Below are 135,392 nucleotides of genomic sequence, written 5' to 3' on the forward strand. Positions count from 1 at the left end.
TTACGGTGACTTATCAGCCCCCTATTTAGGCACCGCGATCCTTATNATCCTCTNCGGAAGACACGAATGAATAAAAGAACCTGTTACCTTATATTGCAATTGCAGTACCCCCCGGGTGATACCGACATAGCCTTTTGTGCCTATATTAAGACTTTTAATAAAGTTCTAGTGTAATAAGTCTGGCCAATATTAAGATATCGGGGTTTAGCTCCCAATTTTAAGCTAAATTGCGATATTTGCGATATTTTTAGAGCTACTTAATAGATTCTTTTTTAAACCTAATAAGAGGTTTAAAATAGGTATAAAAGGCTAACCATAAAATTTTAGAATTTATTATTAAGCCGTTGTTAAGATATCAAGGTGCAGTTTTTCCAATTTTTGGTGGTTTTTGGGGCTACCGGATGACTGATATTACTGGATGACTGATAAAACACGTTAATAGAACCAATCGGATTAAGTTGGGATGCCCAATTGTTATTATGCTAGTGCACGGATCACTTGATGGTAGCACGCTACTGTTCCCTGAGATGGAGTTCTTCTGACTTGTCCGTCCGACAATTCGACAAACACGACTGGGCCAGTGGCCACCTGGTATCTATATATCGACGATTGAAATCTAGGCTTATTAATATGAGTGTAACACTGTGTAATGTAAGGATCTATTAAAACGTTGAAAGGCTTCACAACGGCAGAAGAGGGTTTTTCGAGTATCGTCCCGATACTATTCCCAACCTCTTCAGCTGCGAAGTCTACTATGGTATCAGGCCTATATTTTGTGGGTGGGGCTGGTGCACCGAGCATCTGCAGGGGTGGAAGTGGCTTGTATTTTATTTCAGAACTTTGTAAACCCCCCTTGGGCCTCAATTATAGCTAAACAGCGCTCCCTCATACTATCTATTAGTGAATTAAGCGGTTCCTCAGTAATCTGCTCCCAAGCCTCCTTTGCATGGATCCAAAGATTCCAGGATGAAGAGCAATAGCCTTGTGTTTCCACCCAGTACTCCTCAGTGTTTAAACTCGGATGCGTTCATCATAAGTAAGGTGCTTTAAAGAAGAACGAGATAAATATTAAGGCGTAGAGGGCTCTATTATAGATAATTGTTGATAAAAATTAAATGGATTAAATTAAGAAAATAACAAAGAGTTAGCCTTTTAATACATATAAACAGGGTATATAATTGGAGTATTGAATTGCGGGTACACTCACAGGGGCCCCTTGCTGCTTACGCCCCACCCACAAAATATAGGCCTGATACCATAGTACGTAGCCCTCGTCTAAAACTGTCAGAACTCGCATGAGGATGAGAATTTAGGCTATTTATGAGGGGGAACCCTCCCTGTAGAACCCCTGAACTAGGCCATATTTGGCTTTCGACAATCGCCTCGACGAAGGGGTCATGGTTTAGCGAACCAGAATTCTGGAGTGGAGACAAGCAGAGGGCTATGTCTGCAACTAACAATGAGAGCAGTATTTAGAGAGCATCCAATGATATTTAGTGCTTTGATTGGTGAACGCACCCCCACTTTCGTGAAAGATCTATAGATATCTACGTAATACGTGAAATACCCCGACACATTGTCCTGCTAGTCTTTACGTGTCGCGGCGTGCACGCGGCCGGGATGCAAGGTTTTAATATTTTGAAGTTTTAACCCACAAAGTGTTGTTACTCTTAAGCGGGGTAAGAATGGCTGGATGAGGGCAGGTCTATCTGAATAATCTATGTGTCTACGCAATTAACGGCAGAGTTATGTTGTCGCACCGGTAGACAGTGGTTTAAGTGCGCTAGCGCATATTGATGAAGAATTTTGCTTTTATTCGTACTCTGGGGGTTAGCTTGAACTGGTCAATAACCATGGCTTCCAGTGCGCCCTCGTTTTGGGAGTGGTGTTAGTAGTGGGCGTAGAAGCGGCACATGGGGGAAGCTAGGGGGGCTTGCGTTCTGCATATGGCGAAAAGCAATTAGCAGTCGCAATGCTTGCTAGAGGTAAATTGACGCACCCGTCAGTCCCTGGTTCGATTGAGGGTCCGATCGTGGAGTCAAGAAGAGCTTTGTCGATCAATGGAGCGAGCAATGCAAGTCAAAATTGGGATCGACCTAGCCGGAGTTAGAAGTGACCCAAGCCAAGGTAGCTGACAGACTGATCCGCATGCAATACGATCAATGATTAATGCGGACTCTTTACTCGCTCCGGAGCGCTCTCTTTGGGGATTCCATGTCCGCTGGCTTGAAGGAGAGGAAGGTGAGGGAGCTGCGGGTAAGAGAGGGTTCGTGGGAGCTCCGATATGGACGATGATCTTCTTCCTTGAGTAGGGTTATGCGAGGGCTGTGATTTTACCGGGTCCTGCAAATGAGGTTGAGGCGACACTTCATAGGTTCTCGCAACAAAAGTCATAAATGGGCATCCAGAACAGTAGCGCCGGCCGCTGCCGAGGTCAGCCAGCCACCAAAGCTAGCCAGCCACTAAAAGCTAGCCAGCCACTAAAAGCTAGCCAGCCACCGAAGCCAGATGGCGACTGGTCTGATTGAGCTAGACTACCGCAGCACCAAGAACATCCCTCCAACCCTCTGACTTTCACTCCAATGCCAAATGCAAAGCATCGTGGGACTGAAGTCGATCTGAGCGGACCATTGGAGTGGACTGAAGCGGGCTGAGGCAAACACAGGGGATCCTGTCCATCGAATAGATGTTGAGGCAGGTTGGTTGATCTCATCGGACGTGCCTGACTTTGGTGAGTCGCGGGCTGATCGCTCAGATCTTTGAGCGCCCAAGGTTAGTCGAGCGGGGTTTTCGCAGTGCGGTCGGGTTGGCCGAAAACTTCTCGGATGTGAGAGAGCACCGCTCGCTTCGCACCGACATATCAATTGATAAAGTGATGCGCCAACGACAGTTCGACCTGCTGCTCACCTGAACGAGCGAAAGCCAAGCATGGGTCTCGTTTGGCGGCGGGAGGGCGTGAGAGGGATTTTCGGCAAGGAGCTACAGCCAGGTAGCCAGCAAGCCAGCCAGCCACGAGGCCCGAACAATGGCCTCAGAGAGTGCAACGTCACGGAGAAATTGGAGGAGGTAGGCGCTCCCTTCCTAGGATGCTTAAAGGGATAGCAGTCAGTCAATTTTCAACTCGCGTCGCAGCTTTGTCCTGCTCGATTCTGCAGATCAGGGATCGATCGGAAAGGGTAGTCACACCTGCCCAGTGCGCCACAGGAATTACTCCCGGAACGGCCCGCCCTAACTCCCAAAGCGTACGATTAGCACGCCCACTTTCCTTTTGGAGACACAACCCCGCATGTGTGCGATGATCTGTCGCAAGCATGTCAACCCTGCCAACTCATGCCAACCCATGCATGTCGAAAAGCCTGGGGGTTGTTTAGTGTTCCTGGCTTCCCATGGGCCTGTGCATTTGTGTCACTCTGCGTCTGAAGCTCCAAGCCGTGAATCGTCTCTAGCCTGCACCATCTCAGCTTCCACCCTGGCGGGACGTCATGCTTTCTATTGCTTCTGTGCAGCCCACGCCACTTTCTCCACACCTGATTGGTCCCTTTGCTCCAGCTCTCCCTGCTGCTCAGCTTAGTTCTGAACGCCCTCCAGGATTGTTACTGGCTTCGGTCTCGTTGATTTCTTTTGGTCTTCATCTCTGAGTTATACCTGGATCGGCTAATAAGCCTGCATCACTACCCAGTACTTATCTTACGCCATCTGCCCCCTCCCGGGTATATTTGGCTCTCATCCGGCAGCATATTTATGGGTAAAGCAAAGAGCTCTCCCTACTGTTCATGCTGTTCCTGCTTCCCGCACCTACTGCACATGCTTGGACTCAGATATAATCCTTTTGGTTTGTCCTGTGCCGCCATTCCTCCTGAGGGTACATATGACCCCTACTAATCAAGAGCATAGGAAAACGCAGAACGGCCTCTTCCAACTCTTCAATTCCTAAAACCACACAAAACCTTCCTCCTGAGTCAGAGGTCGCGGCGACAATGACTACAGATGTCGCCAGAAGTGTCACAACTCTAACCATGAAAAGTCACACCGCCAACGGAACGAACAGCTTCAGTAGCCCTCCAGCCTCCCCTCGTGCTTTTTTCCCTTCCAAAATCAGGCACAATGGCATCTCCAACCAGAACGGTATCCAAGGGGCAAATGGCAACTCTAGGGTCAGCTCTATGAACCACACTATTCGTCATAGCCAGTACAGTGGCAACTACAAGATGAGCTTGGTTCAAGAAACAGCCTCGACACTGAAGAGAAAAAGCATGTCAGAGCTAGGTGCTGGTGTATCCCAGAGTGCGACTAATGTCTCCTTCATCAATCTCATCGAGGCCATCAGATCAGAGCGCTTGGCAACTCTCCCGCACAAGGGGAGCACATGGGATAAAGTGTTAATTCGAGCTCAGTATTTTGCCGAGCAATTGCATGCTTTTGAAATCGCCATTCAAGGCTTTGCACTTGACAGCAATGCTGCTTCTCAGATAGGATATGGGCACGCCCGGCTCTTGCTTGAGGTGAGTAAACCTTCATCTTTCTCAAAGCCGCTTCTCTAAATATGTCGTATAGCTCGGGCATGAAAACTCCGCAGCTCTGGATAAGGCGTTTGGGTTCTTTTATAAGTGCTCATTGACAGTGTCTTCGCTGCTGGACCGATCTGAACTGCTCGGCGTTACGTCCGATACACGTGAACAACTCTGCATGATGTATACGGATCTCTTGAGCTTGGTGACTGATGTCGCCATACGCTTCTACAAGACTGTCAACGGTAAGTGCTTAGTGAGATTCGCATCTAGCCGTACTAACTATGGTGTAGGCATGATGTCATCCTCAGTCAGCTTGGACATGTATGAAGTCTTCGGCGACACCATCGAGACTTTTCGCTCTAGGCAAGTCAAACTGACCGAGGCTATATGGAGTTACCAGATCGAAGATGAAGGTCTTAATGTAAATGAGGGTATGAGGTCATCCATAGTCGGTTAGAGCGCCATTACTGACCATCCCAACAGCTCTTGATGTGAAGATATTGAGCCGATGGCTGGCTCCTCAAGACCACGTCCTTGCCTCGTTGAGTCGCGATCACACTACTTTTGTCGATCATCAAGCGGAATTCACTTGTCTCTGGTTTCAAAAACACCTCTCAAGATTCATTCAAAGCAACAACAGCTATTTAGCCGTGACCGGCCAGCCCGGGTGTGGCAAAACAGTGTTGGCTGCGTCGATTGTTGAACGACTTCAGCGCCCACTTGGCCGCAGATCCTTCTCTACTCTATTCTGCTTAATCAGTAAGTCAATAACTACCCTACTGGAATTAGAGAGCCAGGAGATATTCCACCTTGCTGTCAACACAAATCTTTTAGCCAGACGATAAATACTAAGTATTTGATACCAACATATACTAATTAACTTTGCCAGATTCAAGTATTCCATCCCAAGCCACCGTAGTGAATGTTATCAAGTCTCTCTTATACCAGCTGCTCAACCAACGAGTGGGCAACATGCGCATATATCAGGCTTTGGTTCATGTCTATGAGCAGTCTCGATGTTCTACCGATGCCAAGATGTACGAAGATCACCTTTGGCAGGCATTAGCTGATGCTCTCAAGTATCCGCTAGAGAATGCAAATGAGTTGGTCATCATCGTTGATGGCATTGATGAAATTGCCGGTGGAAAAACGACGTCTCAGACTTTGTTGGAGAAGCTAGTAGACGTCGTTAGCCAAGGGAAACATGTTAAATTGATTGTTTTATCGCAATCACTCTCTACCTCATCTCGCGGTGGTGGTTCTCAATTAGCTGTTACACGTGAGGACACTCACGACGACATTCATGCGGTCGCCCTTAGGTCTCTGAGGCACTGCCATCATTTACACGGAAAGCCAGGCCCAGAGCAGGAGAGCATATTCGGTCGTATTATCCAAGCAGCAGATGGGTCTTTCCTTTGGGCGGTTCTCGCATGCGAACTTTTGATGCTCGAGAAGTCACAAGAAAGTTTTATGAAGGCCGTGGAGAGCTTTGAAACTTCTCGGCTTTCCATTCAAGACATCACGCTGAAATTGCTCTCGGCCTTAGAGCCAAATAACAACGCAAAGACTATCCTGTCTTGGCTTGTGGCCGCCGAACGCCCATTTACCCTGTCAGAAATTAGCAGTTTATTCTCGGTGGATTACCACCGCGGAACCGTCTTGGACAAAGGCGTGGACATTCAAAGTGCTATTCATTCTCTGAAGCCTATCCTGTCAATCCATGAGGATATCGTTCGCCTCCGACACAGCGCTGTACAAAGTTCTCTACATACGCTCATCGATCAGGGCAAGATACCAATGCCAATCAAAGATAGACAGATGGATCTCGTTCTGAGGACGCTTACTTACGCGAAGCTGACACTACGAGAGAAACGAGAACCAACTTTCGAGATTTCCGATCAGGCCTTCGCTGACAGACTGTTCCACCGACACCAGTTTCTGGAGTATGTCGTTCGATATTGGGTCTTCCATTTGAACCAGTCCTCAATAGCGCCAAAGCAGTCTGGGGACTTCCATCTTACTGCTGAGGTGCAAAAGGTTTTCCCAGACACAACGACTTTGACTATTCTTGAAAAACTCTGCTGGGAGGCTCAAATTCCTACTCCGCAGGCGCTTGACTTGCATATAATGGTAGGACGGCTTCGACGCCAGGTACTAACAGAAAATCACCCCGTTGTGCTCCAGTCATACCTAACCTGCGCCACCTATTACGACCTTCTTTCAAAACCCACGGAATCCGGCAAGTATTATTATTTGTGCACGGCTATAAGCCGTAAGGTGCTCAGCAACTTTCATCCTTTGACAGTGGAATGCGCGAATCGTTTCCTTCGCACTACGGAAACGATGATATCAACATCCCGAACGGAAACTATGACACATAGAGAGCAGGTCCTCATTATTCTCATTGAGGCATATGAGCACCAGTACGGAGCTACCTCGGAAATCGTCATCCAGACAAAGAAGACTCTCGCTGAACTATACATGCATATCCATGAAGAGCAGCGTGCGACTGAACTCTATCGTACCATACATGAAGCCACTATCAAGCACTATGGTAAGCATTCGGATGAAGCTCGTGGAGTTTCGGAGCATCTCAACATTGTGCTCGGTAAGGGCAAGGGTGACCAAGCTCTTGAGACGTACAAGGACTCTCTCTTCACGGACACCGATGATGAAGAATCTGTCGAGTCTATCGACAGTCATCAAATCACAGTTATTCTGCAAAGAGCTCAGACGTACATTTCACGCGGGGAATTTTCCTTGGCGGAGCAGACCTATGTCGAGCTTTGGCAACAAATCTCCGAGCGATGTCGCAACACACTTTCAACAGAATGGCATGAGAGGAAGATTGACGTTGTGCTTGCATACTCGCAATTCCTGGAGTCTCAGAAACGTGAAAGTGAGACGTCCGCCATTCTTACTTGTTTGTGGCAAGAATACGAACACCACGAACTGTCCTTCTCCGAGAGCATTATTTCACGGCTCACTGAAGTCGCGAAGACGATGAAAACTGTTGGCAGTTACACTGCCGCTCTCTCAATCTTCAAACATGCCAGCTCATACTACAAGAATGTGCGGAAAGAAGAAACGCACAGTTTCACCGAAATACAGCGAGAGGTTAGTCAGCATTTGTCTTCCAGATGATCACCTATTAGTGATTGTATCTCCGAAGCCCGATCGCTAATTTATTATGATTAGATCTCAATAACTTCAACTGAAGTTGTTAAACATACCCTGACAACAACCACTACGACGGAGAGCACTAGCACTGTCTCTGAGTCTGTTTTCCAAGAAGTATTCCAGTCCATGATTACAGATAAATCTAAAGCGATCGAATCCACGACTATGACACTTGCTAAGAGGCTTTCCACTAAGTATATGGAACAGAAAAAATGGTCCGAAGCTACTTCAATCATTAGGTCAACCCTGCAAAGAACATGGAGCTCGTTCTTATCCGCATCTGTTCACGACGTCACCTTGACTTCAACATTTCTGCAAGAATCTATTGAGCTTGTTCAGCGTCTAGCTGAATGCTATCTTGAGCAAAGGCAAATTGAAAAGGTTGAAGATGTTTACCTTCGACTATTCCGTGCTGTCTTGGTCTCAAAACAATCGGATAACACCTTGCTCGACAAAGTCAAGTGGCTTCTGATAAACTTTTATGATAAGCACGGATATCCCGATAGGGCCATCGGCATTTTCCAAGATGTCCTAGTGGTGTACCGAAAGACCTACGGCTCTAGTCACGAAACCACCATACAGACGCTGTACGCTTTGGGCTCCCGTTGCCGGGATCACGCAAGAAGTCACCCGTACTGGATTGAATACTACCAGCAGATTGTGACCAACCTGAATAAAGATTCAGATATATGCCATGTTAATGCTATGGAGGCCATCACGATTGTCGCCAACTCTTACTGGGAAGAACGGCGATACGCTGAGGCTGTTCAAGTTTTTGCTGTGCTCTGGAACACCTTTGTCCGCAAGACAAGCGAATACAAACAGTTTAGCGACACGAAACTGATTCAGGTACTCTACGAGCGGTACTCCCAGTGCCTTGAAGAAACACGGGCTGACTGGGAACTGCTGTACCGAGTCACGACCGAGTATCGCGAGACATGCAGCAAGAAATTTGGGGCTACCTCGTCACTCACTGTTGAAGCAAAGTTAGCCCTAGCTCGTGTCTCTCAGAAAAGTGAAAAGCACAGCTCGCAAGCGATATCCCTGTATGAGGAAGTCTCCAAATCATCTTCGTCGACCTCGGTGAGCAAAACCGAAATTGAGCAGACGCTGTCAACGCTGTATATCCGCCAAATTACGTCGCAGTCATCTACGAGCACCAAAACAGAGACAATCGAGAGAGCTACAAGCATATATCTCGAGCAGTTTTCTGAAATGAGGAGTAAGTACGGATACTCGCATCAGATGACGTTGAACCATTTGCGGGAACTGTCGGTGCTCTACACCAAACAACAAAAGACGGAGCTTGCTGTTAAGGAACTGGTCAATGCCGTGGTTCAGATAAACACCCGTGAGACTTCGTCTCAAAAGATGCTGGAGTCTGGAAAATTCATCGCGGAGACCTTCCATGCTTGCAACCAGGTGCAACGTTGCAGAGAGCTCGTGCTTGAACTACATCGCCAGATTATTGCTAAAGATACTCGTCATGCATCAAAGTGGTCCTTCGATCTCAAGAACTGTGGACGGGCCTCATTGGTCTTCTTGGCCGCTCTGGAGTATCATACTCGGACTGACATATCAGTCACATTCTCTGAGATTATGGCCGATATCATCGCAGAGGCCGTCTATTATGAGAAATTCAGGCGCGCTATGAAAGCCAACGAGGACCTAGACAAGATTGTGTTAGCTGCCGCCCCCCTTCGTTGGTTTTTGGTAAGGAGGAATCTGAACGACTTTGTTGTTACTCTCGAAGATGAGATTGTTCAGCTGTTTATTCAGCGGGACATTACTAAACTCAAACTGTTGAGTAAGGCATCACCTCGCATCTTCATTGTCGCAATCCTAGAGCACCTGGGTAATAGGAAGAGCAAGAACTTTGTTCGTTCCGTCATTCTTGCTTCTAATGATCGGGTGGCTGTCCTTACTAAGACCAAGAAATTCCCGGAGGCGTACGATGTCGCGAACTGTGCCTTCATCTTCGCCGTCTCCCACGATGGATACAGCGGACCCAAAGCAATCGGTCATGGTTTCAAACTTGCCTCGTGTATTGTTGGCCGGGATGGAGAAAGATGTCCTGATGAGGGTCTTCGCAAGCAGATGCTTCAGCTCTCGAATCAAATAGTGAAGGAAATTCTGAACATCTGCAAGCGCACGAAGATCAATTTTGCTCAAGTGCAATTACCGGAGTTGAACCAGCTTGTCGTGTTGTTGGGCGAGCAGGAAGACTATGTGACACTCGAGGTAAGATATCAAATAATTCTATCCGAAATAGTGACAAAGACACTAACTACTCACAGTGGCTCCTTACCACACTCTGGAGTACGCGCGACGCCCAACGCACCTGGCCTCCTCAGGTTCTTCTCAATCTTGGTCGCCGCCTCATTTGCGCTCGCTACCTCGCCGGTCACTCTATCAAGGCCCTTCGTCTTTGCGAAGATATTGCCTACAATATGCGTAGGGTCCATGGCGCTCGCCACCCAGCCACTCTGGAAACCTATGCTCTGCTCGCTCAACTGTATACCAGCACCGGCCAACACTACCAGAAGGACGCCGCTACCAACAAGAGTGCTAGTGCAATGGCCAACGAGTATCTCAGGAAGGCCCTGTTTGTGCATGAGGATTTACTGAGGTTGCTCGTCAACGATAGCATTGGTGCAGATGACGACGACGAAGATGACTCTTGCTCTGCCATCCTTGCTGAGCACGGCATCAGCGTTAATGGCGAGCAGGAGGAGTTGGAACCGTTGGGCGAGGACGGAAAGCTGGTCGATAAGGGCAAGCTTGCGTTGACGCACCTCCGCCTCCTCAAGTATGCGTACCAGAGGTTTGGTGGCTGGCCCAAGGCCCATGGCGAGTACGAGAGGTTGAATGCGGATGTTTTCAGGACCTTTGGCTCCGAATTGAAGGGCGTGGAGGGCGTGGAGAAGTGGCAGACTAAGGGCTTCGGTGGAGGGAAGGCAGAGAGCACTGAGGGCTCGTTTACAGGCTTGAAGAGTTGGGAATTTTTGGATAACAGGGTTCTGCACAGAGCTGGGGATGAGTAGTTGTGAAAAGCAGGTCATTGTAAAGCGAGCGTTGTTTGGTGCGATTCCGAGTTTGAGATGTAAGTTGACGTGTAGGTGATGGTTGATTTATGGGTTTTTTCGTGCTTCATTCTACTTTCTCTTCCAGCGCAACCGTCTCAGAGAGACATAATTTGTTTTGAAATTGCAGAATTACAAAACGTTAATACAATTTCATAAATTTTTCGCCACCGTGTTAGAAGTTTTGCATGTGAGAGCAGCCTTCTAACCACGAACGTAGTGGAATGGGTGAAAGAAATCAGCAGAGTTATTACATCTTAACAAAGTTACATTAGATCTGTCGAGAGATGGGGTAAAGCTTTGGTTAGTCGAGGATAATCCGCTGGTCCATAAACGCGTTGCCGGTGATGAATAACCCGCACATGGCCTTCGTCGCCATTCGTTCAAATTATTGAGCTGCAGGCTAGAGGGGAGTTGACTGACCACAAGTCAGCCAAGTGTATATGTTGACCTGGTGCCGATCACTACTATATTAGGGTTAGATCAGGGGTGCCTATGACTCATCGATTTTCATGTATAGTCTCTTTTCTTCATAGATCAATCTACACACGAGTTCGTTCGACAGCACACAATACCCTACTAGTAACATGGCGCGTATGAAACTATTCTGCAATATCTATTATCTAAGAAACATCACCATAAAAGTAAGAGTAGCTTTCTGGCGTTGGTCAAATAGTCTAGTAACGAAAATCCTAGGGTTAACATAAAGATTTGATCAATCTACGAATGTAAAAGTGAACTTGAAAGAATCGTATAATAGCAAGGCTACCTGTTTCATGTATTTGCCTGGAAGAGCAACTTAGCTCAGTTCTCCTTCTCCTGTCTCATCTACGTTATCGAAGGAGTCTTCTTCATTTGAAGTGTAGCTGTCCTCATCAGTGTCGAGGAACTCCTCAGCTGGTTCAGATGGATCATCTTCTGTCGGCTCATAGTCCTCGTCCGCCTCGCTGTCTGAAGAGATGTTCCCGTAATCTCGCTCTTTAAAGCCTAGCTGAGCAATAGCGTCCGATCCTTCCATCCAGGGATCCAATGAGAATCCCCCGCATTGCGAGAAGTGCTCCCGATGTTCATCTAGAAGGATTGGGATTTCGCATATTAAGATAGCATAGAGCTGAATACCAGTCAGGATGGTGTCTTCAGTGGAGCAGGCATAAAAGTAGCCATCTGTTTGGTCATGTCCCGGGTGGACCAAGACTCTTATGGCGGACAGTTCGTGTATCAGTTCATTGACGCTCATATGGATAGCCGTCGGTTCTGGTTTGACCGGCCAAATACCAAGTGGATGGAGGCCTCTTAGGAACGACCCAAGTGCCACGGAATCACATGCTATCATGTCGTCCGGTGTGGCTGTTTCTGAATCACAATACTTTTTGCGCCCTGACAAATCCTTAATAAAATCATAGCATACGGTGATGGTACCGGAGATGATCTGGTTCCTGACACGGAAGACATTTTCTAAATAATTTTCAATAAGCATGGGCTTGAGCTTTGCATGACAGGACTACTAACCGATAATAGTCCCTGGAATATGGGATCCGGAGAGAACTCCGCCCGGAATAAGGCATTCGCCTTCTGGATTCGTTTTGATTGTAACCGCTAATGAATGCGTAATTGCCTCAAAGGTTTCTTCAAATCCAAACACCCATGCAATGAAGAGCCATTGTTCATACCCATCCGCGAGGATCTTTGATCTCCAAGGCCACGCCCAACTCTTCAAAAATGGTCGAACCAGGCCGGCAGTTTCGTGTTTGCCACAGAATATGGCGACTTTGAGAAGCTGTTCGAAAGAGAGGGAGGTCGGGACTTTATCGAAATGAAGATGCGCAATCTGGAGGATAGTCCGAGTAGTTTCGATATCATTCTCTGAGAGTTCAGTCTCAATATGAGACTGTGCGTCAGAAGTTGTGGATTCGAGTAAAGCGTTCCACTTTGCGCTTGCCAGACGAAGGCATGATGAAGAGGCGACGAAAGTAACCTGCCCCTCTTCGGAGTAGCTAATAACGAGCCGTATATCCCCACGGGGATCAAGTGTTACTACCTCTTCTGGTGGCGTAAAGATGTTGTTATCACTGCCGATCGTCGAGGTCTCTGCAGAGTGATCATGAATGGCAGGTGGCTCACCCACGTTCTCTTCAGCAGTCGACTGGTTACCTTCAACTGCAGGACAATCTTCGGTCGGTGAGCAGTTCCTGTTTCGCGAACTGTCCTCAATCGAGGGAGGTATCTGGGGAGGCAGAATACCGTCGGACTCCAACGAAGCCGTATTTCTTTCATTTGAGTTGACAGCATCCAAAGCGGGGGTCTCTGGGAAGATCTGGTCTGTGGACCGGTCGTTGGTAGTGGCTCTATGATCCATGGAGTTTGGCATTCTTAGAAGTTCTGAAACCAGTTGTGTTAGGAGTTTGGAACGATTGCGAAACACAGGCAACGGCAGGCTTGCCTCCAGCCCGGCTATAAATTATATCCACGAAATAGGAGGTTTTGGCGTCTCTAGAGTAGAAGACAATTCTCAGTGAATAGGCTTGAGATTCACGCAGCTTGAACTAAGAGTAGCAGGGCTAATAAGATAGTTGGATTATTTGGGGCGCAGCATAATGATAAGACTGTATCATCGCGGATTAGTTTCACTAACGTCGCACCCCAGGAAGCGAGCCACCCCCTGCCAAATTACACCCAAATTGAAAAATTATTATACAAATCAATATATTACTTCCTAAATTAAGCTCTCGTAAAGCCGAAGCTACTATATAAAAGCTATACAAGACTTAATTCGGGCGTCAAGCCGTTAATTTATAAAGCCTCCAACGTCTACAGCCTACCACGATCTGTGACGGCAATATTCTGCCACACTACTATTGGCTCGCTTACCACTAGCGTCTCGGCGCTCCTCGCGAGATATTTACTCGTACGGAGATTTCTCCTTCCTTTTTAGGACGGGTGGTAAGCTCCCTGTTTTTAACAGCTCTTTAGGACCTAGGGCGCCCCAAGCTTGGTTGCTTAGGGGACAAAGCCCCCGTAACTTTAGCGTGTCATCCCCCGTTTAGTTGGGGGACTGACCGCCCGTCCCAAAAAGGAAGAAGAAATCTCTTTCTGGGCGGTCCTCCGTACCCGTAACGACCTTCTCCTTAGCTTAGTATCTTTGTAATACAGCATTCGTTTAAGCTTCGGTTTAGAGGCATTTGGTCAAGCCATTACACGATCCACCGTTACACATCGCCATACAGAGACTTTACGATTACTAGCAGCTTAGGTATAGAGCTGTCCGCAGATCGTCGTATAGAGCCTCTAGAGTCTCCAAAATACTAAACATCTATATAAACGATTATCAAGAAAGCAGGAAGAAGACGGCGACAAGAGGTTACTTTTTAACTAGGGGACCTTATAGAGTCGGTAAAGGAGCCAGTATAGGGCAGGATTATACGGTCGCGTAGTGCCTACGACTTTAAAATACCTTATTTATTAATTAATTAATTAATCGCCTCTACATTATCTTTCATTTAAAGTTTTCAAAGCAACCTTTAAGCCTTTAACCATTCAATTCATGATATTTTTAGTAGGGCGAGAGCTAATTTCCTAATTAGGAAGGATCAAGAACTTTTTGTTAGCGATATTCGTAAAGATATTAGAATAAAGTATAAAACTAGGAAAGCAACTTCTCCAACACCCCGCAAGAATTTGAAGGCACATCAGCTAAAACCCAAGATGGACCCGAAAACGGAAGTGAAACTCCTAGGCTACCGGAAAAGGAATGCGCCGAAAATTGCACATAGCGGCTATCGAGATTGAACCTAAGATTGATCGGACAGATGAGTAGGATGGACTCTGACGCGCGGACCGCTACACTCTTAAAATTAGCCTCTAATGCCAGAGGTGTTTGCGACAATCCCCCAGATTGTGGTGACCTTGGTATTGAATAGTTCTCATGATTTCCTCAAAAATCACGGTTTCCCACCCTTCCCCCGCCACTCGAATGCCGCAGTCTCCAGTTACACAAGCTCCAACTCCTCCGCCTCCGAAAATGGCCACTACGATATCGAAGAAAACCCCGCACAAGCTGGGACGAGTGTTTCTGTCAGCTCTACTTCCACTACCGGGAACCTCGACCTGTCTAAAATTTCCGGGCTGTCCTCGTAGCCAAGCGGACCGGTTTCTACCACCTCACTCCCTCTTTGCTAGCCAGGCATGCCAGCCGTGCTCCTCATGATCACTTGCTACGTACGCATCATTCACCTCTATGACCTTCTTTTCGCACATATCTATCGCTCTCTCCCTGCCACCCCCGCCGCTTGCACTTCGCCGCTCCCAGGTCTGCCAGGGTTGCAATTTGGTGATTTCCCGCTGTGTAGCGTAAACCTGCGGATCATGATTCTTATTTAAGTGGCTGTTCATCTACTAGATCGGATCGAGCGAGTCCTGGGCTTGCCATGGGAGCTTAGGCCGTACGGAAAGGAAGGGCAGTATTGTTGAACGGACGATCAGGAATGAGAACTCTGTTTATTAAAGAGGGCTCTAGAAGCTCTNTTATATACATCAGGTAGGTCCAAATACAATGACGACGACGTCGTCATNNAGTAGGTCATAGTTAANAGAAACAGGTAATGAGACGTTCGATGAGACATACGAGCTCAAGATACGAGACAACTGAGACATAGTTCGTATAGACGATCTAGGTCGTCAGATAGTATTACGATGGTAGTAAGGAACTCCGATTCAGGTCGACAGGATCACTCCACCACGGAGAAAGACGTGAGCATGGAAGAACTGGCCCAGCTACTGCAAGAGCTTCTCAACACCTATGAATCGTCCCATATCAGTAGCCAATCCTCCAGCGATACAACCAACGGGTCATCGTCAGCACCCCACACTCCTTAGCAAAACTCTGCCCAGAAACCGCCCATATTCTGGATAATCGATCGTATCGACACGTGCATTTTCAAAGCCAGACCAAAGCACGTCGAGCCAACGCTCAAACCTCTGTATTGGAATGCGTCGGAGCTACGTAAATTTACCGATGTTCTTCAGAAGCTCGTCTTGAGGCCGGTGCAAGGGAAAAGCCATGAGGATAGTAGAAGCGAGCGGTCGGGGGGATTAAGGGTGCTTGTGACAAGTATTTACGGCCCCACCCATATTGATGAGGAGTTTTTAGAACGTGAAGATGGGGATGATGGGCATTCGGGATACGAAAAGGGTAGGAAGAAGACATCCGATATACGGGCAGAGCTGTTAGTCTAATTAATAACGAACTGTCGTCACTCGCTGTTGCTTGAATGTTAAGCGATGATAAGTGACGGAGCCACATAGATGACAGCTGGAGGGTCAAGACAGGGGAAATTTCGACGGAACCGTAAATTTGCCGAGTCCAACGACACACTTCGGTTCATTCTAAGGGATTGAGAAGAAGTCGAGATATACCATGCAATTCTTGCGCTTCGCGCAAAGCCTATCGAATAGGAGCTTTCACCCCTGAAGCCTTCAAACCTTTCTCTTTGCTGAGTTTAGCCAAAGCTTCCTCTGTCAAGCCTTGCCTGAACATCTGCTCAACCACCAATTTCTTCCTGGACCTTCTATCCCCGATACTGATAGTGATGCCAGCGGAGATATTACAGCTAATCGAACAAGACAGAATTACAGCAGTTAGTGCTTTTGGACGGTGGTGATAATTTATGCCCCAGGTAGTTCCACCAAGAGCCATCTGGAATAAAGAATGACAATCAAGAAGTACTACAATGGCAATAAGAAGTCGAAGCGAAAACGCATGATGAGTGGGCGTCTCATGCGGCTTGTAGAAGGTGTGCGAACTACAAAACTTTGCTTGGTGATATTCAAGCTTTTTCTGTTGTTCGGCAGTGAGCACAATCGCTTCCGGTTCTTCGTCATCCTTCTCGGGCCCAGGCTCGACATCACGGTTGTTATCTGGGGGTTCGGGAAGATCGTTGTGGTCTTTTAGCTCGGGCAGAGCACGCTCCTTCCGCAAACGCCAAGTCAGGCGATGGTAATGAGCAATGTATATCATATGGTACGTATCGACGGTGCGAAAAGGAGCGAATCCAATACCCACGACACAAAATAGAGCGGTCAGGATTTGATCGCAAATCTCAACAAAATAGGCTTGGCGGTCCCCTACCGATATCCAGCCTAATGCAACGATTACTAATTAATGCTACTAAGGACGTTTCGGTGCTTTTTTTACGTACCAATGAGGAACAGCACCCACGCAGCACCCCAGAAAGTTAGAAGAAAGGCATACAGTGTCACAAGAAATCCAACAGCTGTGCAGCGTTAGATCCTGGCGGGTCTTCGGACTGTATTTGATAGTGTACTTACGTTTCCTCACGTATTTACCAAATCCCCGCATTCCTCGCTTGAACTTGGCTCGGCGTGAGTGTAGAAGGTGTCTCACGTGGTCGTTCAACTCGGCCTTATCTTCTGCACTCCATCCTTCAAGTGAGGCGCCGTGTGGAAGGACTGCAAAGTTATGTCCTTCTGACATGCTTGTAAGCACAGAGGAGATACTCTGTGTTGTACGTGAGCGACTAAGCCCGGGAGCCTCCTCTTCTTCGTCATAATCCACCTGCTCCGGCCTTCTACCAGTACTGGTAAAATCATAGCCAGGGTGGCCCTGAGTAACACCTATTTCCCCGTCCGAAGTATCGGGGGAATGCCTTGAGAGGTCATAGGTAGGTCTGCGATTGTAGAAATTACCAAGGTTGGGGATGAATAGGGAGTTCTGGACGTTGTTAAGGGTATTGAGTGTTGCGACTTCAGGGTCTGTTATACAGAACGATTACAATCAGTAGGCTTGAGGTTAGAAAAATTGTGAGCGGCAATGTCAAGACTCACCAATGACATCCAGCATATCAATAATCCGCGAATCGTATTCTTGCGAAGGTCCAGCTTGTGCATTAATGCTATTGTTCGTGTTTTGCCTTGTTAGCATCGACCATGCAGCGGCACTGGCTCTCCTCACTCGTCCCGGTTGTTGGTTTGATGGAACTGCCAGAAGCTGAGGCGTCTCGCGCCCTGAGGTCTCTTCCTGCAGTGCTGGGAGATACGACGAGGCCGTCATCTGTCTCCGAATATCGAGATCATTGGGAGGATATGCAGACAACTGCGGCCGCTGGGGGGCCGAATTGCTTCGACGGCGAGACGCAGATTCGGCATTTTCGTCTGCGGGACGATTCACATCACCCTGTGAACGTAATTGTGGTACTGATGGTGTTGAAGGGAGCCGTCTGATCCGGACTGTGGAGGGTATTCGTTGTATTGTTGTAGGGACTGCAAGAGTCAGAGGTGCTAGCGGCGCTGCTTGTCTCGGGTTTATTGTTGTGGTGGTGGTTGTTAGACCATTTATTGTAGTTGTTCCCGGGCCCGAAGTTGTGGTTGTTGATCTTGGGCCAGCAGTTGTTGTGGTGGTTATAGAGGGTGGAATCGGGGTAATTGAGGAATCGTCTTGGTAAGAGCGATCTGTACGGGAAGAACGACGCTGGTCCATGAGGGCGGTAGGCAAGACTGAAACGCCAGTTTTTGGAGGTTGTTGTTGAATCTTATCAAGCAGGGCATCTTATCGACCTTCTAAGTGTTTCAGCAATGATCTCGCCTGCTAGCTAGCCTGCAGCCAGCCAGCAATCAGCCAGCAACCAGCTCTGCCAAGTCTCAATTTCCTGCTTACACACCGCACCACTAATATCACTAATGCCGGCGGATCCGCGGTATGATTTAGTGAACATGGCAATCATCGGGGGCCTAACAGATGCTTTGAATGCTTTGCACAAAATAATTACAGATTAAGGCATAATAACACGGCGACACAGGATAAGTAACTGGATTCCAAAGCGGACAGCTATTTAATATGTTCAACATGCGTGTAGTTGTAGAACGTACGACGTACGTTGACAGCCCCTTTGGAAGCTAAAATATTTTAGGTTTGTCGGGCGGGTATGGACCCAGATCCACCCACAACCACCCACAACCACCCATAACCACCCATAACCACACGCAAAAACTACGCTGGAGTGACTGGCTTTGTGCGCATCCGGGTCGACCCCATTCAATCCTATTCAACTTTATGCAGTAAATTACTCAATTGATCAACCAACCACACCGTTTAGAAAAGTGTCTGGTCCAACCGATCCTTTGTTCTTTCCGCCGTTTCCGCTATTGGAGTGAACCCCTGTTGTCGCGCTTTGCACTACATTGCTAACCCATTCTCAATCCTTCCCAACTTGCTTTAAACAGTTACTGCGAATAGCTGGTATTTATCATACACATCTGAAGACCTCTACAGTAGATCTAGTTACTATATATCATCTTAAACTTGATGGGTTTGCCGAGACATTTTCAAGAATGTTGGTCATTAATTTTCTGGAGCTGCTAGCCACTTTACAGTAACTTCTCAAACAAGTACAATGACGCCGCAGATGCTAATAAGCCTACGGCTAGCTCTTGCTCCATCTTCGAGCATCAAGGAAAGAAGGTCCGTCAAACTATAGCTTGCGCTTCCCTCGAGACGTCTACGACTTACTACCCCTCGAGTACGAATGTAAAGTATAGAAGGCCTCTCTTGTCCGCTGCCTGACATTCCCGAGGTCTGGGTGCTTGTGAGGAAACAATACCAAGCCTTATGGCGTCCCACAGTCCTATCTGTTGGTTACAGTCTCCAGGTCAACTTGTGGTCTGACAGGAAATCTTAACTCCTTTGGAGCCTGAGTAGAACGTCATCCTACTCAACTTACACTAATGCACAGTTTCCTCAGCATTGAACCACCTCACTAATACTACATTATGCCTATTGTGTAAAACCATTACCGCTATCTGAGCAAGTGTGAACGAGCCATGGACCCTGAATCGGTCCAGTGTAACCATCCAGGTATAGCCACGAATTTTCGTCACATGCCCGGCTCCTTTTGTAACTCTTCCCATGAGACGTATCACTGCCCTCAGTCCTGGGGATTTAAATAGGGGCGAGAGGTCATGTGCACCGGGTAATCTATCGTTTTATAGATTATCCCTGTACTTTGGGTAAATGTAAACAGTCCGACTAAACTCTTTAGAATCTTCGACATTCGGTGTTGCTTGGATTGGAGCACTTGTGATGAAGTCGAAATAGTAGCCGTGGCATGTTGCGAAACCCGTCGACCTTCGTAGGTGCTACGATCTGGAAAGTAAGTGCGACTGTAGAGAAGCCTAAGACAAATAGTGATGAACTGAATGATATTGGAATGAATGAGATCTAACTACGAAGAACATAGGCCCTATATAGACCTATGTGGTAGCAATCAATAAGTGGTTGCTACCAAAAACACGAACAAAGGGAGTCTGCTTATGTAAGCAGGAAACGCGTGTAGACGCATGTGGAGGACTCTTCCAGAACCATCGTCAAATAGTAAGATGTAAGCCTTCATTTACACTGAGGGCATGGAAGCTCTCATGGTGAAAGATAGGATAAATGGGAAAGCTTTGAGGAGTTTGCCTGGGTTCAAGAATAGCAAGACAAGATCTGGAGAGATCATACAGAAGGGACTCCAGAATATATTTTGGTGCATTGAGTGTTACTCCGACCTTACCAGGCTTGCTCTATCCCTTAACCCGCCGGCGTCCTACCGGAAGCTGGTCCGTGCTTGAACACCAGAATGTATAGCTAATTACTACTAACAATGCTTTCTAATCGTACTTCCAATGATATAGACCTTGTTCAACCGACTCAGTACAACGCTCAGCCGAATCGATGTGCTAAAAAGCCACCACCGAAGCCATGGCCGCTGCCCGATTTTACTCCTATGACAATTCGATTTAGTTGATCTGATTGGCTAGTTCTTATCGATAACGGTAGGTAAAGGGATACGGACACTGTCACGTGCAGGAACACTAAACTTACTAACTGCCATTATTACCACCTACTCATGGATCCCCCCCTTAACCGCTTATTTTGTGCCCGTTGCCATTGCTCTAGGTCTATTTCCGAATACTCCTTTAATTCTGACAGCCTCTGCCTTACTACGTGTGTTTACTGCCAGTATAGGCGGAAGGAGAAGAAACAGGCCCAACAACAGCCTCCGCAGCAGCCTCCGCAGCGGCCTTATCAACAGCCTTCTCAGTAGCCTCTTCAGCAGCCTCTTCAACAGCCTCCTCAGCACGCCCATAAGCAATCTTTACAGAACTCCTCTCCGCGCTACTGCTCTTGTTATAGCCAGCCACGCCAACCCTTCCAATTTAGTCGGTTTAAAACTTGCGAGATCTGCCGTATATGTATCCTAAGAGGGCCTCTGTAACGGTACCCCTATGGTTGTTACCCGGATGGGCCGTTGCTGTCTTGAAGCCCATATTCTTGGCGGAACCTTTGCTAACCAGCTACGGGCTATCCCGCGGATTAAGCAATCTTCTACGGAAGGTGAGCTGCCGTTTATTGTTAGTTGACGGCAGTTTCCTATTCGTTTATCTTTTGCAACGACCGTAGGTAAGTCGCGGGGTCAGTCTTTTAACTTTGTAAGTATTGATTTACGGATGCCGGTTTTTACGCACGGTCAGCTTTATGTTGCGCTATTTCGGGTTAGTATCGTAAACGGTATTTTAGTACTGCTTCCCCTAAATCAAACAAGAACGGAGAATATCATTTCTCCGGAAGTTCTGCTTTAGTTATAAGGTAGGTTGATTTAATTATATATTTTTTAATCCACAAAAACAAAAAGACCTCCGTAGCTGCCCCGTAGGGCCCAGTAAACCCCCCCCCCTCCTCCCTCTCCTACTTATTCTTATTCTCCTCCACCTCCTCCTCATACAAAGCCACTAAATGGCAGCGCAGCTCCACGATCTGGCCGTACAGCTCCGCAATCTGGCGGTACAGCTCCACAATCTGGTGGAGTCGCGCGGAGCGGGAAAGGGCACGGGCAAGCGTGACTGGCAGGGTGGTGGTGGTGGTGGTGGTGGGAGCGGGGAGGGGCCTGGCGGCGGTGGCAGCAGCAGCAGCTATTCACAAGTTAGTATATTCTTGCGGTTCTCTTTATGGTGCTAATTCTTACCAGCACGCTCATCCGCTGGGACCGAAGTCCCACACGGAGGCGACGCAGCCCTGCGCGGGGTAGGCACGGAGGAGTGATGGCGGCCGGGCGCGGACATGGTGGCAGCGGCGGCGGTGGTGATGGTGGTGGTGGTGGAGGAGCAGGAGCGGAAGCAGGAGCGGCAGCAGAAGCAGGAGCGGCAGCAGCAGCAGGGGCAGGAGCAGAAGATGTAGTAGTAGCAGCAGCAGCTGTAACAGTGATTGTGGTAGTGGTGGTGGTGCTATTACTTAAAGAAGAAGAAATCGACGTGAATAGTTAAAATCTACATCACGTGACCAATTATGTGAATTTAACTTCACCACCTGATCCTATTATGTAATCTTTAAGAAATCCCCTGGTCAAGAGATAGCTCGTTTCTAGTTATCTCTAACCCAAATAGGGTTGGTTCGGGAAGCTTTAGGGTTTACAACTAGATAGGGTGGAATTATCATAGTAGAGTGCGTTAGACAAATCATGAAGAGGCCTTGGAAATTTGCAATGTTTGTACGAAGGTATGAATGCACGAATGTCAAGGCTCACCAATCACAATATTCTGATCCCCCCGCGTGTCCGCTATCAGATGCGAGGCATGTTAGCGTCAAAAATGGGTTCGAGGGTCTGATGCCCCTCAACACGCCTCCTTTGGCCTGGAGCGCGCCTTCAGATACACACGGCAAAAAGAACACCTTCTATGTGGCGTCCGCCTCTGGATGCTATGGCTGCTACTCGGAATCCTTCTTGTCATCCCTCATTAACCATCTCTCTCCTTCGCTCTGGTCCGGAATACCTGCTCCTCACCAGAGCCATTCGTCAACATGGCCGACCATGCACATGAGGTTACCGAGCGCACCCATCTCCTCTTTCCACGAGCTCGGTATGATGAGGAAGCTCGATCAGTCATCACAAAAGAGGAGGGAGCTTTGGCTGGGACTGCTATCGGCGAAAGGCTTGCCTACAACGACTACACTACAATTGACTGGCTTCATGATCTAGTATGCTCGCACGCCATAATATTCTAAATGGTCATTAATTGTAGTTGTGATAGGTCAAGGATTCATACCGCTTCCGCGCTTTACATTCTCGCCAAGGTCTTCGCGCCGCAATTATCTGTAACTTCGACGCTTGCTCTGGATGGATTGCCGTATCGGTAATCGGCGCTCTAATGGCCTTTGTTGCGGTTGCCGTCGATCTTTCTGTCGCCACTGTGGGGGATTGGAAATACGGATACTGTTCGAGAAATCCCCTTCTCAACCATGAAGCCTGCTGCCAGTATGCCGAAGAAGAGGGCAAGCTCTGTGATCAATATAAACTTTGGGGCGATTCTTATGGAATGCGCTTTGGGATATACGTTGGTTGGGCCGTTCTCTTTGGTATCATCAGCTCCTCTGTGACAATGCTATCTAAACGGGCCCTGCCTTCTGTGGCACCCAAGAAAGACTATAGTAATAGCATTGCCACATCCGTTAATGATGGTTTGACGGTAGGGAAATCCCTATATATGTCTGCCGGCTCCGGAATTCCAGAAATCAAGACTATTCTTAGCGGGTTTGTTATTCCCCACTTCCTCGATCTTCGAATCCTCGTATTGAAAGCAGTTGGCGCCGTATTTGCAGTCGCCACAGGGATGTCCCTAGGAAAGGAAGGCCCCTTTATCCACATCGCTGCTTGCGTTGGACAATTCGTCGTACAAATGTTTCCAAAGTATCGTGAGAACGGCAAGAAACTGAGAGAGATACTCTCAGCTGCTTGCGCAGCTGGGTTGAGTGCCGCGTTCGGTGCTCCAATTGGCGGCGTGTTATTCGCCTACGAGGTTCGTCGCTATTTCTAATTCAACAAGTGAAAGTTCTAATCCTATGGAACGTAGGAAATTAGCGTATATTTTCCCCGAAAGGTTCTGTGGAAAACTTTCCTCTGCTCCATGGTTGCCGCCATGACACTGAGGGCTCTGAATCCTCACGGCACGGGCAAATTGGTACTCTTCGAAATGAATTACGGAACCCTGTACCGCCCTGAGCACTATCTTGTATTTATATTTCTTGGCATTGCCGGGGGTCTCTGGGGTGGCACATTTACTATGGCAAATTTCAAGTGGGCTAAATGGTTTAGGAGGTAAGAGCCATAGTCTTCCAGATAATCTTCAAGAAGCGAAATCTTACGGCATTACAGACTTCCTACTATTAAGGATAATCCTGTCTTCGAGGTATTCTTGGTCATTCTCATAACTGCTGCGCTGCAATACCCGAATCCTACTACGCGAGCACCTGGAGATATCATTATCAAAAACCTGCTCGTCAGTTGCAGTGACACAAAAGATACGTGGGTTTGTCGAAATGAGCGCCGAGACGATGGAAGATGGGATTACATTGCTTGGCTGGCCTACGGAACACTCGTCCAGCTGGCTTCAACCACAATTACCTTTGGCTTAAAGGTACCATCCGGTATCATCATTCCAGCTCTCGTTGGCGGCGCTCTATTCGGTCGACTAGTCGGGCAATGGGTTACTACTATTTCGCCAGGAATTTTTGCCATGGTTGGTGCAGCCGCGTTTCTCGCTGGCGTGACCAGAATGACCATCTCTCTGTGCGTGATTATGTTTGAGGTAAAGGCCTAAACTGTCCCTCTAATTTGGCATCATTACTTTTCATTCTATCACAGATGCAGTACGATGATGGTTAACTTCATTTCAGCTTACCGGAGAACTTGAATATACGATTCCTCACATGATTGCCATCCTTGTCGCCAAATGGACCGCCGATGCCTTAAGCAAGGAATCCGTCTATGACCTTGCACAATCCGTGCTAGGTCACCCTTTCCTCGACACTGATCACGCCCTTACCCTTGTTCAGCACCAGTCCTCTGCCCTTGTAGAAGCACTAATCCCGCCTGCGACAACCATGGTCGAGCTCACCGTTAACGTACCCCAGAATAATAAGGTTCCTCGTAAGATCCTCAAAGAGAAGCTTGGTTATCTACATCGGCGAGGTCTTATGGACGGCGGGATCGTGCTTGTGCAGAAAGGTCTTCTGCAAGGCTATATCGCAGAGCCCGAGCTTGATTTCGGACTAAATAAACTCGGGCAAGAACTTGGGGATGATGTGGATGTCCGATTACTTGGGGATGCGGAAGAAGGTGAGTATGACCTTAGCACGTTCGTTGATCGGACTCCTATTACGATTTGCTCAAAAGCGCCGATGGAGTATGCGGTGGAAATATTTGGGAAGCTGGGGTTGCGATATCTTTGCGTGACTGAAGAGGGATCAGGAAAATTGATTGGGTTCGTGATTAAGAAGCGCTTGTTGATCTATCTAGATGGGCTGAAGCATGAATGATTCATGTCCCCCTGTTTTCATGCACGAAGACTTAGTATGTTCAAGGGCCGATCCTGACGTTCCTAAAGTATTATTGCTTCAGGTATATATGTAGTTTATTGTCATGTGTAATGGTAAAGCCAATATGAACAACGTATCTAGCCCGCAATGTCTTTTTCCCTTGATCTTTTCTCTCAATCTTTTCTCACGCTTCTTGACTAACATTACTCGTAATTTTAGTGTCATGAAATCCCCTCGTGCTTGTTAAAAGACGCTATGGAGAATACACTACACCGTGTATGGTTGAGCTTATTTTAGTTTTAGCACTAAAGCTGCGATGTTGACGCGAGTGATGATCGGGGCGGAGGTTAGACAAGGAAGAAAGTTGACAAGTCAAATCTATGATTCATGAAGCAGGGATATTTGCATCATTATTCTCATGCTCGCGCAGCGATTCCGCTGGGATATGCGTTCTCTTATATTGAAGAAGGCCAGCCCCAATTTAGCTCTTTTCTTGACTCGTTCTCACCATTGATTACCAACATGTTGCAGCCAGCACCTCAACCCATGACACTTCAATGAAAGAATAAGCCGCAGGTAGAGACGGTTCGTGGCTTACTCACGGCCAGGCCTGCTCTTTTGAGTTTTTTATGCGGACATTGGACTCTGCTATAATGATGGGAGAGCCGGAGGACATTATCGAGTACCATGATCGAATAAAATGTGCTAGGACTTTGATCATGGCAAAGAGTATAAATATCGCAGCTGTCTAGTATAAAGACTAACCTACCCGTGACCATTATAACATCAGCATACTCTGAAGATAGTCGACTCAAAGCTCATACACCGCCCAAGCCTATAACACCACAGATCTAGAACAAGTCCAGCCCACCATGGCGTCAACCTCTGCACCCCCCGTCCCCGAGGGATACGACATAAGCCGACCGAGTATCGCGCGGATGTACGACTTACCTAGGCGGGACGCATAACTTCGCCATCGGCCGCGCCGCCGCCAACATCATCGAAGCCGCCCTTCCAGAAATCAAGCCCGCGGTCATCGAAAATCACGCCTTCCTACAGTGCACGATGCGCTAGATGGTGAAACAGGGCATCACGCAGTTAATCGACATCGGCTCCGGGCTGCCCACCGCAAGCAACACGCGCAACGTCGCGCAGCGCCTGGGCCCCGCGGCCAGAGTCGTGTACGCCGACGTCGACGACATCGCGGTCCGGCAGGCGCGCGAGATCATCGTGGTGCAGCGCCGGCGGGAGAGCGTGGGCGTCATCCTCGCGTCGGCGCTGGAGCCGGAGACGATTCTGAAGCACCGGAAATGGCCCGCCTGATAGATCTCGGGAGGCCCGGTTGGTATCGTGATGATGGCGCTGGTGCGCTTCTTCTTGCTGGCGCAGTACGAGCTCATGCTTGCGGCTTTTCGCAATGTGGTTGCTCCGGGGAGTTACTTTCGCTATGATCCACGGGACGCGGGATGAGAGGACGACGGATGTGGTTGAGCGGACGGAAAAGGCGTATGCTATGACACCTATGCCTTTGTATCTGCGGCCGAAGGCGGAGATCGAGCCGATTTTTCAAGGGTTGCAAGTGGTGGAACCAGGGATTGTGAAGGTGGATAAGTGGAAGATGAACGAGGCGGAAGGAGAGTGCCAGCCAGAGCTAACGGGAATGTGGTACGGAGGTATTGGAAAGGTAGCTTGAAACGGGTGTGGAAAGAGTCTAAATGGCTTGGGATTGAAATGAGTAAAGTGGATTGGGTAGCTAAAGACCGTGTGGAGTTCTAGAAAGGTTGCGAAAGGCCCGGCAAAGGGTGGGGGAGTTTGGGACAGGGAATTGGAAACGGATTAAAAGAACTAATTAGTTATATTAGGAGAGCATTCTACATTTAGGAAGTATCCTGTTTATAAAACTTGGGTTACGAAAATATATTATGCTATCTGTTCCGCTTCTTTAGTTGTAGGCCTACCTGTGCACTTACACTACCTCTGTCGAAACTGACCAGATTATCCTCTTGAATAGTAGAATACTTTGAAGAATAAAAGATGTATTTTCGTAAGTAGCTCTGAGGGCGAGAGCTGAGTCGTGAGTGACCTATGCGGGTTAGCATGATGTTCATGGAGCCAATACAATCACATGCTTGTGGTTTGAATAGGATTTATAACCACGCATTTTATAGAACGATTCATAGCTTACCCAGGCCATACTACTGAAACTCAGCTCACTGCAATGCAGTCTCCGGGAATTTTACCCCCAATACCCACTTAAACGTCCCAGCAACGGTCTCTTTAGCTTCGTGACTGCTCAAACGGCTCGTCTGCTCTCCGTTATTCCAAGTAATGCTATCAATGTGCTCGCTACCGCTCGTAACGTCGACCACCACTTGTGCAACTTTGATTCCTGTCCAGCTTCGATGGAGATTCACTAGCAGTTTACCCCGGTCATTAGGCCCTTCGGAATATATGAACCATCTATCGTCCATGCTTTCCGGCTGGAAACCTGCGATGAGCGAGTTGATATCAGCGGGTGAAAGAGGAATATTCCAGGCTACAGTATTGGTTTGGTTAGGACGGAAAGATTCAGTTTTCCAGTCCAAAGGCTGGACGCGTGTAGTAGAATGGCTTCTATTCATTCTGCGATGGCGATGGAGGCATCGATAGACCACTCTTTACAGGGAAGTATAGCTTATAGGGAGATGATGGGTAGCTTGCACACACGCTGGTTTTTGAATGGGAAAACCTCGGCTCATGGCCTCGTAAAACCACAACACTTAGCTGTAGGGCCTTCTAGCAAAATTATAAAAAAATAGCTATAATATATTTTATTACTAATATTACTTGAATAGAAGTTTCTAAGGCTTTAAAATAAGTTATTATGGCCTAAGTAAAGTTGTAAACCGATCTTATTGGTGGGTTTTGGTATTGCGAGGCCATGACTAAATGAAGCGGGCCTCGTTCTCTTCCCTTCCCCTCCTGCCGGTCTCTTCGGCTGGTAATTATCATAGCCTCATACTCCCCCGGTCTCTATATAGAGCTCTATGCCATAAAGCCTCCTACTGATTCCAACCGAGCCTTACAATGCCGGGCACAACGACGCAGCATTTCCCCTTCTTTCGCCTTCCACTTGAGCTTCGCGAAGCTGTATACAGCCACTACTTCGACCCAGCAATCCACCTAATTGCCTGCGAAAAGGGCACTGAGAAATCGTCATACCGTTTTGACTTTAATCTCTACCTAGCCAGTAGCCAGATATACCGGGAAGCCCAGAAGGTCTTTCGACGCGAGTTTAGATTCATTCGAATTGAGACACCTTGGCCAGAAACAGGTGGGCTAGATCTGCATATTCGATTACAACTCGGTGTTGTTAGAAATATCTACTGGAATTTTCTAGTCACCTTCTTTTCTAGCCTGACCCCCGTTCAAATTACCTAGCTGAAAGGCAGACCTGACAATTACGGCGGATATGATGGATTCTAAGCATCTTACGAGCAGTAACATTAGAAAAATCAAGGCTGACTTACAGCTGCAGAAAATCATGTCGCCATTGAGGGTAGTGTACCCATTGTTACCTCCAGCAAACGCGCAGAACAGTTCAATGATTACCACCTCCTCGTGATCGTCGACAGCCCGGTCAGAGAATTTGCTGTTGCGACCACATACACTATGATCATACTACTCAGTGACCTGCATCTCTTTTGCAGAATATGGTATTACTCGGCTCTCAGCCAATCTGGTCTGAATTCTTATCTGCGACTTACCCTTCGCTTACAAAATCCCTACTCGACTTCTCTCGCTGAAGCACCAATACGGGAATCTCTCCAACGACAACTACTAATGCCTTTTGGGGAGGTCAAGGGGCTCAATGAGGTTTTGATTGAGGGCTGTGATGAGTCGGTTAAGGTCCAGTTAGAAACCGCAATGGAGATACCATACGATCCCCCCGAAAAATGCTTTGAAGATACCACGAGGCTTATGGAAGAAGGAACAGAAGCATTCCAGAAGAAGGAGTATGAGCAGGCACTTAAGCTCTTTATAGAGTCTTTTCGGGCAATGCACATCCTCTGCAATGGCCGCAAACGGTCAATCTACGCAGATGCACACTTCGACACCACGCTTTCTGGCGGTATATATGACGGGCAACTCGGCACACTTGTCCGCCTGATTCTGCGGGTAAAATTGGTCGCAAGGGTTATTGACGTCTACCTAAAGCTACAACAATGGAAGGAGGCAAAATTCTGGGGCATGCGCTCTATTAACTTCATGCGCGAGAGCATGGGGCCCGACGCCGCTGGTTACATACCTGAGTTCATCGCCGCGGGAGACATGGCTTTGATATACTTACGAACTGCCATGGCTTGCAAAGTCCTGGAAAGTATGGACGTCGAGGAGCCGGCTGAATATAATGAGCCTGACTGTGGAGAGCTATTCCAAGTTGCGGAGCGCTATATTCTTGATAAGAAGGTGATTGACAGAGAGTGCGAGTCGAATCAGATCCCTGTGATTGAGGGAGTATCAAAATCCGAGTACACCTGCCTGGGTTCTCAGTGGGCTGGCGAGTGACCAATTCAACGCCCATCGGATGCTTATATAGTAGTTCCTTATAGAATCGTGAATGTCGTGGCTCCACTCGCCCCGAACCAGAACGCTAACCTTGAGATCTGAGGAGTGTGCATCGTCTCATATTTAGAACGTTAAGCATACCGAATTTGCCTTGAGTTCCGTTCCATCGAACTCATCTCTCGGCCTCGAAAGGGCTGTTCAATGCATTCAAACCAAATTACGCGGGTGGCGTTCCAAAGAGCTTCGCAGCCCAAGACATGCCACATCGAGCTGATCTTGAGAAACTCTAAGGGTTCTTGCACTCTCTAGCTGAGATTGTGCACTGGTGGTTAGCAGGAGTTCAAGATTTAAGCTCGAGCATTTTGCAGGTCTCCAGGATGCGAAATAGTCAACCAAGTTATGTGTAACGGTGTCAATGAGTCAGTAAGATTATTGTATAATAGTGTGAAGTAGTCATTCTATATCATGCCATGGACGGTTTTTATCCCCTCTTGATGTTCATAAACGCATGCACACGCAAGGAGCTACTTGCTTAATGCTTACCACGGAATATGATTTTAGGTAAATCTCTGACGTACTTCAGAAACCTCAAGCATCTAAAGTGATCCACGATGACTCAAGCCGCGTGCCGTTTCCCCCCAAAAGATTTCTCAATAATACATATGCCAAGAGCCAATTAAACTATGGCAGCTGTGCATGTAAGAACAACGTGTTCTGCTGGCGCTGCAAGTAACCTAGAACGTCCAACAAAATTTTCGATCACGAGACGTGGGGTCGATCAGTATTCCAGACTGTAACTCCCACTAACTCTTAGTGTTATGAAATGCGCGCCATCCCGTTCACTACTCCATTCACCATCTTCCGAGTTTCGTACCGTCTAACGCACTGGACCTAGTATTGAAATTTTCATACGTAGAATCTTTCTTCTACACAAAAACCCCTTGTTTCTAAACATGACCGGCTTTGAAGTTGCAGGTTTAGTTTTGGGCGCTATACCGTTTCTAACATTAGCACTTGAGCATTATCGCAATAGGCTCAAGTTCCTCAGCGCGTTTGAAGTTGAAAGGTCCCGGCCATCCACGGGAAGGCAAAACCCGCGTGACGAATATGGTCGAAGAGTAACTTGGCTTCTTCTTTTCACATGCCCCAACACATTGGATGTTATGGAGCGGATTGAGAAAAACGTACTTGGGGCTGAGGATAAAAACGCGATAACCTTTAAAACCGCATTTCGCGCTATCACGTGACCTGTCACGTGCACGTCGTCGAGCTCAAAGACTGCCCAAGTAACCCCCCTACTAACATATTCCTATCGTAAAACAGTAATCGATTATGGAGGAGGCTGGTCTAACCCAACTCGTCAGTTTATTAGGTTAAATAGGTGTTGTTAGGGAGTCAAATATACAGGAGAGAGTGTCTCTCATACAAAATTGCGAAAATTGAAGTTGAGCACCATAGATTCCGCACCAAAGGCCCTCAGACGGCAGGGCAAACTTAAGGTCGGTAGATAGCTGATTGGTTAAAAGAAAGTGGCGTTTATTTAGGCGGAGACTAGTGATACTTTAGTATTAGTGAGTGCGCCTTCAGTTTGCCCTTGCCGTCTGAGTCGCTTACTGAGATAACCGGTCTCCCAGTTCTTTGCAGCAGCGCTTTCTTCCAACCTCAGCCAGTAGCTGTACAGGTCGTACAGGTCGTACAGGTCGCACAAATGCCACGTCGCTCTCACTGGAGCCACGGCGGGTGCTAGCTCCCGAGAGCACGATCAGCCACAGCCTCTAATCCGCTGAATGCCTTGGCGGATTAACGCGCTTGGCAACATAGATTTCCCTGCGTGAAGGAACGAGCCGCCCAGCTCAGCAACATCAATTTACATCTAGCGTACGCAATCCCCGCAAACACAACCCCATTTAGCATCCGGCAATATCACGCGCGCAATGCACATCGTTACATACAGGTATACGCTCAGCATTAAGGGGAGAGCAAAATTGAGACGTGGGGCCGCGGAGTAATTCATATCCTCACCCCCTCTAAAATACCATGTATGGTGTGTTTTTATCTTGACCAAGGCACTTCGCCCCTTTTCTCCGGCCAATAGTGCTGCTTCTTCCGACCATCATTCCGAGCCTTGGTAAAATTCCGAGCCTTGGTAAAGTCCTGCCTCTCCAACGCACTAGCCTGAATCTTCCAAACAGGAATCGCTAACTCAATAAGCTTAGGACCAAACTCATCCAGCACTTTTTTCACAGCCTCCACATCCATTTCAGGATCCTTTTCTCCTGTTCCTTCATCACCACCAAATGTCGCACGAGACCAACTCTTCTTCCACTCTTCCAGCGCAGCCTTTGCACTCTCAGCCTCTGGTTGTACATTCTTAGCCACGAGGTAGAAAGTTGATCGAACAGCGTGTTTCTTGTATGGTTTGAACAACTGGATATTTGCAAATGAGTTGAATTGGTGAAGTAGATGTACTACATCCCAGGCATCTGGTCTGCGAAGTAAGACAGCCATTGTCCCTCCCGGAATGATCCGCTGCATGCTTAAGATAAGCTGAGATGTCGTCAGACGCGTTCGTTCGAATTCTCGTCTGTGCTCAGATCGCTCATGACTCCTGAGAACGGCACCGCCGCAGAAAACGAGCTGGAAGCGTTGATCAACGAAGGGGCGCTCAGCGTGGAAGAGGGAGTGGTCTGGATGACTCGTTGGAATGGTCCCGACGCCGAACTCACTCGCGAGCATGGTGATGTCCATGAACTTGACGTATTCGGCAGGTAATGTGAACCAGTTTTTGTAACCGCCAATTTCGGGAGGGAGAGTGATGCCATAGGCGATTGCGTCCGGGTTGTACTCCAAGGTGCCCCACGTGAAGCCGCCTGGTGCCATGCATAAATCTAGGGACTGGAAAGGTTGAACACCAAGGTCTCCTGGGGTCAGAGCGCTTGTCTTCGCCTGCATTTCCTCCGCGATTTGCTTTGTCATATCGTAGAATGCTTTCGCTGCATCCTCTGTGGCTTTGTCCGATTGTTCACGTCGATTCTGCCAATAACTGTCTCCTTCCGGATTGTCCCAACCCTAAAATGGTATTAATAAGTGATCAAAATTGATGCACATCGCTGGTGCAACTACCTTCCTCCTGGCTGTCTCGAGCCGTACGAAAGTTGGACTGTTCTTAGCCAGATATTCTGCTACGGTTTTGTTTGGGCCAGTCACGGGATCATAGGTTTGAGGCCCGTTTGGTGTCGACAAACTAGGTATGTCTCGTCGTGGTTCTGACATGGCAAACGTGCTAGAATCCGCCTGACGCTAAAGAGAAGAATCAGTATGAAGAAAACAGAAGCCTGGAAGTATGTAGCTTTACATTTGATTCCAGTGCTGGCGCATCGCTTGGCGGAGTGTTTTGGTGTTGCAGCCTTCACGTTTGAGGCGTTGCTCAGCCTCTCCAACACGTGGCACCATTCACATTGATCTCTGCTAATTCTTCCTGATCTTATCCAAGCTATGAGAAGGTGCGAGTTTCGCCAGCGGGCGGCGCGAGTTTCGGTTTAATGCGCATAGACAGTAAGGTGATGCCACAACCAGCTTTGTTACTGACTATGACAATGGCGGAGTTGATGGTGTTGAATAAAGATGGCTGTCTCTGAGGACTGTACCATCCAATGCCTAGTTCAATATGTCCAATTCGTCTTCTTCCGCGAATGTTTGAGTTTGGCAAAAGCATCCTTTCCCCGCATTACCCCGCCTGGTGCCACCATTTCACATCCGTCCAATAATCAGTCGTTACCCTTTTTCGGTCAGGGACTCCACGATAAAATCACAACAACGCCAGCCTTTGCTATTATGTAGTGTAAGGTTAGGCGTTTGTGAGCTTGACTTTAGCTTCCATGGAGATACCCACCACGTCTCGATCTCAGAGCAAACGGCCTGGCAACGACGCTTTGGCCAGAGCTGGTCTTCAGCCCGTCGGACATCAGGCCCTATGCCCCGCCGATCAAGAGATGCAACATAATACCGGCATTATAGTCACTTATTTACTAGACCAAGTCCCCGAGTTCCGCAGACTAGCCGAGCTGCGGCGAAAGGTGAATCAACCAAGCTTCCCTGGGACGTAATTTATTGATGTTAAATCGGAACAGGGATGGGAAAGCCCAGCCGGCGATAAGTACTTTCAGAAACAACGTCGTAATGCCGATAAAACGGACGAAAAGACATCTCAACCTCACTTCAGATTAATGCGGAGAATCGGCGAGGAACTCCACCATGCTACTCTCGGGTTCGCCACCAGGACATACCCTGGAAATATCCTCGACATGTGTGCGGCTCCAGGCGGCTTTCTCGCAACCGCCATGCAGCTGAACCCCGATTCTGAAGCCGTTGCATTCAGCCTACCTCCTTCTGACAGAAGATATAACGTCCTCACTGGAGATAAAAAATAATGCGTGAACTTTTTGGACATTACAATGCTCGCTGCAGATATGGGGGTTACAGACATTCCGGAAAAGCATCCAGATGCCAGGAAATTCCTTCCGTGCCAAATGAGAGAGACACAGCTCTTCGATTTAGTCCTATGTGACGGCCACGTTCTCCGAACACATGCCCCAACCCGAGCGTCCTATCGCGAAACGCGCGAGCCAGCCAGACTGAAAACAACTCAACTCGCTCTCGGCCTTGAGCATATCAAACCAGGCGGAACAATGATTGTTTTGTTCCACAAAGTCGAGTGTTGAGACACGGTGTGTTTTCTACGTAGATTCAGCAAGTTCTCTTCTGTCCAGCTCTACAAGCCGATGGCAGGCCACGCTAAGCGATCCTCGTTTTACATGGTCGCCACTAATGTGAAGCGGCAGGATCCCGAGGCTATCCTTGCCATTGAGAACTGGAAGGCGGTGTGGCGAGCGGCGACGTTCGGTACAGATGGAGATTTTGCAGATGCTCTTCGCAAGGGGGAGCAGAGCGTAGAGGAGGTATTGGAGGAGTTCGGTTCGGTGCTTGTAAAGCATGGCAGGAAGGTTTGGGAGACAAGCAAATGCTCTTGCGCAAGCACCTTTTATCAAAAAGGGAACAGCAGATGCTCCGGGAAGCGGGTGATCAATATTGCTCAAGAAGCAGGTACGCAAGGGGTGGTTTGACCAGTATTCGTTTTCCAGCACACACACATCTGGTCCACCAGGTGATGCGCAACAGCCACATGCTGAACAGCCACAGTGAAATTGCGCTTATATAAGATAAAATACATTAGGATTCTTATGTCAGACGTGCGGGGCTGATTCGCACTAACCAGGATTGTTGATTTCTTTGGTTAGAGGTACCGACCGTGGTGGCGACGTTGCATAAATTCGCCCGCCACGGCAGCCACCAGGGTGAAGATAACTTCTCAGTATTACTGTACAATTCTACGGATCGAATAAGAGCGGTTTATAAGTTTTGACAGCGATATAAGCTTGATAGTGGCGCTGTGGTGGAGGAGAGCGGAGAGCTATTTCGCTACAGAAAAAGACTCTCCGTAAATCAGGAGCGGCGGCGATGATGCGATTGTAATTTTTAGGTAGCTGAGGTGAAGAGTGTTCCAGAGTGGCTGCAATACAAGGCTAATAAAAAACTCTTAATTTTCGATGCTTTTACAGAGTTAGAATCGCTTAAATTCAAAGTACCCGTCTTTTGTTTCGTTACAGGGTGCGTTTCTCCACGCAGGGATGGACGTTACACCACAAATTGGAAGAGTGTCATGGACTCCGGGCCTTGCTAAAGAAAAGGGTGTCCTTGAGGACGAGATAAAGAGCTTTGTTTCATAAAATCCATACCAGTATACTAAAGAGTTTCTGGCGTTAACGGTTGCAGAAGTTAGAAGCAAAAGTCTAGAGCAGTCTCCTGCAGCGCTTCTAGAGCCGGAACCTGCTTAATAGCCAGACTTAATATACTCGCTAACTTGCGCGGAAGAATAGATAATGGCTATAAAATCTACCTAATTGTTTACTCTTATTGCTGGCCGTTTATACGTAACCTAATTTGCCGTCTATAACTACCTTCCTAAATAAATAAAGTAGTTCTTAGTGTTACGGACCTTATATCGGCAGTAGTAGCACTACTGAGAAGAGACATGAACGGGTTGGTTGAGACAGCATAGGTGGATTTTCTCTCCGAGGGTCTGAGTCAACTGAGATAAGGTTTTGGAGCGTGTGCACAAACTAATGTGTAGAAGGGATAGTCGTGAACATAGAAGATGCAGAGTGGTACTAAAGTCAGTCAATTTCTACATCTAAGCGGCTTAACTTTAAAAGTATACAATTATAAGAAATATACTGGCGTAATAGTAATGCTGCATCGCTTACCGACGAAGTGCCGGGGAGGCTTCCCGCCGTGCCAGTCCCTGGAGTACAGCTTTCCTCACACTCCGCCTTGTTCCCGCACCTGCCGACATGCACCCGTACCGTATGCCCTAGTATGCCCTCATTGGGGGACAATGCCAACGGCCATGATGCAAAGACAATGTCGATTTATAATATGAGTCTTATGTCCCTGGGAAGTTGGAGGGAAATCATTTCTTTAGTCTATTCCCAACCCCACTTGCTCCTCCACTTCTCTAAGCACCCCTAAAAAGCTATATTCTCAAGCTCTGAAAGAATCAATTACCTTATATTTCACACCAACACCAGTTTTTCTTTCACTCTGACCCCTCTCAACCACCATATCAAGCAGTAAACATGTCCACCAGCGGCAGCCATTCCGCAGACAGCTACACTGTCCCCCTCCTCATCAACGGGAAGGAAGTCACCACCTCAACCACCTTCCCCGTGATCTCGCCCGCGTCTCACAAGACGATATGGCAAAGCAGCTCCGCCTCCGTGGCCGATGCCCACGCTGCCATTGCCGCCGCGAGTGCCGCGTTCCCCGCCTGGTCCAAAACCAAGCCCTCCTTCCGCCGCAACATCCTCCTCAAAGCAGCCGAGATCCTCGATTCCCGTGCGGAGGAGTGTGCGGGCTATATGATGCAGGAGACTGGAGCTGAGGCGATGTTTTCGGGCGGTTTCAACGTTCCGCTGACGAGCGAGATGTTGAAGGATGTGGCGGGAAGAATCAGCGGCATCATGGGGTCTATACCGGTTTGCGCGAACGAGGGGACCAACGCGCTGGTGCTAAAGGAGCCATTCGGAGTTATCCTAGGAATTGCGCCCTGGTAAGCTCCAATTCCCCCACCCCCCTGTCCCACCTAAAACCCCATTTTGCCAAAAAGAAAGAAAAACCATAGATACCTAGCTCTGCGAAGCCGGACTAAAGAAGATATATACACAACAGGAATGCGCCGTACATCCTCGGCGTCCGCGCGATCCTCTACGCCCTCGCCGCCGGCAACACCGTCATCCTCAAAGGCTCCGAGCTCTCCCCGCGCTGCTTCTGGGCCATCGGGTCCATCTTCACGGCCGCGGGCCTACCGCCGGGCGTCCTCAACGTCCTGTACCACCGCCCGGCCGACGCGGCCCAGATCACCACGACGCTGATCGAGCACCCGGCCGTCAAGAAGGTCAACTTCACCGGCAGCACGACCGTCGGCCGCATCATCGCCTCGGCAGCCGGCAAGGCGCTCAAGCCCGTGCTGATGGAGCTGGGCGGCAAGGCGTCCGCCATCGTGCTCGACGACGCCGACGTCGACAAGGCGGCCCGCGCCTGTGCCCTCGGCGCCTTCCTGCACAGCGGCCAGATCTGCATGAGCACCGAGCGCATCGTCGTGCACAGCGCCGTGCTGGACCGCTTCACGACAGCCTTCCGGGCCGCCGTCGCGCAGGCCTTCGGCGCCGACAAGCCCGCGCCCGTCCTCATCACGTCAGCCGGCGTCGAGAAGAATAAGAGGCTCGTCACGTCGGCCGTCGCGGCCGGCGCGAAGATCCTGCACGGCGACCTCCAGGCCGACGGGCGGCACCCGGAGACGGACGAGGTGTCGAACACGCGGATGCGCCCGATTGTCGTCGGCGGCGTCAACAAGGATATGGAGCTCTACCACACCGAGTCCTTCGGGCCGAGCGTCTCGGTCATTTCGGTCGAGTCGGAGGAGGAGGCGGTTGCTATTGCTAATGATACCGAGTATGGCCTGTCTGGCGCCGTCTTTACGGAGAATCTGGCGCGTGGGCTGCGCGTTGCGAGGCAGATTGAGAGTGGCGCTGTGCATATCAATGCCATGACAGTGCACGATGAGAGTAATTTGCCGCATGGCGGTGCCAAGATGAGTGGATGGGGCAGGTTCAATGGGAGCTGGGGTATCGAGGAGTTTTTGAGGATAAAGACGGTCACGTATCAGGAATAAAAATAAGGATTGGCGTCGAGATGAGATTGGAAGACCAATAGTCCACGAGACACTTTGGTGGTCGGGCTGGGGAAATAAATCAGGGGAAAACCGTAATGTGCGGATGGTACTGGAGGTTATTCATCGCAGGTTTCACGTGTTGACCTCATGGTGCAATAGGATATATACTTAGGTCTTGACTAACGATGGATGTAAATATCTTTAAGCTTATCTCATCCACCATTGAGGCGCACATTTCATATCGCATTCCGATTAAGCCAAATTTTTTGGACGAATAATCAGATAGTATGCTCCGTTCATATCTTTTCGTTGCATAGCTATATATTTACAAAACAATCAGATTCCCAATCTTAACACCTTGGCTTGAAAAGAACCATCTTCTCCTTACCCCGACCCCCTTCGCCCGCCGTAACAGTGCCATCGTCTCATCCCCACCCCCAACCATTACCAGCGGCAACGGATGGGGACGCGGCAGCCCGCTCGGCGTATATTGCAGTTCGTCTAGCAATGGCTGGACTAGCGGGTTCACCTCGCACTTCATCTGGCGACGCTGATCCCGTATCGAACGGCATTCTTCTGCCACGACATCCACTTCATACTCGGGATACGAGACTACAACAATAAGCTGTAGTGACGAGCCATGCGGAGCATATGCCGGGATGTTCCGTAATTTGACGCTGAAGGAACACCCACCGCGGGGGATCACCACAATCTGGTGTTCCCTTACTACATCCAGCGGTAATCGATCCTCGCAGAGAGGGCTGTTGTGCAAGTAGATACTGTGCCAACTCAGAGGGCTGTCCATAGAGAATGTAAGATCGGCATCCGGAACGTCGGGTAATGGAGCCGCCCCAGCACCTGTCGGGAGCGTCCCGGGGATGTGATACCGCTTGATCGGCGGTGATGAAGGCATCGAGGAAAGGGGAACTGTCGGAGATGACAGCATGTTTTGGATGCTCTGGAGGAATGCGTTCAGGTAGGAAGGATCACCTGAGGAGGCTGGCGTGGAGGAGAGGTCAAAGTCCAAGTCGAAATTGGTTAGAAATTCGAGGTTAGTGATAGAGGAGTTGGAAAGGGCCGCATCGAGGAGATCAGAGAGAGATTCGGAATCGGACTTTGATGACGGTGGAGGTGATGCATCAATGACTAGGTCAAGCGTTTGGACGTCTCTTGTGCGAGTAAAAAAGGGGTCAATGGGGTTAAAACTGTCTACAAGTTCGCGCGACATGAATACTTTTTCGTCCCGACCAAGAGCGACGTTCGAGATGGCGTAGATGCGAAAGCGCACATCGATTGATACTCCGCCATCGCCAATAAATGTGTCCGGTTCACGAATCATCCCGAGTCGCAGTCCACTCATCGAGTTCACTAGAATGCCACCGCCCACTCTTTGAAGGGCGCCGGTATTGAGAACGGTGTTCGGCAGGCTAGGGAAGGAAAGATCGAACGTAGTCCGCACCGCCATTTTGGAGCTGGTGGCGTTGGGTGGGATGAGCTCTGGAGGAAGAGTCCATGGATAATATGTGTAATTTGACGGAGACCGTATGTCAGATATAGATATACTTGGGTGATCGGCATTAAACTCGGTGAGAGGTGATTCTAGCGTTTCAAGGCTTGGCATCAAATGCAGACGGGCGAGGCTGGCGGCGTGGAATATATCTTGCCTAGCAGCGGTAGCAGATACGCTGAACGGCACTGGTTGAGGGGGGAGAGGGCATATTGCTGGAATCGGATGCTCCTCAGGGGTAAAAACGTTTTCAGGTCTTTTCGACGATTGCGGCTGCCGGAGCCGCTTCGGGATGATAAGTGGATGGCCTTCAGTTGTGAAAACAAACGGTGCATCCAGGGTGTTGAGCGGATGAGTTGGGTCGAACAGCAAAAACAAATACTTCGCAGTTTCGCCTAGGAAGAAGCTCTCCATGCGATCACTTTGTTCGCCAGTGCGAACGTCCTGCAAGCCAGCCCACCCACATTTGGTCCAGCACCTTCGCTTGATATCACGAAGGACCATCTCCCCAACATGCAAATACCACGGGTCCTGGGTCGCACGGTACAGATACCAAGTCGATTCGATAAATTCGGGGCGACCACCCCACCATCTTAGGCCACCCTCGATGGTACCAGACGCTGTCGACCATCTCTCGGGTAGCGCAGAGTATCTGGTCCATAAAGCAGTATAAAGCAAGTGAGTTTCAATCGCTTCATCCAATTTGCCAGCGAGCGTCAGGAGTCCTTGGTAATAAGCACTAAGGCTATCTACCCAGAAGGCTCGCGTGGCCCCAGTGTAAAGATCTACCTGAATATAGTGTGGATGCTGATAAGCAGAACCACGATAGATGTGCCGCTTAATCCCTGCATGCGCGTCTTCCCACGCCGAGAGGAATGCATCAGGCGAATGAAGATCAGCATGATTGGGGTCGTATGGCAATCCCGAGAGCAAAATATGGGACTTGAAAGCATATTCGAAGAAGCTATCAATACCCGCTCCAATCTGATTGATACGAGTCAGTAGTGCGGCTAATCCAGCGACATAACACAAAACCTTACCCCAGTGTACGGTGTCACCCATTGGCCGGTCTCGGAGTCAATACCAGACCCGATGAGACCAGAACTGCTTCGGCGACTCCACACTGCCCAGAAGGCTTCTTTCGCAGCTTTCTCAAACCGGCCATCACCGGTCAATCGACTCAGAGTTGAGAATTCTAGAATAAGACTTCCGGCGCCTGCGCTACACGTCTCGGTGATTTCCGGATTCCCGCTTGGAGATTTCTGGCATTGGCCTTGTTCCGAGTCGGTATTATAAGGAGAATTTGCGTAAAACGGCACGCCATGTCGTAGGTTCACACGGGGATACGGGAGACCAGTGGGTGTATTGAATGCTGGAAGAAGTCGTTTTCCAAGGTCTAAAGCAAGTCGTAGCAGCTGTCCATCATACACAAAGCCATCCCGCCATAGTATTCCCCTCCTGCCATGTTTCTCTTGGATTTTCGCCTCGTAGCCTCTAATAGGTAACTCTCCGATCGCGAAAAGATGGGCACTGAGTAAGCCACCAACGCCTCGAATCACCGTTTCAAATATCTGAACCTTGCTGTCCAAATCAAAGCCCCTCGCTCTTTTCCCTTGGCCGGAGGGCCCGTCGGTACCATCCCCGTAATATTCCACCAACGATATAACGCCATGTTGGAAGTCGCGCAAAGCCTTGTTGCGGCCACGATTTGTAGGAGGGGAGGATGCTAAGATTGCTAGCGTAGACAAGCTGTCGATCAAGGTCAAAGAATAATTACCCAGGACATCGTTGAGCTCAATGCGCGCTGGGTTCTCGCGATCTCGAGTAAGTGGACCACACGATAGAGGCCGAAGCTCGTCCTCCGGAAAAGCATGTCGCATATAGTTGTCATAACCATGATAGAAGATGTCTCGTGTTTCTTGACTACGGACAGAATGAGCACGCGCGAAGTAATGTGCAGTCTACAAAGGAATGAATACCGGAGATGTTGAATCGCCTCGTCCGTCATGCACTCCCCGAGGGCCGCGCAGAATGTTAGAAGTAGTATACAGAGCCATATCATCTGAAGGGGGTGTCCGGCCGGCCTGTAAGCAGGCCCTCCCAATGGCCTCCCAATCGATTGCATGCCCGGCGGAGGTTATTTGTGGAATGCATGGGAATGGCTGGTTAACATAAGACAGCAAAATGCCTCTTAGGGCAGTACAGCAAGATGCGACAGGTCTGGCGGCATTTTTTGAAGAGTATCGTGAGTTACGGGGATTGAGGTCAGAGCAGTGAGAAGCTGATGCCGGCATCGGAGAAACTGGACGGAGAAACTGATCGGAGGGGGACTTGTATTCGGCTGGTAGTCCGGCGTGATTTCTATCATCCAAGATTGCAGCCAAAGTGTGAAAGGCCAAAAGACACCCAAAAACCCCTTCACCCTCTCCGGCCACCCTTCTTTTGCTCAATGTACATTTAATTCTCTTTAATTCTTTAATTCTCACTCTTCTATATCTCTTGCGCCCCCTCGGCATGCTTCCTCGCGCTGCTGCTCGCGCCCTCAAAGGACGACCAGCGCTGTCTCCCTCTCATGCAGCTTCCACCTCACGGTGGATACGACACTATGCAAATCGCCCTCCTAAAAAGCCCTCACCTTTCGAATCCGAGCGCAGCAATATTGCCAATAAAGACCGGACATGGAAGCCTTCCCAGCCTTTAAATTTCAACACCGGAAAAACTGCATATTCGAGGCGGAAGGAAGGGTCAACAGAAAGCAAGAATACATCCCAGAATGCAGACTATTCGAAGGGCCAAGTGGAATTTGATGCTGGTGCTTCGCCGGGAAGGAATATGGGGGCGCAACATGGCGGTGCTAGGCCCGGGGTGACGGAGGGGGTAAAGGTCGAGCCAGGCTCGCAAGAGATGTATAGTAAATCTCAGGAAGGATTCAACTCGCCCCAAAGTCCTCAATCAAACATAGCGCCTACCAGCGAGAGTCCAAGCCAGCCCCTACCAGATCTTCGACAAGGCATTCCCTCCACCTTCGACGCCGAATTCGGCGCCGCCGCTGCAGACACCAAGCCAGCACCTCGCTCCGTGAGTGTCAGCGAAGATGCAGAGCGAGAGCCGCCATCTGCGGCAGGAGGCTCTGGCGGTGGCCGAGAGGGTAGCGAGTTACCCAAATCCGCCTACGAGACGTCTGTGGACAGACGACGAAACCGCGTAGCAAACTATTCTTACCTCATGGGTGCCATCCTCGGTGTTGTAGGCGCAATCTACTTGGGCCGCGATTGGGAGAACGAAGAAGAAGAGAAGGCACACCCCGAAGCACCCTCGGGCTGGGGCTTGATGCTAATGTACGACCGTGCGCGAGCTCGATTGTCCAGCCAGATGGGCTACTACACTGAACCGACATTTCCGAAACTACTCCCAGATCTAGACCCCGCACCTCCATACACGCTCGTGCTGAGCCTAGAAGACCTGCTCGTCCACAGCGAATGGACGCGGGAACATGGCTGGCGGACTGCCAAACGCCCTGGCGTGGACTACTTCCTCCGCTATCTAAGCCAGTACTACGAGCTCGTCATCTTCACCAGTCTCCCCTCCACCTCCGCTGACCCTGTTATTCGAAAACTGGACCCCTTCCGCGTCGTCATGTGGCCACTCTTCCGCGAAGCCACACGCTACGAGAATGGCGAATACATCAAGGTATATATTGCAAGATCTCCCTCCCACTCATGCTGATCCCAACTCACAATGAACAGGACCTATCCTACCTAAACCGCGACCTCTCCAAAACGATCCTCGTCGACACGAAACCCTCGCACGCCAAACTCCAGCGCCAAAACGCCATCATCCTGCCCCCCTGGACGGGTCAACCCAACGACCGCAACCTAGTCGCCCTGATCCCCTTCCTCGAATACATCGCGACGATGGGGATCACCGACGTGCGCAAAGCCCTCGGGTCCTTCGAAGGGCAGGACATCCCGACGGAGTTCGCGCGGCGCGAAGCGAAAGCCCGCGAAGCTTTCAACGCGCAGCTGGCGGCGGATCGCGCCAAGCGGCCAAAGCACTCGGCGTCGTCGTGGCTGATGGGCGCGCTGGGGCTCAAGGGCGGCGGGCAGGGCCTGATCGTCGGCGAGCAGAGCGCCGCCGAGGGCTTCGAGCAGGGCAAGATGCTCAGCGACCAGATCCGCGAGCGCGGCATGAAGCAGTACGAGGTCATGGAGAAGGAGATTCGTGAGAACGGCGAGAAGTGGCTCCGCGAGATGGCCGAGGAGGAAAAGAAGCTGCAGGAGGAGCAGATGAAGAGCATGAAGAGCGGCATGGTGGGCTGGTTTGGCGGCAAGAAGGAGTAAAGAAATCTATTCACGCGAATTTAGATGAATGGAGGGGATTATTTAAACGTGGTTGGGCTTAGTCTGGTGTATTATGTTGATTTGTAGGTTAAGTGGAGTCAAAGGGCGGAAAATGGTGGAAACAAGGGGACGTATTCCACTCTTGCTTTTTGCACTAGCATTGTTGACCGGCAAATGGTTACATTAGGCATGTATACCTATCAGCAATTGAAATATTTACGCGCTACCCCAGACTCCTGTGCTTGCTCAAGCAATCCTAAAGAGTTTTGCGAATTTATGACCAGAATCGTTCTTAGAACAAGTAAGCATCCCATTAAAACACTAGTGTAGTTGATAAATTATATAGCTGAAAGTTCTAAGATAGCATCCTCCCACAATTCAAATGTCAATGCCACATTACCGTAAAACGAGAGACAAAACTCCGTCTCCAGTGTCAATAAAACCCCTCTCAGGAAAATTAAAGCTTTCTCCTAAGGACAGCAAAGACGGCCACACCGCACTAGAAGGAGAATAAAGAAACAAGATGCGGACTACAGCATTCTCTCACAAGCATGGGAGATTCGACAAGCAAAGATAGACTAGAGCAGTAAAAGCAAAAACCCACGCCCAAGTGTTGAGCTCACGAACCGCTTCCTGTTAGCCTCCATTACCACCACTTCATACATGATTTCTCGTAAAGTGCCGAGCGAGCCGCGAAGTAATCCGAAAATCAAAGGACACTAATCCACTCTGTTCATATAATACCTCATGCTACACCTCCTCCGAACCCTCACCACTGCGGAATTGCGTTCTTCGTAATCAGCCACCCATCCTCGTCATGAACCAGCGCGCACGGCATTTCTGGACAGTAGCCGAGATGCTTGTGAATGCTACACTTCCACCGCGAACATACATGTCCACCCGCCTTGCAGTTCTCGCACGTCGAGCAATTATCACACAGCAAACCTTTCACATAACATTCGATACACGTGAAAACCGTCTCTGGCAACTTTGCAATGCCTGGCGGAGCGACGAGATGAGCGGCGCCGCGGAATAGGCTGGCGGGTCCCAGCAGCTTCTCTTCGACGCCTTTGAGAGCAAGGTACCGTTTCTGTGTTTCCTTGAGGTCCTGAGCCAACCGATTATTCTTCGCCTCGGACTCTTGGATCTTCCTACGCAGATCGGTGAGCTGCTGCTGGGCAGAGCCTGCGATCGCCGACTGGCGGAGCCGTTCGCTAAGAAATGCGCACTTGTTTTCATATTCTGCGAGCTTGGTTCCCAGGTCTCGGATGCGGCGCTCTTTCTGTGCAAGGCCCTGGACCAGATCTTTATCTTTACAGGGAACCTGTTTTGCAAGCTGCTGGTCTGTGGCTTTCTGGGATCGAGTGACTGCCAGATTCTTCGTCAACCAAGCAACATCTTGCTCGGACTTTGTCGGCTCGGTCTCAAGATCCTGGATTTCTCGGGCTGTAGACTCCTTCTGGTCAGACAAGTTCCGAAGATCGACTACCGTACGGTAATCCATATGACTTCCACGATGGGTCTCCAGCTCTTGCGTCAATTGAGCTACTTTCTCGTCAGACGCCGAAAGCTCTTGCACTAATTGGGCTACTTTCTCGTCAGAGTTTGAGAGCTGCTCTCTCAGGAGCTGGACTTCTTGGTTCAAGATCGCGATCTTGCCAGAGCTGTCAGCTTGTGGCTGAAGTTTACTGCCATTTTCGCCGGTTTTAGGGAGTGCTAGACTCTTGTAGCCCTCTTTGAGTTGGGAATGCTCATTGCTAAGTCGCACGACACTCTCGTTGGATTCATGTGGCTTCTTCGGAAGTTGATCATTCGTCGCCTCTCTGTCTTTCAATTGTGATCGAAGACTGTTTGAAATATCTTGCATTTGCTGCGTTGATGCTCGAAGTACTGCTTCGGTACGCAGTTTGGCTAGCGTAGCTACAATTTCTGCTAGGAGCTGTTCCGACCCCTGGTTGCGTGCCTCCGCTCCCTTCAGTTTTAGTTCCACGTCTTTCTCGCGCTTTGTTGCCTCTCCGAGCTGTTTCCCCAGAGGCTGAACTTCAGTTTCAATGATGCGCTTTATCTCCCGCTCATGAGTAATAAAATTTTCTGTAAGCTTCGCAACCTTGGCGTCTGAATCCTCAAGCTTCTTCTTTAAATCTGTAATGGTGCTCTCTTGTTCGGCGATAGTCTGCTTATTCTCATCCATCTGTGTGATCACCTCTGCCGGATTTGTTTTCCACTTGGAAAACTGGCGTTTTGGTACAGCATATTGTTGCTTTTGCTTCGATACCTGTTCTTCCAACTTCTGCATTTTGACTTTTGCTCCACGCTCAGATTCTTCAGCCGTATTCTTCATGTTTCCGAGTTGCTTCTCCAGCTCGACATTCCTCGTCTTGGCCTCCTCCAGAGGTTTATTAACTGCCACCTTCAACTCTGCACACTCTCTCATAAGTATCAGGATTCTAGCTTGCGCTTCTCCAAGAGCATGGCTTGATTTTTGCTCTTTCTCGGCGCACTTTTGCTCGAAACTCAAAATCTCGGCTTGTGCTGCCTGCTTCAAATCACCCGCTGCCTTCCTGGAAGTCTCAGGGGCCTGCATAAGTGTGACTACCCTCGCTCCAGCAGCCTGATCTCTTTGCTGGAAGGTCCGGTTTGTTTTGGGATGTCCAGGTGCCTGTGGAGTAGAGTTCGAGGCTTGGGCCTTTGCAATTTCCATGTTCGTAACACTACCACTGAAGTAGGGAACCGCCTCATAGACTGTTGGGTTCACGCATTCATCCAACCTGACCATTTGCGCAGCCTGTGGGAGTAGACATCCGTGGGACCCAGTCGTTGCAAGGTCAGTGTTATTCCGGAGCGTTTGCTCGATTTCTAGCTTTGGATTCCACTCGGGCACAGATTTATCGTGTCGATCATTCGTATTGCTTATCTCATTGTCAGACTGCCGATACTGCTCCTCAAGCTCCGCCTTCACTTTAGCAATGCGTATACTCGTAGCAGAATATACCTTTTCCTCGTTGTCTTTAGAAACACACATCGCTGGGCTCTGCGCAACGACCTTTGGTGCTTGTTTTGTGGACTTCAGAGCTGGATTATTCTCAAAAGATCGTTGGAGATTGATCTCGTCACTCTTGTCATGTGCTATCTCCTGGGCATTTGAGGATGGAGGGACTGGCACAGATGAGTGAGCGTGCAACTGCGAGTCATTAGTCTGAGTCTTGGTCTCCACACTGGACGTCCGGTAAAGTGGCGAGGCGTTTCGCTCCTCGCCTTTCTTTCCTATATGCTTGGCCGACATTTCCAATCGATCGGGAGAGTTCGAGATGATACTGCCATTCCTAGCAGCACTGGGATATCTCTGGCCGAAAGGAAAGGTTCCATCATGGTTATCACGGGTCTGCAATGGCGTCATATCAGGAGCAGGGAACTTCAGTGAACATGAAGAGGAAGAATTTGATTGCATGCCTGCAGAAACTAGCAGTTTTATGGGAGAACGTGATCTGCCTTTTTCGAAGCCGTCATTCTCTTTACTTGGTGTTGCCATCAGTGTAGGTGTGAGTGTGGGCGAGGGCGCCGGGATAGAAGAGGATGCAGTTTGGGACTGCGAAACAAGAATGCTAAAGGCAGGTGGAAGCTTGCCGGTACGAAGGAAAGATTCATCGGTAAGCGCGTCGAGACCGAACCAAGGATCGTCAGAAGAAAGCTGAATTTTATCTGTTGAGTCAGTTTGGTTAGTGGGCGTCTTTGCAGTTCAGAAGACGCTCGAGTGTTGGGTGATAAGGCGGTGAGGAAAGCTGTACCTTGCATTGACCTGGCATCAAAGTGATACTAGTTATGGTGAGCAGTTGCTGATACTTTGTATAGTGGTGGCCACAAGCAATTGAGTCGCAGCGTTTGGGAGGCTTGCGAGAGGATGAAGTAAACAAGAGAAAACAAGTGGTGAAGCAAGAGGAGCTGACTCATCTACCTCAGCGACGGCGAGGATGGAGGATGGAAGGAGAACAGATGAGGTCATGCTCTGTGAGTTGAGGCATTGGGGAGAAGGCGGAAGCCCAGAAACTGAATGCCAGAGCAGAATGCATGCTAATATCTTTGGCGAGCCAACAGATTTTATAACTGTCATGCCTCGACTTCAAGCGAGCCTCAACTACAGAGTAGACAACTGTATGAATTACTTGGACTTATGTTACCCTTTCGTACTCTGCGTCCTCATATAACGAATAAGGAGGCTAATGAAGCAAATTCTCCCTATATCAATACATCATAATCTCGATGATTAGTCGATCCCAAGCCTATTCTCAACTGAAAACGCCGGTTATGATAGAACTGTTGCTTCAAAGCTTGAAGCCTAGTAGTACCAGTGATCTTTTGGGACTGGTCAAAGTTGGAGTGGAGTGGACTGCTAGCCTTGATAGGCAAGCGTCAGTCCTGTTTAGGAATGAGCTAAACTACAAGTAATTTGGAGTGGATTGAGCTCAAATCCACTCCACTCCACTCCGAAAAAATCACTGAAGCCTACACATTGCACATCGAGCACATTGAGCACACGCTGGCCAACATTCATTCCAGACTGAGATATATTCCGTCTCCATACCAACCATGCCAAACTAAGGTCTTCAGTCCGTGACAGCGATATACGCCTATCATTTGTGATTTTCGTCACGAAACATGACCTTGGGGCGACCAGCGAGCTGAGCCTTGATAACATTGAAGCCCTTCTCGTCATGCACGTTGTGGCATTTATTACCACGGAAGCATCTCCTCGATTGATGCCAGTCCAGACAAAGCGCTCTAGTGCAAGGTATTTTCTCTCGTAAGCAACTGCTACAGGCCACCCGGTTTGGTTATGTATAGCAGTTCTGACGCTGCTCCCAGCAACCATGGCAGATGATCTTTCCTCGCTCCAACGTACCGGCCTGGGCGCGACTTTCCCCAGTGGCCCTAGAGTCTATGGCGCGACCACGGATGCCCAGCCCGACCTCGGAGGTTGCGTCAGGAGGGAATTTCGACGTTTTTGAAGTGGCTGGGTAGTGTGTGTCCGAGTCACTACGGCGGTGACCGTTGCCACCACCGTTCAGAGCAGTCGGACAATTGTTCTGGGGAGTAGAGACGCTATTAGCCGTTCTAGAGGAAGAGCGGTCGCGAGACTCTACGAGCTCATTTGCTGGAGGGCTATCGTAGGCATGGTGTGATGGAGGATTTATGGGGTTGCGAGTGAGTGTATCTGATGAAACTTGTGCTGAGTCGCGCCGGCGAACAGGCGCCGATGAGGAATTATAGGAGCTACCATGGAGTTTCTCATCGAAGCTACTGTCTTGACGGTGGCGTTTAGACGGGTTGTAATTTTCCACATCAGAATTGTTGCAGTTTCGGATTTGGCCAGATGAACGAGGGCGCTTTCGACGTGAGCTTAGCATAGACTCGATGCTCTCGATCTTAGACTCATCCTCATGAATCTCCTCCTCTAATTGCCGAATTAATCTATGCGCTTCTTCAAGCTCGCGCGAGAGGTTATCGTTCTTCGTCCCTAAGTCGCCTAGACTAGTGAGCTGTTCCTGGATAGCGTCCTTATCCTTTTCGGCTTGATCGAGGAGTGCTTGAAGGCCGGTACTTTGTTGGCGTAAGGCTTCATTCTCTTGACGTAATTCAGATTCTCTACGACAGGATTCTATGAGTTTGCTGAGAACGTGCTTTGCTTCCTGGTGCATGGAATCGAGGTTCTGTTCGATGACCGTGAGATTCATCTCAAGAGTGGGAGGCATTTTGGCGATGCCTCAGCCATGGGTAAGAATAGGAGGAATGTGAATGTATTTTGCACAGAAATCAAAATAGAATTTGAGTTGAGGCGGGTGACAAGCTGTCGTCGAAGCGGACGTGCTGTGAATGGCGCTGCCAATATCACTCGGTAGTATGAAGATGGGAATATTCCCGCGGCGAACGGGCTTCTTATAGTTGTAGAGTAAAAACTTTACGAGGTAATACTATGAAATCTCGCAGAGTAGGCTATTCGTTAGTAAGGCTGTGCGCTGGTTATGGCCGGTGGGTAGTGTTCGAGCAGGAAAGACCACTCCTTTATGCGATTTCTTGAACTACCTCCCGCAGGAATAAATTCACAATTGATGACTATATTCGCTTTAAACCTTCCTCCCACGTATATACCCTTCCAAACATTTGACCTCGAAAGGTCCCATGTAGACTCCAAGACCAGCAAGCATACGGCTTGACAGCATCCATATACTCTTTTCAGGCGCAGACAGAGAGAAGGCGTACAGGCCTCTAACCCAAGCCAGTGCTCTTGGAAAGTTGTTAATAGCGTTCAAGATACACACAAGCACGGCGACATCATGAGAATCAAATGGAGGCGGATATAACGCTCTTGACCAAATAGATGTAGTCTACACAATCAAACTCTTTCGCACACAATTTTTGGGCTCTCCTCGTAAAGATGTAGACTTTTCCTTTGTTTCATGTATAAGAACCATGGCCTTACTTCGAGACGCTCCTAGATATTGACGCAACCGATTTACTCAACTGCGAGGAAAAGTCTATAGAGTCTAGGAGACGTTTTATCGACCGTAGAGAATGAGCGGTAAGTGGAAACGGTACCTTGTAGCACGAACTTATGGCGGCGAAGGCAGGAATCACTTTTGCTTCGTTGGCCTTGGGAGAGCAAAACTCTCGTAGCCATGCTTAGAAACACCCGCAAACATAAGGTATTAAAATAAGACGGCTGCTCTTGATACAAAAAGTTCTACTGGCCATTCGATATCGCTATTCCCGAAGGCACAAATCACTCACACCTAGCAAACACTACTTAGGAAGCACCATGGGGAAGACTAGGGAGTATAGAGTCTAGGGCTTAGAAGCATGACATTACGTGTCACTGCAGACTAATAAGGTTGAAACTCCGCCACACACCGAAACTAGCGTCCGAACCTCTTGAGCTCCCAGTACCTGAGAGGCAAGTATACAAGACCGGCCCATGTGAAGCCAACATAGTTTCCCATCTAAAATGATGAAATCAGCTTAGTGCTCATTGAACAATGTATGAGACTAGAGACACTTACATCGGCCCCATAATCTCCAACGAGCTTGGCGATAGGACCAATATACCAGACTTGAGCCATTGACAATATTGCGCCTACCCACCCAACCAAGAAAGCAACAAGCGCAGCGATGCCATGAGGCAATTTGCTCTGCTGATTCCAAGCTGTCCAATTAAACCCCGATTTTCGGCGAAAGATTAGATGCTCTTCCAGCGTTATAGCTATCCAGATGGAGACCCAGTAACCCATGAGCGCAAGGAAATTTGTGAAGATTTCAGCAAGGTGATCTCGTCCAGCCAATGCGCAGACAGTGTAGATGACTACTCCGATCGTGTTCCAGACCGCACGAGGAATACGAGCAGCATACCGACCAAGGACCTGGAAGTCGACGCCAGATGAATACGTTGGCGGGATCAGATTAGCTACTAAGCCTAATGCAACCACAACACCACAGAAGCTGCCGAAGCTGCCCAATGGACGGTAGCCCTCGACAATTAGAGCACCTTGCGAGACGCCGTATGCGGTTGACCAGGTAGTATCTGTGGCCATGCCGGAAGCCAGCCCTATGCCAAGAATAAATGCGAATGTAAAACTGGTGGACAGGCCAGCCATGATGATCCAAAAGATCTTCCAACCAGGAGTATACTCAGGATAGTAGACAAAATAGTCAGCTGCACAACCACCGTAGGTGATTGCAGCTGCCAGATTGATTCCAAAGAAAGACAAACGATTCCCAGCAACAGTTCTGGAATCGCCTTCGGAAGTGGTGGAAGTGTCGAATTTGGGACCTGCCACGCCTGCGAGGATGCAGAGGACAACCAGCTGGGGTAACCAAGCATAGCGCTCATAGTAGTGAAAGATCTGATATCCGAATGTGGTAACACCCCATGTAATGATAGCTGCAATGATGATGCCCACAACCACAGACATATTGTGTGCAGAAATGGCTGAGAGTATCTGGCCGGCTACAACACAATCAATCAAGGAGTATCCTAGCATGACAATCAGGTTCAGTATAACAATCAGCTTCGACGGCCACCAGCCCATCGTATATCTTGCAAAGATCATGGTTCTGCATCCGGATCTTGGTCCAAAGGTCGCAATGTAGGCTACAGGGGGACATCCTACGAGCATCCCAAACACAGCGCAAAGCGTTGAGTCCAAAAATCCGAGGCCAAAGACGGCCGGTCCCAGCATTCCCAATGTGATGTTGTTCGCGGCGAGGTTGATTGAGAACCATAGGATGGCAATTTGTTTGTATCCCAGGGACTGGAGGTCATGGCGCTCGTCCGCTTCTACTCTTTGTATACCACGAGCTTCGAGATTGTAGGCCACCAATTGCCGCTCAAAGGTCCTGAATTGCTTCTCCAATTTCCCGATGAATGTCGACGGATGTTCCAAAGCGGTATGATTATGGGTAGGAAGAATTTCACGAGGTGCGAGGTTCATATGAGAGGGCTTCTCGGCTTGCGAGGGAGAGTGGTTTAGCGCCTCCATCCTTATCTATGTGTGTCAGCGGCGTTCTGGCGGAGGACTGGGGAAACAGAGCATGATCCCTTTCGCTGCAGTTATCCAGATCAAGTTCAGACCGTATTTCTCAGAATGTCGCCCAGTCACCCGAATGACCTCGGCTTGCTGCAGGTGGGTCGCACAGAGTGTGGTTTGACGAACACCAGTGTCATGCAATTGTTGCTGTGAATACCTTGATCCAACGATGTTTCTCCGCTACTTAGCTGCATGGTATTTTGTAGTCGTATTTAGTTGGCTCCATATATATTGCCCGATGGCTGACTCAGAGGGTGTGTGCCACTGTAGGCGATAGGGCGTGGGATGGCACATGACACCCCAATTCATCGAGCACGGAATAGGTTCCGAGAGAAAACACCTTTGGGGAGAAGAAGAATGACGATGGTTCTGGAAGAGTCCTCCACATGCGTCTACACGCGTTTCCTGCTTACATAAGCAGACTCCCCTTTGGTTCGGTCTCCGCAGCAACTACTTCGGTATCCGTAGATATAGGCCTATATTAGGGCCTATATTCCTCGTAGTTAGATTCGAGAGATAGATTCATTCATTCATTCATTCCAATATCATTCAGTTCATCAAAGAAGAGAGAATTGATAGAGCTCTGAGACAGTGAATGGCATGTTCAAGTGGGATGAAAAGGAGGCTTTTTGGCGCCGATATCGCCCACTGCCAACCGAGAATTGAGGCGAAGTTAACCCCGCTAATTATTTTGGGCCTTATCAGTTAAATATAAAACACCTCTATAATGCTCTTATTTGAACTTAGACAAGATTACTCCCCCCATTGCTCTTAAAACCCAATGTCATAGAAGCTGCTCACCGGCCATCCATTGAGTACACCATAATCACCGACAGGTGTCGTCCCGTGCAGCACTTCATAACTCTTATAATCACCGCACCCTCCATCGCCGTTCTTACACTGTTTCCCCAGCATGCCCGCGACCCTCTCACCCGCCTCCCGTCCCTCGAACCAGGCCCCGTGCAGGAAGCCAAAATATTCTGCCGAAGTTGCTTCACCCGCGAAGAACAGCCGCTCCACATTCGCGCGAAGGTTCTGGTGCATCTCTAGAGTGGTTCCGACGGGCCAATTGGAGTAGGACCCGTACGTCCAGGGCGTGAGGCTCCAGCGAGGGTACATAAACGCGATAGGCTCAGGAACATCAATATTTGGGAACATCTCGCGAAGGACGGCCATGACCTCCGCCTTTGTCTTCTCATCGGACTGAGCTTCGATGCGGTACGACTCCCACTCTACAACCGTCACGAAGAATATGTTTGACCCGGGTAGAAAACCGGGAGTGGACAATGACTGCCATACAGGATAGTAGCCTCGTGTTGTCGGCGATGCATAGAGGAAGAACTGGGTATTCGGGTCCCAGAAAGTCTCGTTGAACTGCAGGAATATTTTTGTATACGTGCCCATTTGAAACTTCTCGATAGCCGTCTGCTTCCAGTCGGGCAGAGCTGGTTTGAATGTTACGGCATCATTTTGCAGCACGCCGACCGAGAAAGTGCAAATAGCATAGGCAGCACTGATGCAAGAGCCATCGGCGTTGGTAATGGTAACACCGTCCTTGGAGTATGTGACGTCAGTCACGATGGTGTTGAGGAGAAGGCGAGAATCGTTTTTCTTGAGAAATGTCGACGCGATGCCTTTGAGGAGAGTGTTGAAACCGCGCTGGTCTATAACGAAGTTGTTTGCATCACTGAATTGGTAAAATGTGAGATTATAGCCGGTGATGCCAAAGACAAGAGAAGATTCGCCAGGTGTGTAGGACGTCTCCCAGTCTGCGGGAGTGTTAGCTTTTTGAATTTTCACTCCCTTAGAGAATTGTGTTGAAGGATCAGCATAGAGCAAAGGATTCATACACACCCCATTCCCACCATTCCACGGCTTGAGCAGCCATGTCCTTTTTTGGTTTCCACCCTGCCAATGCCAGCCCGGTTCGCGTACTTTGGTCTTGTAGATTCTCTGTGAGAATATAGCCAGCGTTTTGTTCCATGGTTGCGTAAACGTTCTCGAAGTCATCAAGCATACTAGAGTAGTCGGTATACCCAGTCTCGTTGTATGTGAGGATAGAGGAATAGTTTGAATACTCGTTGCTGACGTTATATTTCTTGGCCTAGAGAATTCACTTAGCATTGCTGCTAGGCAGTCCGATCAAAGCATTGGAAAGACGTACGAATGTCCATATGGGATTCTCAGGGCCTCCTTCGGTTCCAAGGCCCTGTACCTAGATATATATGAGTATTCAATTCCGATGTGGGGTCGCTTCACAGTGAGTTGAGCTACGAACCCAATTCGCACCAAGCTCTACAACATAAGATGTCCCGTCCGATTTCTTGCCAAAATTGGTGTGGGCCATTCGACCTCCGATGTCACCATTGTACTCAACAATTAGGAAGTCAGTAATTGACTGGTTGGATAGAGCTTGCTGGAGTTGTGTGAGCTATGGTAGAGTAGGGAAGGTCAAAGAAGCTTACCGCAGCTGTAATTCCAGCAACACCACCGCCTCTACACGTTCCTAGTCAGTCTAAAAACTTGGGAGAGCTCAATTGAGACTTACAATATAGCAACAGTTGTCTTCTGGCATTTTTTCTCATTGGCGCGGGGCTCAAATGCGACTGCCACACAGTGATGAAAGCTCCAAAATCCAGCAGCTAGACCAATGGCGAGATTCCTGAACAGCATGATGAGCGCCTCAAATGTTATTAGTCGTGTAGAGAGCTACGACTGTAGAATCTACACACGTAGCTGGGTCTTACCGGGTCTATGTACCAGCTCCAGATAAGGGCAGCTCAAGGCCAGCATCAGCAGCACCGGCGGAACCTTAGACGAGAATCATTGCTGATTTGGGAGCTTGTAGCCAAATAGCGCCGGGCGATAAACAAGAAGAGCTGCATACACGAAAGCGCAGGGGACAAGACGGATCGCAGGAAACCCAACTTGGTGAAAAGAAGCAGCTAGAAGCTAAGCGGCGTAGGCCTGAGCAGTCCCATGTCAGGGGCATACAAGGAGATTGCTATGTAGCTATCAAAATACCATGGCAAATGTAGACGAGAACCGAGGGATCTGGCGGAGACGGAGGGTGGGGACAGGCGCTAATTATCTCACTCCCGTATCTACCTGTGAAACCCTGAGCCAAAAACGTGATCCTTTCGCTAACGCACCTGCATTATCTGTCCCGCCCTTCTACCAGGTACAGCATACGGTGCTGAACACGAACAGGAGCATTTGTGCATGTGCATACACTACACGCATCGATGCGCTTGGCAGTTCAGCCATCAGCCACAGCCGATGGCTTGCAGCCGCCGGGCTAGGTCTTGGCTCCGATTCGGGATTCCATCTTGGGGAGCGCAACAAATGCAAACTTTCAACCCTGCGACGGAATGCCCCACCTTACACATCTGGTAAAGCGTCAGATCTAAAACACGTGTTCTATAGCATTAATAGTGCGTTTTCGTAATCTCAACCATGATCATTTTTTTACCCACTATCATTGTTCGTGAAAGTAGCGGCTCGCAAGGGTATGGCCGGAGCGGGTTGGCCACCCTCCCTGCAAGCAGTGCTTCATCGTTTTAATGATGTTATATATCACCCATAAGCATGATTAACGAGTCATGGTTGAAGCATGGACCGCAACATTTACCCGGAAGGCGGTCCACAAGCCACGTGACAGTGAATCATTGAAGCTCAGCCGCCTTGCATTGCCCGCTGCCCCACGTACTTTCCATAAACCTTGTAGTTCTTTGAACACACCACATGCACATATCTATCTTGACGATTTCCTTACCTGGGGCTCTCCGACAATCTTATCATCATAATGCGTCTTTTGAAACTTAAAGACGGCGAGTTCAGCCTAGTTGAGTTTGTTGGCGATAACATTCCGCGCTATGCTATTCTTTCGCACACCTGGGGAGCGGATGACGAAGAGGTCACTTTTAAGGACCTAGTGGAGGGTACAGGGAAGGACAAAGCTGGGTACGAAAAAATCCGGTTCTGTGGAAAGCAAGCTGCCAATGACGGTCTACAATACTCCTGGGTGGACACCTGCTGTATCGACAAATCAAGCAGCACGGAGCTTTCAGAGGCTATCAACTCTATGTTTCGCTGGTACCATAATGCGACTATATGCTACGTGCATCTATCCGATGTTTCGATCTGTGGCTCTATCGAGAATGAGCTGTCCTCTCAGTGGACATGGAAACCAGCCTTTCAGCATAGCAGATGGTTTACTCGGGGCTGGACGCTTCAAGAGCTTATTGCTCCAAAATCCGTTAAATTTTATTCGGCGGAGGGCGAGCGACTTGGTGATAAAAATTCACTCGTGCAGGAAATTCATAAGATAACAGGAATCACCATTCAAGCTCTTCAAGGAAGCCCCTTGTCTTGTTTCAGCGTTGATGAGCGAATGTCATGGGCAGCAAGACGCGAGACAAAACGTGAAGAAGACGCGGCATACTCTCTACTAGGCATTTTCGACATCCATATGCCGCTTATATACGGTGAGGGACGGAAAAAGGCATTGAACCGGCTTCAGAAGGAGATCAAAGAGTCTCTACAGGATGAATTTGAAGACTTACCTCCGAGCCATTCCTCCAACATCCCTTTCCTCCGCGACCCCGACTACGTCGATCGACAGTCGCTGCTCGATCAAATCCACGAAAAACTATCCATGCCAGCATCTAGGGCGGCGCTTGTTGGCCTCGGCGGAATAGGGTACAATTTAAACGGCCTGGAGCTTAGTTTTGATTGCTGACCAGCGCACAGGAAGTCGCAGCTTGCCATTGAATACACCTACCGAGCCAGAGATAAGTCGCAAAATACGTGGATTTTCTGGGTGCACGGGAGCAACGCCGCCCGTTTTGAGCAAAGTTTTCGGGAAGTTGCAGACCAAGTCAAGATTCCCGACCGAAGGAATCCGAAGGCGAATATCTTCAAGCTCGTTCACGACTGGCTACGTAATAAGAAGGGAAAGTGGGTGCTTATTCTTGACAACGTCGACGATGCCGACTTCCTTCTTACGCCTCAAACTACGAGCCAGGAGGCGCAGGAAGGCGGCCTAAGTAGCGGTTCTGCACAACCATTCTTTCAGTATTTGCCTCCAAGCGCGACCGGGTCGGTTCTTATTACGACGCGAAGTAGAGACATGGCGTTGAAACTGGTGGAAGAGAGCAATATAATTACTGTAGAACCAATGGATAAAGAGCAAGCGCTGGCGCTTTGTAAAAAAAAGCTGGGAATACAGAGTGACCAGTCAGATATTACTGAACTAGCGGCAGCACTTGAGTTTATGCCACTTGCTATCGTCCAGGCGGCTGCGTACATTAAGGAACGAGCACCAAGATGTTCCGTACGGCAGTATATTGAGAAGTTGCGGGAGGGCGACAAGGTAAAGACGAGTCTCTTAAACTATAACGGAGGGCATCTTCGTAGAGACTGGGAGGCCAAAAACTCTATTATTATCACCTGGCAAATATCGTTTGATTATATATTTCAGACGAGGCGATCCGCAGCTGACCTGCTGTCACTCATGAGCTTTTTTGACCGGCAAGGAATTCCTGAAGTGCTGCTTCGGGATCAGGGCGGGACGGGAAATAGGTGCGAAAATTTGGGGGCAGATTGTGAAAATAATAAAGAGAGTGATAGTGAAGATAGCGCATTAGACGCCAGCGTCGACGACGGGTTTGAAGATGATATTCTCACGCTAAGAAACTACTCATTCATCTCCCTTACCACCGATGCAACCATGTTCGAGATGCATGGGCTAGTGCAGCTAGCCACCCGGAAGTGGCTGGAAGGTCAGGGGCAGCTCGAAGGATGGAAGAGGAAGTATATTACGAATCTTTGCAGGGAGTTTCCAACCGGGAAGTATGAGGATTGGACAAAATGCCGGGCGCTTTTCCCGCATGTAAAGTCGGCATTAGCGCAGCAGCCTAAGAGGGAGGAATCATTCAAGGAGTGGGCTCTACTACTGTATAATGCGGCATGGTATGCGTCGCAACAAGGAAGTACTGCTGACGCGGAGAAGATGTCGGTAAAGTCGATGAAAGTAAGAGAGAAGCTGCTTGGTAAAGACCAGGAAAAGACGTTAAGTAGTATGGCGATGGTAGGATTAGCATACAATCTTAAAGGGCGGTGGAAGGAGGCTGAGGAGCTATTTATGCAAGTAATAGAGACGAGCGCAAGGGTACTTGGGGGGGAGCATCCAGACACTCTGGCCGGCATGGGCAACCTGGCGTCGACATTTTGGAATCAAGGGCGGTGGAAGGAGGCCGAAGAGCTGGAGGTGCAAGTGATGGAGACGAGCTCGAGGGTACTTGGGGAGGAGCATCCTTCCACGCTGACCAGCATGGCCAACCTGGCGTCGACGTACAGGAAACAAGGGCGGTGGAAGGAGGCCGAAGAGCTTCAAGCCAAAGAACTAAAGATATGCTCAAGGGTGCTTGGGGAGGAGCATCCTTCCACGCTGACCGGCATGGCCAACCTGGCGTCGACGTACAGGAAACAAGGGCGGTGGAAGAAGGCTGAAGAGCTGGAGGTGCAAGTGATGGAGATGAGCTCAAGGGTGCTTGGGAAGGAGCATCCTTCCACACTAACCAGCATGCCTAACCTGGCGTCGATTTTTTGGAATCAAGGGCAGTGGAAGGAGGCCGAAGAGCTGTTTGTGCAAGTGATAGAGGCGAGCTTAAGGGTGCTTGGGGAGGAGCATCCTTCCACCCTGACCAGTGTAAAAAATCTCGCATTTACGTTCAAGGCCCAAGGCCGCAATGACGAGGCTATTTTACTAATGGAAAAATGCTTCCAGCTGCGGAAAAAGGTCCTTGGGGCTTACCATTTATCCACAACATCATTGCTTACAACTCTGAATAGGTGGCAGCTAGAGAAAATGGAGATTAGAGTTTAAAGAGATTTTATTTTATGTGTTGCATGCTCATAAATATCCTAGGCGTAGCCTGAAAGAGATTATTTAGTTAATAGACCTAGCAAAGACCCCAGTGAATCTGTTTTTCTTGCTTATAGCAGCAGGCCAAATCTAGTAAAATGCGGAATAGGTCGCGCTACGTAAGCATGCTTGCGAGCAATATCTAACGGTAATCAAAGCGATTTAGCACTGAATGTTGCCACCACAAGCAGGGAGGGCGGCCGGCCCACTCCTGCCACACCCTTGTTTTTGAGGCGCTATAGAGTGAAGATAGAAAGCCGGCAAGAAGCGGTTCTACTGTGGGCTGGTGCGTTGGAACCAACAACTCTCCCGGGCTTGGCGTTGTGGCGGTTAAGCACCGCCAAATGCCCTGCTACGATGAAGAGCTCACGTTGGATTAGCGTGGCGCGGTTGCTGAGTCAACTGAAGCGTGAACTCCCAACCTCGGGACCAGCGACGATCACCGTTCAACTTTGCGATGCGGCCCAACTCATAGCATGACATACAGCTATGTCTACGTCGCAGACTTGGTCGTTGTTCTCGAGAGTTTGGCAAGATTTTGGGACAACCCGAAGCACGCGCGTAGATCGTTTTCAGATTCAGACGTGGCATGTGGCGGTGCTGACCCCACAGTACTAAGTCGTATCAGCGAACTCGCTTCTTGCTTATTTCTAAGTAAACATACAAATTTTTTAGATTATAAATGCCCAAGTTTAAATTGACAGTATATGGACACATTTGCACACATTTAAAGCTCTAACCAGTTAAAACAAATATTTATATTGAAATAGTCGGAGTACGACGGTACACTTATTGAGCGCTGAAGTCTAGATCAGACTTGCTAACAAGCAAGCTATCAAACCCGCACAGACCGAAATATGGTAGGAGCACTCGTGCAAGGCACTTTTGTTGGCCCGTGATGCTGTGCAAGGAGCTCTTAATAGTCAATGCGGGCTTGACAGCTTGCTTGTTAGCAAGTCTACAGTGACTCAGTCTAGGTTCTATCTGTAGTGCGCCGCTCGGCATTCCACAGTGATAGAAGGGAAACAATGGAAAGAATGGAAGGTTGTGTCAACCAAAGGTTCCTTCTATTTAGTAATTGGGAGGTTTTGATGGTAAATGTGATATGAATAAAAGGACTGTGGTCAAAATAAGAAGACCACACTTGGGTCGGAAATTTACAAAGCAAAATGGCTGGAGCGAGAGCAATGAGGTAAGAAAAATTGTGCTGCAGCTAGAGACTCCTTGTCTGTTTCTTACTTTTATCTGTAGGTATCTGGTTGGAGCTTAGACAAGACTCTGCTCCCTACGATCCTACCTATTGCTTATAGTTGACTCAGGGTATAAACGGCATATCCTGGGCTACAGCATAACAAACATAGTATCCCTGCTGGTGTCCTCGAGATTCATCGCTCCATCTAGCATCAATGGCCAGAGGGTGTATGAAGTGTCAAAGTATTGCAAACAGAGCCTCTATGAGGAGAGATCTGAAGGTGATGGAGTAAGGATTTATAGTGCCCTCGTGGCGGATTACTTGCAGCTGCAAAACTCGACAATGGAGGAAGCCCGGAGCGATAGCAGCTGTAAGGGAGTGAGCGTTTGTTGGCTATGGGACTGAAGTAATCTGCCATTATTATATCGATGGAAAACTTCCATGGCCTGACCGAAAGATTGATGAAAGGGGACAGTTGGTACGAATTTCAAGGGTCAGCGAGGTCTCTCTGATATCCGTCAGTTGCACAAATCAGCTGGTAGTCATTGCAGTTGGAGATGTGTTGCAACTTTGCGATCCACGGAAACAATTTGATGTTGAGCAGCAGGATGCGTATGCAAGTAGAGCAGGAAGGTATTACGAAGAGTATGAAAAGTGAAACAGTCCCTTCATAGTGAGACTCCGGACAGCTGGCGTTGAGCCTAGATGTGAGCAGGCAGCAGGCGGCGAGCCGCGTCAGTCAAGCTTAAACAAAAAATAAACGCGCAAACGGGGAAAAATTTCTGCCACATCAGAGCCAGCATACTGTGCCGCATATCCTAGTCCGCTTCTATCGTTACGGTCAGGCACTCCAGGCAGCCGTTGGGCTACACGGGCGTATCAGCGGCACAGTTTGGGGGCGTGTAAGCAATGCAGGCGCGAGGGAGTTCCACCATTCATATTACCGCATGTTCCGCTTCTACCTTCAAGTCCGCCCGGCAATGCATGAGAAGATATGCGTGGAGGATTTGAGGTCGCATTAGGTATGTGGCCTTGCTAATATGATTGGTTATGTTCTCACTTTGCCGCCGAATTTCGAGCGCCCTGGAAATTCTGAAGAGTATGTGAGCTTTCTTCAAGACGGATTGGGGTGCAAATTTTAGACTAAGTAATTAGAATCTTGATATTCTTTTTGGATCGACCATTCGTAAGACGAAGGAACTTTGGCTTCGTTGTCTTGCTAGCCACCAAGGCCGGCCAGAGGCCCCGGGGAATTTCTTGGGACTGGCTAAAGAGTATGCGTGTTTGGGAGCTAGAGATTCGGATCATTGTAAGAGATTATTCCGGAAACTGTCCAGGGCACTACCTTGTTACTTATTTTGTAAGCATGGACCGCAAGATAGACAGTGCCGGAAAGGATGAAGAAAAGGTAGACATCGTTATACCCAATTGATCAAGATTTATTCAAGGCCGGTGCTCGTGATCAACAGATTTTTCAGAGGAGCAAATTGATTGCGGCAAAGCAATTTTAGCCCCAGACGTGTGATTAGCCTACGCGGCTCATGCATACGTAGCTTCGAGCGTGTGGTGCATGCTGATCTGAAGTTAGTATCTGTGTGTCGGGAATTTTTGGCACAGCAGTGGAAACAGAAGGAGGTATTCCAAAACAATTTGGAAGCCAGATTCTCTGGGAGTATGAGATGAATGTTCATGATGAATGAGTTGAAAGAAGTTGTGAGTTCCGCGTTATCTCTTAATACACGGTTGAGAGGTTTGATGGCCGCGTTCCCCAATCATGCCAATGCATGATTTCCAGTCGCGCAACCAACATCTGTGGCGACTAGCACCTGTTAACCCTGGTGAGGGGTGTAAATACGTACAAGAAAGAAGCGAATAACGTAAGACCTGAAGGCATGAAACAGCGCACGAAAACAGCGCACAAAACGCTTCAGGAAAGAAAGGACAGCCGAGCGAGGGAATGCAGTCTGACCTAGATAGCCATCATAGCTATGGTTGCAAATCGTGAGAAGGGATCGATCAATTTCCCCATTTAACCCCATTTATCACACTCAGTAAGTGTCGGGAATGAAGCTCATTAAGGTATGTGCAGGAAGGGCAGGAAAGGCGGGCCTTCAACTGGACTCATTGCGTAAGTCGTGTACGAAGGTGTGGAGTGATCGTAGGTAGTATAGGGTGTTGGGCCTGGGTCAATCTCCGCCAATTTTCGGGCGCATTGACGGGCTGACCACCGCTCGGCCGCACCGTATTCAAGCATCTGGATATTTAAGCTTTTGAAGTGTGGAAGCCTCGAGGAAAAACTTGCCTTCTGGCTGATTATCTCAAACTTGCTTTGAGCCCAGTACTCGTTTGCCGAACGTAAGGCCCTCACATCAGCATCGCTCCAGACTCGCATCCGCTCCCGTAATCTCTTTAATCGCATTTGCAGTGCTGGGATCTGGTAAACTTTTCCGAGGTCCGTTTGAAACTTGATGGCGATGTCTTTCCAGGGCATATTTTCCTCGTCTTTCAGCTGGATCAAAAGACGGTCTTCTTCTCCAAGATCCACAGGGATTGTAGAAGACTCCGATCTTTTCCTTCTCTTGGTAGCGTCCGGAGAGTCTTCCTCCTCACGAGGGCGTTTCAACTGGCCCATCTTTTGCACACCAACTGGATGCGGCAGTATCGGAGCGTACGTACGCCGTGGCTGAGGAGCTGCAATCTCAGTGACTGGAGTCATAGAAGGTTCGCTGCATCTTGGGGTGCGGGCTCGCACGGGCGGGCAGCTTGTGCCGCAATAGAACGACTCATGTGCATTAGAAGTTGATATCCCTAATGGGTTCAGAGTCCAAGAGTAATCTATCGGTCCACCCGGAGGGTTAGTAGGACTGAAAGTGCTAGGACTACTACGAGGTCTTGCTGGCAATTGAGAGTCCATATGAACGAAGCCATAAAGGTAAGAGGGATCAGCCGTCCTTGGAATGTTGGCGAAAGAGCTCTCAGATACCCTGGTGTATTCCTGGGTGGGAGGTTGGGTGACCTTTGAGAATTCCGGAGCGGGAGAAAATCCAGTCAACGAGGAAGCCTTTTGATATTCAGAAAGCGGAGCATCAACATGCTTTGAGAATTCCGTTGGAGGGGAGAATGAAGCCAGAGATGAAGTGTGTGGCGTCACGTAGGGCGGGTCGTATCCAAACTGACCATAGCTAGCCTGCTTGAAGTGCTATCAGCGGTGGTAGTGCAGGCATGTAAGTAATGCTGACCTCGGTTTGGCATTCTGGGGCAGGAATGCTAGTACTATACCAACTGGAGCTTGGCAAGCCACTGCTTATGTCTTGAGGAGGAAGAGAGGCCTCAGTAATGCCAGGCATGTAGGAAGGCAAAGACTCTGAGGACATTTCAATAGGGGACGGTGGGAGAGCGGTAGAAGAGTGGTGTTGGTGGAAAGGTGTTGGCCACGATAGTTTCGTTGGTGGGGGCACAGCACTTTTCAGTGCCGCAGGCATGAGTGCTTGCACCCAGAGTGTATTTCAGACCAGCCGGGCATAACGAGGCTGGACACCTCCGCAGTAGAGCGTTTAGTACGGCACAGCTCTACAAAGCAGGAGGATGCAGGTTTGGACGCTTGGATGTTGGAAAGCATGGCGGAGGTCTAAGATTATTTATCGTAGTATGGCAATGCTCACGCAGCCCTAGAGCGTTAGTGCGACAACTCTATCGCTACCCTGGTTAACGGATTTAGCAGGCCTCGAGGCTACTAGCTCGTTGGCTATGCAAGTTAGCGCCAGCCTTCTCCATCCGCACACCAAGGGCCCGGGAAGGCTTGAGCCTCGTCACTGTCCGTTTCCTTCTGCGGGCATGCCCGGCCCAATGGCGCGGCCTGCCCATCGCCAGGAACATGCTCTTGGGTGCCGAGAGGGTCGACGATGTTTAGAAAGAGGTAGATGGCATTTTGAAGATCTCATGCCCTCGGAGCAAAGAGAATCAACAATCTCGAGCGTGCTGCATCGCTCAACAGTTCGCACCACAGTACAGGCGAGCACCCCCAGCGTTCCCCTCCCGGACGCGGGCGGAAAGGGTCGCTGACGGCGCTGCCGCAGGGTTAAAACCGCGTCCATCATCTTTCATCTGATCGAAATGCACTCTGCCTTGCTGCAGCGCTGCGTGATTGTGACGAACGGTTGTCTGTGCTTTTCTACGGCGGTGCCCCGACTGCTGCCCTGGAGTGACCAGGATTTGCATCCTTCGAGAAGGGCTGGGGATATTTGCGCCTCGTCGAAGTCTTGCAGATGGCGCTCGGATCAAGGCATGAGTGGTGAAGTGTATTGTCCTGCAGGCCGGAGAATTCAAATCGTAATTAGCACGTGCCGGCGATTGGTCGAGCAGGGCGCGTAATTGCAGCAAAATGGCCCCAACATGGCTTGTCAGACATGAAACGCAGGCCCTGCCAGCTAGCGAGGGCGCCTAATAGACCCCCAACCGGGAGTGGCAGAGGCATCCATTGACAGCTAATTCGCCCAATAATAGACTCAAATATTGTTAATCTCGCCCCTTTCGGGGCACATACCTTTTTCTCGTATTTTTGCCCCGACCGCTCCACCTTCACCTTCGACATCTCACGCACGGTCAGCCACCTGCGATTCCCCCGTTTTCATTGCTTTGATCCCAATGGCTAAAACCGCTCTCAAATGCTTAATCAAATCTATTGCCCACTGCCCTGTGCTTTCTGTCTCCACCCAAACCGGAAGGACGTGCCCACCATGCCGTTTCTCTACGGCCTTCGACTCTGCGCCGGTCCTCTTGGGTGGCATCGATGTCTGATGACCATCCCAATCGCGGTCCTAGCGCCCACCTGCATCCTGATCTCCCCGAGAGCTGCAGCAAGCTGTTGCGATTGATGCCAGCGGGGATTCCCGTCAGACGTCCCGCACTTGTTGCCAATGCAAATCATATCCAACACCCCCTGCATCCCTCATGGAGACAAAGACCCTTGATTGATCGTATGTGTACTTGACGGGCTACTCTCTGAAACTCCATGGATGCGGCGGGACAATAGTCGGATGTTATTCGTGGTTTATTCCGGAATCCTTCCCAGGCGATACTTAGCTTTGATGAATAGCCGTGAAGGGCCTCTTACGTTAAACCTTCGCATCGACGATTTAAGCTATTGTACTTTTGCTACACTATGTGGCTGGAAATAAAACAAAGCGCTTTTTTTTTTGGTTTATGTGCTGTTGCAGGACGGCACAAATGTGTACGTAGAAAGTTGGGCTTCGGCATATCATTTTTGGAACAGCATCAGCTGGCACATCGAGTTTTAAAATAGCAAGAGGTTTAGTTTGAAACATTCGCCTGCTCCGTATCAATGCAGTCTTCAGCAGACATTTCATAGCATGGCATCAAACGCAACCATTTCACACCCTTCAGCTCCTCATGTCGTCATTTCATACTTTCATCAGGATTGTCTTATCATTTATGAAAGATATACCCCAGAAGTAGCTTCGGATGCGAAATCAAACAGAGCCGGGGTTTTCGCCACGATTGGGCCGTTGTCATCAAGTTTCTCGCCAACTTAATAGCACGTATTGAGTGACTCCAGGCATTTCGCTTCCAGGGCAAGCTGACAGTGACTGGGCCCCAATACAGGTGCAGCCAAGTATCTGAGCAGCCAAGTATCTGAGTAGGCCGAACGAACGGTCAGATGCCGTGCCTGCATTCACCGAGCCCGATCAGCATATTAACCCTGCCCAAAATCATGGCAAATAGGAACGAAAGCGAATGCATTGTCGTGCTGCTGAACAGGGAGGAGTATCACCGATCGACAAGCCGGGCGGCTAAATTTTGCAAAAAGAGCTGGAATCGTACCATGAGGTCCAAGCGTCTTTGCGCCTCGAAGGATCAAACCGGGTCTGGAGAGGCGGCCCTTGAGGCGCCATTCCGTCGGGATCCCGCATCCATGCACCTGCCAGATCGCCGTTACTTGGGGCTAGTTGGCACAGTTGCCGCATTCGGATTCGCTTCATACGTTAGAGAATGCTTCTCTGGGGGGTTGACTTTACTCATGCTTATAGTTTCTTCGCATGGTTTGTTTGGCCACGAAATTCTTCCAGGCTTCACCTTCCGCAATTTCTCATGCGGATATACAGAAATACGCCTTGGCTGCATGAGAGTAGTGAGTCGTTGGGTTGAATTCCGAATATATCGCGATGATACCTTTTGCTCCAGAAAGCGAGAGCGACAACATTTGAGGCTTATACTCGGCGAAGTGACGGCAAATCACCGACCAAAGAGAGCTACCCGTCTTGAAACGGGCCGAGACCGAAACCAGGCGCCTGCCAAGCCACTTTCACCCGAATAGGCTGGAAGAGGACCCAGGACCTGCATCGCCGCACGTGAACTGACTCTTCACGCGTGGCACCTTTACAAATCACGCCTGGGGTAGTATCATTGTTTTCTTTGCCGTGACAAATTCTCTCTTCCTCGCCGCCAGCTCCCCCATCGCGATGCATCTTGCTGCCTTCTTTTCTACCGACCACACGGATCCCTCTGTTTCAATTATCCGGACCTCTCCGTCACGGCTTGATCAAAGGTCAAGCTACCCCGTACCCTACCCGGGCTCTCATCCTCCAATTTCGACCATCTCGTACCTATCTCAGATCTGGTAAAACGTATCCTGCTTTGCGGCCCGTCTACCGTTTAAACCAAGACATCGCAGCACGTCTTTCCTTGGGTAAGATTCTTTGGACGTAAATGTGAAAGTCCGCCGACGAGAAAGGAAGGTCGAGAGGCACACCAAACTACCCATGTTAAAATATTACCTAGAGTAAGGGGTTGTTCGGTTGCAAGTTCAGATCAGAATGGGATTTAGAATAGAGTTGATCTGGAGCTCCAGTCTTATTCTGGGGCCTTTAACCGAACGATCACGTCAGAATCACAATCAAACCAATCTGGAGCCAAAACTTGCAACCGAACAGCTCCTTAGCTGACATACATGCCTTTAAATTTTTTTTTTGCTTAGTTTAATTCACAGGATCATATATTCTTAGTACCGAGGAATTATGGCAAATCATAGATCGTATAACCCCCTACTCACTATCAGGATACAAACTATGGAATTTGAGACTAGCCCTGATAAACTTCCGCCTTTCGGCATATCTGCAGTATATCAAAGTTGCTGCGCTGGGCAACTACAAATACCAGACTTTTTCTCCAGCAGTTTGGGGCTACCGTCCACCGATACTCGGAAGGGCAGACTGGTTCGAAGCTGTTTGTCTACCCAAGATGTAACCTTGCCTCTGTAAATCGATATCAGAATGGTTCACCGGCCTATCACTGTGGAGTTGAACGGTTTCGAGACATTTGCGAAGTTGCGACTGTTCTTCCTATGCTCATCTTTACCTTTACAGCTTTCATCCGGCATCATCAGCAGAGGGAATAAAGGGAATACTATGTGACTGAGTTTGGACGATCTAGAAAAACTCAGTATTTGCTACACAGAAGATGTAAGTCAAATCAACTAACGTGTTGATCATGGGTGTGTGGTTCCCCTCAAAGCTCTTTAACAGCATGCTGCAGCGTCATAGAAATGTGCGATCTACTAAGTACGGATCAATAAAACTAATAGTAATGCCATTACTGCAATCGCATTGGAAGTGGTTGGAATTGATGCGACAGCATAGGCTCTCTCGAGCAGGCCTAAAAGCCACAGTCCAGTACCATATTCCCAGTTTGGTTGACGTCCACTGACCGGCCTACATACTGAATACTCCCGTGGGATCAAGTCGTTATTCTGGTTATTATGGGCATAATGTTGTGAACACTTGACGACGAGATGCTTTTAGTCTTGTTACTCATCAATTGTTGAAATACGGAAACTTATGGCCAGAAGCAAGCACAAGTAATAGAATCAATTACCCACTGATAACTTGACTTTCAAATTCGACGGTGATACAAATCACATAATGACCTTATCCCATACCATCGTCATCTCTTCGCGGACGATATGCTGTTCTCCAAGCCTTAAGATATTTATAAAGCTTATAGAAGAATCTTAGAAGAGTCTAAGAAGCCGTCGCATCATCCGCTAATTGTGGGTAGAATGGTGGCTGTGAGTTCCACGTAATGCGGTATCAGCTGGACTGGCTTGGCGGCTTTGTTCCCCAGTTTGCACGGACCCGCGAAGCCACGACGACAACATGTAATGGGAGCTCAAGAACACCTTATTATAGATTACACCTAATCCATCGGTCTCGTATCCCACCTTTCGAATACTCTTCCTATTTTGAGGCGACCCTCAAATAGCACTGCTATGCGCTACTGATCCGCTACGGCCTGATTACCCGTTCAAGCAGCTTGAGCCCTTCTCAGCCTTACCATGTCACCTTTCACGTTCAACGTCTTCCACATTCTTGGAGACGTCTCGCATACGACTTCAAAGTTGATTTTGATTTGGTCTATACACTCTAACAGGAGTGCCGAAGGTACTGTGCTGTGCCCTAGGACCTTTTGGTTTATGCAGATAGCTAACTCCTTGCTACTAGGCATTTCCCTCATTACCCAAGCCCTCTATGCTGCCGTATTTCTCACCCGCTACTTGGATATCTTTAGAGCACCCATTACGAGTGACTGGGAACACACATGGAACTTCTGTCTAAAAATATTCTACACGGTGTCCTCGCTCTACATCATCCTTCTGATGACGCGTGTCTATGCGCGAACAAGAGAACGAGAAAAGGCGTGGAAGTTTGGCGTTTATTGCTTCCTTGCTTCAGTGATAATTACTCCATTCTGGTTTTTGATATTCAAGAAGCATATGATTGGAACCAGTACGATCCTCAAGGTGAATACCAACTTCGCTCATGGTTCAAGGCTCCGCAAAAATGATGCTAATACTAACTTCCACTTCCCCTCTATAGATTCTTTGGACCTTTTCCGAAATACTTGAATCTGTCTGCGTCGTTCCACAACTCCTTCTTCTTCGCCAAACTACCGTCCCGACTGTGATTGATTCCTTCTATTTGGTGACCCTTGGCACCTATCGCTTTCTCTACATCTTGAACTGGATCGTCAGGGGTGCCACGGAGCCCGGCTACACAGACCCCACATCCTGGACCTTCGGAACCATCCAAACAGCGTTGATCATTGATTTCGCATGGGTGTATTGGACAAGGCAGCGCGTGAAGCTGCGACACGGTGGTGTTGTAGACTCAGATGATCTTAGTCGGGGTTGGCTCATCAGCCGTATCGTTGGGCGGAAGAGCGGAGATTTTGACGAGGAAGAGGCTCCCGTATTGGGTGGCCAAGGCGACGGGGCTGGCGCGCGGCCGAAACCTGATGCTCGTAGGTGGGGACCAAGAGGCATCTCGGTATCTGCGGATGAAGACGTGCATGAACATGGATCGCAGAGGGTGAAGGCAGCTAGCTCTGATCCAGAATCTCAACCCCTAGCAGATCCCACTGCGTTCGAGGATGATGAGGATAGTGACGCCGGGCTAGTGAGTGGGTATGTATCCCCGAGTGGAGTAAGGAATGGTGAAGAGTGGAGAGACGATCATGGGAAGTAGTATTTTAGCGTACAGCATGGTTTGCTTATTTCTACTCTCAGTCCGTAGGCTTCTATGTCTTCTATTTGGTGAGATTCCAATCCGGGCTTTGCGTAATCATCACTAGAGCTATGGCATTCTCTTCTGGATTTGGTGCGTAGCAGTTTTCATATGAAGCCTGTCAATGTTTCCGCTCGCTTTTTTCAATCCTCCCCCTCACGGATAAGCTCTCCAAGCTGTCCGCTTCGTATCGAGCTGTGTTTACAATTCTCTCCCGCACAATGATCTTCCGCAATATTGATATGAGGCACCACCTCAAGCTTCTTCCAGAAGATCTCGATCTGTGCCAAATCTGATAGGAGGCTAAAAACTATTTATACACATTTTCCGCGTCTCGTTTTATCTACCTCGTATACCGCTAGTTCTAGATCGCCGTGTGCTAGTTCTAATATCGCAACGTGCTTACAGGGTAGATCTTCATTCGTAGTAGTAGGTCCAGCTTATATATAACGTCCGTAACCTTTTCTAAAATCTCGAATCGTCCCAACTTACTTAGTCGTCGGCTTTTAAAATTTTATATAGTAGCTACACTTTATCTCCCTCTTCTAGATCTGGTCCTTGAGATCTTTTCTTATTATAGTATAACTTTATTGGTTCTTATACTAATTTATGTAACATGTCCCGCTCCACGTCGCCATATAGCCAAAAAGACAGACAGTGCTCGCGAATCTATCGTGACTGTTGCGGGATCTAATATGTTACGGTACAAGCAGATTGCGGCAAAGTGCGGCGGATTGCGGTCACGTGACCAGGAGATTGTATAAAACTTCGAGCGGCGCTACTTATCCTTCCCTTTCCTTTTCTCTAGCTTTGGATCTTCGTTGATAGATAATCCAATCGTGCAGGCTTATATGTATCCTTGCCGTGCTCGTGCCTTAATTAACTAAGTCGCTAATATTATCTAAAGCTCTTTTTACCCTCTTTCCTAAGAAGGAACTTAAATATATTTACGGAAAAGAATAGAATAAGAACCCTAAGAAATATAATTAGAACACGAATAGAAAATAAATAGAAAACGAATAGAATACGAAGAACGGGACCCGCACGGACCAGAACTCCTAAAAGAACTTTCTAGAAATTACCTAACGCCCTATTATTATGCTAAGAAATATTATCGATCGGTAGTCCGTGCACCGATTGTAAGAAAAGAATAATGACTCTGTCTCTTGAATGGTGGCTCTAGAGCCTCTATATATACATAGGAAAGGTGTAGGAAATGAGAACGAGAAGGGGGTAGGGGGGGTGGCAATGGAAACAAGGGGTAGGTGACCGAGTCAATGACCGAGTCAATGATTGAGTCAATGACTGAGTCGGTGATAAGATAACCTGATTCAGGTCGACAAATATAGTAGCCGGCAAAGTAGCTATAGGACCTTTAAATACCTTAAATAGTAAAATAATTACCGTCTTAAACCCCTAAGCGGAACTCGCGGTAGCTAATACTAAGATTAAACGGCTACGAGAGCTACTTGAAACTAAGGTTAATATAGTAGATAAGCTCAATTAGGTGTAATATAGGCTCTTTTTGCATTAGATTTAGTATATTTACTTACCTACCTGTCTTAGTATTAACACCAAAATCGTACTAAGGCTTACTATTTATAGTATATATTTACATTGGATTCCCTTGGAGCTCTACGAGCCAAATTTAAAAGAATTAGACGGACTAGATTTGAGCTTAAATCTACTATAGTCTAGCCCAATACAATCACTGCCTTCCACCGCCCTTGATTCCTGTACGTCGACGCCAGGTTGGTCATGCTGGTTAGCGTGGAAGGATGCTCCGGCCCAAGCACCCTCGCACTCGTCTCCATCACGCCCAGATGGCAGAGTTTGGGTGATCACGGTTCCCTGAGATAATGAGAGCTTGTGAGAAATGGTGAGAAGAGTATTCTCTTCGGGTGTGGGCCGGAAATTTTCAAAATCGACCTTGCAAACGCAGTCACACAAGCTCAGACAAGGGTGTTGAAATGTGAATGTAAGGAGATCGCGTTGCATCTAGAGACATTTGTATGGTAGTGAGGGCTGCGAAAGTACTACCCATTCTTTCTCGATCTTCTACGGCGGAAGGCTGACAACGGCAGATGGACCGGAAATGAGAAGAGGGGTGAAAGCGCTCGCACCGAAGCCGAAGCACCAGCACAGCCCACCTTATCTTATCCGTAGAATCTATCGGCACTCACACACCTAGGGCTCCTTTCTGCGAGTATCAGGATTCACTTCGTGAACACTAAATCGTCTGTTTCATTACTCACATCTCAATTCTCTTTGTTTCGCCGCTCTCATATGCGGAGATCGGCGTCTTGGACACTCGTAATCTCTTTGCCTTCGTCAGTTGTAAATTTCCCCGGAACGAGCTAGGCAAATTCCATCGTAAAGATTCTGAATATCCCGTCCTAACTAACACCCGACTAGCATTGGACCGAGCTATTAATACTCTAAAAATGAGGCACCAATTCTGACCACTCCACAGACTTAAAGGCTCCACTGGGTAACGAACGCAGACTGACAAAACACTCGACAACTAAATACGTCCGGGAGAGCGTGTACAGCACAGCAACCGGCGTCACAATGACAATCTCCCAGGTAGGGATGAAGGGTATTTTTGGTCCATCCCGGTTCGCCTCGACGTCTCCCTTTTTGCGTAGAATCCTGTACCATCGCTCCCATCGCCCCAGCCGCACCCCATCTTGGTATGACTCACACATCCAGAAGGTGAATGTGGTTACAATCACAGTAACACTCGCCGATCTCCAAAGCCACATTTCCAGATAGGTCGGGAAATCGAACTTCCATGCTACAACATGTATAGCCGCATATATCATATTGACCACGAATAAGGCGATTGAGCTAGGACTGGCTCCGACGACAGGAAAACGATCGTTATTAAACCTACGTAATGGTCTCTTGCGACTCCAAGTGGAGAACCCAAGGTGTGATTGGAGATCGATTAACCATGAAGGAGATAGGTCGTCGATGAAATCGAGAGGCGTCTGGCGGTAGGGCGTTTTAGCTGAGTCGCCGGCACGACGAAGGATCTCCGCTATTCTAAAAGTGGTGTGGACTTGGATCGGTCTTTCAACATCGAGGGGCTTGTCCATCCACTGCCAGTACATGGCGAGTGTACCTATGTCTAATTAGACCTGACGTGGCAGGAAGTTGCGAGCACCAAGTACATATAACGAAACTTAGCGTTGTAATCTCTAGTGTGGTAATATCTAAATGCTGTACTGCGCGGCCGATGACTTGAATCGCTAGCCAAAGAACCTGTAGGCATGTTATGACTTTGGCAAACCCTGCCGCTTTACTCTTGTCCCATACATCTTCAACTTCGATGTCTGGGAGGCTTATATATCCATGCGTGGCCAGATAACACAAATGCTTGCAGTTGATGGGAAAATTAGGCAAGTCTGGGGACACGAGCACAAATCCTCCCATGTTGGCAAAGAAGGCATGGCGAATGGTCCAATTGGTATATCCTAGGCCATGAAGTATGTCGAGTGAGCGTTTAGCCTCAGCACGTTGGCCGGTTGCGAATCCGAGAACGAGTTCCGGTCCAAGGATAGTTTGTATCATCCATCGGAATTTGCGGCGGACAATCACCCAGTGGGTGTCAGTCGGCCCGGGGACATTCAGGTGGATAGCAGTCCAGGTACATAAAAAGATCGTGAGAAGACACGTTGATAAAATGTCGATTGTCCCACGCCCATCCGGTTGACTTACCCAGCCTCTTCGGCGGGGCTCAGGGGTCACTGTCAAATTTTGGGGGGCTGCGTAGCATCGAGAGGCGAACAATACGAGTACGAAACCGCTGGGAATATAAAAAACTATCATCATGTCCTTAGAGCAAAGTCGTAAGGCTGCAGGAAATGGAATTGAAGGATGAACCTGGCACAACGGCGAGAGGTATGGTGGATTAAGGACACAGGTGTCGGAATTTGAGGCTATATATTGTCCTAATTGGCGCTGCCAAAAGGACCGGTCTTTTTGGCCGATTGGCGGTTAACAGCAGGCTCACGAAAAGAAGGTATCCTCAGCCTTCTGTTAAAAATAGAAGTCTCCAAAGGATAGAATCTTCAGCCCTGAGTGAATTCACGCCCAGAAAATCTCCTCAGCCTTGTGTCTCTGTAGACTCGCGTATTCCGGAGGCGGTATGTCTATCCACGGTGGAGATTTGATGAACGATTTCCAGGCTTCCTTGAAACTAACAATCTGCTCATAGCTCCGACATACCTCACTATGCTAAACGAAACGATATCTCTATCACCTTTCTTCAATGGGGCCGAAAAGTAAGCGAAATTGTGATGCCAGATAAGAAGCCACTTGCGCTTACATAGACCAATTACGATCGATGTCTAGGCGCTTAAATTACGCCGAAAACTATCACAAATAGTCTTGAAACCCCGCATTTACTGAAGCACTGTGTTCGTGCGACTCCCGCCTTCCTGTGAGGTCCACACACTACGAAACCTCAAGAAACTATTTTCGCGGGACGGCAACCGCTAAGCCACTCTTGTGAAATATCACCCCCACACCTTGATCTCCTTTTCATTCCTCAGCCTTATTACGTCTTCTCAACCAGGTCAATTCCCTCAGATTCCAGGATGGAGGCCATTCCTTTACTCGAGAACGACGGCTTCAGCCGTCACGATACCTTACAATTCGACGCGAGTCCAGAAGTAGAAAATATGGCAGAAGAACCGGAACAATGCCTCATCTTCTTCGTCCCAGGAAATCCAGGCTTGCCAAAATTCTATACTCACTTCCTTGCCACGCTCGCTTCGATGTTGAAAGAATCGCATGTCTCAACCCCAAGGGTGATTCGCGTATGTGCAGCTCACCTCGCTGGATTTCAAGGATCAGGCACACCTCTATCCGTGGCACCATACACTCTCCAGGACCAAATCATGTACACCGAGTCACAGCTTTCCGAATTCGCAAAGGAGTTGGATATACCAACTCCACGCCCAGTCAGGACAATCCTGATCGGTCACTCGGTTGGCGCGTATATCGTGATGGAAATGCTCCGTCGTCGCCATGCCAACCAGCAGCCATCTGAGCCAAACTTAGAGATCGTAGAGGGTATCCTTCTTTTCCCCACCATTGTCGACCTCGCAAAGTCACCGCTAGGCAGGATATTGAGCGTAAGTGTACAGAATTCCTTACCTATGTTGCCTGCTTTTCCGTGGGTTTGCTAATCCATGCCTTGGTATAGCCACTCGTCTGTATGCCCTACGCAGCAGTTCTTGCCGGATCCACCGTATGGGTTTTGGGGCTTCTTCTGCCGTGGATTTTGCTCTACAATTTCCTGAAATGGTTTCTCCTTTTCCCTCCGTGGGCGGCAGTCGCAGCGTCAGATTTTCTGAAGAGTTCACATGGTATTGTGCAGACGATGTGCGTAGCTCCACCCGATCGCTTTGTTTCAATCAAAGCTAACAGCAGCAGCTATCTGGCACGAGAGGAGATGAAACATATCAAAGAAGACCAATGGGGAGAAGAGGTTTGGGGCGCCGAGGGGAAGGCTAGTCCGCGACTGGTTCTCTTTTTTGGGAAAAACGTATGTATATGCGGAGCGCATGGGGAAATAGAATCTGACATTTTGAAAAGGACAGTTTGGTCGGTCCCAAGATACAAAATAACATTATTAAAACTCGAAGCCCTGAAAACGATAGGGAAGTACCATGGAGACCACAAATATTCAGTGATAAGATACCCCATACTTTTTGCGTTGACGAAAAACATAGCGAAACAGTCTCAAGAATGGTTTGTAAATGGATTAACGAAATAATACACCCTGAGTCTTAGAATATTCGACATCACACATCTTATGATGCCTGCATAATCGTATTTGTGCCGTCAGTCTGCTTCTATCTCACCTCACATCGTTTCGTGTCCCTTATGGACTAAAGATCACTTTGGTCCCGAATGCTTTCCTCTCCAGCTTTCCACGATGGATACATCCAGGTAGTCGTGAATGCGCGTGATCGAATACCACGTGGCGGCCGACAAGCTCAGCGGTGCACTGTGAATCAAGCTTGCGAAACTATCCCTTTCCCTAGTAGCGTCCTACCATCCGGTGATCCATGCACTGGCAAAATGAAGATTGGGCATCTCAACTTGATCTGATTGGTTCTATTGGCTTTGCTCTTATTGATAACTGTTGGACCAATTTACCAGGCGAAGGGATACTATCAAACTTTCCTTGAGAGTTTGCTGGAAAATAATTCGAATTACGTAAATTCTCCACCTTTCCTCGTGTACCTCGTCTCGTGACATCATGTGACTCGTCTACCACCCGTTATATGGTTCTACTGGGTCTATCGTGGCCCGTGCTACCTCTAGCAGCTCGCCCAGCTCCTCTCCTAGTAGCTGTGACATTTCCAATATAACGTCTGTAACAAATACTCTCCGAGGTTAGATTCGTATACAATTAACTATTAATCAAATAAAACTTATTATATATTCTAGGGTATGTAAACCACAATTCTTAATTAAATTAATGTTATTTCTAGACTTATATAGCTCCTGCCGTTGTATTATTAAGGCATTACAGTCTCTCCCCTACCGCCTTAGGGATTCTAAGTAATCTTATTGGTGGCAGAAGAGTCTTGGCCCGAGTGCACAATTGATTGTAATGCGATGTACATAAGCGACGTACGCCCCAATCGCAAAGCTCAGTAATAATTAATCGCGCATTTGAAATACACCCTTCGACCTCTGGAGATATAAGAGGGCATCTTTATCGAGTGCCCTGAGCATGAAGACTGTGGTTTTTCGAACAAGCATCTTACAGTCACATTTGCGGACTCTCAGGCAACCCCTCCAACGTCCTTTCAGTATTTCTGCTGCGGTCATGACGAAATTTGATATCAATACAAAGTATCGAATGAACTCTGGATATGAAATTCCAGTTCTAGGATACGGAGTGAGTGTTTCCGCTATGTTCCCTTCTTCTATTTTTAAGTCGTCCTTTTATTCGTTTACCTTTCTCGGCGATCGCGTTTCATTCATCTAATGTACAATGGTGTTGAAATATCATAAAACCTGGCGCTAATCAACCCAGGTCTATCAAACGTATAAAACCCTTCAGAGTCCATAAAATCTCCAACCTTGACTGACCCGCTCCCAGCCCGGCGGACATCGCCGAAGAAGTAGTCTCCCACGGCATCAAAGTGGGCTACCGACATGTGAGACGCGCAGACGCATTTCCGCAATCTCTCCATTCTGCTCCGCTGCTCATGCCATTTTTAGGTCGACTCCGCCGTCGGCTACCGCAACGAGGAGACCTCCGCTGCGGGCATGTTGAAATCCGGCATTCCCCGCGACCAGCTGTTTTTCACCACGAAAATCCCGGCAGGTCAGCTCGGTTACGACAATGCGCAGAAGCATGTGGATGCTACGCTCCAGAAAACCGGGCTCGACTACATCGATCTGTACCTCATCCATGCGCCGTATGGTGGCCGAAAGGGAAGGCTGCAGGCATGGAGGGCGCTTGCGGATGCGGTGGAGGCGGGGAAGGTGAGATCGATTGGTGTGTCGAATTATGGAGTGCATCATTTGGAAGAGCTAGAAGAGTATATCAAAGAGACGGAACAAATTGAGGGCAAGGGGAAGGGTGGGGTGTTAAGTGTAAACCAAGTGGAGCTGCACCCGTGGCTTGCAAGAAAGGACATTGTGGACTGGTGTAAGGAGAGGGGTGTGATTCTTGAGGTATAGGTATTCGTTTGACTTCTTGAATTGTGCAATAGATTAACTGTTGTAGGCATACTCTCCGCTGGTTCGCGCCACGAAGATCAACGACCCGCTTCTTATGCCTCTTGCGGAGAAGTATAATAAGACTACTTCCCAGATCCTACTGCGGTGGAGCCTGCAAATGGTAAGGCGGGAGTTAAGATCTTGTTCCACTTTTAAACTGACATGTTTACTAGGGTTTCGTCCCGTTACCTAAGTCTGTCCACAAGCCTAGGATCGAGGAGAATGTGGATATCTACGACTTCGAGCTTTCTGAGGAAGAAATGAAATCATTGGATACTGGGGTATACGAACCTTGCACATGGGATCCAACCACCAGCCAAGATTAAACCCTTACCAGGAATCAGTCCCCTTATTTCCGAAGTTGTATTATTACAAGTGAATGGCTGTCCGGGTTTGGATGGCAGTAGCATTGTCGGATAATGCGGCAATGAAAGAGGGGAAGAGTTCCAGATGGAAGCCAATAGAAGAGATTATATGACAATTGGATTCAGCAAAGAGAAGGAGGATTTGGGGGTGGGGTCGAGGTACAATGCAAAATAGAATCCAGCATATATGCCGTCTCGTTTGCTCTCCCCTATTGAAGAAGTTAGAGAGCCAGGTCGTTGACACCAGAGCTGGATGAAAAGCAATTTGCTGAGCACGTTAGAGCTTTAAGCTGACCTTTATATTCCAATAACTGCTAACGTCCCTCCCTATGTGGCGCAAAAACCCCCATACCGCAATGAATCCATTGTTTAGACCTCTTAACTCTCTCCCCCACGATTTAATTAAGTTATGATTGTGATATTATTATTCTCTAGATATTTCTCCCTAAGGAACTAGTATATAGCTAAAAAAATACAACGCTCTTAGCCATACTATCGATCGTTCTTTTTAGAGCGCCCAGAACTAAATTCGCTCTACACCTCTATTATACCACGACTATCTACAAAACTTTAAAGTTCGGAGTATTAGATTAATAGTTTTATAATAAACGAAGAGAGCTCTGAACGTTTATAGATATTTAACCTTTAAAAGTATGCATTCCGGATTTATCCGTTTAAAGGGGGTTACAGTGCGTCTAGGCATAAACAGTTTAGCGCGCTTACGTAGAGAAGTATCAGGTGCTTAGCCAGCCGTATTATATTCTATGCTATGCCTAACTTGCTCTAAGTATGGTGCTGTTCTAGATATATCTATCAAAGGTCACGTATTAGCTAGAAAACTCCTCCGGCCTAGCCTCTTTAATACCTTAGAATATTCCGATCTAGTAGTGTCCTATAGGGGAGAGACGTATAATATTTATAAAGCAATAGTGTGCCTAAGGTCTAAGGTTTTTAGCCGAGCATGCAAAAAGATATGGGTAGTAAGTTGACCGTAATACTCCAAAACTTTTTGCATAGTCTCTAACTACAATAATGGAAACGGAGAATACATTAACACATGGAGACAGTCTTGTACCTATAGGTGATCCTATACTCGTCCACTTTCAACAATATACTATCCTAACCGAGCTTTGTAAAGCTGCTGCACTCCATCCAACAGGCATCCGGTTGTCCAAAACAGGGCCAATGCCAAAGGTAACCATCGTTTGTATTTCCAAATTGCTAATAATACCACAGATAATGAGTGCACGAAGCATACTAAACTGAATAAAGCTCCCATCATAATTACTGTAATCCCGAATACCGAGCAGTCCGGGCAAACGAATTTATAGATATAATCCTTTGACCACACTGCGCATCTAAAAATAGTTTTATAGTTATCCAGTATTTCCAAGAAGGCTATAAAGAGACCAGAGGTGATCCACGTGGTGTCTGGAAGATATTCTGAAAGTGTCTTCTGCTTATAGCGTCTATCCCGGGCGAGACACTGATAGTACAGGAACGTATGCCATTCTTTATGTTGTTGAAGAGTCCATTCGGATCGTTCCTTATTAAACTGGCGCCATATCTCCGTAATCTCTTCTATAGTGTAATAATCATCCATCGAACGGGGCTCCATAGACGTGGCATTGCCATCACGCCGGGCAAACGAGTCCGCTCTTGTTGATCAAGTGTACCACTTTAGTTGAGCTGTAAAAGCCGTTCATTAGTGACAATAAGTAACGATGAGCCGATGGTGATAAGCTCTACCTCGTGAAAGGTATATAGATCGGTTGTGATGGGCTCGAGAAGCATGAGACGTAATGGGCTTGAACAAATCTTTTGTTCGATCAGCGGCGGTACCAATGGCGGCTCTGCAGAGTTTGAGGGTGACGTGATAGTTTACCTCTATGTCACGCAAGCTCTCGGGGTAGACATAGTCGTGCGTTAGACCACATCTCGAAGTTGTACGGTGGCTGTGTCGCGGTTTCGATGCTTGACTGAACGAGCGCCCGGGCCTTCGAGATCTCAACCCTGCTCCCAATCCGGAGTCGGATTTTATAATATCCCGAACGCTTAGCAAAGGCTCCGCACAGCCACAGGTCTAACAGTCATCACAAATAAATTACACCGCGATAATTATAGGGCGCGGGTGGTTTCGCACTAGCCGAAACTGGTAGTTGGTTCGATCGGAAGTACCGACTAGGGTAGGGGCCTTCCATGAATTTGCGCGCGACAGCAGGCACAAAGCTAATAATGACTTCCTATCATCGTAATAAGGCTCTAAGGCTCGGGTAAGACCCTTACATTTGGTTTATAGGCAGTAAAAGCCTAATAGTAGTGCTGTAGCAAACAGAGATTGTTTCGCTATAAAAGAAGGCTCAGAGTGAATCAGGGGAGAAGGCGACGATGCGAACGTAATTTATAGATTGAAGGGGCTCTGAGAGTGTTAAAGTAGCTATAGCACACGGCTTATACAAAATTATGGTGGGTATTAACGTATGCGCAAAGTTGTAGTCGCTTGAAATCAAAGTACCCATCATATTTTGTGGCACGGCGGGTTTTGCGTGACTTAGGGAGGGACATTAGAACAGACAATAGAACACCCTGGAAGCTCACTTTGCCAAGATAATAATCATGGCATGAAGATCATGAAGACCGATTGGTCCGAGAGCGTTTGGGTAACAGCAGAGCTTATCGATAGGTACCCGCTGCCCGTACCACGCCACTCTCGATTCTAGAACACCGTTTGCTGTCTAACTTATTCCCACAAGATTGGCCCTCCTAGCAGGTTTGCCAGAGTACGAGAGCCAAACCACTATTTTCACAATATAGCTCTATGCGCTTGCATCTAACCCTTAATTTCTCCCCTCACTCCTCAAATACCCCACAGGAAATTCCCACATCCCACTTCGACGAGCTCTCAATTACCACCGCACAATCGCCACCATGCGCCTGCTCAAACAGCAAATCGAGCTCAAAGATGGCTCCGGCTTTGCGACCCTCCTCCCCGAAGAGCCAGAAGACATGGTCCGCAGTCCCTCCCTCCCCTCTCGCCGCCCCGCACTGTACTGAACAGCTCCGCAGTGGCACGCCTACAACCTGATCCAGCCCAACGACCTCCTGCGCGCGCGCGCGATGCGCCGCGTAACCAAAGAATCCGACAGCGGCTCCGTGGCCTCGGCCCGCATCCCCATGGACCTCACGATCCGCGTAACCTCGACCGACTTCGACGTCGGGTCCGGGCAGCTGCACGTCGCGGGCAAAGTGGCGGCGGAGAGCGAGCACGTGAAGCTGGGGAGCTACCACACGCTGGACCTGGAGCTCCAGCGCAAGTTCACGATCGAGAAGGCGGACGGGTGGGACAGCGTGGCGGTGGAGATGCTGCGCGAGGCGCTGGACGCGACGAAGCGCGCCGAAGTGTGGGCCGTCGTCATGCAGGACGGGCTGGCGAATATCTGCCTGATTACGGAGCATCAGACGATTTTGAGGCAGAGGGTCGAGGTGCCGATACCCAGGAAGAGGAAAGGGGGGTTGGATGGGCATGAAAAGGTATGGTGTGTTTAATTTCAAAGTCAATCGACCTCTGATCCGCGGAGCAAATAACTAACAGGTGGTGTTAGGCGCTCGAAAAGTTCTTCTCCACCCTCCTCTCCACCCTTCTCCGCCACATCGACCTTGCGGCCACACCCCTCAAACCGCTCCTCCTCGCCTCTCCAGGCTTCACAGCAAACTCCTTTCTCACCTATCTCCGCAACTATGCCACCACGAACAACAATAGACCCCTCCTCACTCTCGTACCTTTGGTTTTAGTTGCCCACTCTTCCTCTGGCCACCAGCACGCATTAGCAGAGGTTCTGTCCTCGCCCGCAGTCCTAAGTAAACTGGCCGATACAAAATACGCCCGTGAAACAGCACTTATGGACCGCTTCTTCACTCTGCTACGGCAGGATGATGGGAGAGCTTGGTACGGCCCTCGCGAAGTAGAGGGTGCGGTGGAGAAAGGTGCAGTAGGACGTGGCGGTGGCGTTTTATTGATTAGCAACGCTCTGTTCCGAGCGCAGAACGTAGAAGAGCGGAAACGGTGGGTGGGATTGGTTGACCGGGTGAGAGAGGTGGAGGGCGGAGAGATCAGGGTATTGAGTTCATTGCATGAGAGTGGGAAGAGGTTGGAAAGTTTAGGGAACGTGGCAGCTATTTTGACCTTTCCACTTGAGGACTTAGATGAAGGGGACGAAGAGGGAGGGGGGGGGGTTCAGGGAGAACAGGACGACATGCAGATATGATAGTGGTAGTTTTGATATCCAATCCATTTCATGCCACGTATGGCGATCGGCAGTAACTCGCAAGCAAAAAGCTATGGAAGTCTGTACCTTCAATTCGTGATGCTACTTGGGGCCTCTGCCCCACGCAGTAACTGCTATTGCGAGATCCAGGTTTTTAGTCTTGAAATGTTAGACTTACCCTGTATTATTCCATACGTTTATTCATACAGCCATCCCCGCTAGGCGCTGTCCGTTTGAATCTTTCCATGCAAGGTGAATTTTGCACAGATGTCCGAAGAACTCCCGAACCCAATACGCAGAAGAATTCTTACAATATTTGTAATTATACGAAGCTACCCAAGAGGTATAGCTAAAACAACACTTAAGTGTACGCTTCAACAAGAGATCGAATTGATGAGTCAATAGAATGTGGGGGCTGGGTCGAGGTTTATGCATCCTGCGTCCCTTGGGGGCTGGAACTATGTCTGCGTAGTAAGATCTCCTCTAATCACCGAAATTAAGTGCTGTTAACAAAGTTCCAATCATGCTTTGATAATGGCTACGGCAGATCCCAGATCTACCTTAAACCAAAATGGGCGGCGAGGAAATGGGTAGGTCGTCTTCAACGATGGACACTAGGTCTTGGGTGGAGATGCCGAAATCCTTTAGCGAGGGCGTAAGTGATTGCTCATAGGTCCGAATGGGCTGTATAGTTTGGTGTAGTGGAGGGGTAGTTTTAGGTTGGGTTGCCGGTTTGGTAAATCGGGAAGGTGCAGGTAGAGGTGGAGGAAGCATCATCCCCCTGTTAGGGTTATCACTTGCGCGGATCAACCTTTGGGGCGTGGTAGCCAAGTTAGCTGATGCAGCCCTTAGGTAATTTGTAGGTTTAGGAGGCGATTTATTGATGGAATTCTGTAAGGAACGGGGCTGGCAGGATTCTGGTACGATTTCCTGCGGAATTTGAGGCATGTCACCCGTCATTGAGCTCCCAAGCTCTTCCAAGTCTTCTGCTGAAAAGTCGAGATCTTGCGTGCACGGCATAAATTCAGGTGACTCTGCTGTGGCTTTTTGTGCTTTTAGAACTGGTTCTGGCGAGAGTTCCCGAGCTATCTGAGTGCCGCTGACCAGGAAATTGTCCCAAAAGTCGATCATTTTGGGAGTTATTTTTTGAGGTTTAGTAGCCGTCGGGGATTTTAAGATCCGTAAAGTTGGTATAGGTGATTTAGCAAATGGCTCGGGGACCTTTAGCTTCTTTGTTTCCGGCAGATTCTCTGGGTTATCGTGGGTAGCATTCAATCGTTTGTGGCTGTCCGTGGGTTTGGCAGGCTTCTTCTGGAGTTGATATGGATTGGTAGTGACACGCACGGGAAACTGCATTCTAGCAAAGGAATACCGATCCTCACTCTTGTATTGCGCAGAAAATGGTACTCGTGTCAGGATACTCTTGGTACCTTCCAGCCGGCCATCTAAAACCAAGCACTCGAGCCTCTCATTTTCAATCCTGAGGATACGCAAATGGCTTCTTTCTGATATTTGGATGCTCGTGTTTAAGTTTGTTAGTAAGACAACGGCACATCCCACTTTGATACGGAGCCTATGTGGTGGAAGATCCGGAGGTTTCAACCTATGGAGAAGAGAAGGAGCAGGATCCCAAATGTTGGGGTTAGATGAGATGTCTTGCGAGAGAAATTCCACCAGAGGATCCGAGAGGGGATCTAGTAGTCTTTCGATGGCGGCGTCCACTGGGCCATGGAGGCGAACGAAGCTCGAATCTTCTCGGTGATGATTGCTTCTTTCTTCTTGCTTTAGTTCGGGCTGTCGCAGTGTCTTTAGAGTATACTGCTTAGGCATCGAAGCCTCATCTTCGATCGCATCCATGAATGCTTCATCATCCACATCCTCAATATCCCAAGGCTCTGAGACTGCCCTAGAATCCGCCTCCAGCAGTGTTCCATCATCAAGCCTATCTTGACTCCACCGGCCCTCACTGGCTCCTTTTGCATATTTGTGGCGCGAAACAGCTATTTGAAGCCCACTACCTCCATCCGACGGCTTCTTTGCCCCCCCTTCCTCCAACAAGACATCCATAGCTCCCTCCCGCACCGTTCCCTTCCTTAGAAATGATTCCATACCGTTCTTCATCCTGACTTGGCTATGGTTATATCCCGCCAGCTGTGTTGCCAATCCAATGCCTGATTTCGCCCTGGCCTCTCGCTCCCTCTGTTCCTTCTCCGCTTTGCGTTTCTGCGTTAGCTTCTTGCGGCGTTCCTGTTCTTTGATGCGGTCAGCGCGCCGCTGCAATTCTTCTGCGCGCTCAATCTCGCGCATGTCGCGGGTTGAGAGACGAAAGCCATGTTTCTTGTATGCCGCCTTGGCTTGTTTAGAGGTTTGTGGCAGAATGTGTTGGGGGCGGGGTTCCATTGCAGAACAGCAGCTAGATCAGCATGGCCGAAGAGGGGTATAAGTGGACGGGCTGGGAAGAGGGAGGCGCAATTAGGCGGAAATATGGCGGGTTCGGGGGTCATATGCGTTCTGGCGACAAAGTTGTGTTGACCGTGAATTGGTGTTTAACCTTCGCGTGGTTACTGTCTTGGCAAACAACAACACCTGTGCAACAACCGGAATTCTTTCATTGAACGTGTTTGTACCGAATTAGTTCTATCTCTCGAATTGATGCAATCCTATGCGGGAGCCTCATTACGATGAAATCACGTAGGCTCTTCCGGAAAGCTGCAGGCAAATTTCCGTCAAGCAGTTCTATCGAGTAGCTCGTCCACTGGAGCTCCATTGTGGGTCTCCGCTTCTCGGGCATAAAAGAAAATTCATCTACTAATGTCAAGATTTCATAGCACAGGGATAGAAATCCTTGTTGCATAGGCGGCGCTTTTATTTGAGCAAGGATAATTCGGCATAAGAAAAATCGTGGATCAAAGCTTGTAGTTGTCCAGCTAGTTATAATATTCATGAAATCTAGCTAAACTTTTTAAATTTATTTTCAGGTTTCATTTCAGGTCATTAGGCTGCAGTGATCCTTTTGGACTGGAGTGGATTTGATCTCATATCTACTCTTGTCCAAATTACTTGAGGTTTAGCTCATTCTTAAATAGGACTAACGCTTATTTATCAAGGTTAGCAGTCCACTCCAACTTTAACCCAGTCCAAAAAGATCACGCCCATAAGCTCTCGGTGGAAAATTCGGTTGGCTGATAAGGAGCAGTATGCCCGCACGTGCGCGTAGTGCACGTACCAACCGTCTACCGAGGGTCACACAACCCGCGTCCGGCCTGTAGCAGCTGTACCCTAGCCTTCACCAAGGATAGATGCAATGCTAGGCGTCCGCTTTAATCAAATCTGCGGCCTTTTCACCAATACCATATGCAGGCATCTGTGTATGCCCACTATTCAGCAACGGCATGATGCTCACATCTGCTACCCGTAAACCTTTGACTCCTCGGACGCGAAGCTTTTCATCCAAGACTGCGGAAGGGTCATCTGCCTTGCCCATTTTACAGGTTCCAGCAGCATGGTAGCCTAAAAATGTTAAATTAGTAATACAAATTTTCAATTAAAAAACCACTTACAAGTCGTTGCTTGCTGTTTCACATAAGGTACCCATTGTTCACGCGTAGTATACGAATGGTGAGTCAGCTCCGGTGGCCAGCTCCCCTTTATGATGTCTTTCGTGCCTTTACCATTCATAACGATCTCATTGGCATATCTACACCCTTCGCTAAGTACCAATAGATCCAATGGATCAGCAAGGTAGTTGTGGTCAACGATAGGGTTTTCCATAGGCTCTGCTGATTTCAGAGACACCGTGCCACGTGACCGTGCATTAAAAAGGAGAGTACACATAGCGAAAGCATGTTTCTTGTTGATTGGAAAGTCCACGAATTGCTTCGGTCCGCCATAGAGCTCCGTGTTCCAGAACTCCAAGTTGGGCTGCCTTGGAGTTAAATCCATCGGGTCGCGGCCATCCCTTCGCGGAGAGCCAACCCAAAGTGGGTCATCTTTTAGACGCTGATCGAGCCGAGCGTATGCGAAAGTGCCAAATGGAAAGGTAGACAGCACTCCCGTTTTCTGCTCCTTCCAGAGTTTATAAGATGATGCAAGGCCGTCCCCGTGATAGGCCAGATGGTCATTCGTCAGCCCTTCCTTCTCCGTCTCGTAGAATACAAACGCGAGCTGTACTGTATTAGTAAAAAGTAGTAGGGTGATAGTTCAAGGGTGGTGTTCTTACTACATGGTCCATTAGATTTTGGCCAACACCTGGAAGGTCAACATTGCAGGGTATTCCTAACTTCTCAAGTTCAGATTTGGCGCCAATACCAGATCTGAGCAAGATTGCGGGGCTGCAGTAAGCTCCAGCGCTAACAATGACTTCTTTCCGGGCTTTGACAGCGCCAATTTCACCACTCTTTAAGGTGAAACTCACGCCGCTTGCCTGTAGGCCTTCGGCAGTATCAGAGAGTACAACATTATTTACGGTAACGTCAGTTTTGATGGTTATATTATCTCCCCGGTATCCTTTCGTGATAAAGTCTGCTGCAGTTGAGCGGAGACCTTGATGAACAGTTCTCGTAGCATTGCCACAGCCTTGCGGGGTTTCTCCCGTCGTAAACATGTCTTCATGCCACAGCAGTCCTTGATCAATTAAAGACTGCTTGACGAGCTCCGATATTGGCGCTAACTCGTGAGGCTCAGTGTGTAAAGGGCCGCTGTATCCATGGTCCTTGTCGCTGGCGTGAAACCGGTCTTTACCGTGAAATGTTTCGGCCTAAAAGAGATATCTGAGCACCGAGACGCTATTAAACTAGGCTTTCGTACCTTCGCCATGTACTTGAACATTTCATCTCCGCTCCATCCCTGCATCTCCCAATCATCGTAATCTTGCTTGATTCCTCTAATGCATAGAGTTCCGTTGACCCCACTGCATCCGCCTAGAAATCTCCCACGGCTGCACTTCACGCGGCGGTCGTCCACTCCCGGCATTGGCTCTGTGACAATGTTCCAATCTGTTACCGAATCGAAGTTGTTTGACCAACTGCCTGATGCTAAGCTTGGTGAAATCTGGAGCGTCAAGGTGAAAGTCGCTCACCCGCCTGGCATATGAACGTTCTCGAGGTCGACATTGTTTTGGCCTGCTTCAAGAATGAGTACGGTAGCATTGAGATTCTCAGCGAGGCGCCCCGCAATGACACAACCAGCAGTTCCACCACTACGTCTCGTTAATAACAATTCTAATGAGGAACTTGAGATAAATTACCCGCAGACAACATAGTCGTAGGTATCGGTTTCAATTTCTCGAACAGCCACCATTCTTTCGCCCTGTGTTTGCTATAATGATGGTTTGGACGGCGAAAATCCAAGTGGGTCCAATGCGCCGTGTGTTATGTGTGTATCCCATGCGCTGTTGATAAAGGCGTCCAGATAGACGAGCCAACCAAAGGCTTCAAATCAAAGGGTCTTGGCAAAATAAGGTCGTAGTTTTGATCAATCAATGAGGCTCCAAATCATTATAATAAATCTCAAATTTGCTATATTATCGTCTCAATTATAATCGGATCAAGGCAAGGTATTCCTGCCAGCAAGGTCCTTCTTTGCAGAGCGGTATATTGCATTGATTCTTCACTCGGGGCGTTTGCTAATGTTTTGGTGTTCGTGCACGGGCCACATCTACTGGACGCCTCAACAGCGCATGGGATAGCTGATCACATGTACCACGATGGAAGGTAATCGGGCCAAGTAGGCCGGGTAGGGATATTCGAAGCAGTGCGGTATAAGTACCTATTTCACCGCAGGTAAGAGAGCCGATACGGCTAATCGCTGCTGCGCGTCAGCTGCAACATACCACTAGGAGAGAAAGATCGCCACCATTTGAGCCTAAATTCACTCCACGCCTCGCACCGAGACGCCCCTTTTCCTTAAGGATTCATCTCTTGGTTCTTCGCAACCCATCAATATACCCTATCGCTCCATCAACTAGACTCCCTGTCTACCTCGTGCCTTATAGATGTGGCCAGAGCGGGTCGGCACCCTCTAGCAGAGCCAAAGCTGCAGTAGTACCGCTCGATCCAAGTTTTGGCACTAACAAATTCCGCCACTTGAAGCGCGTAGGTTGAGCTACTAAGAATATTGCCCACGTCACGATACTAGGCATAGAGTTGATATCGGATGTCCTCGCTTGGCAGGGCGACCTAACAGGTCAAGTAGCGCCGGCCTAACGCCTCTGCTCGCTAGCACATTTCCTGCCTGAGGGGGGAATTTGTATTCCCTACCTCCGGTAACAAGCGTGTGACCCTCGTAGAAGGCACTAGAATCGGAGTGGCGAATAAGACGTCTATATAAGCTTTAACCCTTCTTCAAATTGGAGAAATGATATGCCCCCTGATGAGTGTCCTAATACAACTGTTGCATTCCAAACAGCTACACAAGTCGCTCGATAGTTAGGAGGAAGCCAAAGAATATTCCGCCCCTCCTCCTTTACCCAATTATTTAATATAAATAGAGTACGTAACTGCTCTAAAGAATTTAGCGATACCTTAAGAGAGGTTATATCTATTACCCCCCTATCCGTTTTAAGGTATTGACCCAAAGCAGAGAATAAAAGGTTGTTAATAACTACACCAATCTTAAGCGTCTGCAGCGCCGCTCCCGTGACGGCGTCCCAGAGCCTGACCGTCTCGTCGTTCGAGCCTGACGCCACCAGCTTGCCGTCCGGCGAGAAGGCTACTGACGTGACCCAATTCGAATGGCCCTCGAGCGTCTGCAGCGCCGCTCCCGTGTCAGCGTCCCAGAGCCTGACCGTCTTGTCGTTCGAGCCTGACGCCACCAGCTTGCCGTCCGGCCGAGAAGGCTACTGACGTGACCCAATTCGAATGGCCCTCGAGTGTCTGCAGCGCCGCTCTCGTGTCGGCGTCCCAGAGCCTGACCGTCTCGTCGTCCGAGCCTGACGCCACCAGCTTGCCGTCCGGCGAGAAGGCTACTGACGTGACCCAATTCGAATGGCCCTCGAGCGTCTGCAGCGCCGCTCCCGTGTCGGCGTCCCAGAGCCTGACCGTCCCGTCGCGCGAGCCTGACGCCACCAGCTTGCCGTCCGGCGAGAAGGCTACTGACGCGACCCCCCTCGAATGGCCCTCGAGCGTCTGCAGCACCGCTCCCGTAACGGCGTCCCAGAGCCTGACCGTCTCGTCGTGCGAGCCTGACGCCACCAGCTTGCCGTCCGGCGAGAAGGCTACTGACGCGACCGCACTCGAATGGCCCTCGAGCGTCTGTAGCGCCGCGCTCCAATTTACTTGCACTTTCGACTTTATTTGGATCCAAGTAGGGATACACTTCTTGAATCGTCTCCGAACGATACTCTTCTCCGGGGTGAAGATAAGGGCTGAGCAATATATCTGGAGGGGTGCCTGTTCAATTACCGATCGATTATATAGGACAAATCGTTTCGCATCATGGACAAACGCGTATAGATTGGGGCTTTTATCGGCCTAGGTATAGATTAGTTAGGATCGCCTATGCCCTAAAGAAGACTTTACTGGAATTTGAGCCTCTAAGGACAGTATCGCAAGAATCCCTTCTGAAGTCTTTCCTATCCAGCTAAGGGCCTCAAGCCAGTGGAGTAAGTGCTCCCGTAGAAACCGATGTACTTGGTCGTCGTCATAGAGTTGAGAACCACTTCTTTGAAGATGCTGGACCCAGTATATACATGCGTATTGAACTTCTGGAGGGAGACGTTGCTGAACTCTACCGCTGTCAATAGCAGTCGTGAGAGTGCCTGGAGCCCGTATGTCACAGATGTCGCGCTTGAGAGTGGCTGACAAAAGCTCGATACAGTATTCTGCTAAAGACTTGTGTGCCTGCTTCTCATCCACCCGAAGGTTCGGGTCATTGCACCTTTTCCCGTCCAGAAGGAAGTCGCGAAATGACGGATGATGCAGGCGGATCGGGCAACCGTGTTCCTGTGGTATATCTAGAATAGCATGGAGGTCCTCCAATGTTTGGTCAATGTCACCTCTTGGGATATTAAGTAATGTGGCTAGAGCGGCAGCGGAAAGTGGTGAAAGCAGCACGACTATACTTCCTAGAATTCTCTTCAGATTCTTATGCACCTCTTTCTTTTCTTGATCATCGTAGTCCTGGCTGATCGAATTGCCAAGGACAGTGGTGTAAATTTCGTTGAGCGTCTTTTCCGGTGCTGTGCTTGACGCCTCTTCCTTTAGTATTATTGATAATCGTCTTGCAGCAAACTGTTTACCCTGGGAAACGAAGCGGCAGGCCGTTGCCGCCCATATGAACAGACCGCAAGCGTTCCGAACCAAACGCCGAATTACTAGATCGCCAGGCCAGTCAGCAGAAAAGGCTCGCTCTGCCCCGATTGTTCTAAAATTGTGTTCTAGGAAGAGAGATATGTCATGGTCCACAACCGCTGGCGATATGTTGTGAAGTACAAAGTCCTGATGCCCCGCTTCCGGGATTTGGTAGACGCCGTGTCGGATTGGAATTTCAGGCCTGCTTGTCATAAAGATGCGCAGGCGGACTCTTGTCAGCGATCGAGCTTCCGCTAAAAGTTGGATGATTGTCCGGATGTCTTTCTCGTCGTCGCATTCATCTAGAGCATCAACTACAAGAACAAGCGGTGGCTGGGGAGAGTTGTCGTTACTCTGTGACAGTGGTCGAAGTATAAGCTGGCACCACTGGTCGCGGAGAGACCGATCTGATATATCACTGTGCTCTGCAACAGCCTCGCAGATATACTGCCTGAGAGATGGAGACATGTTTGCTAGCTGCCGAGCAATACTCACAAAGAACTTGCCAGCGTGGCTAGTGTCTCCACCACCTCTAGAGAAAAAGAAACTTGCTCCTAGACAGTTTTTGCCTTGGCAAGCCTGGGCAATCGTTCGAGCGATAGTCGACTTACCCGTGCCAGCCAAGCCATTCAGCCAGAAGATGCACCTCTCGTCCAGCCCGTCAGCCCATGTGATTATGTCTCGAATGAGATCGACACGGGTTTCGGGGAGGCAAATTGGGTCGTGCCGTCTGTCGAAGGAGTTAAAGGCCGCTTGAGGAGCGGCTGGTAATTTGGAGAGGCACAGATCCTGCTCAGCAAGACTAATTCTTTGCTCCTGCCGTCGCCACACAGTCCGTAGCGTGAGCTGGATATCCTCGACTACAGTAAAAATGTCCTGCTGCTGAGCAATAGCGTCTAAGATTCTCATTGTAGCCGAATCAAGCTTCCCGAGATAACCTAATTGCTCTAGATTCGACTGAGAAACTTGCTCCCTGTAAATTACTTTTTAGGATTGCCAGTCGCAAGCTGTAAAACGGGCATACCTGAGTTTAACAACTATGCGCAAGTTAATCTCCTCCCTAAAAGTTGATAGCCGCCGCTCTAGCTGCTCAATATCCTCCTTACTCCGAACGCTCTTGATAGCCTTCCGTATACTCTCCCACCTCTGATGCTTGCCTTTAATCTTGAGCTTGTTCAACGCTGCTAGCAGCTCATCTGCCACGGTATTACACGATAGACAAAGGCTCTCAAGCGCCTTATCTCCAGTACCAGTAGCACCATCTTTGAGCTTCTTATTCAAGAGCGCCAGGTCGTTCATCGCCGTCTCGAAATCGATATTCTCAGCTAGCGCGCATTCCCCGGATCGATAGAGCTGGGCTGATTTCGCTAGGAGTTTGCCGCTAAAGTCTATAAATTGAACGATATTTCCGGCAAGTCCGACGGCAGCAAGAACCTCCATCGCATTCCGAAGGTAAGCTGAGGTGCGGAAAGCGACGTCGATAAGATAGTAGGGAGGGATTCATGGGTTTGCTCGGGTGGTTTGTCACAAAGGCCGATGTATTGGAGTGCAAAGCAGGCTGAAGGGAGGGAAGAGCGATGGTGCTTGCTGGAGAAGATTGGGCAAACATTGCGGGGTGAGGAGTAAAATGGGGCGGTGCACACATGTGCGAAATGTTCAAAAAATTACCGCCCAATGAAACGCTCAATCCCGCTTAACGTAACCGAGCGGCTTGTGCACGCGACCGGCTCGTGCACGATTTCTTGGCCAAATGCACCACCAAACTTGAGGCTCTACAAATCGCAATACTGCATCAAATTGAACCAAATTTTGGCGTTGAATAGAGCTTGATTAGAAGATTTAAATTGGCTCTAATATATAGTCCCTTAGATGAGCTGGGGCTTGGCGTTGGCGTTGAGGCCTTGGAGCCCTTGGTAGGGGTAGGCTCTCGTCCGCATCCAATATCTCATCAATATCCTCATCTACTACCACCTCTCTACGTTTGGTTCGAGCCTTCTTTAATCTTTGAAGCTCCTTGGCTTCAATCTTAAGTTGGCGCTCAGCCTCACGAGCCTCCTTGGCTTTCTGTTTCTGAAGCCGTAGAGCCGCTGCCTCTGCCTCTCGCTGCATCTTATTTTGTGCCCGCTGCTGCTTTCGCTGCTCAATTAAACGCCTCTTCTCTTCCTTTTGGGCTTGCCGTTGAAGCTTCTCCTCAGCTTTAAGAGCCTGTTCTTGGTGTTTAGCCTGCTCTTGCTCAGCTTGAAGCTCTCAAACTTGCCGAATCTTCCCAGGGCTATAAAAGGTAGCCTTACCTTGCTCTAGAAGAGCAAGCTGGGTAAATAAAGGCTTACCCCAACGGCGCTTCTTCTTTTTACTATGTAGAGCTTCGGTAAGCCCATTAACGCGATATTGTAATAGCTTATTTTCGGTTATAAGATTCATGACGGTATCAGTCAAGAGCTGAGAGCGCTTGTCGTATACATCGGTAATCGTGTCTCGGAGGAGCTTCCGAACTTACCGCCAATCGTCTGCTGTAAGATGCGAATGTAGAGACTCACTTGAAGAAGGCCTCTTATCCTTTTTAGTACGGAGCGTATCCAAAATCACACTGGGCTCAAAAGGGTAGAGGCCCGTACTTTTCCACCCACTCTTAACGTTGGATGTAGTAAAAGCCTTTCCAAAAGCTACCCAGAATAGCCAAAAGAAATCTCGCTTGGTAAGAGAGCAGAGCCCTTGGCTCTTGTGCAAAAACTAATCTAATTCTTGGCTATAATGCGTCGCAAGCGGTGAGAAGAGACAGATGTCTAAAGGCTGAAGCTTATGAGTTGAATGAGGTGGATATACTGCCATAAGTATTCGGTGCTTCTTACAGTAATTAAGGAACCTTATATTCACGTGAGAGCCGTGCCCATTAAGGATAAGAAGCCTCCAGTCTCTTCCATTACGGGCCTTTACCTTTATCTCTCTATTAAAGATAGTATCTAGCCAAGCGTAACCAAGATCATTGTTTATCCAGCCTATAGGCGATAAGGCAAAATAGAAGCCCGATTCAGCCCGTTTGCGTGCATTATCTATAGGGACAAGGTAGTGGCTCTTTAGAGAGATGCCCTGCTTTCGAATCCAGCGCGAAGCCCACTAAGTTCCTAGTGGTCTTCCTGCAATCTCTTAGGCAAAACTTCGTAACATAGCAATTATAGGAGGTAGGCCTTACTCTATAAGCTTATTAATATAAGTTACGAGCACTTGAGACTGTTGTTTGGTAAGGAAAGATTGGTTCTCGTAACCATCTGCCTTTGAGCCCGTAATATTACAATGGCGGCGCGAGAGGGTAGATCGCTCTACACCATACTCCTCAGCAGTTTTGGTGTAATTAGGCTTCGATTGCAAGCTCAAAGCAGCAAGAGCGGCGTCAATTGGATCCATGGTTGTAGAGTTATGATATTTTGAATATTTTGAATATTTTGATTTTGGTGTGCACAAGGTGGGGCCGTGCACAAGGTGCTCGGTTACGTTACTTATTGCGGGTCACTCAGGGCTTGTATCTCAAAAGGAATTTAATCTATGCATCACCTCATCCACGTACTTGTAAGCCTCTATACTCAATCTTCCAAGGTCCTTATGTGCAGGCATGCAATCTTCACTACTCAACTCAGTGTGCCATTCCATGGATATAAATTGCCGCTTTAAGGGCTTGGACATAGTCATTTGGTAGTCATGTTGCAGCTTTCTCCTCGGAAGAGGGACGCTTGAGCTGAGCAAACACAAAGATGGATATGGGAAAGTCACACCGCTTTGGAGCGCTTAAGTCGGTGATTATAATCTTAGATGAGCATTGATTCCATAACATTCTACCTAAGCGTGAAATACGGACGTGGCCAACATTGCCTAGGATCTAAAACGAAAATTTGAGGAATTGCCGCCTGTTGCTTGGGAGGGGAGTAATAGTCCACCTGTTTTACAGTAGCTTCTCGGGCGCTTAAGGCTATCCTGGATATCGATGTGAAAGCGAGAGGCAGTATGAAGGTGTAGGAGAGTTGGAGAGTCAACTCACAAAAGCTCTAGGGAGACGCTAAGATTGCCAAGCCCACCGGAACTGGGCTTCCACTGAACTTCATCTTAGACATTGCTTGCTCCATCAACCTCTCGTGAAACCAGCGCATCCAATCAGCCATCCTACACTCTCACGTTTAGACCCGTATGAGAGATATAAATTGGGGCCCACATTATCTGATAGTCTTGGCAGTTTGGGACTGCGTAGATGCACGTTTGATCTCTGAATTCGACAATGGTAAGTGCGTATCTTTTCCCTCACTCCCTCTCAATTAATTTTCTTTCCTAAGGGTGCGCTGCTCGAATTCTTTTCCTAGGTGCTGGTCACTTTCTTAAGCATGTTATTCTATTCTCTTACCACGGTTTTTCTATTTGGATTGAGTCTTTGGGGCGATTTAGCGGAAGCAATTCCGCGCCGCAAAACTAGTGCCACCACAGGTGAAACGACTCAGGCAACTGCGCAGCAACTGCGCAGCGCAGATTCCAGGAGGCATTTCAATCGCTACAAATAGACCCACGATTCTTGATCAGACAGAGACTGTAAAGCACGATCCTCCGCATCTTATCGCCTTCTACCCTGAGGACTCAATCCCAGCGAAAATTCCCCAGCTCGAGTTATATCATGCACAATTTATTCATTAGCGTTCAAAAGCATAGAAAAGAGCCATCCATAAGATTCGCAGTCCAACACTACACCCCAAAGCAGCGAATAGGAGCGGCGTCAAGCTTCAGAGTTGCTCAGCCGACATATATATTACTCTATAATACTCGACCTACACCCATCATGCTAATATATATTTATAGTGGCCTTAACCTCAGATTTAAAGTCAGCGCCTCTGCAGATCAGTTCACCACCACCTCGGGCGTTACTGGCGCTACAGCCGATCCCAACACGACCGGCGCAATGGGACTGAATGTATTGCTACACGGTGATGGAGGCCAACCATTCTTCGATTTTCCAAATCAAGCAGTTCAAGCCAACCTCGTGGGCGTTATGATCCTTGCACCGGATCTAAATCTGTTCTGGGGCGGAGGCAGTGGCTTGCAGCGCACTGACGGCGTCGCTTACTCTCAAGCTGTTAACGATCTAATCCTCAACGAATTGCCAACGTAGTTGCTTTCAATAATTCGCATGGCGCTGTTGCTCTCCCGTACCTTCGCGAAATTCCAGCATTTGCAGAAAATCTCAATCTGCTCACCACCTTCAACGGATGATCCCATCTTGTCCAAGGCCATCCCCCGTCCTCGCTGGCCTGGCTGTGCCGAGCAAAAGATCCTTGACGAAGCACAAAAGAAGGTAAAAGACATGTACAGCCTGTATGCCCACCAAGGAGCAGTAGCCGGTGTAATATCTGCTGTTGTTGATTCTAAAATTTTACTTAAAGAACTAGGCTCCGAGGGTGGCAAAATCGATGCGCAAGCTCTAGACATACCCCAGGAGTTGCTCCAAGCTGCTCTTCCGAGTCTGGAGCACATCGCACTATCCCTAAACGAGCCTACTTGGATTTACAAAGCCAGAGGTACCGCATCTACGATTACAAGACCTGACGGCTGGGAGGACTGGATACCAGGCTTCTTCAAGCACGCGCATAATCTTCAAAGGCTTGATCTTAGTTTTCCAGCTTTGCTGGAACACTCCGCGTCTCCTCGCCTCGGATTCTTCGGCAATGTTCGTCATACTGCAGACCCAGAGTGGTTTAACGGTCTCAAATCAATCGGTTTTCCGAGCCTCACTCACTTGGTGTTGCGCCAATTTCGCGCAGGAGAACAAGACTTGGTGGAATTTATCCGCCGGCAATCCTCTACACTGACAAGTTTGACTTTGATGGAACTTACCCTCGCTAGTGGTGGATGGGGTACTCTGCTAATATCCTTAGGGAATGACTGCAACTTGGATGAGCTTATCATTCATGATCCTTGGGTCGGTTTGATGGGAGACGAGTCTGTCCGGCAGCACTCGCACTTTAAAAATGCTGCTAAAAAGGTTGTCGTTATCGCGGTTGGAGAAGCACAGGTCTGGCCCCTTGATACCGGCCAAGCGCCAATTGGTACTTCATTTGCTAAGGATTCGACTACAATCGTGGGTTTGGGGTAGGTTGGGTGTAAGGAGGGCGAGTGGAATAAATAAATGTCACGTTGGGTTGCTTGAATGTCTTATAATGGATAAAGTGTTGGATAATGAAGCCTTCTCAAGAACGATTACATATAGAAATTCATCTTAGTTCTGATTTGGTAACCTTTACTCTTTGCTAGCGTGCAACGTATTATGTTCGACAAGCAGCGCAATGGAGAGATAACCCCACCGATACAAATCCTCCATTATAAGAGATGTCTAAATACAGAAAACTGCCACTTTGTTTATTCCCTGGGGTATATTGCCAGGCTCCCCGAGGTTCCTTAGGGATTAGATATCCTTTGTTCCATCAGAGGCGTGGCGTATTCTCATGGTAAAAAAGCCGGCTCTTTCGGCCAGTCCCCTGGTATGCCTTGAGGCATTTCAGCAGATCTATCGCTCTAGAAGACTTGCTTCGAGCGCGAGTGTGCCAGAGTTCCCTTTACGCATAATCCCAGTCTTGCTCATATGTTTTGGGCGTGAAAGCAACTGTGATTGTGGTAACTGATTCGATATGTATCTTTCACACGTCCTTAAATGTGATCAATAAGTCGGTCCAATTGCTGAGATTACTATACCTTTATATATTACTGGGACTGGAGTGGTGCCGGGCCGATCACTGTGCCACTCCGAAGACACCGCTAAAGGACCATAATGCTCCGAGTTCTCAAGCGCATGGAGGGCGTGGGTAAGTGGCGGAGCATGATTTGCTCGGGATACCTTTTTACTAAGAGTCAATCGGATTGTTCATTCCAAGCAAGCTTGTGCCCAGCCCACCGCCAGTGCGGCCAGGGTGATTATCCATCCGGAAACCGCGAAAGCCCCCTGGACATCACCATTTCTCTTGCAAGCCCACACGGCAGCAAATATGATACTCCCCAGAACAAAAAAGCCGATTACAAGCGTCCAGACGCGATCGGCAAGGAAGCCTTCAACCAGGTTGATGCCCCACCCAACACCAAACTCAAGCCGAGAGCGACGCTTGGGTGCGCGTAAATAAGTGACAAGTTCACCGTCATAATCTTCAGGGTGTTTGAAGAGATGGAGAAGGTACTGACTCCCTACAGGCGGAACTAAATCCACCGGTTCGAAGTCGTAGCCGGATTTTGGTAAAGGCATATCCGGGCACTTCCGAATGTCCGCAAACCGGTTGCGGTGAACCTCGAACTATAGATGGATTATTAGCTATTACTCGTACTGAAGCTGACAGCGATTATTTGCAGTATCAAAGACAAGTGGTTCTAGGGCTCACGACTTGACAGGCCCTCGCCGAATCGGACTAGCGATAGACAGATTATGAAATAAGAAAGGCAGGTATTATGATCCTCATTTCTTACCTGAACGAAGTCGATGGTCGTAAGTCCCCGAAGTTTAAGGATTCTGAACCATCGCCTATTTACCTGATTGTAGTGTTCTCTCAGTGCCATTGCTAAGTCTTTATCGGATCTAATTCTTGCCATATTGACATCAAGATGAACAATCTTAGGCGTGTACCTGCCTTCATTTGCGCAAGTGAGCAGCCATTGAGGCTCCGGATAGGAGTCAATACGAACACTAAAAGGGTTTTTATTTCGTAAACGTGTCGGGCTGTATTTCGATGAATCGCCTTGGCCCCAAGACGAGGAACTGCCCGGGTTAAAAGTAGATTGAGGCGTCGCTAATGTCGATGCTGTGCTGGAGGAACTGAATACACTAGAGAGCGTGGAGCTAGGGCTACTTCTGCTAGGGCTGCTGGGGGTATGTACTTGGGGACGGCTAAGATAGGCTTCGAGTAGTCGAGCAGCTCCTGGACGTCTTTCTACGAAGTCGTCATATAGCTGTTCTCCACAAGACTAAAAGATCGAGTTAGCTCAACTTCTTTGAATTTACCCATCATCACCGGAAACATACACAGGTCCATCTAACTCGAACATGATCTGATGGAACGGGAGGTTCACTACCATATTTTACCTGTAGAAGAGCAAGCCCTTCGGACAGCTTGGTGCATATGGCTGAACAGGCGAGCCATACGAAAGACGCTAATGGACGCTTCGAACGATTGTAGGTCTGTCCAATCTCAAACCAAGGAGGGAGAGGAACATCTCCCACTGCATCATCATCGACGGAGACATCGTTGTTAGGTGAGACATTAAGATCATCCGGATGTAGGACCTTTTCAAGTGCGGAGCGAAGTTTCTGCGCCTCGTCGACCTCAGGCCGGAGTTGGAGAGTTTTGTTGGAATTCTCACGCGAGCTCTCCCGGAGTGGTGAAAAGTCTTCTTTGGGAACAGCAGATGGCGATCCTCTGCTCTGCCGCGCCAATGGTGATGTTGGTCCCGAATGGCTTCGCGGAACATCCTTAGTTCGTAATTTTAACCGTTTCTTGCCCGTGCGAGATTGCACAACGGTTTCCAGGGGCGAATGTCTTGCGACACCAGCTCTTTCGTCCCCATGCGTGTTTCGTACCTGATGGTGCCACGTATTTGAATCCTTTGAGATCGGCTCATCACAAGGCTTATGCGGATGAGATTGTTCGCTTGCGGTATTTGGCTGAGCATTAATTGAGGAGCCTTCCCCATTTTTAAAAGCAACATCGGTGCTGGAAGTAAAACTCAGATTTCGAGGAGATTTACGCTTGACAGATTTCTTAGCATGCGACCGGTTAAGAGCCTGGCAAGAGACCTTCGTGTTAGAACCTCCAGCACCGGCATATTCACTTCGAGGCACACGCCGAACAGGGCCTACAACAGACAAGCCCCTTGTCGGGGTAGGTATTACACTTGTCACTGAAGCTCTCCGGGTTGGAATGTTAGAGCTGACCGTTGAAAAAGGTTCTGCATCGGTTTGGTCATCTTCAGCATCTTCCCAAGGATCCCCAAATGGTTGAACATCTTGAGTTAAAGTCTCTGCGTCGCTGAGCCACTCATCGCCGACTCGATGACTCAACTCCGTATCCCGGGACGACCGTACTAGCCATCTAGAAACTGCAGAATGTGGTGCCAGCGTTGGAGTCGGCGTTGGTGCTTGAGATGGAACTGGTGGCGGCGCTGGCTGGGGTCTCTGTATGCCGGTTTCTCCGGATGAACCTATTTCAAAAATTGAACCAGCTCCCGGAGGACCATTAAAATTTCCGTCTTGGGTGATATGGATTTGAGGGGTCATACAGCTTGCCTCAACCGCGTCAAGCTCCGCTCGAGGTGTAGAATCAAGCTCATGGTATGCTGGAGGGTTCTCCGAAGAGTGATGGGCTAGGTGGACTTCTGCAACCTCATTTGTCTCTGGATTTGCACCTTTGAGCAGCCTCACAACGAATCCTTTCCCGCTCTTTTTGATCCTCGCTTTAATGTCCGAGAGCCTATTGGATTGAGTGGACATGACGGAGTTAGTCTTTTCGAGCGACACTCCCCAATCCGGCACCACTTTCTTTAGGAAGTCTGGAGGTATTGCATCCAGGTCTGACCATCCATGGCGCTCTTGTTGTGGACTTGTCGGAGGGCTGGACTCCCGCGTGCGATAAAGCGACGAAACGTCGTAGCCTAAGCCGGGGAGAGCCTGAAGGTTCGTATACAGCTTCTTGGACGGCCCAGTATTACCTCCACTCGAGTTATTACCCCCATTGTTCGCATTTATGTTTACAACAAGCTGGAATTGACCTGGGTTACTCTTTTCTTCTTGTAGAGTGAGCGTAAACGGTAGAACTTGGCTCTGTTCGTGTAGAGGTAAGGGTGGAGAGAGAACTGAAGGTTTTCTCAGGACGTCGTCATCCACCAGAGTCTGCCCTGAGCTCTCTGTTCGTGGAGGCAAGGAAGACGCAAGGGTATCCTACGAAGCAAAGAATGTTAGCGATAGGTTCACGAAGCGGTCCTGTCACCATTTGCCAACAAAAAAAAGGGCTTGATGTCGACCATGGCAGCAAGCGCCAACGACCGAAAGCCACATACCATAGTTCGAATTTGCTGCCCCGAACCATAGACTTGCAGCTGGTTTGAGACTTACCAAAGGCTGCTATTGAGCAGCCTTAGGCTGGAGAAGACATCTCGTTCTTATCGCAGTTCCAGGCTGCAGGATGTGGAGGATGCCGCCGCAAGGCGTTCTTTACTCAGCCACAACGTAACGATGCGGCTGCACACTTGGTCCAAGGAACCAGTCCAGAAAGGAGGCGGGCACGTCATTTGTATGGCCAGCTCTCATCAGCATTACTGCACAGAAGCGAATGGGGTCATGCCATGACCTGCCGCCCTGAAAATCTCCATGGCAGGATCGTTGCGACAACCGCAGCTACCGCCTTGGATGGACAGGGTTCGACATTAGTGGATTTAGAGTCCATGAAAAGCTCTGGGGTTTGTGCGCAGTGTGGTTGGAGGAACCCCGCACGCCCCGTAATCCGAGGCTATCCCTTAACCCGTTGGGGTCCTTAGAGAATTCGCTACTGGATTTGACTGGGCACCTGCATTAAACCGGGTTCTCCGATTGGCCGGTCCCTTATCGATAACCGTAGGACCCAAATCAACGGGTTAAGGGATAATAAAAGTTCACCGGCGCAAGCACACCAACACAAGCAATTTCATCCAACAGCAACGCCATACTCTCTTCGCTTGATTCGTTCTCAATGCGTCTTTACCATAGATGATTTCCTGTGATTGAGATTAGGGCTGAGATTTTTGGTTCGTTTGCTAGTCACTCGTGCAATACATTCATGAGTAACTTAGGTGACTCGAAAACAGTCAGCCAACCGAACCTATGCGCAAATGACAGTCCCACGTTCCCCCGTCTCCTTCTGAAGCTTTCTGAATGCTCGTTCAAAATGCGCATGGCATGGCAATGACTGAACGGATTATACCTCAAGGGAAGTTCTCACCTTTTCGATATGTACGCATCCGGGAGATGGTACGGTGAACTAGCATGTATTGTCAAGTTAACACATCCTATCATCTCCATTAAGCTCACTACGCTTCTGGCCCCTTTACTAAATTGTGGTTCGGCTTTACTCCAAGTTCCAGACCCCTAAAGCCTTGAAATTCTTCCCTATAGGTTTCCTGTACATATTCCTCGTCAGGCATCCAGGCGGAAGGAACTGCATCTGATTAGATCCCTCTCATGTCATCTGCATTAAATATTAAGGCATCTTGTTAAGATTGGTAGGGTCTGGGCACTGCCCGACCGAACCTGCCCTCTCGGCCACTGGGTCATTGCCGCGAGCTACGAGGCTGAACTTCTGATCCGTTTTAGCCCTTTACAGGTGTGTGGCGCACAAGCTTTGCCTCCAAACAACTTGGCAAATCTTTTGAGGAGCTGAATTTCAACTCCGAAAAGTCTGGCCTTCTTTTAGCTGTGAGACTACCCATCCAAACGCTGAAATATCTTTGTCAAATCTAATTAGTCGAAGTTATTTCACGACCGAGTAGTTCAAAAATTGGAAGATACTTCCTCCGCATATGCATCTAACCTTTCCGAAGTTAGTAATACAGCCTTGTCCATCGCCCCAGCCTGACGACGCAAAACTGCGGATAGCAGCGTATGGTGGCTATGCCATCTTTGGCTGAGCAGATTATCAATCTGTACATCCCACATCCGAAACAAATAAATTATCTTGTCTCGCCCTGTGGACGCTATCCTTAAGCACTTCCGTCTGCCAAATCCTAATCAGAGAAAATGGCGCTTGTTCCTCGTGGAGATTGCGGTTCTGACCCTAGCTGGCAGCCTACCGTTTCCGCATACATGGCGGCAAACACTGACCAAGAACTGAGCAATTGGTGGAAGAACATCGTCTTGTCGCCACATACCTCTTTTGCGAACGAGCTTGGTAGATCTTTCGGAAACCATGTGAACTCCTTTGAGTGTAGGATCGGAGACTCTAGCAGCTGCGGCATGCCCGGTTGCTCCAGTGAGCTATTATTTTTCAACGCGGTGCACGTATTGTCGACATCTAACAACAAACAGGTTATCAAGATGTTGGTGATCCTGCATGGGCGTTTCAAGCATTAACCTCTACCATCAACTTGAATACACTCTTCAACTCAATATACGTACGTGGGGATTGATAAAGTCTCAAAAAGTCATCTAATATTTTAAAGACCGGAATATCAAACGGCCAACAAGACTATAGCGACCTATCTGGGAAGATTGCCCTAACCTTCTTCCCATGGAACAATCCTCAATTTGCTTTTGGTGATGCGGCCTTCTGGATCGTGGCAGCATTAACGATGCTTTTAGCCATTGTCCCAGGGCTTCTCGAAGTAACAGCGACTGGATTGGCGGCTTTTACAGCTGCAGGTATTCAACAAATAGCGTATTCGCTGACTCCAGAGTACGCGGATCTATTCAGTCTATTCGGATTTTACTAACCACGTCTCAGCCCTTCCATGGGTGATACCCAATCTCTAGTAGATATGCGGTCATATGCTGCTGCATTTGGACAGACAAGCCGAGCAACTCTGGAAAGCTGGTCGAATGATACTTTCTCCGGAAAGGAAGACAGCCAGAATAATACCATCTTGTAGGCTCTAATCTTCCATGCATTCAACCGTACCTTCTAACTTGTGATATCAAGGAATTACCTAGCGGGTGGCAGTTATGTTGAAAATACGAACATTCCAAGCAACTCAGAAATTGAAGATTTTTACAAGAAGCAGTTGCTCTCTAGAACTATCAATGCTCAATGGAAGTGAGGACCTCATTCACTCATATCCTCTTCTCACGCTTACATTCGTAGGACTCGCAGGATTTTTACTCTATTCTCGAAGACCGACAACACCAGCGACACCTCGGGTCCCTCGCAGACGCGTTATTATTCCGACGGTGATGGTGGCGTATACTACACGTACTTGTATGTATATCTATCAAGCAAAACGGTGACTTTCACAGCTCATACAATGTAGATATCACGAGGACAGTGTACTCAAGGGTCATCTCGACAAGCCCTGGGGGCTCGACCAACTCAACGCTTCAGACTACAACATAGCGGGTTCGGTGAGCGAGTTAATTTACAATCAGCTAGAACCCTCTAACACAGCTTAGGACATTACAAAGGCATCTGCACGCGCTTGGAGAATTGGGGGATTCAACTATACGCGAGACATGACATTCAAGCAAATTCAATTATCAGTTTCCTCAAACGGAATGCTGACCCCATACGCAGATGGCGCTGGTTGGATCGGTCAGAATGTTCCATCCACACCCTTTGGAGCTATTCTAACTATTCACGCAGGTACTTGGACGCTGCCGGTTTGCGACATCGGAACTCATCAGTGGAACACCCAATTTGGTAATAAAACCTCACGCTATGGAATGCTGCCCTGTTGCTGCGGTAACCCACCCTTCTCTTCCACTAAACCATTTCTTGCTCCAAGAAATGAACTGACACCACCACAGGTCCCGATTGCAAAGACACCGCGGCATTCGTCAAGGCCGCCAACCTCCACGGCTTCCAGACACTTCTCAGGGGCTGCAAAGCGCAGCTCCATGGGACCGACCTGGATTTCAATAGCATCGACTACGGTTTCAAGTGGAAAAAATCTTGTCCGTTAGGATGGGCAGAGGCGCCGACTTGGAAGAAGTCTTTGGGGGTGGTGCTTTTCCCTTTCTTTTTACCTTGGATTTGCCTGGCTTAAGCGCTCGGAATTTAGTGCTGGATCTTTCATGATTAAATAGAAAGTATGATTAATGATGTATAATTAATAGACTATAGTCAGAGTCTTACGGGCTATCTTTGCTGCTACCCATTTATGGAGACGATTATAAGACTTCGCAGTATATTAGAGCTCTAGAGAGGGCTTAAGTAGAGCTAGGGAAGATAAGGACACATCGGTATTTACCTAAATACTAGAAACGCGTAACTCATAAGGAAGTAGTATTCTATTAGGATAGTAACTAGGCTAGTATAGAATATATAAATAAGAGGCTCTATAAGGAAGAATCTAAGGGGCTTGATCACCCGAGAAGATATCTATAATATGGCCCGTGTAGTGTACGTGTCGGGAATGAGGCAAGTTGCCGTCGCATGAAGCATATTGCCGTCACGTGTCGACGTGGCCCTAGCGTGGTGAGGAACCTTAAGTTCCTCACCCCTTTCCTCATTCCTATCAATAAGAATTAACTAATATCACTGTAACCCTACTTAAGTAGTTGTTATTAGTGAGTTACCCTATATTTCTAATACTGATTAGTGGTTGAATATATAGTTAACCACAGAGCAGCTAGGTTTTTAAATAGAAGAGACAGTCTCGTATAGGGGTGCTATATGCGCTTATATAGAATGGATCCCGGCGATACTATACTACCTTAGACTTATAGAAAACTAGTAATAGAAGTGTTACTAAGTACTAGGAGATACTAAGTTGCGTCTATTACGTAGAATAACCACGTTTACAAAGATTTGGTTAAGTACTTTAGGTTAGAAGTATTACTAAACCTATAGTCCTAAAATTAACGTCTAAAACGCGTTAAACAACTACGTATACAAAGATTTAGTTAAGTACTTTAGGTTAGAAGTGTTACTAAACCTACGGTCCTAAAGTTAATATCCAAAACGCGTTAACAATATCTTAATTGCCTACCTTTTAACAGCAAACCTATAAGATTCTATAAAGCCAAAAACCCTACCTACCTTTAATGTACGACACCCTGTCAATTTTATACCTACTATAGCGTTAACCTACCCAAAGAAGTACGAGAAAAGTATTAACCCGGAGACGTGGGATATAGATATTAACTCTATAAACGCTAAGGAATAGGACCTAAATGGATTCTTAGTATACCGTATAGTATACTATATAGATAGCGAATACAACGATACTAAGCTATGGTGTTGTATAAAGGAGGACTTTATTAGATGGATAAAGGAAATATAGGCTCTTGCGAAGAAGGACATTATATAAGACTTTTATAACTTCCTTTAGGAGAATAGAGTATTTGTCCCTATGGATGGGGGTGCTATTAGAGATAATATCTAAGAGTAAGTTATTAACGTAAAAGAAGAGCATAAATAGACTCTATAAGAGGTTAAGCACTAACTATACACTAAGAAGAAGCTTAACTTACAATAGAATCTAAACAATACACTAATAGAGACGCGCTCTAATTCTATTACTCTAGGTATAAGTTCTTACGTTCTGTATTTATTGCTTCCACCTCTATCTCTAGCTCCCTAGGATTTATTAATTTAACCAGTAATATTAACTACTACCCCTTAAAAGCAAGCGCAAGATCCCCTTACTTCGCGATTTAATAACCTTTAAACTCTACTATAGGAAAATTAGGTACCACGCTGTGTTCTACTAAGCCCTATATCTCTACTACAGCCTATAAAGTAATCCCTACCTTAATCTTTAATGCAATTTTAATATGGTTTAATACCACTTAGAGGTACCTTAAAAATGCTTATAGAGCTTATAAAGCTCTATATGGACTAGGAGAAGAAGTTTAGCGGGGAACTATATAATATCCTTAATTTAAAGCTACGTATCTTCTATAACTATTATTAGAAGGTTAGACTAAAACCTAACTAATATTATAACGCCTATTCCGTTATACTTAAGGGCCGCACTAGTACCTTCTATTATAATTATTTGGTAGGAAAAGGATATAATTTTAACCAAATAATATATAAGATAAGATGCTACTTTAAAATAGAAGAGAATAAGTAGCAATATATATTGGAGTGGAGAGAGACTACCTTTTTAAGAATTATTGCTACGAACCTAGGTGTCTCTTAGCTTAATTATCTTTAAAAGCTTTTTAATTAACTTTAGATAATTTAGCGTGGTTTATCTAAATTATATTAAGAGGACCTTAGCCTATATAATTAAGTTATTAGCGTATACCGAGGTATTAAAGAATACAATCTTGCTTTCTTTAACCCTATAAGTACTTATAAAGGAGTATATACTTAATTAAGATCCTCTATTAGCACCGCTCTACGCTCTTAAGAAGTATAGTAATTTAACGCCTAACTTTAACCTACCTTAATTAACCTAGCTAACTAATATAATTATAACTAGACTAATTAAATATATAGTGGACGTAGTAGGGGATACGGTAAAGGGTATAATTAATATTAACTATAAGGCAATTATAGAGGTCCTTATGGAGGTTTACTTCGGAGTAATTATTAGAAGAAGTGCTACGTTTATAAGAAGCCAAATTACTAGTTAACTAGATACCCTCTTAATAGACGAAAGGAGGCATATAATAGGTTTCGCTAGAGTATATAAAACGTTAGAAACTAAGAGGTTATTATAGCCTACTTCTAAAACTTCCTAGTTTAATATAAAGGCGAAGAAGATCTTAAGGGTGAGGTTAACGAGGCCAAATAGCTCCTTATGGATATAGAAATTAAGGACTACTCTCCCAACTAATACTTTACCGAGTATGGTAAGGTAAATAGCATACAAACCGTCGCTATCCTTAATAACTAATCTACGCTCCATTCTATTATAAAGTTAGATATCTTTAATAAGCTAAAGGAAAGTTCCGCGTTCTCCTTTAATAATAGATACTTAGCAAACGTCTTCTATAGTATTATACCAGATACTAGAGCCGCAGGAGTATCTATAGCAGGAAAGCCTTAAGTTCGAGCTTTTTAGCAGCTTAATAGCTCTGTTTAAATTAACTAATTAACAGCAGGCTAATATATAATTCGCTTTAGCAAGAGTACTATAATCTCTCTTAGCATAATTAAGGTCCAAACCCCGTTAGGATATATTACTTTCTATATTATCCCCACGAATACCCTATTCCTATTCTGCATCTAAGATATAGATAAATTAGGTATTAAGCTTAATAACCTTAAGAATATGCTTATCTAGGGAGATAGTTAGGTGCCCGTTATACGTAAGTAGGGTTACCCTTAATTGCTTCTTTAATAGCTAGAAAGGAGCGTTGCTTAAAGCCACCTAACTAAGTTAGAGTTACGTTAACTACACTGTTGTTTTAGCCACCTATTTATTTACTAATTGCTTAGGGTCCTTTAGTAAGCAGGTTATAAAGTTAAGGTTAAGGTAATTAAACATCTTATAAAGTACTGCTACTACTACTAAATGAACTAAAAGTCCCCTAGCCGATTTAAGTTTACTCTTAAAGATAACTATAACTTTAACTTCTACATTATTATAGATGTTATATATCTTAGCGGCAAGCCAGTACTCTAAGTTATTAACTTCTTAACCTCCTTCTAAGCCGCACGCTTTTTAAAAGATATATTAGCTAAGAACGTATAGGATACTCTTTAATTATACTAGATTAATATCTACCTAGGACCCCCTAATTAAATTGTTTATAATATAGGAAAGAACTTCTTATTTATAGAGTTTCGATAATAGGTAAAGATAATAATAATTAAGGTTAAGGAAGTCCCCGTTAAGGTATATAATAGTATTAAAAAAGTAAAACGATATTATATACTATTACGCCGCGTATATAAGATTATTTCTTTAAAACTAGAGGGTACTAGCAAAGAGCTTATCCTATAGATGGCTATTAAGGCTATTAACAATACCGCTAGCCTAAATAGGCTTATACCTACATTACTAGTCTTTAGCGCCTACCCTTAAATAACTAACAATTCTCTACTATCTCCCTCTATTGCGTAATAAGCTAAGGCTATTTATAAGGCAATAAAGGAGGTATAACGTCTTTATGCTACGTGCTAGGTTAATAACGTATTAGGAATAAGAAATAGCCTAAATACCTTAATTACACTTAATCTACCACTCTAATTAAAGGTACGCGTATAGCGTAAAAAGGGAGGATAGTTAGGCCTATATAAACTTATTATAATTAATAGTTAAACTTATACTCTTTAGATGCCCTATAGACCTACTTAATTCTACTTAACTATTATTAAGCCCTACTATAGGGATAATAGCTCTAAGCCTTTATAGGATACCCTAGAGGATACCCTAGAGGAGAACTACAATTAACGTGCTCTAGAAGGCAAAGGCGATTTTAATATAATTATAGTAGACGTACCGCAACTACGACGCGGTAGAGGTCGCCTAAAGGGATTACGAAATTACTAATATCTTATTAATTTCGAAGAGTAATTTATTACCGCTATTAAGAATAGAGATAAACTATTAATGGCCTTTATAACAGCTAAAGAGAAGGCTAACTTTAAACTTATAAAATAGCTCTAAAAGGAAGGCCGTATTATAACTCTAGGAGCTCCTTTCTAAGTATCTAATAAGCAGGAGATTGACAGTCTTATTATAAGAGAAGTCTTTAAATTTAAGAAATATAACCCTACTAAGTTTAATAGAGTCCGTATATTTAAGTTAAGAATAGTTAATAAGATTAAAGGTAAAGCTACCAATACCCTATTTAAGAAGTTAAGGCTAGTTATTTAAGGTTATAACGATAACGGTAAGGAAGTAATTCTTATATAATCCCTTATAATTTAACGAGCTAGTTAACGAGTTATTATTACGCTAGCTCCCTCCTTAATAAAAAATAGGATAGCGGTTTACCTATGAGATATTACTTAGGCCTACACCCAATTAGAGATGTACCTTTAGCGCTTAATACTAGTATACCTTCCAGAGCAAATTCGCCACTAATATCCCGAGGATATAATTATGGTTATACTTAAGCCATTATATAAAATTGCAGAGGTAGGAATTTATTAGTAGGCTACCTATAGTAAGCACTATAAGGAGAAGCTTTTAATAACTACTTCTATATTTAATCCCTGCTTTTTTATTATAACTACAGGAACTCTATTTAAAATTATCAGTATATAAACGGACGATATAATCATCTTAGGAGACGACTAATTCTTAGCTCTTAAAGAAGATAAGCTAGTAAAGGTAAACCTTATAGCAAAGCCAAAGGAAAGACTTAACTTAGTAATACTATTACTCTTTAATAAATATATCCTCTCCCTAAATAAGGGCTCTATTACTCTACGCCAGAAGGGTTAAGGCAAGAAGATTAACGTTATTAACGTTAATTCTCTAAAGTAAGGATATATGGAGTAACGCGCTCGCGAAGCTTATATAGCTTCTATCTATTAACCCAAGGCTTCCTTTAATTTCTTTATTGCCGCTTAATACTAGGAACTAACTAAGAATAATATTCTTACCCTAAATAAGCGTCTTTTTTAGTAAATAAACTATCTTAATAGGGGACTACTCTATATACCTATTAACCTTCCTACCGCTAAGCTCTTCGTATTTATTAATAGATTATTTATAAATAATAAAGATTTTAGCTCCTAGCTAGGATATAAAATTATTATTATAAACGAATCTACTAAAGAGAATAACTTTATAATCTACGGCAACCTTATCTATTAGAGCTTAACTAAAAGTAAGTACGTTACTTAAAGCGTTCTAGCGTTAGAAATATATAAAATAGTCGGCGGAGTTAATATAGTAATTGCAATTAGAACTACCCTTAAGATAATTATAAACCGGCTTAAACTTCCCGCTATTCCTATAATTATATACACCGACTTATATTCCCTCTATAAGTGTTTAGTTAAGCTTAGTACTATAAAGGAGAAGCGTCTTATAATTAATATTATAGTACTTTAGTAGTCCTATAAGCGTTAAAAACTCTTTAAGATCCAATAGATTAATAGCTAAGATAATCTAGTAGATATAATAATAAAGGTAAACCTAAATAAGGCACTAGAGACGTTTATTAATATAAATACTCTACATATATAAGTTAAAGGTTAGGTTAAGAGGGAAATTTAGAGAAGTTAAAATCTTATAGAACTTTAACCGCCGGTTAAAGTTATCTAATTAGTTAGATTCTTGCTAAGAGCGCCGCGCCTAATTAATTTAGGTGGTGGTATGGACTTCTACTAACTAATTAGGATTTTCTATGCCCGGCATGGAAAATCGCCATTGGCTCGCTTACTACTAGCGTCTTAGCGGCCCACCCGTCTTTACGTTATCCACTAAATTCTGCCAACTGCCGCATTGTCGTATATCATCTGGTTTTGTTATATACTGTCTGTTTGTATATATATATATGGCAACCACAAAAAGAAGAGTTGCCAGTGTTGGGAATAAGGCAAGTTGCCGTCGTATGAAGTATATTGCCGTCACGTGTTGACGTGGCCCTAGCGTGGTGAGGAACCTTAAGTTCCTCACCCCTTTCCTTATTCCTATCAATAAGAATCAACCAACATCACTGTAACCCTACTCGAGTAGTCGTTATTAGTGAGTCACCCTGTGTTTCCAATAGTACGTAACCTATTACGTGCCGTCGCCGAGCTTAAAGAGACTGCCTAAGTACCCCCCACTAATATATTCCTATTATAAAAAGTAATTGATTATAGAAGAGATTAGTCTAACTTAACTAGTGAGCTTATTAGGTTAAATAAATATTATTAGGGAGTTAAATATATAGAAGAGATTGTCTCTTGTATAAAATTACGAAAATCTAAGTTAAGCCTTACTAAAACTCGCACTAAAGGCTTAGACGGCAGGGCAGACTTAAGGCTAGTAGTAGCTGATTGGTTAAAAGAAAGTGGTGTTTTCTTATGTAGAGACTAGTGACACTTTAGTATTAGTGAGTGCGCCTTAAGCTCTGCCCCTGCCGTCTGAGTCGCTTACTAAGACAAGCGGTTTGTGATCGTCGCTTTACCTCAGTGGACTCATACTAAGAAATCGATTGCGCTGGCGCGTTGATCTCCTTCGGATATTTAATCGATTTCTTGGTCTGAGGGACTTTGGCGAGATTTGTATGGAAGCACAAGCGTTTTTTGTATGGGAAAACTCACAATTTTCAACGAAATTGATTAAGATCCCTACAACGTCTCTTAAGGTAAAAATTATATCAAATTACTTAGGAGATCTAGCTCTATAGATTAGTGAGAGTTTAGGCTTTTATACCTTTATGTGGGCCTATATAGGCCTGTATATAAAAGTGCTTACGCTTTTAACAACGGGAATTTTAACTTTAACGAAATTAATCTTAAATTTGGGAGGGGATAATATAATTTAAAGGCATTTAATATATAAAGTAGCCCCCTGAAAAATTATTGACGAGTTTTAAAAGACTTTATTTTATTATGCCGTGGAGGAAATCCCCTTATAAAGTTGCTAAAACTAAGATTTTTGCTTACGCTTTTAACAAAACTCGCCAAAGGCTCTCAGACGTGATTTTGGTGGATGTTAGTTAGCTTGCTGACGGGCCGAAGGAACATCCGCTCCAATCAAATTCACGTCTGAGCTCGCTGAGGTAAATCGTCGCTAAGATATGCGAGTTTTAGATAAGCATTTCGTACGAGTTTGGAACAAAAGTTGTAGCTTTAAACCTGTCTTGTTCATGCCAACAAGACACCTGAATTCATAATTGGAAGTTGGCCCGCATTAGCCACACGAGTAGAGGAGGACGTCGTCGTATAGAGGGGCAGCGATAAAGTGGTTCGTGCTTTCCTGCTTTCCCCAACAATATCCCAGAATTGCAATGACTATTTATTAAAGCGACACTGTTAAAGACAAAACCTTATGGTACCTTTAATCTAAGTTACAAGTATCTAAAAGATCCTGTGTCAGCTTGCCCTTTCTGCTATAACGTATTAGCTGTTAGCGACTCAGTCAATCGAGGCATGGGTACGGCAAAAGGGACGCGCAAGCCTGTACGATTGGAATGTCTATAAACGAGAATCTAAAGCTAAAGAAAAGGAAGGGAAAGGACAAGTAGTAACGCGAGAAGTTATATACGATCCCTAGTTACGTGAGAGTCACGTGAGCCCTGCGTCTACCATAACGTCTACTATAGCTGCCGCTTTCTGCCAGTGCCGTAACATTACCCCCCCCCTTTGCGAAAGCCTGCCCTTAGGCTTTATATATCCGTATTATGCCTATAGGGCGTTCTTATCTTTATGCTCTTCTAGTAGTTTATTATCTTTATTATACTAGCATTCCATCTATTCATCTAGGTACTTTAGCGGTCCCAGTTTATTAGGGTAATGGCTATAGAATTCTTAAAGCTTATAGGGACTGCCGATAAAGTTCTATATAGGGTACTAGGTAGGATCTAGGTTATAGCCTTTCCAACTAATGCAGTACTTTAGTGTTTTCCTTACTAGCTTATAGGCTAGTATCTCTTTAATTTCCTATTCGTTATCGCCACTGACTTAAATTAATAGGGGGGGTTTATTCTTTTGTTTAGGTAATAGGTTGTTTATAGCCTTCCGTAGCTTATTTAATAAGAAGATAGGGTGAACCTTAATTAAATTTAGGAGCTCTACTTTATACAAATTGCCTATTTTCTTAAGGACCGTATATAGCCCTACCATCTAATAGTCTAGCTTATGGCTAGGCCGTTCCGTCTTTTAGTTCTTTATTATAACCTAGACTATAATACCTATAGTAAAGTCAGGTTCTCGCCTATGCTTATTTACCTGCTGTTATATTGACTTTTAGGCCTTTTTTAAATTTATATAGGCTACCGTCTAGGCTTCTTTTAAGCGCTTAGCGTACTGCTAGGCTTCCTTATAAGACAGTTTCTTACGTATAGTCTGCGGTCCCTCTAGCCTATCCTAGTTAAAGCTTATTTAGAGTAAATACCCTATTTCTAGTTAGATAGGTGCAAATCCTATAGAATTATAGGGTAAGGTCGCCTAGGCGTAGTCTATAAGGGGTAGTAGTTTACCCTAGTTATTCTAGAAGTAATTAATAAAGGGCCGAAGTCTCTAGTCTAAGTATTAATTTATAATCTCCGTCTGGCTATTTATCTAGGGGTGGTACGCTATAAAAAGCTTTAGCCTAATCCCTAGAATCTGGGTGAACTCGTTTTAGAAAGCTAATATAAACTATGGTCCGCGGTCCAATATAATAGTATCTAGTAGTTCGTAAATTTAGTAGATGTAGTAGATATATAGTTAGGCCGCCTCTTTAGTATTAATATTTTTATAATAGGGAATTAAAAACGGGCGCTTACTAAAGCGGTTAACTAGAATTATAACTATATCGTATCTGTTATAGTCTGGAGGCAGTTTATAAAAGTCTATAGAGATATACTGCTAGGGGCGCTCTAGTATTGGAAGTGGCTTTAATAGTCCTAGTATCTTATCTCGTGGAATTATAAACCTATAGTAGTTGTTACAGTTCCGTATATAACGGTTAATATTTATAACTATTCTGGGCTAGTAGTAACGGTCACTAATAATCTTACGGGTTTTATTTTTTTTAGGGTGGGCCGTAGAGACCTAGGTATATACTTTAGCAATAAGCCAGGTTCGTAAGTTTTATTCCTTTACTACTACTAGCCGTTCCTAGTGCTTAAGTAGTCCATTTTTAAGGGACCATGGGCTAGTAATATCCTTTACCTTTTTACGGTACTTCTATAGAGAAGGGTCCGTATAGTTTACTTATAGTAATTTATTAATAAGGTTAAATTCCATAGGGTCAATAGGATATATCTTAGCGCTTAAAAATTTAGTACTTAGTTCTTCCTATATTTGAGGGTTAAGGTGCTCTGGTTATAGTAGCGTTTAGGTCTATAATAAGATTTTCACGGCTATCTAGTTATTTAGGTCCTGTTTATGCCTTATAAGAGCATCCGCACGGTTAGTAGCGCCTAGCCTATATATAATTAGAAAGTGGAACTAAGATAGGGTATCCGCCTAGCGCGCCTGCCAGGCCGTAAGGGCTTTTGTTATTATAAAATATTCTAAGGCCTTATAATCTAAAACTACTTAAATAGGCTTAGGGGTCCCTTCTAGCTATGCTTGCCAGTGCTAAAAGCTAGAGATAATAGCCAACATTTCTTTGTCGTGGATTGGGTAGTTTAGCTTAGTATCTACTATAGTCTTTAAGTAGTAAGTAATAGGGTACTACTCTCCGTTTATCTACTTCTGGGAATAAACGCTAGTAATAACACTATCTAAGGCATCGGTTTTTAGCATTAAGGGCCGTTTTAGGTTAAAGTAAGTGAGCAAGGGGGCGGAGACTAGCCGTTTCTTAAGCTTATTAAAAGCCTGCCTATATATAGTGTTAAAGTGGAAAAGCTGGTCCTTTATTATAACGGGACCTTATAGCAAGTACTACGGTGGGTTCGTTAATGGGCTAGGTGTATAGGTATTAAATAAAGTTAACAGCGTAATAACAACTGGTGGAGTGGTTGCCCAACAGATTAACTCCAATTGTATTCTAAGAATCACTACGAGAAAGGAACTATCTAGGTAGGGACTAAGGGTCCTTAAATACACAACCGTACTCCTAAGAAAGTCGTTGCTCTATCTACTCTGTCTACTCTATTCACTTTGTTATAGATCTTATAGATTATATAGATTACATAGATTATATCACGTGACCTTACTTACTATTCCTCGTTATATAGTTCTATGGGTTCTATCTTAGACCGTGCCTATATTAACTAACTAGCTTCTTCCGACTCTTCTTTAAGTAGTTATAATATTGTACTTAAAGCGTCCGTAATACCATCTCCCTCTTCTCTATCTTTATCCTTAAAGATACCTAGCATCTCTAAGTCGTTTATTAGAGGTGTAATATCTATCTAATTAATTTAGTTAATATCGTTACTTATTATACCTAAAGCATCTTCTTTTTCTTTAACTCTCCGTTATACGCGTACAGTTTCGTCCATACTGTCGCTTGGTAAGATAATGCTGTCTCTATATTCTTATTATGCGAAAGAGGGGTTAGTCTATATTACGTTAGCGAGTCCTTCGTCTTGGCAATCGTTCTCTTATTTAGAGTGCACTAAAGTAAACGTTTAATTGCTCTGCGACGTTCGTTTTATTTCTAACGCTAAGTATATATATCCTATTACTCTTAATAGTCGTTAAGTTCCCTAAGTAATTTATTATAGGGTCTTGTATTTAATCTACTACTATAAAGCTTAATAATAAACTGTCTATTACTCTAGCGGAACTTCATTATTCTCGTAACGCTAAAAAGGAGGCTGCTGATGCTTAACAACGTGCCCTTAACTCTCGTCTTACTGCGTCCACTCGGTTAATCCGTCTTAAGAAGGTGCGTAAAAAGGTTTATTTTAAGGAGTGGAAACTTGTAAAACAAAGTCTACAGGAACTTAGTAATAAGAGAACTAACTCTCTTTCTATAGTAAAGGAAATAACTTTAAGTAGTTCGGTAGTCGCTCTTCCTAGGTCCCCCTTAGGTAACTCGTTCTTTAGCGATCCTTCTTTATTAATATTACCTAACTTTTTTGCTTCCAATACTCCTGTACCTTTCTTATAGTATTCTTTAAATTTTTTAGTAGTTCCTAGGTAGTCTTATTATAGCCTATCCACTTTACCTTATACTATATTTTATTGTTAATGTCTTTATAACTGTCTGTACGAGTAGGGGTTGTAAATATCGTCACTAGATGAATAGCGTGGAGCGTATGCAGCAGGGCCCGTATGGCGTAGTGTAGATCACCTGACTACCTACGGCCCGATAGATAGCCCGACCTTTACTACCCCTTTCTTTCTCTTTTAGTAGATAAAGAAGAGACGAATGAATTAAAGAACCTGTTACCTCATATTGCAATTGCAGTACCCCCCAGGTGATACCCACACTGATTAGTTAATATCACAGATCAGCCAGGTGTTATTACGAAGAGAGACGACACGCGATTGCTCCTACCAAGGCCCGTCGATCACGTAGCGTTTGCTAAGGAGAACCCTTCCTATATAGGCCCTGGGAACTTAAAGAACCGACTCCTACTAAGGCTTCGTTCGGTTCGCGTCTATCACACAAAACAACCACTCGAGAGATGATACGCGATCGCTCCTACCAAGGCCCGTCAATCACGTCGCGTTTACTAAGGAGAACCCTTCCTACCAAGGCCCTGGGAACTCAAAGAACTAGCTCCTACCAAGGCTTCGTCCGGTTCGCGTCCACCACGCAAATCAATACCCAGTACGACCTCTTTACTGAGCGCCAGTACACCCTACAACCCAGCAGCGTCAGCAGCACCCCCTATAACCCCGACACCGTCTACTACCTTCCTCGTAGATCTGCCACGTCGAAAACTACGTCAACAGCACGCCCTAAACGCTAGCGTATCCCCTTCCTTCCTACGGCCTTTACAAGCCACGAACACTATAATCTACGCTAGTCATTATGTCAATCAAACGTCCAAACTGGGCTAACGGGATTACCCTAACTAGCGAGACTACCGCAGAAGACGTTACTAACTACATTAATTTCAAAATTAATAAGTACACTAGCTATAACTTTAAAGATAAAAGCTTATGGGATTTATACCAAGAGGACTTTAATAATTTTAAGGTATAAACATTTAAGGACGCTAATAGGTCTGCAATTAAAAGACTTAAATAACTGCTCCGACGTAATGAAGTATGGGTCTTTAACAAAAAGAGCAAGTCAGTACCACAAGCACTATACAACGTCGCTCACGAGGACGACCGTACGGAATGGTTAGATAAAGAAATTAAACTATTCATTAACAACGAAGGACCCTTCAATTCGTATGCCATAAACTACCGCCTTAAATCACGTTTATTAACTCCCTTAATGTTGTCTACTGCTCTAGCTTTAGCTGTCTTAAATAACCTTCCTATAGCCGAGCTTCCCTTACCTACGAACGTCACAGCTCTGCCTGCACAAGCTCCGCCTATACAAGCCTCGTCCGCGCAAGCTCCGCTAGTTTTACCCTCTTCCTTAACCAAAGCTAAGGATCTATGGCAGCCAAGCTCGCACAAACCTCCGCCCACGCAAGCCCCGTCCACGCAAGCTCTGTCCGCGCAAGCTCCGCCTACACAAGCCCCGTCCGCGCAAGCTCCGTCTGCGCAAGCTCCGCCTATAAACGTCACGGCCCCGCCTGCGAACGTCACGGTCCCCTCAACAAACGTTATAGCTCCCTCTACGAATATCCCTATAACACCTTAACTACCTGTTGCACTTATACCCTAGCAACAGTACAATTTTCAGCAGCCTGCCCAGCAGTGGCAGTACAACCCTTAGCAACCTGGCAAATAGCAGTATACCCTATTGCAATTTACCCGACAACAGCAACTAGACCTAGGAGGAGGAACAACCTTATATAATGCTTGGTTATCAGCCCTTCTACCTGCTCTCCCCTATAGTCTACAACAACTTTTATACCTTCCGAAGCCGCCACACCTTTGGTTCTAACTTTAACTACGCTCTGTTACGGGATACCCCAGTAACACCTTATACGCGCCTACCTGTTTCCACCGTAATATCCGCAATGTTCACGATATCCGCAATATCCGCAATATCCGTAACGATATCCGCAACGTCTGTAATATCCGTAATATTCGCAATACCCGAGACATCCGCGATTACTGCCCTGAGCACCTATTGACCTATATACTTCTCTTTTGTACTTTCTTCTTCTTTCCTTTTTTGTAAATGTCGCCAGTGTCTGTACGAGTAGGGGTTGTAAATATTGTCACTAGATGAATAGCGTGGAGCGTATATGGTAGGGCCCGTATGGCGTAGTGTAGATCACCTAACCACCTACGGCCCGATAGATAGCCCGACCTTTACTACCCCTTTCTTTCTCTTTTAGTAGATAAAGAAGAGACGAATGAATCAAAGAACCTGTTACCTCATATTGCAATTGCAGTACCCCCCTAGGTGATACCCACAATAACTAACGATCTTTAAAACTTACTATTTATCTTCTTCCTATCCTCTATATATATCTGCTTTATAGACTAGTGGCTTAATATTCCTATATGCTGGCTCTAGTATTGCGATATGCTGTATAAGGTAGATCTTTATTTTAGCTAGTAGGTTTAACTTAAACGTAACTAGTGAAATTTTCTAAACAATTTTAAAAGGTCCTAGTCTAACGTAGTCCAACTTCTTGCTTAGTTATTAACTTTTAAAATTTTTGTATAGTAGCTATACTTTATCCCCCTCCTTAAGATCTGGTCCCTTAGATCTCTTAGTATTATAGTATTTCTTTATTTTCTGCTATACTACCTTAGCTGTCTCTATAAGGTCTTATCGATCGGTAGTCCGTGCACCAATTATAAGGTAAGATTGAGGACTCTGTCTATTCAAACTATAAAGGAAAAAAACTATATATATATGAGGTAGTACCCCCCATAGGGGTCCCTAGAGAATTGGTGAAACTAGATTAAAACCAGGTCAAGACAAATCTAAAGCTAATATCTGACAGTACCCGTTACAGTCGACATACCCCCCTAGCTTTAAGCTGTCCTATAGGTTAAAGCTATATCACAAGTCTTGGCATGGTGTTAAGTTAAATTTACCTTTATCAATTTAGATCCTCTCCTTAATATCAACTAGGTTCAATTAATAAATAAATGTCTCGTGCTTCTGCCTTAGCAGAGCTTTAGTTAGGCCGTCTACTACCATTGCTGCAGTAGGCGTCTAATTAATCTTAATTTAATTATTATATACCTCTTAACGTAACTAGTAGTAGTGTATATCAACGTGTCGGAGCTTTATAAATAGCTCTAGTCCGTCTTTTATAAGCAGTTAAATCATCTATAGATTGTCGCAGTTAATCGTCTGCCTATTATCTAAGGTCAATCCGATTTCTTTAAAGAAGCGACTCTACTAGATTAATTCCGTGCCTGTATGTGACAGAGCTATAAGCTCTACCTTAGTGCTTAACTTCGTTACTAACGTCTGCTTAGTAGAGCGCCAGTTAATTGGTCCCCCGAATAGGGTAAATAGATATCCTTCCGTACTACGTCTACTTATTAAGTTATCTCTAAACGCTGCGTTACTTGCTCCCGTAAAGACTTAACTCCCTATACTATGTCCTAAGTATTTAATCACGAGAGTCCTTGTCTAATAGAGGTAGGCAATCGCTCGACAAGCTGCGGCGTCGTAGAGGGGTAAGGGATTTCGTAGAAATTCCGACAGCTTGCTTAAAGCTTAAGCTGCATCAGGTCTCGTAATACAGGTCGCGTAGAGGAGTAATCCAATCATCCTCTGGTAGACGTAGGTGTCTTAATTTAAAGCTTCCTCTAGGTTCGGTAGGAGCCCGTTAGTGCTTATAGGTGTACTAACTAAGCGCATGTTAGTTAAATAAAAGTTATTAGCGATCTTCTTAATATAGGAGTCTTGATAGAGCTATAGCTTCCTCTAACTCCTGTCTCTTAGGACTTGAATTCCTAGGAACCAGGACAGTTCTCCTAGGTCCTTTATCTCGTATTTCTTTATAAGCGCAGTCTTAAAGCTTAAAAGCTCTAACTGGTTCCCCTTGGTGCTTACGGCATAGATATTATCCATATAGAAGAACACAATCAGCCGATCGTTATAGTAGAGACACGGCTCTCCGCTAATAGGCTTCAACCCCAATTTAGTCAGTTCCTAACTTAAGTCGTTATATTAGAGGCGCGGCGATCGTCGAAGTCCGTAGAGAGCTTTACGTAGTAGTAGATATTTGCCCTTAATGGTAAATCTATCTGGACACTTAATATAGACTATTTCGTTAATTAAGCTGTTCGCGAATGCGTTAACAGCGTTGCCCTGCCAAACGTCCAAATCGAATACTACGATGACTGTTATGAGAGCCCTAAAGACCTTAGCTGCCAGAGTTGCCGTATAGGTGTCCTTATATATTGACTCTTGTAGATCGCCTCTCACATAGAGTTATGCCTTAAACTTCGTTAGATATCCGTTAGTGTCCGTTTTATAGGTAAATCTCCAGGTAATAGGCACTGTTTTAACTAATGGAGTCTTATCTACGACCTTGAATGTTCTACGACCCTCTAGGTTAGTATACTCTTTTATAGCAGCAGTAAGGAAATCTTCCCTATACTGGTGTCTTATAAGCTCCTTCCAGTTCTTAGGCGGAGGTAGTAGCTTATCGTGATAGATTTTCCTATAATATTTTAGGCCTACGTGGAAGGCTACCTAAAGCGCTTTAAAGCTATCTACCTCTTTAAGGTAAGTTAAATGAGCTATGTATTGTTTAGGTAGCCTCCTTAATTGTTTACCTTTTATAATATTGTCTTCCTTAACGGCTGCGCCGTCTTTATCCTTTAAGTCATCCTCTATAGGTATATATTCGTAATGCGGTCGTCAACGGGTGGAGGGAGCTAAGGAGCTTAAGGATTCTTTGGTAGGAATCGACTGAGGTTCTAGCATCTCGTCTAGGGTAGGAAGGGCAGGTAGGAAATTGTCCTTTAAGGTTTATAAGCTTACTACGTTATTGTCTTAATTAGTCGCTTAGTCTTAATTTCCACTAGAATCTGCCTGTTAATTTCCACCGTTTTTTACTTAAATCTTATCTAAAGTCTTATCGTCCTTATCTAACGTTTCGTTAAGCTCTTCCTAAAGCGTCCTATTAATATGCGATATATTAATTACCTCCAAAATTTGATCAGCGCGTTTTTGGAGCAGATTCGCGAGATTTGGCTGACCGTTGTTATAGAGCAACTGCTCATTAAATATTACGTCTCTTATTCAAATTACCTTCTTTTCACTGGGTATATAGACCCTGAAGATATTTATTAACTAGTACCTAACTAGGTATCTAATGTAAGCTCTTAGCTTAAGCTTTTAAGTACGTAGGAGGTTATATTTAAGCGGGTAAGCTCTGCAGCCGTATATACATAAATGAGCTATATTTAGCTTTAATGGCGAGAGCCCTAGTGCTAACTAAAGCTTTTTAAAAGGTGTTATCTAGCTGAGCTAGGCGTTCGGTGTCTAATTAATTAAATACGCTACAGCTCTAATAATCTCTAGCTAGAGCTCTTCTGGTAATTGAGCTTTAATTTATATATAATGAGACTTAATAATAATTACCCCCCTAAAACGTTTAGCAGAACCGTTCTAAGACTTCATATATAGAGCCGATTACTCTACTGTGATTCCTTCTTGGTTCGTCTAACTATAGAAGTCGCCACTAAGGGAGGTCTCGCTATTGACTCGGATGACTATAATCTTCTAATTATATTAACGCTTCACCCTATTCAAATATCGTATAATTGCTTGCATCGACAACAACTTTCGGGCAAAGGTCTCCACCTCGTTCATTCGCAGAAATTCGTTATAGAAATGTATCGTCCATTTGTAACCGTTATATGCCACGATCTCCTAGAATAAGTCGATATGCACTCGGTAGAAGGGCCTCGTTGCCTTATTAGTAGGTGCTCTTCTTAATACAATTTCGTGAGCCTTACTGACAGTATAGGATTTACATTCGATTGTCGCTGGTCCTCAAAGCTTCGCACCACCTACCTCCTAAGGTAGATGCTTAATCGCGTCGGGTCCTGTATAACCCAGTCTCTTGTACTAGAGCCTTTCTACTACTTCTTAATTAGGAAGGGGGTCTCGCGATTAGATTGCAAATGAGGCTTTTGGCTTATTGTATTTAAGCGTGTTTTAGTTATAATGTCGCCCGTAATAGGCGAATGTCTTATAATCGTCTTTGTGATATAGTAGGTTCTTTTTATTATCCCACTATATGTTCTTATTATTAAACCTATCTAGACAGGCCAAATTCGTATAGAACGCTGGTATATATGCTACATTAACCAGTAGGATCCTCTTAGGGCCTGCTAGCGTCTAAATCGTAACTACTACTATCCCTATGCCCTTAACTGGATCTAGGCCCGTTCCGGCGTATATAAAGTTATTACTTAGTTGGAGCTTATTAACGAATCTTAATTAATCGTTAATAACGTATATTGTGGTTCTGTTGTTAAGAATAACGCTATTGTATAGCTTGTAGTTAGAACCTGCGTTATAGGCGCCTACTTAGTATATAGCGAAGATACCGTAGTTATCTTCCTTTTAACTTCCGTCTAGGTTCCGTACGGCTTCCTTTTATAAAGCTTCCTTACCTAAAGCCTCCTTCCTTATCTTCTTAATCTTTAACTTAGTCCAATCTAATACACTTATAATCCTTTCCTTAACTTTTATAGCTGTGGCTTTATTAAATTTCTAATCCTTTAATTAAACCGATTCGTTAATATAAGGATAATCCGGAAACTAGTAAATATCTCCGTAGTAGCACATCAGGGTATCTTTCTTCTTTAACGTCCTAGATGGTATAGTAGGGGCCTTATTCTTAGGAGCCTTGTCCTTAGAAGCCTCGTCTTTACAAGATTTGTTAATTAACTCGCCCTAGAAGCCCACTACATTAGCACTAAGTTAATCCCTTCTCTTTTGGGCAGTCTCTATTTATTAATAGTTCCAATATATTTTGACTAGTTAATCTATAGATATTATCTAGTTACTAGCCTAGTCATATTTATCGAATTTAACCCTCTACATTAAAGCCTAGTTTGGTAATACTGGCTCTATAGCTAGCAGAAAGTCTCTAATCGCTTAGTTGCCGTTTACGTCTAGCAATTTAATCTTTTTGCAGTCGTTATATATCTTCTCCTACTACTATAGCCAGGCCTCAAAGTTCTAGTTCTTTAGGCCCTTTTTAACCTTAGTATATTAAGTGGATAGGTACAGCTTACGTGCTATATTGGTAGGGGCAACCCTCTCCTTAAAAGCCACTAGGGTGTTATATACCGAGTCGATACCCAGTATATAGGTGTTAAGGTTCCTAGCCACTATACCAGTGATATAGCTTCGTAGGGAGGTTAAAGCTGCCTTCTGCTTCTTATATTCCTTCTTTACTATCTTATACCTCTTACGGAGAATTTAAAGCTCGTCCTTCTCGTCCTTAGAGAGAGCTACATATAAGGTCGTTCTTATCTTTATATCTTAAGGCCTAGGAAAGACTGGTTTAAGCAAATAGGGCAACTAATCCTATTTAGTTAAGGGGTTGACGTATTCCTATACGTCTCCTATTTAAGCTTAAAGCCTAATAAGGTTAATCCATTTGTCCCAATCAGCTTGGTTTAATAATATCACCATTATAGTAACAGCTTAGGTAGCTTAAAAAGTCATATTAAAAGGTGCTTGTAAGGACAAATAAAGTATTTAATAAGGGATAGGGTTAATTAAATTAACAGGTACAATATGGCAAGTCACCCAGGCTTATAACTGTCGATTAGTAATCCGTACACCGATTATAAGGTAAGATTAAGGACTCTATCTATTTAAACTATAAAGGAAAAAAACTATATATACATGAGGTAGTACCCCCCATAGGGGTCCCTAGAGAATTGGTGAAACTAGATTAAAACCAGGTCGAGATAAATCTAAAGCTGATGTCTGACAGTACCCGTCACGGTTAACAGGTCTGCATAAAGATTTATTAAAGTCTCCATTCTTTACTTAGCTTTACTACTTATCTTCTTTGCTTATTATAGCAATAATAATATCCTTAGCTTATATCCATAATTCGCCTTAAATAGTAACGTGCCCATTCCTTCTTATAGTGTTATATTGTATGCAAATTGTATAACTAGTAATAGCGATACCTAATTATTTTATACATAATTAACATAATGCCTTAGATACTGCTCTAGTATCTAATTTAGTCTTTCTATTTAACCGTCTGTCTATAGATAATATGCGGTAGAAGTTACTACTTAAACTCCTTACTCTGCTAAGAACACTTCTTAAAATGCTGCTATAAATCTTAGATCTCTATCTAATATGATTTTGCTTAGTGCTCTATATCTTATAAACACTTCTTTAACATAGATTCTAGCGATATCTTCCGCTAAGATTTCTTCTATATAGGCTATAAAGTATTCTTACTTCGTAAGCTTATCTACTATTACTAAAATCGCGTTATAATCTTGTCCGGTAATAGGGTCTTTTAATTTTAGTAACTTAATAATAAAGTCCTATAATATAACCTCCTATAGTCTCTCTAGTATTTTAATAGGTTATAGCCCTCTATATGGCTTATACCTTGTTAGTTTATTTCTCTAGCAATCTAAACATTTCCTTATAACTTATCTTACTAATCCCTAGATTCCGTTAATAATATACTCCTTTTAAAGTCTTAACACTAAGCCTATAGCTCCGTTGTGTTCTTAAGTTAGTTCTTTATAAAATAACTTAATAAACTCCTTTGCAATGGATCTTAGCACGTATATTACTTCTTAATTTTCATACTACTCTACGTCCGGATCCTCTGCCTATACTTCTTAGATCTTCTATATCCAATTACTCTCTAGTAATTTATGGATTTTTTCTTCTCGTGTTACTGCAATTTTCGGATAATTATACCTAATTAATCCGTCTATATCCTTTCGCAATAAAGCCCCTAATGGCTTTTCGTTATTTTATAGTTTAGCCTTTTTACTTAGAGCATCTGCTCGTGCATTCTCTATACCCTTAGTATACTAAATCTTAAAATAGTATTCTATAAGTATCTCTGCCTATCTAACCTATCTTTAGTTAAGTTCCTTTATTATTAGGAATCCTATTAGGTTCTTATAGTCCGTTCTAACCATAAATAGTTTTTCTATTCTTTGCAAGAATGCTCTCTATTCCTTTAGTGCTGTAACTATACCTAATAACTCCTTGTTATAGATGTTATAGTTCAGTTCTAGTAGTATTATCTTCCTACTATAGTATGCCACTGGATGCCATCTATCTAAATGCTTTTATATAAAGCATACTCCTAGTGTAAAGTCTAATACGTCTATTTCTATAACCATTTCTAGTCCTAGTTAATAGATCTTAAGAACTAGCTCTTAGGTAAATAACCTTTTAACTTCCTTAAATAGTTCTTATTATTCCTTTCCCCATGCCTATAGTTTTTCTTTCTTCGTTAACCGCGTAAATGGCTTAATATCTTTTAACCATTACGCTATAAACCTTCTGCAGTAATTACAAAACCCTAGGAATAATCTTAACTATATAACGTTCTCTAGTTCCTACTAATTTACTATAGCCTTAATCTTCTTTAGATCTATACTAAGTTGGCTTAGTTTAATAATAAATCTAATAAAATCAGTCTTCCTAGTGAAGAACTCGCATTTCTTAATTACTACTAGCATTTATTCTTCTTATAGTCTCTCTAAGACCTATTTAATATATTTTCCGTATTCTTCCTTAGTTATTAAGTAGATAATAATATTATTAAGGTATACCATAACAAATTTATTTAAGTGTTCTCTTAATATATTATTAATTTACTTCTAAAACGTTGCTAGTGCGTTTATAAGCCCGAATTATATAACTAATGGTTTATATAGTCCTTCCTTTAACCTAAAGGCTGCCTTTTATTTATTACCTTCCTTAATCCTAATCTAATAGTACGCCCATCTTAGATCTATCTTTATAAAGATTTGCGCATTGCCGATCCTGTCTTAGATTTTGCTAATTAAGGGTAAAGGATACCTATCCTTCCTAGTGATGCTATTTAACTGCCTATAGTTAATATACAGCCTTAGTTTGCTATTTTTCTTTAGTACAAACAGTACTAGATAACCCGCTAATAACTATAATAGTCTAATATATCCCTTTTATAAGTTTTCTTAGATAAACTCTTTAAGTGCTCTGCCTTTCTCTTTAGTAAGCTTATAGATTGGAAAGAACCTTAGACTTATTTCTAGTTCTAATTCTATCTTATAATCCTATGCTATATACTCTAATAGCTTCTTACTTTCTAGTGACCATAGTTTTTTGCCGTATTTATGGTATCTCTTTAGTATATAACTTAATCCTTAATTAGTCTCTTTATATGTTGCTCCGACTTAGTACTATACTATCTTAGTTTGTTATTATATCTTATATTATTAAGTATCTCTAATATTAACCTAACCTATAATCTAATTAATCTTTAGATTATATTCCTNTAACTAAGGNATTCCTAANACTNCCTTATTATTCCCTAATNGTAATATNTNNNAAGACATCTTAANTNNTNTTCCTTTAATGGTTAACTAAATAGGTCCTATTTTAAGATTAATAATACCTCCTCTATAGGCTATCAGATCTCCTAAAATTATCACTAATAGGTAAGGGTGTTCCTTCTATTTATATAGTAACCCTATTCTTTTAACTGCTACTAATAAGATATGGTTCCTTATTACTTTACTATCTATTAGTGCCTTAAACTGTTAATCTTACTACTTAACTTATAAATTTAGGTGTCGTCTTTAAATTCCTTTAAGGGTCTAAGGCTCTACTACTAGTTCCCTCTAGTTTTATAGGCCTCTACTTTTCCTAATTATTGGCTACTTAATCCTATTTATACTTGGTCTAACTTAGGCTAATACTTAATTCGCTTTTTATCTTTAATATACTATAGACAGGTGTTTTCTAAATATTCCTACCACTGTTATCTATCTAGGCATTCTTCCGTAAGGAATCTTTCTGGTTAAAGTATTAAGTCCCCTTATTCTTAAACTTCTACTAGGTGCCAACTATATATATACTTAGCGTTTTAATATTTCGTCTTATCCGTTATTTAATATATCCTTATTAAATACTTCCAATTTTTATCCTTTAGTGCTCTATACATATTACACGCATTATCCACGTATGCTATTTATAATAGTGTATAATATATTTAGTGTTTTAGGTTAACTCTTGGCTCGTCTTTATCCTTAAGTTTAAACCTTTCTCGTATTAATCTGAGCGTTGCGACTCCGTTTATAGGTACTAAGATTCGCCTTTTACTTCTCTAATCCTCTAATTACTCCTCTAGATCCTTTAACGTTATAATTAAGGCTCCCTTAATATAAGTTATAGCCTTTTCTATAATCAGGTGGTCTTAGACAACTTTTTCATCCAACTATATATAGAAATCTTCCTACTTATTATTGTGCCTTTACCTATACTACTTTTAGTACAGCTGCTTAAGTATATACGGTCTGTCCGTTAAGAAGTATCTTTTTATTGCTACGTCGTAATAACCTTTTATGTATTATTCCTCAAACCTAGTTAGAATCCCTAAATCCTCTTCTTATTCCAGTTTAGTAAGCCACTTAGCTCTTAGTATGCCTACTTTCGGCCTATTAGTAATTCTTCGTACTAACGCTCTATCCCTTATACGTCCTAATATACTAAATCTCTTATCTAGTTTCTATTCTTGCCATAAGGTAATTCTTACTCTAAATTCTTCTATAGTTTCTTTTCTTTCGCGTCTTATAAGTGGATCCTTAAAGTCTTTATACTTCTTAATCTTAGTATTAAACTTTTAATCTTTAGGCTGAACACTACGTTCCCCTAGTAAGTCCTCTAGGTCTATATATCTGTCTCCTAGTCTAACTGCTGTTTATATTATAGATTCTCTAATCTATAAAGAAGCCCCTTGCCTCTTACTTATAGGTGTCCTTATTTATACTCCGAATTCTTAGTCCCTTAAATTCTTTAATCCTAAGCTTACTTCCAATTTAAGCTTAGCTCCCGCCTTAGTCTAACTAGGCGTCTATAATGTTCTTATCTCTTCTTAAGAGTCTTAAATCTTACTTATCTTATCTTAAGAGTCTTATGCCGTAGAAAACTCTTATCCTAAGCTTATCCGTATGTTTCTGAACTGAGCTACTACCCTACTCCATTGGTTTTCGTCTATTATAGGTCCTTAGGTGTGCCTTATCCCATCTTAAGAATCTTAGTTATCTCTTATCTTGTCTTAAGAATCTTAAGCCTATGGCCTTTTACCTTTATTAAGTGGTGAGCTAGCACTAGCAGTTGTCTACTTGCTTAATTATCTTTAGATATTACTCCTTCCGTCTTATAAAGCAATGGATGCCGTATCTAACGGTGTTATAATACCCGTTACTAAACTTTACTCTATAGCGGTCTTAGTCTCTGCTTCTATTACATTATTAAGGTTTAGATACTCCCAGTTAGTTCCTTTACTATCCTTATCGCTATTAATTAATAAGTACTCTAACTCTATTGTTATTATTGCTAATCTCTATCCGTATATTACTATAATATCTCAATCTAGCTTGTAGAGTTAATCTTATTCTTTATCTAACTCTTAAGTCCCTTTAAGTCCTCTTAACTCTGGTTCTTATAGCCAATAGCTTATACCGTATTTAGTGTCTTTATAAATTCGGTATACGTTATTATAACAAAACGCGAAACTTCTAATTAAAAACTCTTTTATTTCTTATAGTATACTATTATCCCTCTATACATATATATCTTCTACTATTAGTCTAGTTCCCTTTATTATATAGTAACTCTAACCATCTTTATAATCCCTTGCGAAATAATCTTATTTCCTACAATTTATATAAGCTTTATCTCTAAACCACTAACTCTATTATAGAGTCCGCCTAAATATCTTCTACTAATAAGATTTCTGGTTTAGCCTATACTCCTTAGTCCTATAATCACTAAATCCTTAACCTCTAGGTTTCTATAGTTTCTTACTCCATCTCTTATAGGCTTCTTTAGTACCGCTTAGGTCTATTAGTTCTACGCCATACCATAGTTTCTAACTTAGCTTTTGTTATTGCGTGCTCTACGCCTTATATAACTGTGGAACTCTATTCTAACCTCTTAGTCTGTTCCCTTTAGAAGATCCTATTATTAATCTTAATCGCTTAATCTATTAATTCCCTTAAAGTGTCCGCATCTTCTATTAGAATAATTATATCCTAAACTTTAGCCTTAAGTCCTTATTTATACTGTACTATAAGCGCCCTATTATTCCACTTAACTTATATCGCTAACGTTTAGAACTATATTATATATTTAATAGCTAAGGTTCGTTGCGTAATGTCTTAGAGTTTTCTTTCCGCCGTGGTCGTTGCCTTTAGGTCTCCAAACATTTATATAAGTCGCTTTACGAATCTATTCTAGCTTAAGAATATAAACCGTACTTCCTGGTTTATCGTTATTATTCCATTTGCTTATATTTCTATAAGGTAAGGCTTAAACCATTTAAGTGCTCTTCCTAATAAGAACAATCCTACATACGCTATTTAATCCATAGGTATTGCCAGCTTTACTCCCTCTTACGCAACCTTAAAATATATTTGCGTAAGGAATTCTTTAAGCTTTAACCTCTCTCCTAAGAATCTCTTAATTAAAGGTAACTTAACCTTTACTACCCCTATCCCATTAATCCTTTGTTTAAGTGCCGCATTGTTTTCTATTAGTTAGTTAACTATTTCTTATAATTACCCTACTATCATAGGCTGTTGCGAGTCAGTGTCTGCCATACTAGTGTCGTTACCTAATCTCAAAGTAGTTGCCGCCGTCAATGGCGTTGTGGTGGCTGCTTTTGGTGGCATATTGTTTGACTTATTAAGCCGTAACTGTAGTAGTAATTGTATAACGGGACCTTGTAGCAAGTACTACGGTAGGTTCATTAATGGGCTAGGTGTATAGGTATCGAATAAAGTTAACAGCGTAATAACAACTAGTGGAGTAGTTGCCCAATAGATTAACTCTAATTATATTCTGAGAATCACTATAAGGAAGGAACTATCTAGGTAGGGACTGAGGGTCCTTAAATACACAACCGTACTCCTAAGAAAGTCGTTACTCTATCTACTCTGTCTGCTCTATTCGCTCTATTACAGATCTCGCAGATTATACAGATCACACAGATCACATCACGTGACCTTGCTTACCATTCCTCGTCACATAGTTCCACGGGTTCCATCCTGGACCGTGCCTATATTAACCAACTAGCTTCTTCCGACTCTTCTCCAAGTAGTCGTAACATCGTACTTAAAGCGTCCGTAACATTTATAGTAAGGCGGCTTAGGGGCTAAGTAATTCTGCTGTAGTTCTTAATAAAGCGTTAGTAGAAGTTACAGAAGCCTAAGAATAACTGTATCCCTTTTACGGTCCGTAGTGGTTTCTATTAATTAATTACGGCCGTCTTTTTTAGGTCTGCCTTAATTCCGTCCATACTAATAATAAACCCTAGGTACTTTATACGCTTTATACTAAACTTTAACTTCTTAATATTAGCCTAAAGGCTAGCCTTATAGAGCTGTTATAGGACCTTATAGACGTGCTCCTTGTATTCTAACTCGTTCTTAGAGTAAATTATAATATTATCTAGGTAGGCCGTATAGAAGTCATTAAGGTAGTTAAAAAGTACATCGTTTATATATTGTTAGTACGTAGTAGGTCCGTTAGTTAGTCTAAAATATAGTAAGGTCTATAGATCTAGGGTTTATCCTAATTTAGTAAAAGGCCTAACGGATATTAAGCTTTGTAAATATTTTAGCTCTATTTATTTAGGCCAGCGTCTTATCTAGTAGGGGCAGCGGATAGCAGTCTTTACGGGTTATATTGTTAAGCTTATAGTAGTTAATGTAGAAACAAAGTCCTTTATTTAGCTTTTTTATAAAGAAAATAGGGGAGGTAAATAGGGCCTAACTAGGCTTAATAAACCCCTTTACTAAGTTGTCCATAATATATTACTTATCACGGCTAGCGATCCCGTGGAAGCAATCCGATAGATTAAGCAGCAATAAGGGGCTATATTATGAATAGACTAAAATGAGGAGCTAGCAAAGGATACAGCAGGCGACCCTGTACGTCGTCGGCGTTGGAACAACCTTGATCCGTCTTGCTTATATTTTAGTGTGACGACGTCGTGCAGTCAGCCGAACCGTCACATTACTTAGTGGCCTATATTTCGGTAATAGGTTGTTTATAAAGGGGGGTATAGCTAAGGATATTTTCCTTATCTAGCTTAATCTCGATCTTATAGTTATACAGTTAATAAGGTGGAAGTATATTAGATACTGCCTTAGAGAATATATCCTTAAACTTTTAGTACTAATGGGGTAGTTTCTATTCTACTAGCTCCTTATCTATAAGCTCACTTTCCTGTTTACTAAGCTTACTTTTTTTTTCCTTAATTATTTAATTAATTTCATATAAGCTAGTAGTAAAAGTAATAGTATTAGGCTGAACTAGATTCTGGTAGAATCCTATAGCGCCAATATAGCAGATATTAACTAGTAGGAGGTCCGTAGGTTTCTTTACAGGTGTTTATTAGGCCGTATTTTGTAGTATAGGGTTTATAGTCTTCTTTAGCTTATATTCTATTTTCCGTAGGTTATCCTTTTAGTCTATTAGTTTAGTATATTATCTAATATTTCTAGCCTTCTATTATAGCTGCTTAGGACCTAGGTTCTCTACTAGGGACTTAAGTAGACTACTACCGACTTCTTAAGTCTATAGTATGGGTGGCGTAATATAAGTAGTCTAGGGGTGGCATAGTATACGGATCTATTGCGGGTTAAGCTATATATCCTTCTTAAAGGCCTAGTCTCTACATATAGCGTTAGCCTAGTAGATAGTATTAATTTAGGGTTATATAAGGTTTTCTATTGTAATACTAATTTCTTTTATAAAGGAGGGGGTCAGGGGTAGGGTTTTGGGCTAGATAAGCCGCCTACTCCATATATTAAGGTATAAGCCTAAATAAGCTAGCTATTTTCTTCTTAAGATTATATTATGGCTTCCTAGGTCCGTAATAAGGAAGGGGATGTTATACTATCTTCGTCCGTTAATACGGAGGTAAATACGCAAGATAGTTGTTGTAACGGCGCTATCGCACGTTACCTGCCAAATTCTGCCATATTCTGCCGACCTGCGATTAGCCCGCCTAAAGCTAGCGCCTTAGCGGCTCACCCTACATATTTATTTACATCGGTCCTAGCGACCCCTTTTCCTTCTCTTTAGCTTAGTATCTTGGTAATACAGCATTCGTTTAAGCTTCGGTTTAGAGGCATTTATTTAAGCCGTGACATTATACTAAGCTCTCCCTACCTTGCCTAGGAAGGCCTCAATAATATCCCACCCTAAAGAAACTTTGTCTGTAACAACGCATTAACGCGCTATACTTAGACACTAAAACAACCCTACATTGCCTAGGAAGGCCTGGATAATATCCCACCTTATAAGCTAGACAGGACTGGACCTATACCCCCAGAATTGAAACTAAAGCATACGATACTAACGAACCTTGGGAAGCTAATAATAGCACCTAAAGCAAGCTTATTTAAGAGAGCTGCCTCTACCCGAGAGGAACCTAAGATCTAATTAGGATTAGAAATCGAAGACAATAATAATATCGTAGACATACGCGAGCAGATTTGTGCCCTCGTAGCCAGCTAGGAAGCCGATTGTCTTAAAGCGAGAAATATATAAGAGACCCTATAAGAGATCCTAGAAAGCCTTACGGCCCTATAAAATAGCCTGGCTTCCCCTTCTTAAAGCCCTAGTCGACCTGTTTACTCTACTAAATACAATACACCAGGGAGTACGGATATAATGACAAAGCAATTAAAGTCCGTTAAGCTCCCTGACCCCCTACCACTATCTAACGGGATAGACCCTACCTTTAAGAATTAGAGAATTTAAGTATAAGGAAAGCTCCGCGTTAACTATAACTATTTCCTTTCTAAAGAAGCCAAAATGCTCTACCTCTTTAGTTAAACCACTAGGGACGCCTAACAGCACCTTTAAGCCAAGTTTAAGGACGACTCCCCTGTCCGATTTATATCTATTAATAAGATAATACGGCACCTAGCGGCTATCTATATTAACCCAAACAAAGTACGGGATACCCGTTATAACTATAATTACCTAATAATAAAACCAAACTAACCCTTTACTAAATTCTAGACTTAATTTCTATACCTTATAGGAGAAGGCTAGGTTCCCCTTAAGAACTACTAATTAGACCTGTATAATAAGCTAATAATCTAGCTATAAGAAAAGATTACTATAACCTTAAATAACCTACCAACCCATAAAAGACTCGCAGCTCGTTGCCTATTATTAGACTTAGAACTAAAGCGGATTAACGCCCGCCCTAATTGGCAGAAGCAACTCCGTAATAATTGAAACTCGCTAGCTATACCTATAGGAGCTAGAGTAGGAAGATAAGTTATAACTACTTTTATACTAAAGACGGTTATAACTACGCACCGGCAAGCCTCGCCCGACTAGCTACGTACTACGCCATTAACTAGTATTCGCCGTAATACTCTAATTAACCCTACCTCGGCCACGTGCTTTAACTGCGATAAGTAAGGTTACTTTACCTTATCCTACCCGGAGCTAAAGAATATAGGCAATATTAAGGAGATAAAGGAAGAAGAAACGTCCGATAAGTTGGGAAAAAAAGAACCCTAGGGAAAGACTCCCCCCTAGGGTACCCTATCAATCTCAAAGAGATTAATCTCAGTTAGTTAATAGGTGGAAAGCATTTTACAGTTCTATATATAGTATCTTAAAATGGATATGGAGTTAATATAACCGCCCTTATTAACACTAGAGCAAATAGCTTCGCCTTTATAAATACTACCTATATAAATAATGTTGCTAAGTTTCTAAATGCAGAAGCCATCTAATTAGAGAAGCCTGTCTAGGTAAAGGGCTATAACGGCTAAGCCGGTCGGCCTGTTACCCACGTCTTAAAGTTATATATCGCTTTTAACGGACGACGCTAATATGGTATCCCCTTTTACATCCTAGACCTAGGGTCCTATAATATAATCCTTAGACGAAAATGGATATCCTATTTTGATATTTGGTTAAACGTACAAAAAAGACAGTTTGTCTAGCCGGAGGATAGACTAAGGTTGCCCTCCTTTATTAGGGAGATCCGAACTAACCGCAAGACACTAGCCGTAAGGGCTAACCCTACCTACTAGTAGGATATCCGGGCCCGTGACCTAGCCTTTACCTAAGAGGACGCTTGCCGCGAAGCTGGAAAGAACTTCGTACTGATAAAGATACTCTCCCGAAGCGCTACGTTTAAAGAGGACTTTACGTACGGAAGTGGGATAGATAATAATGTAGATAATGTCTAAATTATATAGATCTAACCATTATAGAAAAGAACGTATTAACAGGATATAAGGGATAACCTCTGAAAGATACAATAGGAGTTAAAAGGAGTAATAATAACGCTAGTACCCCGGAAGTCCCTAAAGTTACATACGCCCCTATTGTCAGTCAACCCCCCTACCGTAGATATCGCTGTAATTAGCGCTGTAGCGTTTTACTTTAATATATACCAGAAGGACAATAAGGTCTTTATAACGAGCCTATATAAGATTAACCGAATTATTAATAATAGAGAGGAAAGGCTAGATAAGGAAACCGACGAGGAACTAGTTAAACGCCTCCTTCCTACTATTTATATAGGCTATAAGGATGCATTCTTAAAGGCGGCCTTAAACAAGTTACCCCCTTACTAGACGTACGATCACAAGATTTAATTAGAGGCCTATAACTTGCTAGGCTATAGCCCTCTCTACTATTAATTAACGGATAAGCTAAAAGTAATAAAGTAGTACTTAATTGATAACCTGGATAAAGGGTTTATTAAGCTAAGTTAAGCCCCTTTTACTTCTCCTATCCTGTTCGTAAAAAAGCCTAATAGAGGCCTTCGTTTTTGTATCGACTATTAAAAGCTAAACGCTATTACTTAAAAGGACTAGTATCCTATTCCTTTAATTAATAAGACCCTTATACGTCTAAGCCAGGCAAAGATCTTTACTAAACTTAATATCCGCTAAGCTTTCTACTAAATTAGGATAGACCCTGTATTTAAAGATTTAATAATGTTCCGTACCCGCTATAGTTCCTATAAATATAAAGTTCTTCCTTTTAGACTAATAAACGGACCGGCTACGTACTAAAGGTATATAAATGACGTTTTTTTTAATTACCTTAACGAATTCTATATGGCATACCTAGACGACATTCTTATATACTCAGACGACGAA

General features: G+C 45.8%; 32 protein-coding genes across 32 annotated transcripts; 15 read left to right on the plus strand and 17 right to left on the minus strand.

The window, feature by feature from the left end:
- Positions 1–3,977: 3,977 nt before the first annotated feature.
- K441DRAFT_534919 (NACHT domain-containing protein) lies at positions 3,978–10,735 on the plus strand (the record flags this gene model as incomplete). Its single annotated transcript, XM_067642350.1, has 7 exons — positions 3,978–4,502; positions 4,555–4,753; positions 4,802–4,942; positions 4,995–5,270; positions 5,401–7,628; positions 7,710–9,932; positions 9,989–10,735. 7 exons carry the CDS (start codon positions 3,978–3,980, stop codon positions 10,733–10,735), a joined length of 6,339 nt encoding a protein of 2,112 aa, XP_067510026.1.
- Positions 10,736–11,432: 697 nt separating this feature from the next.
- Positions 11,433–13,335, minus strand: K441DRAFT_626235 (uncharacterized protein). The gene is made up of 2 exons (XM_067646126.1): positions 12,284–13,335; positions 11,433–12,229 (listed from the first exon to the last, which is right to left on the minus strand). Exons 1-2 carry the CDS (start codon positions 13,140–13,142, stop codon positions 11,574–11,576), a joined length of 1,515 nt encoding a protein of 504 aa, XP_067510027.1. The 5' UTR covers positions 13,143–13,335; the 3' UTR covers positions 11,433–11,573.
- A 2,879-nt stretch (positions 13,336–16,214) lies between these two features.
- K441DRAFT_535148 (uncharacterized protein) lies at positions 16,215–18,266 on the minus strand (the record flags this gene model as incomplete). Its single annotated transcript, XM_067642357.1, has 4 exons — positions 16,215–16,909; positions 16,969–17,043; positions 17,099–17,542; positions 17,615–18,266. The coding sequence occupies 4 exons, from the start codon at positions 18,264–18,266 to the stop codon at positions 16,215–16,217; spliced, it is 1,866 nt and encodes a 621-aa protein (XP_067510028.1).
- A 4,112-nt stretch (positions 18,267–22,378) lies between these two features.
- On the plus strand, positions 22,379–25,282 carry K441DRAFT_626244 (chloride channel-like protein 3). The gene is made up of 5 exons (XM_067646127.1): positions 22,379–22,799; positions 22,853–23,617; positions 23,672–23,916; positions 23,974–24,406; positions 24,495–25,282. Exons 1-5 carry the CDS (start codon positions 22,623–22,625, stop codon positions 25,134–25,136), a joined length of 2,262 nt encoding a protein of 753 aa, XP_067510029.1. The 5' UTR covers positions 22,379–22,622; the 3' UTR covers positions 25,137–25,282.
- Positions 25,283–26,008: 726 nt separating this feature from the next.
- On the plus strand, positions 26,009–26,829 carry K441DRAFT_673053 (uncharacterized protein; the record flags this gene model as incomplete). Its single annotated transcript, XM_067650613.1, has 3 exons — positions 26,009–26,076; positions 26,143–26,524; positions 26,683–26,829. The coding sequence occupies 3 exons, from the start codon at positions 26,009–26,011 to the stop codon at positions 26,827–26,829; spliced, it is 597 nt and encodes a 198-aa protein (XP_067510030.1).
- A 499-nt stretch (positions 26,830–27,328) lies between these two features.
- Positions 27,329–27,838, minus strand: K441DRAFT_651490 (uncharacterized protein). The gene has a single exon (XM_067647202.1). It carries the CDS (start codon positions 27,755–27,757, stop codon positions 27,347–27,349), a length of 411 nt encoding a protein of 136 aa, XP_067510031.1. The 5' UTR covers positions 27,758–27,838; the 3' UTR covers positions 27,329–27,346.
- Positions 27,839–28,110: 272 nt separating this feature from the next.
- Positions 28,111–30,169, plus strand: K441DRAFT_651492 (uncharacterized protein). The gene is made up of 2 exons (XM_067647203.1): positions 28,111–28,449; positions 28,654–30,169. The coding sequence occupies exons 1-2, from the start codon at positions 28,203–28,205 to the stop codon at positions 29,682–29,684; spliced, it is 1,278 nt and encodes a 425-aa protein (XP_067510032.1). The 5' UTR covers positions 28,111–28,202; the 3' UTR covers positions 29,685–30,169.
- Positions 30,170–31,528: 1,359 nt separating this feature from the next.
- K441DRAFT_626253 (uncharacterized protein) lies at positions 31,529–33,440 on the minus strand. Its single transcript, XM_067646128.1, has 3 exons — positions 33,040–33,440; positions 32,808–32,984; positions 31,529–32,753 (listed from the first exon to the last, which is right to left on the minus strand). The coding sequence occupies exons 2-3, from the start codon at positions 32,955–32,957 to the stop codon at positions 31,737–31,739; spliced, it is 1,167 nt and encodes a 388-aa protein (XP_067510033.1). The 5' UTR covers positions 32,958–32,984; positions 33,040–33,440; the 3' UTR covers positions 31,529–31,736.
- A 122-nt stretch (positions 33,441–33,562) lies between these two features.
- On the plus strand, positions 33,563–34,886 carry K441DRAFT_683846 (uncharacterized protein; the record flags this gene model as incomplete). The annotated part of the gene is made up of 5 exons (XM_067651730.1): positions 33,563–33,760; positions 33,815–34,090; positions 34,181–34,398; positions 34,429–34,787; positions 34,849–34,886. The coding sequence occupies 5 exons, from the start codon at positions 33,563–33,565 to the stop codon at positions 34,884–34,886; spliced, it is 1,089 nt and encodes a 362-aa protein (XP_067510034.1).
- Positions 34,887–36,081: 1,195 nt separating this feature from the next.
- K441DRAFT_692347 (aldehyde dehydrogenase) lies at positions 36,082–38,355 on the plus strand. The gene is made up of 2 exons (XM_067652562.1): positions 36,082–36,852; positions 36,972–38,355. Exons 1-2 carry the CDS (start codon positions 36,380–36,382, stop codon positions 37,972–37,974), a joined length of 1,476 nt encoding a protein of 491 aa, XP_067510035.1. The 5' UTR covers positions 36,082–36,379; the 3' UTR covers positions 37,975–38,355.
- Positions 38,056–41,717, minus strand: K441DRAFT_651497 (glycoside hydrolase family 47 protein). Its single transcript, XM_067647204.1, has 3 exons — positions 41,461–41,717; positions 40,522–41,404; positions 38,056–40,465 (listed from the first exon to the last, which is right to left on the minus strand). The coding sequence occupies exons 1-3, from the start codon at positions 41,487–41,489 to the stop codon at positions 38,300–38,302; spliced, it is 3,078 nt and encodes a 1,025-aa protein (XP_067510036.1). The 5' UTR covers positions 41,490–41,717; the 3' UTR covers positions 38,056–38,299.
- Positions 41,718–41,995: 278 nt separating this feature from the next.
- On the plus strand, positions 41,996–43,821 carry K441DRAFT_673061 (NIF-domain-containing protein; the record flags this gene model as incomplete). The annotated part of the gene is made up of 2 exons (XM_067650614.1): positions 41,996–43,171; positions 43,228–43,821. The coding sequence occupies 2 exons, from the start codon at positions 41,996–41,998 to the stop codon at positions 43,819–43,821; spliced, it is 1,770 nt and encodes a 589-aa protein (XP_067510037.1).
- A 649-nt stretch (positions 43,822–44,470) lies between these two features.
- On the minus strand, positions 44,471–47,821 carry K441DRAFT_692350 (uncharacterized protein; the record flags this gene model as incomplete). Its single annotated transcript, XM_067652563.1, has 3 exons — positions 44,471–47,520; positions 47,607–47,634; positions 47,774–47,821. 3 exons carry the CDS (start codon positions 47,819–47,821, stop codon positions 44,591–44,593), a joined length of 3,006 nt encoding a protein of 1,001 aa, XP_067510038.1. The 3' UTR covers positions 44,471–44,590.
- An 829-nt stretch (positions 47,822–48,650) lies between these two features.
- Positions 48,651–49,778, minus strand: K441DRAFT_692351 (uncharacterized protein; the record flags this gene model as incomplete). The annotated part of the gene is made up of 1 exon (XM_067652564.1): positions 48,651–49,778. The coding sequence occupies exon 1, from the start codon at positions 49,566–49,568 to the stop codon at positions 48,651–48,653; it is 918 nt and encodes a 305-aa protein (XP_067510039.1). The 5' UTR covers positions 49,569–49,778.
- Positions 49,779–50,729: 951 nt separating this feature from the next.
- Positions 50,730–52,301, minus strand: K441DRAFT_683850 (uncharacterized protein; the record flags this gene model as incomplete). Its single annotated transcript, XM_067651731.1, has 2 exons — positions 50,730–50,813; positions 50,874–52,301. 2 exons carry the CDS (start codon positions 52,299–52,301, stop codon positions 50,730–50,732), a joined length of 1,512 nt encoding a protein of 503 aa, XP_067510040.1.
- Positions 52,302–53,168: 867 nt separating this feature from the next.
- Positions 53,169–55,070, minus strand: K441DRAFT_535614 (amine oxidase; the record flags this gene model as incomplete). Its single annotated transcript, XM_067642379.1, has 6 exons — positions 53,169–54,166; positions 54,252–54,501; positions 54,562–54,612; positions 54,676–54,813; positions 54,863–54,893; positions 54,946–55,070. 6 exons carry the CDS (start codon positions 55,068–55,070, stop codon positions 53,169–53,171), a joined length of 1,593 nt encoding a protein of 530 aa, XP_067510041.1.
- A 1,074-nt stretch (positions 55,071–56,144) lies between these two features.
- On the plus strand, positions 56,145–59,378 carry K441DRAFT_651503 (HET-domain-containing protein). The gene is made up of 2 exons (XM_067647205.1): positions 56,145–57,098; positions 57,150–59,378. Exons 1-2 carry the CDS (start codon positions 56,203–56,205, stop codon positions 59,284–59,286), a joined length of 3,033 nt encoding a protein of 1,010 aa, XP_067510042.1. The 5' UTR covers positions 56,145–56,202; the 3' UTR covers positions 59,287–59,378.
- Positions 59,379–62,183: 2,805 nt separating this feature from the next.
- K441DRAFT_651505 (uncharacterized protein) lies at positions 62,184–64,112 on the minus strand. The gene is made up of 3 exons (XM_067647206.1): positions 63,757–64,112; positions 62,820–63,704; positions 62,184–62,771 (listed from the first exon to the last, which is right to left on the minus strand). The coding sequence occupies exons 1-3, from the start codon at positions 63,997–63,999 to the stop codon at positions 62,592–62,594; spliced, it is 1,308 nt and encodes a 435-aa protein (XP_067510043.1). The 5' UTR covers positions 64,000–64,112; the 3' UTR covers positions 62,184–62,591.
- A 1,926-nt stretch (positions 64,113–66,038) lies between these two features.
- Positions 66,039–67,201, plus strand: K441DRAFT_104510 (uncharacterized protein). Its single transcript, XM_067639919.1, has one exon. The coding sequence runs from the start codon at positions 66,195–66,197 to the stop codon at positions 66,849–66,851; it is 657 nt and encodes a 218-aa protein (XP_067510044.1). The 5' UTR covers positions 66,039–66,194; the 3' UTR covers positions 66,852–67,201.
- A 1,666-nt stretch (positions 67,202–68,867) lies between these two features.
- On the plus strand, positions 68,868–70,056 carry K441DRAFT_535134 (uncharacterized protein; the record flags this gene model as incomplete). The annotated part of the gene is made up of 3 exons (XM_067642356.1): positions 68,868–68,973; positions 69,034–69,332; positions 69,409–70,056. 3 exons carry the CDS (start codon positions 68,868–68,870, stop codon positions 70,054–70,056), a joined length of 1,053 nt encoding a protein of 350 aa, XP_067510045.1.
- A 2,477-nt stretch (positions 70,057–72,533) lies between these two features.
- K441DRAFT_683854 (uncharacterized protein) lies at positions 72,534–74,897 on the minus strand (the record flags this gene model as incomplete). Its single annotated transcript, XM_067651732.1, has 4 exons — positions 72,534–73,170; positions 73,244–73,865; positions 74,558–74,597; positions 74,859–74,897. The coding sequence occupies 4 exons, from the start codon at positions 74,895–74,897 to the stop codon at positions 72,534–72,536; spliced, it is 1,338 nt and encodes a 445-aa protein (XP_067510046.1).
- A 2,051-nt stretch (positions 74,898–76,948) lies between these two features.
- K441DRAFT_673071 (Aldo/keto reductase) lies at positions 76,949–78,176 on the plus strand (the record flags this gene model as incomplete). Its single annotated transcript, XM_067650615.1, has 4 exons — positions 76,949–77,020; positions 77,347–77,805; positions 77,858–77,971; positions 78,024–78,176. 4 exons carry the CDS (start codon positions 76,949–76,951, stop codon positions 78,174–78,176), a joined length of 798 nt encoding a protein of 265 aa, XP_067510047.1.
- A 1,019-nt stretch (positions 78,177–79,195) lies between these two features.
- Positions 79,196–80,181, minus strand: K441DRAFT_651514 (uncharacterized protein; the record flags this gene model as incomplete). Its single annotated transcript, XM_067647207.1, has 3 exons — positions 80,101–80,181; positions 79,965–80,033; positions 79,196–79,904 (listed from the first exon to the last, which is right to left on the minus strand). A coding segment is annotated over exon 3 (499 nt), but the record flags the coding sequence as incomplete, so codon positions are not given.
- A 783-nt stretch (positions 80,182–80,964) lies between these two features.
- On the plus strand, positions 80,965–82,480 carry K441DRAFT_601222 (uncharacterized protein; the record flags this gene model as incomplete). The annotated part of the gene is made up of 3 exons (XM_067645222.1): positions 80,965–81,224; positions 81,282–81,746; positions 81,818–82,480. The coding sequence occupies exons 1-3, from the start codon at positions 81,144–81,146 to the stop codon at positions 82,478–82,480; spliced, it is 1,209 nt and encodes a 402-aa protein (XP_067510049.1). The 5' UTR covers positions 80,965–81,143.
- A 664-nt stretch (positions 82,481–83,144) lies between these two features.
- Positions 83,145–83,384, plus strand: K441DRAFT_651516 (uncharacterized protein). Its single transcript, XM_067647208.1, has one exon. It carries the CDS (start codon positions 83,160–83,162, stop codon positions 83,334–83,336), a length of 177 nt encoding a protein of 58 aa, XP_067510050.1. The 5' UTR covers positions 83,145–83,159; the 3' UTR covers positions 83,337–83,384.
- A 2,070-nt stretch (positions 83,385–85,454) lies between these two features.
- On the minus strand, positions 85,455–87,977 carry K441DRAFT_651517 (GMC oxidoreductase). Its single transcript, XM_067647209.1, has 6 exons — positions 87,726–87,977; positions 87,562–87,677; positions 87,287–87,507; positions 86,700–87,236; positions 86,041–86,644; positions 85,455–85,990 (listed from the first exon to the last, which is right to left on the minus strand). Exons 1-6 carry the CDS (start codon positions 87,776–87,778, stop codon positions 85,788–85,790), a joined length of 1,734 nt encoding a protein of 577 aa, XP_067510051.1. The 5' UTR covers positions 87,779–87,977; the 3' UTR covers positions 85,455–85,787.
- Positions 87,978–89,244: 1,267 nt separating this feature from the next.
- K441DRAFT_535178 (uncharacterized protein) lies at positions 89,245–91,677 on the minus strand (the record flags this gene model as incomplete). The annotated part of the gene is made up of 2 exons (XM_067642359.1): positions 89,245–89,938; positions 89,993–91,677. 2 exons carry the CDS (start codon positions 91,675–91,677, stop codon positions 89,245–89,247), a joined length of 2,379 nt encoding a protein of 792 aa, XP_067510052.1.
- Positions 91,678–91,792: 115 nt separating this feature from the next.
- K441DRAFT_702434 (uncharacterized protein) lies at positions 91,793–92,434 on the minus strand (the record flags this gene model as incomplete). The annotated part of the gene is made up of 1 exon (XM_067653402.1): positions 91,793–92,434. A coding segment is annotated over exon 1 (414 nt), but the record flags the coding sequence as incomplete, so codon positions are not given.
- A 1,409-nt stretch (positions 92,435–93,843) lies between these two features.
- On the minus strand, positions 93,844–94,221 carry K441DRAFT_104661 (uncharacterized protein). The gene has a single exon (XM_067639920.1). The coding sequence runs from the start codon at positions 94,168–94,170 to the stop codon at positions 93,955–93,957; it is 216 nt and encodes a 71-aa protein (XP_067510054.1). The 5' UTR covers positions 94,171–94,221; the 3' UTR covers positions 93,844–93,954.
- An 811-nt stretch (positions 94,222–95,032) lies between these two features.
- K441DRAFT_673076 (uncharacterized protein) lies at positions 95,033–96,892 on the plus strand (the record flags this gene model as incomplete). Its single annotated transcript, XM_067650616.1, has 4 exons — positions 95,033–95,035; positions 95,115–95,235; positions 95,625–95,907; positions 96,112–96,892. The coding sequence occupies 4 exons, from the start codon at positions 95,033–95,035 to the stop codon at positions 96,890–96,892; spliced, it is 1,188 nt and encodes a 395-aa protein (XP_067510055.1).
- Positions 96,893–97,657: 765 nt separating this feature from the next.
- On the minus strand, positions 97,658–100,797 carry K441DRAFT_683861 (uncharacterized protein; the record flags this gene model as incomplete). The annotated part of the gene is made up of 5 exons (XM_067651733.1): positions 97,658–98,077; positions 98,248–98,742; positions 98,801–100,441; positions 100,526–100,626; positions 100,761–100,797. The coding sequence occupies 5 exons, from the start codon at positions 100,795–100,797 to the stop codon at positions 97,658–97,660; spliced, it is 2,694 nt and encodes an 897-aa protein (XP_067510056.1).
- Positions 100,798–103,011: 2,214 nt separating this feature from the next.
- K441DRAFT_104822 (uncharacterized protein) lies at positions 103,012–104,038 on the plus strand. The gene is made up of 5 exons (XM_067639921.1): positions 103,012–103,196; positions 103,245–103,385; positions 103,440–103,553; positions 103,602–103,715; positions 103,768–104,038. The coding sequence occupies exons 1-5, from the start codon at positions 103,093–103,095 to the stop codon at positions 103,904–103,906; spliced, it is 612 nt and encodes a 203-aa protein (XP_067510057.1). The 5' UTR covers positions 103,012–103,092; the 3' UTR covers positions 103,907–104,038.
- The last annotated feature ends 31,354 nt before the right edge of the window (positions 104,039–135,392 follow it).

The sequence above is a fragment of the Cenococcum geophilum genome (genome assembly GCF_001692895.1).
Source record: "Cenococcum geophilum 1.58 unplaced genomic scaffold K441scaffold_2, whole genome shotgun sequence".
Classification (NCBI taxonomy): Eukaryota; Fungi; Ascomycota; class Dothideomycetes; order Gloniales; family Gloniaceae; genus Cenococcum; species Cenococcum geophilum.

Coding starts and splice junctions, on each gene's coding strand:
- K441DRAFT_626235 (XM_067646126.1), bottom strand. CDS start 13,142: ATGCCAAACTCCATGGATCATAGAGCCACTACCAACGACCGGTCCACA. Junction 12,230..12,283: donor TATTCCAGGGACTATTATCG/GTTAGTAGTCCT, acceptor AAAATTATTTAG/AAAATGTCTTCCGTGTCAGG.
- K441DRAFT_626244 (XM_067646127.1), top strand. CDS start 22,623: ATGGCCGACCATGCACATGAGGTTACCGAGCGCACCCATCTCCTCTTT. Junction 22,800..22,852: donor TTGACTGGCTTCATGATCTA/GTATGCTCGCAC, acceptor TAGTTGTGATAG/GTCAAGGATTCATACCGCTT. Junction 24,407..24,494: donor TGTGCGTGATTATGTTTGAG/GTAAAGGCCTAA, acceptor ACTTCATTTCAG/CTTACCGGAGAACTTGAATA.
- K441DRAFT_651490 (XM_067647202.1), bottom strand. CDS start 27,757: ATGAATAGAAGCCATTCTACTACACGCGTCCAGCCTTTGGACTGGAAA.
- K441DRAFT_651492 (XM_067647203.1), top strand. CDS start 28,203: ATGCCGGGCACAACGACGCAGCATTTCCCCTTCTTTCGCCTTCCACTT. Junction 28,450..28,653: donor GACACCTTGGCCAGAAACAG/GTGGGCTAGATC, acceptor TTACAGCTGCAG/AAAATCATGTCGCCATTGAG.
- K441DRAFT_626253 (XM_067646128.1), bottom strand. CDS start 32,957: ATGTCAGAACCACGACGAGACATACCTAGTTTGTCGACACCAAACGGG. Junction 32,754..32,807: donor TCGAGACAGCCAGGAGGAAG/GTAGTTGCACCA, acceptor ATACCATTTTAG/GGTTGGGACAATCCGGAAGG.
- K441DRAFT_692347 (XM_067652562.1), top strand. CDS start 36,380: ATGTCCACCAGCGGCAGCCATTCCGCAGACAGCTACACTGTCCCCCTC. Junction 36,853..36,971: donor ATCCTAGGAATTGCGCCCTG/GTAAGCTCCAAT, acceptor TATACACAACAG/GAATGCGCCGTACATCCTCG.
- K441DRAFT_651497 (XM_067647204.1), bottom strand. CDS start 41,489: ATGACGGACGAGGCGATTCAACATCTCCG. Junction 41,405..41,460: donor GAGGCGATTCAACATCTCCG/GTATTCATTCCT, acceptor TTCTGTCCGTAG/TCAAGAAACACGAGACATCT. Junction 40,466..40,521: donor GGGTGACACCGTACACTGGG/GTAAGGTTTTGT, acceptor CGTATCAATCAG/ATTGGAGCGGGTATTGATAG.
- K441DRAFT_651503 (XM_067647205.1), top strand. CDS start 56,203: ATGCGTCTTTTGAAACTTAAAGACGGCGAGTTCAGCCTAGTTGAGTTT. Junction 57,099..57,149: donor GTTGGCCTCGGCGGAATAGG/GTACAATTTAAA, acceptor ACCAGCGCACAG/GAAGTCGCAGCTTGCCATTG.
- K441DRAFT_651505 (XM_067647206.1), bottom strand. CDS start 63,999: ATGCCTGCGGCACTGAAAAGTGCTGTGCCCCCACCAACGAAACTATCG. Junction 63,705..63,756: donor CCCCAGAATGCCAAACCGAG/GTCAGCATTACT, acceptor CACTTCAAGCAG/GCTAGCTATGGTCAGTTTGG. Junction 62,772..62,819: donor TTGAGATAATCAGCCAGAAG/GCAAGTTTTTCC, acceptor TTAAATATCCAG/ATGCTTGAATACGGTGCGGC.
- K441DRAFT_104510 (XM_067639919.1), top strand. CDS start 66,195: ATGCCGTGCCTGCATTCACCGAGCCCGATCAGCATATTAACCCTGCCC.
- K441DRAFT_651516 (XM_067647208.1), top strand. CDS start 83,160: ATGGGCTGTATAGTTTGGTGTAGTGGAGGGGTAGTTTTAGGTTGGGTT.
- K441DRAFT_651517 (XM_067647209.1), bottom strand. CDS start 87,778: ATGGTGGCTGTTCGAGAAATTGAAACCGATACCTACGACTATGTTGTC. Junction 87,678..87,725: donor TACGACTATGTTGTCTGCGG/GTAATTTATCTC, acceptor AACGAGACGTAG/TGGTGGAACTGCTGGTTGTG. Junction 85,991..86,040: donor GAAACAGCAAGCAACGACTT/GTAAGTGGTTTT, acceptor TAACATTTTTAG/GCTACCATGCTGCTGGAACC.
- K441DRAFT_104661 (XM_067639920.1), bottom strand. CDS start 94,170: ATGGATCCAATTGACGCCGCTCTTGCTGCTTTGAGCTTGCAATCGAAG.
- K441DRAFT_104822 (XM_067639921.1), top strand. CDS start 103,093: ATGCTTTTAGCCATTGTCCCAGGGCTTCTCGAAGTAACAGCGACTGGA. Junction 103,554..103,601: donor ACTATCAATGCTCAATGGAA/GTGAGGACCTCA, acceptor TTACATTCGTAG/GACTCGCAGGATTTTTACTC. Junction 103,716..103,767: donor GGCGTATACTACACGTACTT/GTATGTATATCT, acceptor CATACAATGTAG/ATATCACGAGGACAGTGTAC.